The following is a 114,441-nucleotide window of genomic DNA, read 5'->3' as shown; positions in this document are numbered from 1 at the left end:
CCAGCATCTCACCCGGAAGGGGCTTCGGATTTTACCTTATAAGTACATGTTTCTAACCTCAGCCTATTGGAGTCAGATGTGCTGTGCCCGGGGCGGGGTTACCTCGGGTTATATATGTTGTCTAATTTGAATAAAGTTGGGATTTGCGTGAACACCATATTGGTGTGTGCGATCTCCTTTGGACCTGTCCATAACATTTGGTGACCCAGGACGTGATCTTCTGGGACAAAATCCAGCTGTGGGCAGATCCAAAAACCTTACTAGCAACCCCTGAGAGTTGCTGTTTTGCCGAATTTCGGGCACTTGTGTAGCAACCCCTGAGAGTTGCTGGGCCCTGAGAATTTCAGGTGCTTTTTTTTGTGTAGCAGCCCCTGAGAGCTGCTGGAAGACTGTGGCCACGGAAGACTTGAAGTGAGTTTTTGTGGTAATCTGACCAAGAGTTGGTGGCAGCCTAAAGGTTGAAGCGTTGTTAAAACGCCCATTGGATGACTACGAGAACTCTGACCGGTGAGTCGGGAAAAAAACATGGGAAATACCGAATTGGTAAAGAAGCCCACGTTGCTGAATGGCTTCGAGAAAATAGCCCATATTACCGGGCATAAGATAGATAAGCCGGCGCTAGAGAGACTTTTATTCTGGTGTCAGAATCACGGACACTTAACCAATGCCGGCCATGCATATTGTATGGAGGCATGGGAAAAAATAGGGGCAGATCCGTGGGAGACAATCCAAGCTGCTTCCAGAGATGCCTAAGAATTAGCTCCGACATATAAAGCCGTCAGAATGATGCTGTCTCAGCTTCACGGCAATACAGGAGCCGCCGGGGCTTACGAAAGCCTCCAGCCAAGACAAACATGGGGAGGGAGTTTTTCTCTGTGGAGCGGCTTGCCCTCGCAGCGTCCACTGCTGCCCTCTGCACCACTGCTGAATTCGCCACTCCCCGGAGCCACCCCACCACCCTATTACTACCGAGGGGCTGTCTTTGCACCGCCGCTGAGCCCAGAGACTTCGTACCTGCCTGTGCCGCCAGTCACAGCCGCGGCAAGAGGAAAGGCGGGACCACAACAGCCACCCTGGAACCAGAGCATCCCCACAAAACACGATGCCAAAAATATCCAGCCATACCAGAGTGTGAGTGATCTTTTATTATATCCTGAGTCCGAGAAAACGCGAGGAGAAACGCTTTCTATGGCCAAACCACGTGCCGTTACCGCGTGGGCGCGAGAACAAAGGGTTGAAAACTCCGCCGTGGAGGGCGGACTCGACCACGTGGTCGGGAAGCCCGCGAAAAACACTGCGCAATCGGCTCACCACACGGCCGAGACCCGGCTCCCAGATAAAGAGCCTGCGCACGCATCCAACTGCGTGGCCCCGGGACCTCCCAACCCCCCTCCCTACTGCGTGCCAATCAAGGCGCATGCATGGGACGCGGGGCCCCCGCAGTCTGCTGAGACGGGGACTGGCCCTGCGCCGCCCCGGCGGGAGGAGGAGATCCACGCCGGGGGTGGATCCAGCTGTCAATCAAACGCAGTTCCCACGCCACCCCCACCGGTTCCTATGCTGATGGCTACACCCACTGCCTGCGCCGAGTCCGGAAGACACCAACCGCTGACAGCAGACATGCTGGCTGTGAAGGACGGCGTGGGGGGAGGAGGAGTTCAAAGTATAGTACAAAGGGAACCAAGTGTTTTGGAGAGAGAGCTAACCCCCCGATCTGAAAATAATTCTTTATCCGAGCTGTCTTCCCTACAGGTGCCAGCAGACCCTGCCAATGGAGCCACAGCGCCACCTTGTGACCTTACTTTTAATAGCCAACAGAGATATAGAGGTTTAACTGAAAAGGCAATTGATTGGGGTATATTCACTATTCAGCTCCCGATATCCGCACCAGTTATCACCACTGCCCAGGGCCCGAAATGGGAGGCACTAGATTGGAAGCTCATGCAAAATATACGATCTATAGTAATGCAATATGGTTACGATAATGCCTTGGTTAAGAACCAAATTGCTGCTTTTATGAAGTATAACAATTTGGTACCTGCTGATATAAAGGTATTAATGGAGTTTATTTTGCCCCCTACTGCTTACATGTTATTCTTGCAAAAGTGGCAAGAGCAGTTAACTGAAGAATAAGCAAAAAACATACACCTGGCAGTGGGAGATCCACTAAGAGTAGCATCTCTAGACCAATTAATGGGTGGAGGTGACTACCAAGACCCACAAACGCAAGCTGCACTACACACTCGAGTTCTACAACAGTCCAAGAGTGCTGCCCTGGCTGCCTTTTCTAACCTTCCTAGAATAGGGAAGCCTTCCCTACCATATATGCAGATCATGCAAAAACCTGGGCAGACATTCATGGAGTTTGTAGATAAGGTAACAGAGGCCCTTGACGCTGCTCCAAATGTTACCCCTGACATGAAACCTATCTTATTGAAGGATCTGGTAACTAATAATGCCAATGCTCAGTGTAGGCAGCTGATTGCCTCCCTTCCCGCTACAGCAACATTGGTACAGCTGATTGAGGCTTGTGCCAGACTACCTTGGGTGGAAGAGGAGGAAAAAGCAAAACTACAAGCCTCTGCCACAACTACAAGCCACAGCCATCAATAAACAATCAACCCAACCAAAGGGGAGTAAAAGCCCTGGAGCTTGCTTTAATTGTGGAAAAAAGGGGCATATAACAAAATCCTGCCCAACACAATAAAGATATAACGGGACCCAAAATTTCACTGAAGAATGTACACGTTGTGATAGGCTTGGTCACAGGGCTAAGGAATGTCGTTCTAGATATAAAAAGGATGGCACTCCTCTAACAAACGTGGCGGGGGGGGGCTGGGCCTCCGGGAAACCAGAAGGGCTGCGGGCCATGGGGCATGGCCAATCAAGTACCCCTTGGAAACTGGAGCCAAGCTGCCTTCCCCATATGGCAACCACAACCACAAGCAGCGCTAGCCTTGACTTAGCAACCACCAGTGCAGTCACAATACATGGTGATGCAGTTCATGCCATCCCCAGTGACCGCAAAGGACCTTTAGGTCATGGATTAGCTGCATTATTGGTAGGACAATGTTCAGCTTCTCGTATGGGCATATTTGTGTTGCCTGGGTCTGTTGATGCTGATTATAATGGTGTAATTGACATCATGGTGAAGGTCTTTGCTCCACCTGTTACTATTCCTAAGGGAAGTAAGATTGCTCAATTGATACCCTTTGTTCCTTGCACCTCTAGTGCAGAACAGCTAGAGAGCAGAGAAGGAGGTTTTGGTTCTACAGATGTGTCCAATGTTATGTTTGTGCAACAAGTTTCAACAGAAAGGCCGTGTAGGGCTGTTACAATAACCGGCCTGAGGGGTTTTCGTGAAGCGTTCCATATTTTTGATTCTATGATTCTATTTCTTACCTTAGAAAAAAATCCTGGAACAGTTGAGGCTGAGAGGGACCTTATTGGAGATCATCGAGTCACCTTCAATTAATCAGGTTGCTCAGGGCCTTGGCCTGAAATAAAATTAAAGGAAATTTAAACTACAAAATTATAGGAATTGTTCTCTTCTCTTCCCCTCTCTCCCCTCCTCTTTTGGGGGGAGCGGCTGAAAACAAGAGATGGTAAATACTGTGAGGTCTACACCTATTTCTGTACCTATTATTTCTAGATTTTCCTTTCATTCTAAAAGCAGGGAAAAAGCCATCCTACCCAAGGCTGGTAAAGAGCTTCTTTGCAGAATTCAATTTCCTTTGTTTTTTTTTTTTTGTTTTGTTGGAACTGAATAAAAAAATTCAGTTTTATTAAGCTCAACTGCCAACACAGCTGAACTTTATCCTGTCTCTGGGTAAGACTGAAAAGTGTACAAAGGGCTCTTTCAAACCAATCTCTTTACAGCTACCATGTTGTAGGTTTTCCACTGCAGTTTTCAGACCAGCTAATAAAATAAAAATGCACTGTTGATGCTGAGGAATTCTTCTCCCCACCCTGCAACAAAGCAACATGTTTATTTGTTTGTCTCTTCTCCCAGGCACTCAGCAATAGGACAAGGGGGCACGATGGGCTCAAGCTCTGCCAGGGGAAATTGAAGTTGGAGAGCAGAAAAAACTTCTTTGCAGAGAGAGTGCTCAGGCATTGGAATGGGCTGCCCAGAGAGGGGGTGGATTCCCCACCCCTGGAGGTTTTTCAACTGAGATTGGCCATGGCACTGAGTGCCATGATCTGGTAAAGGGACTGGAGTTGGACCAAGGGTTGGACTTGATGATCTTGAGGTCTTTTCCAACCCAATCCATTCTGTGATTCTGTAATTCTGTGTATTGTGTTGTCTAATGTTAATATGATGATTGATACAGGTTCTGATGTTACTTTCTACCTTTAGCAAGGTGGCCAATACAGTGGCCATTGGAGTCGACTGACTCAGCTGTTGCAGGAATTGGTGGTCAGTCTGCTGCTAAAATTAGTTCTGGGTTTGTCACAATAGTTGATGATGAAGGCAATCGGGCTGTAGTCCGCCCATATGTGCTGCAGACTTCCCTGTGTCTATTGGGAAGAGACTCATTGTCACAATGGGGAATGCAATTGACTACAAATTTTGGGTAGCGGCCACTGAAAGCAGCTCTCGCCCTTTATTAAAATTGAAATGGAAACAAGAAAGACCTGTATGGGTACACCACTGGCCGCTCCCTGTAGAGAAGCTGCATCATTTAGAGGTATTGGTCCAAAAACAATTAAATGCTGGGCACATTCAGCCCTCCACTAGTCCCTGGAACACCCCTATCTTCACCATACAAAAGAAATCAGGTAAATGGAGGCTGCTCCAAGATTTGAGAGCCGTCAATGACTGCATGGAATCAATGGGCGCATTACAACCTGGAATGCCATCCCCTGTTATGCTGCCAAAAGATTGGTATTTGTTGGTTTTGGATTTAAAGGATTGTTTCTTCACAATTCCTTTACATCCTGATGATTATGAAAAATTTGCCTTCTCGGTGCAAAAAATTAACAGAGAGGCACCAGCAAAATGTTATCATTGGGTAGTGTTACCTCAGGGCATGAAAAATTCTCCCACAATTTGTCAGTGGTTTGTGGACATTGCACTGCAGTCATGGAGACAGAATAATTCAGATTGTATAGTGTACCATTTTATGGATGACCTCCTGGTCTCAAGCCCACAGCCATTATCAGAAGAGAAGGAGCAGACCTTAGTTAACAACCTAAAAGAGTATAGCCTCATAATAGCACCAGAAAAAATTCAAAGATGTGCTCCTTGGAACTATTTAGGTATGGTAATTACAGATAATCGGGTTAGGCCACAAAAATTAGAGCTGAACTCTAAAATTACTGATGTCCGATCTGTACAAAGGCTTGTTGGTGACCTTCAATGGCTCCGCACCTATTGTGGCATAACAAATGAGAACTTGGCACCCTTGTTTTCCTTATTACAGAATGCAACAGACCCTACCGAACCAAGAACAGAAACACCAGAAGTCAAACAAGCCATTTTTAAAATTGAACAGAAAATTGGCTCTACCATGGCATATCGCTATGACCCACTATTGCCCATTTGTCTATTTGTTTATAACAAACAAGTAGAAGTGGCTGTATTAATAGCTCAAGTATCAACAGAGCTACAGGTTTTAGAGTGGATCTTTTGCTCTGCTCGGTTAAGGAATACCATCAACCCTAGATTTGAAATTATTGGTTCCATGCTGTTAAAAACTCGTCAGAGGTTGAGAGCCATCTCGGGACGGGAGCCAGACAGAATTGTGCTGCCAGTAAAATCTCTTGATCTGGTTGAGGAATGGTCATTGCAGTCTGTAGCCTTTGCACTCACAGTGAATGGTGTCCCCATAGACAACCATTATCCCAGATGTCCTCTTTTTGACACCTCCCTCATAATTGAGGAGCGACTCCTGCGAGTATGGGATCCAATTCCAGGGGCTATTACATTATTCACAGATGCTAGCAGTAGAACAGGTAAATATGGATATGCCACACAAAGAAATGATCAGTGGGACTTAGTGATTGAGCAAGCACATGAATCTCTGCAACATTTAGAACTCAAAGCAGTAATTTTAGTATTTCAACATTTCCCTCAACAGCCTATCAATCTTGTAGTTGATTCCTTGTATGTAGTAGGCATTGTCACCAGAATTTCGCATTCCTTGTTGGGGTTTGTGTCTAATCCAAAACTGCAGTCGTTGTTTATTATGTTATGGAATTTGATTGAACATCATCAGCACTCTTTTTGGTGTACTCACATTCGTAGTCACTCCAATGGAGAAGGCCTATTTGTTCAGGGTAATGCCTATATTGATCAGGCTGTGTCTAGTGCTGCAGTTACAGCACCAACTCCTTTTGAGCAAGCTACCCAGTCACATGCATTTTTTCACCAATCTGCAAAAGCTTTACAGAATCAGTTTTCCCTGTCGAGAAAGCTAGAGCCATTCTTGCTATTTGCCCTGACTGTGCAAAAATAGCACCAATTCAATCTGTGGGAGTTAACCCACGAGGGCTCGAAGCTTGGCAGATTTGGCAAACAGATGTCACTGAAATTGCATCTTTTGGACGCTCACGTTATGTCCATGTATCAGTTGACACTTGCTCTAAGGCCATGTGGGCCACAGCAGATGTTTCCACTGCTGCCAAAGCATGCATCAAACATTGGCTCAGTGCCTTTGCTGCGTTGGGTAAGCCCGACACCATCAAAACTGACAATGCTCCAGCATACAAGAGCAAAGTATGTTCCACCTTTTTTTAACAATGGCACATTAATCATGTTACTGGCATACCCCATAACTCTGGTGGACAAGCAATTATTGAACGGCATCACCAAAATTTAAAGCGCATGGTATCTGTTTTGAAAACAGAGGGGGAGACAGGCATGTGTAGCCCACAGAATGTATTGATGAAAGCCTGTTATGTTTTAAATTAGCTAAACCCAAGGGAAACTAATGATCCTCCAATTTTTTCCCATTTTTCCGAAAATCTGCGCAATTTTTCGGCCTTTGATGTTCAAGTTGCAGTCTATCAACCCACCTTGAGCATATGGAAAGGTCCATTCCAGCTAATAACATGGGGCCGAGGATATGCCTGTGTATCCACAGATAAAGGCAGTGAGTGGATACCAGCTAGATGGGTGCAACCCTGGATCCAGAAGGACCCAGCCAAGGTTGAGGTGGACAACATGCCTGTTAGCTGTACAGATGGCACAGGACCTGCCAATGCTGATACATGAATCTGGGTAGTATCCTAACTGTAACGATTTCCCCATTGGATAAGTGGCTAGGGAGCTGAGACTTAGAATTACTGTGTTATTATGTGCATTATGTTATTTGTATTCTTGTTTTGTTTTTTGAAATGAGAGGGGGAGATGTTGCCGCCCACTGACTCCAGTGGGTCCAGAAGAACCATGTGACACCGGACTCAGAGGTCAAACAACTACAAGCCCAGCATCTCACCCGGAAGGGGCTTCGGATTTTACCTTATAAGTACATGTTTCTAACCTCAGCCTATTGGAGTCAGATGTACTGTGCCCGGGGCGGGTTTACCTCGGGTTATATATGTTGTCTAATTTGAATAAAGTTGGGATTTGCGTGAACACCATATTGGTGTGTGCGTCTCCATTGGACCCGTCCATAACACCTGTGCAACAGTGCCCATCGCTAAGCCCACCCCTCAATCACAAGCCCATCCATATGTTCCTTCTCTGCCTTGATGGTCCAAGGTGTCCTGGGCCCAGGGAGACAGAAATAATTCCCCCTTGTGCTGCCAATGCCAAGACACCTGAGCCACTTCAATGCCAGGAGCCTGACCCACCCGCTGGTTGTTCTGCTGTTCTTCAGGGGCCTGACTCTTGGGTACAGGAGTACCCCCATGACACACCTTCACAGCAGGTGCTCCACCCAGGCATTGATACCTTAACCACAAGGCAGCAGTGCAGGTGGGTTTGCCCCTGTGCTGCCAGTTCGGCTGCTGCAATTGCTGCACCCACCCCACAGGGCATTTGCCCCCATCATGAGTGGGAGCAGAGAAGGGATCTGCTGGAGTCCTGACCTCCAATTTCAGGATGAGAAGTCGCAGGGAGCAGCCCCAGAGCTTCAGTGCAGCTGCCCAAGTGATGGCGAGACAGAGTAAGCTGTGCAGGGAAAAGGGCTGTGCCCCGTGCTGGCTCAGGAGCAGGTGAATGTGCCTCCTGCTGTGCTGGGGGGTGCAGTTGTGTGCCCTGCTGGGCACAGTGAGGAGCAGCTGCAGCTGCCCCTTGTGCCAGGGCTGTGTCTGCCTTTGCTGCTGGACACAGAGAGGCCCAATTGGGCTTCTCTTGTGGCGCCAGGGGCGCCTGGGATGGGCAGTGCCCTCTGTGCTGCTGCCGAGCGCCGGGCAGGGCTGGCTGGTTCTGTGTGTGTGACAGTGTGCCCTGGGCCCTGCAGTGTCACAGTGTGCGCTGGGTTCCAGGAGGCCCTGCAGGGTCACAAGGGCCCCTGGGCACTCTCAGGCCCCACATCACACAGCCCTGCCAGTTCACTCACCTGAAATATTGGGGCATTTTTGGGCACCACAACAGAAGGAAGAGATTGAGCCATTGGAGAGTGCCCAAAGGAGGCAACCAAGACGGGCAAGGCCCTGCAGGGGAAGCGTGTGAGGAGCAGCTGAGGGCACTTGGTGTGTTCAGCTGCAAAAGACGACTGAGGGGAGACCTCATTCAAGGTACAACTTGCTGGGCAGGGGCAGAGGAGGGGCAGGCCCTGATCTCTGCTCTGTGGGGACAAGGGACAGCACCCAGGGAATGGCCTGGAGTTGTTTCAGGGCAGGGTTCGGTTGGATCTTATAAAGAGGTTCTTCCCCGAGAGGGTGATGGGAACTGAAAAGGCTCCCCAGGGCAGTGGGCACAGCCCCAAGGCTGACAGAGCTCCAGGATTGTTTGGATGATGCTCTGGGGCACAGGGTGTGTCTTGAAGATGTGCCTGTGCAGGGCTGTGGATTGGACTCCATGATCCTTGTGGGTCCCTTCCCACTCAGCACATTCTTGGATTCTGTGACACCAGCTGGGCTGATCCCAGTGCATGAGGAGCCTCATCACCCTAAAAAGAACTGTGGGTGCCCCCTGTGTGGGGAGGGATCCCAGTCCTACCCCAACAGGCCTAGAGGAAGGAGGGACACCCTCCTGGAGGTGGGGTGTCCATCAAATGTGGGTCCCCTACAAGCCATTTATAAAACCTCAGAACTAGGGATTATAACCCCCCTCAGCCATCAGTGGAGCCAGGAGGTCACTGCAACCCACAGAATGAAGGGGGAAACTCCTAAGAGCCATTTAGAACTCATAAAAATTGGTTGAAAACAGGGAAAACCCCCAAATGGGGTCATATCACCACCCCCCAAATTGTGAGGTGTTCACTTCAGCCACTTAACATTATGAGGGGCACCCTGAAAAGATATTTATAGTCACCAAATTTGTGGACAGCAGCAAGATCCTCTCAAAACAAGCTCCCTGTGTCCCTCCCTGTGAGGCCCCATTCCAAGTGCTGGAGCCCCATTTCCCCCACACTCCTTCACAGAATTCCGCTAAGGATAGGAGTGCACCCTAAAAACTCCCTCTGTCATTCCAGACCCTCCATCTCATGTCTGTAAAACCCCATGCCATCCTCCTCCAAGCCCCATCCAACCCACCCAAGCCACATCAAAGCTCTCTGAATTTCAGCCCAACCCTCCTGGGCTTATAATTCCCTGTCTCTGGTTGATGAGAACACATGGTGAGTTCAAGGGGGAATTGTGGGGGTTGTTTGGACTGGGACATTTTGGGGAGGAACTGAGTGATTTTGAGTTGGGATGGAGCTATTTTGGGGTGGGATCGAGGCATTATGAGGGGACAGATCGTACCCTCTCAGATTGTGGACTGGAAATTGATGGAAAAAACTCTCTTTACCTGGATGCCCCAATTTTGGGCAAAACTCCCCCAAATCCCCCTAGAACTCAGAATGCTTCCTGAATATCCTTTTGAACCTCAAATTCCACCCCAAAATCCCAGTGACATGGTAGGGCTTTAGATGTCTTTATTCAATTTCTTTACTTTTACTTCACTTTCAGGTGATTTTAAGGGATGAAGATCTAGCAAATGAAAATCAAAGACAAAAAAAGGCATCATGTAAGTGTACAGGGGGTTTGGTGGAATAGCTCATAGTAAGGCAGAGCCATAGAGAATTTAAAGTTTGGTGTCCTTAGAGCAGTGAATGAAGCTCCTCTCCAGTTGGGGCATTTGTAGGGCTTCTCTTACTGGTGGGTCTGCTGGTGTTTGGTCAAGGTAGAGCTGTCAGTGAAGCCCACACTTTTAGGGCCTCTCTCCACTGTGGATGTGCTGGTACCTGATGAGGCATTTGCTGAAGGTGAAGCTCTTCCTACACTCCCCACACTTTTAAGACCTCTCCCCAATGTGGATGCACCGGTGCCTCACGAGGTTGGAGTTGTGTTTGAATCTCTTCCCGCAGTTGGTGCAGTGAAATGGCCTCTCCCCCGTGTGTGTGGGCTGATGGACAAGGAGTTCTGAGCTGGTCTGAAACCGCTTCCCACAGTCAGAACACTCGTAGGGACGTTCCCCAGTGTGGATCTTCTGGTGGCGGATCAGGTGGGAGCTGTTGCTGAAGCCCTTCCCACATTCCAAGCACTTGTAGCGCTTCTCCCTGATCTGAAGCCGCTGCTGCACCCCCAGGTCAGAATGCTTAATGAACCTCTGTCTGCCTTGCCCAGCCTGGGTGGGTTTTAAGACCTCAGCACACGCTGTGGTTATTTTAGACCTTCTCCTCATTCTGAGGTATCTCCATGGCTTTTCCTTCCCGCTCACTTCCGGTGCCTTGGAGCCATTCAAAATGGCCTCTGCCACCAGGTTCTTCTGGGGGGATTTGTCGTCCGTGCTCTCCGTGCTCAGCTCGGGGTCTGGAGCAGGAAGGAAAACGAGAGGAAGGAACAAGCAATAGAAAGAAGAAGAGGAAGAAACAAAAACAAAAAGGAACCAGGAGAAGAAAGATGAAGAAGAAACAAAAAAAGAAAGAAAAGGAAGAAGGAGAAGAAGGAACACAAAAAGAAAGAAGCAGAAGAAGAAACAAGGAGGAGGAAGGGAGGAAGAAGAAAAGAGGAGAAGCAAATGGAGAAAAGAAGAAAATGAAGGAAAGGAAGCAACAAGAAGTAAAAAGAACACAGAGAGGAAGGGATAAAGGAAGAAGGAAAAAGAAGGAGGAGAAGTAGGAGAAAGATTGAGAAGGAAGTTGGAGAAGGAAGAAGGAGTAGGAAGGAATAAGGGAAACAAAGCAGGGAGAGGATGGAATGAGGACAAGAAGAACAAGATGAAGGAAATAGGAAAAGGAACAAGCAGAGGAAGAAGAAGGAACAAAGAGAATGAAGAAAGACAGGAATGAGAAAGGAGGAAAAAGAACAATAAAAAGGAAAGAGAGGAAGGAACAAAAAGAAACAAAGTAGAAAAGAGACAAAGGAAGAAAGAGTGAAAGAAAAAAAGCAGAAGGAGAAAGGAGAGGGAGGAAAACGGAGGAGGAAGAAGGAGAAAAAAAGAAGGAGAGGAGGGAAGGAGAGGAAGGAAGCACAGGCAGGGCATTTGCTTCTGGCCCACAGGGAAGGCCAAGGACATCCCCCCAGTCCCGGCCCCGGCCGGACAGCGTTGTCAGCGGGGTTGTCCTGCAGCTGGGGCCATGCTGGGCTGGAAGATGCAGCACATAACGGGGCAAAGGACACTGACTTCCTTCCCACCTGCCTAGGGGTCCCATGGCATCTTCCTCTTCCTCACAGCCTCCTCCTCCATCCCGACAAGCTTTGGGAAGGAGAAATCCTGTTTTCTGGGGAAAAGCAAGGTGTGAGTGCATTGGGTTGGGGGCTCCTCCTACCAAAGACCATCTCTAGAACTCGCTGAGCTTCTTGTGTCCGTAAAAATCTCCAAAATTCCAAGATTCAGTCAAGAAAATACTGTGAGGAACTCCTCCTCTCTGGCCTCTTCATTTTGGGGTTCTGGGAGTCCCCCTTGTCCTGGCTGCTGGGGGTCTCCGGTCTCTTGAGGGTCCTCCCTCTCCAAGGTGCCGGGGCTCCAGAAACCCCCTGCCCAGACATTTTCAGGTTTCCTGTCCCCACACAACTTAATTCTATGACTCCAGGACAACCCTGAGCCCCTTTCCCACCCATCCCACACTCCCTCTTCCTTTGACCTGCCATCCCCTGGACTCTCCTTTTCTGGGCACAGGGACCTCCTGGACCCACCAACTACCTCTCCCCACCCCAGTCCTGCCTTTCCTTCACCTTGGCACCCTCCTGATTGCCCACTCCAAGGCACTGGGATCCCCCTGCACCTCTTTATCCTGCACCAATACCTCCCTGCACCCCTTTTCCTGGACATTCCACCTGTTCCAGCCCCCACATCTCCTGTTGTTTTTTTTTCACTCTGGGACCCCTGGAACCTTCACTCCTGAATTTGCCAGACCACAGACCCCTCCCCTTTTTGGACCACTGGGGGACCCTTTCAATCCCTTTTTCTGGACACTCTGGGACTCCCTACCCCATGATTCCCCTTTCTCCAACACTGGGGACTCCTGGAACCCCCATTTCCTGGGCACAGAGTCCCCCTGGACCCCCCATTTCCCTTCTCCAAGCTGCTCCATCCCCCTTTCCTTGGACCTGTGGCCCCCTGAAAATCCCCTTCCCCAGCACTGTGGCCCCCCTGCACAAAAAATATTCAGCCCCAAAAAAGTCTCCCAGATGTTCCCGGTCTCTGGTCTCTCCACTTTGGGCTTTGGGGAGTCTCCCCTGACCGGATTGCTGGGGGTCCTACATGTATTGGGGGTCCACCCTCTCCAGGCTCCCTGTTTTAGTGTCCCAGGGGTGTCCCCGAGCACCTCAAGCAGAGACTCAGGGCAGAAGCCACCCCTGGGACCCTCGGCATTCCTTGGAGGGGTTTGGAGGGCGGTAGAGTTTTTTTGGGAGGTCTGGGAGGGAGTTTGGGGGAGATCCTGGGATAGCTGGGGTAGGTCCGGATGCGGTTTCGGGGACCTGGTGTGGTTTGGAGGGACTGGGAGAAAGATTAGGGGGGGTCTTGAAGTAGGTTGGGGGTCCTGGAGAGGTTTAGGGGGGTCTGGGAGGGGGTCTGGGAGGAGGTTGAGGGATTTTGGGCAAGTCTGGGTTCCCTAGAATAGGGGTTTGGCAAGTCCTGCAGTGGTTTGGGGGGTCTGGGAGCTGAATTTAGGTGAGTATAAGGGCATTTTATGGGTCCTGGGCGGTTTAGACGGTCTGGGAGAGGTTTAGAGGGTTTCTGGTTTGTTTGGGGCGGCCTGAGGTGTTCCAAAGCCTCCGGAGAGTTCAGGAGGGGATTGGGGGCATCATGGGGGTCCGGGGCAGTTTGGGGGATCCCTGATGGGGGTTAGGGAGGTCTCAGGGGGATTTTCGGGGGGGGATTTGGGGCGTTGTGAGGCGGATCCCGGAGTGGGGGGAGGGGCTTACCCGGTTTCTTCACCTTCACGTCCAACACGGCCCCGAGGGGGTCCCAGGGGTCTGTGGGGGCTGGACAGGTCGTAAGGGACTCCCAAAACCCGCCCTGAGTCACCGAATGCCCCCCAAATGCTCCCAAATTTTCAAAAAGATACCTGAAACTTGCTGCCATTTCCTTACTCTTCCAGGAAGCCCTTCATCTTTGCCGCATCTGATTGGGCACTGCGCCTGCCCGTCAGCACCTGCAGCTAATCAGCGTTCAGGAATGGAGTGGGCGGTGATGGCGCATGGAGTCCCGCGCCATTTTGAGACTGTCCTGTACTACAGCTCCCGTCATGTTCCCCGGCCTATTCTGGCCAATCATTGTCGGGACTACAACTCCCATCTCCCTTACGCCCAATCGGGTTGGTCCCAGCCCGTTTGCAGCCCCCCAAGTGCCCCCCTGTCCCCAAACTGCCCCAGAAGTGCCCACAGGACCCCCAAGTGCTCCTCCAATACCCACTCAGGACCCCCAAATCACTTCCCCGGACCCCTAAGTGACCCCCAAGTTTATCCAGGACTTACAAGTGACCCCTAAAATCCTCTTTGGACCCCCAGATTCTGTTGCCGGGCACTAGAGTGACCCACCAAGTGTCTCCTCGGACACCCAAGTGCCCCATAAATGCCCCCACAGACCCCCATGGGAATCCCATTGTATTCCAAGTGCCCCCCAGATGGCAATTCCACCCCAATCCCTCCAAAGCCCCCCAACCCCTCCTTTCCCATGGGGTTTTTTCCCAGGATTTGGCTTTCCAAAAAGGCACTTGACGGGCCAGGGACAATTTGGGGGCACTTTGGGGGCTGATGAGTTGGGGAAGGAATCTGGAGTGATTAACAGTTTTGTGGTGGGATTATAGGAATTTTGTTTGGAATTAAGTGTTTTTAGTGCAGAATTAAGGGGGTTTGAGGTTAAATTAGGAGAGGTTGGTGGAATTAAAGGAATTTGAGATGGAATTCAGTATTCCTTGCATGCAATTAAGGAGATTATAGTGGAATCTTAATGATTTTGGATGGAATACTAGGGATTCTAAGACGGATTAAGGTATTTTGGGGTGCAACTAAGAAAATTGGGGTAGAATTAGGGATACTTTAGGTAGAAATAAGAACATTTTAGATGGAATTAATGGAATTTGAAATAGAAATAAGAAGAATTGGGTAATTTAAAGTGGAATTAATGGAATTTTCAGTAAAATAAATGTGATTAAGAAGATTTGAAATGGAATTAAGTGAATTGTGAGAAATATTAATAGGGATTTGCAGTAAAACTAAGGGGATTTGGTTTAAAATTGGGCATTTGGGGAGAAATGAGAGGAATTTTATGTAGAATTAAGAACATTTTGAGTCAAATTCAGGGGATCTGAGGAAAAATCAGCAGGATTTTCATAGGTTTATAGGGATTTGATGGTGGAATTAAGGCAACTATGAGGAGAACCATTGCAGTATGAGGTGAAAATCAGGGAATGTTTTAGTGGAATTAAAGGAATTTGGGATGGAATTAAGGGGACTTTGAGTGGAATCTTTAGGGTTTTGGGGTAAAACTGGGAAGATTTGGGATGAAATTCTGAGCATTCTGGGAGAGGTTAAGGGACTCTTGAGTGGAATTCAGGGATTTTGGGAGGAATTAGGAGGCTTGATGGCACCATAAGAGATGATGGGACAGAGCACACAAGATTTTTTGGGTGTAAAGTCAACACATCCCATTTTCCCAATGAATTCCTGACGCTGGTCTGTGTCCCCATGGATGTTCCTCCCCCTGCATTCACCCAAGTGCCCACGGGGAACCAGGAGGGTGTGGAGACCACCAGCCAGGTGTTTTCCCAATGTGGGACACTGGAAATGTGGGTCACCAGGTTCTTCCCAATGTTCCAGGATCAAGAGGATACCCAGCACAAAATAAAGACACTAAAGCACATCTGAGGTAGCAAAGCAAATTTATTGGTTAGGAAAGCAAATGGATCCTGTTCCTTATGACAGCAAACAGCACATTCTGACCCCTGGAATCTCCCCAAGCCAATGGATCCTGTCACACAACCTCCTCAGAATACAAAGCTTCCTCTGCTTCTGGGGATTGGGAGGATAAGGCTTAGCCACAGTCTCTTCTATTTGCATTCATTACAGTTTGTCACATGATTATGGAGCACAAACTCAGGCTGGGTAGAGAATGGATTGAGACCAGCCCCGTGGAGAAGGACTTGAGGATGTTGATGGATGAGAAGCTCAGGCAGCCCTGCTTGGCTGGGCAGGGAAGCCACTGGCAAGAGCCCAGTGGTCCCTGAGCATCCCAGCACAGGCAGTGGCTCCTCTGGGCCAGCGAGAGGCTGGAAGAGGGTTCTGGGGCAGTGTCAGAGCCCAGAGAGAACCCCCAGTAGAGATCAGATGGTGTAAATCCAGTGTGCTGGTTGGACCTGCTGGCAGCTGCCTGTCTCACACTGAAAACTTGCTGGGCTCTCCGTCACTCATTCTCCTTTCAGAATGGGATTTAGTGAACAGATCTGAAGCCTCACTGCAGGGTCCCCTTTACTCCTGCAGCCCCTGATGCTGCAGGTGTGACAGTGATGGGCTGAGCAGAATTTTGGGGCTGTAATGAAACCAGTAGAACTTACATCTAAAATAGGCAGTGCACAAAGGCATTTCTGGAAAAGATCTGATTTTTGTTACTAAAAATGTATGCTGTATAAATTTCATTTTTCATTTTTCCACATGAATTTTATCAGTAAAATTGTAATTGCCTCCTTTGATCAGTGCCACCCACAGTGCATTTGTGAAAGTGAACTCAGTGTTTTTGTCTCAGGTGTAGCCATCAGCAGACATTGGAATGCCCACAAGCCCCTGAGCACTAAGTCAAGGAGAGTTAGGGCCATCCAGGCCTCATTTGCAGCCTCTGTAGTGTCAAATAAAATTAAAATATCCACCCTCCCCTCCTAGATGGACCTCTGACCAACAGTTTCTGCCCACTCCTGTGCTGCTTGCTCCTGAGTGACCTTGCTGTCAGGTCCTGAACAGATCTTTTCAAGGCTTCCTTGTTGAGAAACTAAACTCTGACTCCTTTGTTTTCACCAGAGATGTGTGAGAAAGGGCAGTGTTGGTTCCACTCAGGGCAGGGCTGAACACTGGGGTGACTTGGCAGCTCCCTCTGCACCGTGTGTGCCACCTGCATTTCTTTGGAGAAACATTTCTGCCCAAATGGAACACAACAGTGGCCTATTGGACACGCTGCCCCCAAAGGTGTAATTGTAATCCACACACAAGTCGGGCCCCAGATGTAATTGTAATCCTCTAGTTGCAAGAATAATGGGTACTCCACACATCAATATGATGATCTAGAAGTCCTGTTTATTATGTGTGCAAGTTTTGCTTTTATGCTATTTTTTCTGCTGAACACACGTTTCACAACTTAATGATTGGTTATACACATTGTTCATACGATTGTCTAAAGCATCAACCCATATTCAGGTTGGTTTTCACTATTTGCATTACATTTGCATATATATTTTTATATCTTCATTTATTGACTACATTGTTTCTCTATGTTTTAATCTAGTCACATACCTAAGCATTGATTATTGTTCACTTAACCACAGGCCATTGTTTCAGTCATGTACTAAGTTACATTTATAGTCTCATGTCAGCAACTGTGTCTTTGATGACTGCTCACTTATTTAATTAATAACTCATCTGTTGTTGTTTCTACCCAGAAGATTCCCACATTTCCTCCTTTTTCTTTATTTAAACCCATAAGTCTATGAACATTTTTTCAATAATTTTCTGTAAGCACTTGTAAATGCATGGCAAAAGAAGCATAATCATCCCTACAACAAGCAAAAGTGTGAATCCATGTTTAACAATTTCTGAAACCCATCCAGTGATTCCCCATGAAGCGAGCCAGCTATCCAGTGGTGAACTGTTAATCGTCTACTTCTTTGTATTTTCTGTCAACTGTTTGAGCTATTGATGTATTGAGACAGAATGATCAGACAAATTCATACAACACATTCCCTCTAACTCTTCACAACCATGTTCTTGTGCTAACAGCAAAAAATCTATTGCGGCTCTGTTTTGCAAAACTGCATGTTGAATGCTATCTACATCTGTAGTCAGTTCAGAAATAATTCTAGATGTGATGTTCAACTCTTTTGCTGTCCAGCAAGCTAATTGTTGAATCACTCACAATGCTTTTGCTGTACCTATTCCAGATATTATGGATGTAATGATGTTGGTAGTTGTATTCCAAAACTGCACTTTGTCATCACAATCTGGGCCTAACTGATACACTGATCTTTTAATGCGCTTAGTATTGGTGTAATTCCAAATTGTATGATTCATTAATTGTCTGTGTTTAAAGCCTCATTTCTGCTGTTTTCCCTCACTCTCCTGCTCTGGGAGTGGACTTTTTGACTGGGTACCAGGCAGTTGGCATTTTGCCAGCTCAAACTATAACAGGTTGGCTTAAACATTGTGAGTTTTCCTAAATAGCAATGTCCTCCAACTAGTTTACTGGGAATTCCAGGCATGCCCTATCTCCACAAATCAAAAACATACCCTTTGGTGATGCTCGACCCTCAGTATTTTTTCCCCATACATCTAAATACCTACATTCAGGTGGACAATAACCATTTTCCCTAAGATGTACATTTGCTGGGTGTCACTGTCTGCAAAGCTGTCAATTGTTGTTTCCTGCTGACTAATTGTTCCACAGCTTTTTCGTTGCTTTTAAACAATACAGCTCCATATTTTGGTGCTAAGGATGTTCCTTCTTCTATCTAATTCTTGTGGCTCTATTATGGTTTGATTGAGTGACATGATTATTGCTCCCTGCCACCAAGCTGTGTAATTGAGTACTGATATTGGCCTGGTCTGTCTTACTGTGTTTTCATTCATTGTGCAGTGTTTCATTGTCTACGGACCCATTAAACCATTCAGGGATGAAAAACTGGAACTCCTATCAAACAAGTTCTAAAGGGATCTCCAGGCATAGCCATGGAAAGACAAAATGACTATTGTCCTGTTTCATTAGCAATTGTTACCCAAATGTTGCTACAAGGTTCAATTTCGGTTAACACAGATTGTTCTGTTTTCAACCAGCATCCCAAGAACACTATTGTTGTTGGTAAAAGTGTCAACTGGCCCAAAATGCCTTTTCTCGACACCATTTTCTATCCGGTACTACCCTGTCAGGTGGAATGTATATGCGTAACCCACACTCTGACTTCTTAATTTTGGTGTATTTTACTATCTGTTCCTTTAAAATGAGCTCTTGAAATGCAAATACTGTCCTTGCAAACTTCCGAATTTCTATATTTGCTATTAATGAGAACAATTCTATCATACTCCCTGTCCATCCCAAACTATCTCTGGCCCGTCCTGTGGAGGCATGGCACTCCAGATCGCATTGAGTCAGATAATGGGACTCATTTCAAGAACAATCTAGTGGCCACTTGGGCACGGGAGCATGGTATTGAATGGGTATATCACATTCCATATCACGCACCTGCTGCTGGAAAGGTTGAAAGGTGCAATGGACTATTAAAAACAACTCTGAAGGCACTAGGTGGAGGAACCTTCAAGAACTGGGATAAGCATTTAGCCAAGGCCACCTGGTTGGTTAACACCAGAGGCTCTGTCAATCGAGCTGGTCCTGCCCAAGCAGAATCCCTCCACACGGTAGATGGAGACAAAGTTCCAGCGATTCACTTGAGAGGCATGTTAGGGAAATCTGTCTGGATTATCCCTCCCTCGGGCCAAGACAAACCCATTCGTGGGATTGTTTTTGCCCAAGGGTCCGGAAACACCTGGTGGGTAATGAGGAAAGATGGTGAGATCCAGTGTGTGCCCCAAGGCAATCTAGCCTTGGGGAAGAACTAATGATGGGCTTTGAGTTGTGTTTTGCAGGAAACCAGACACGAGATGAGAAAAACCCAAACAAAGCCGGTACTGGTATTCCATGATGTCCAACGATAAGGCAGCCCTAAACTGTGGACTAGGCCTCAACTTGGAACTGTGACTCTAACCAAAAGGCAATGGACTAAAGCTGAACTGATGCTGGTGTTGATCCTTGATGACAAGACATCTGCCTTGAAGGACTGCATATGGACTATATATATATATATGTGTGTGGGATATAAGCAAATACAATAATACAAAGATTGCGTGGAAAGACCAGTGTGGAATAAGGGGTGGAGAATGTAATGGTTTGACCCATGGCTTCCTCAGTAACCATTGTATCTAAGGAAGTTACAAGTATTCCACACGTGTCTTCCACGTAGCAGTGGGGGAGTGGTTGTTCTTACTTTCCCTTCCTTGGCTGAGGAGCTGGAGGGAGGTGGTTGAAGTCTGGTCCCTCTGGTCCCTGGTGTTTCTCCTGTCCTGGGTGAGATTGTTTCATTCTTGTTCCCCTTCCTTGAGGTTTTTAATTGTGTTTGTTTTGATTCATTCGGTTTCTTTAGGTTGGGTTGGTGTCTTCCCTATTTCCTAGCTAATCAATCCCCTTTTCTCCCTTCCCCTCTCCCCTGGGAGGTGGGATCCTATGTATTGTGTATACAGTGTGGTTTGTAAATGTTAGTAAATATAATTTATTCTTTTTATTCAGTTCAGTTTCTTTAGAGTGCGTTTCTCTTCAGTTTTTTTTTTCCCCCTTTCCTTTGCTGGGAAGGTTCTGGGAGGGGGAAGGGGGGGGCCAGTCCAGGGTTGGCAACAGCTAGGCCAAACCTGCGACACTTCTGTTACTTGTAAGCCTAAATATTTGAAAGGAGGCACATTTTCTACTTTTTCTGGAGCAATCACCAATCCAAGTTCATCTAAACATTGCTGAATCACTGTCATATCTTTATCTTTGTGAAGATTTTTTGCACAAATCAAGAGATCATGAATATATTGGTAGATTAAATGATTTAGTAATAATTTTCTTGCTTTTTGTAATGCAAGATCAACAAACCATTGACATATAGTGGGAGAATTCTTCATTGCCTGAGGTAAAACTACCCAATGGTATCTTTTTGCTGGGGCCTGTAAATTAACAGATGGTACTGTAAAAGCAGATTTTTCACAATCATCAGGATGCAGGTATATTGTGAAAAAACAATCATTCAAATCAATTACAATCATTGGCCAATCTTTGGGAGCATGTTAGGTGAAGGTATTCCTGGCTGCAAACTTCCCATGTCTTGCAACACAGCATTGACTTCCCTTAAGTCTTGTAACAATCTCCATTTTCCTGATTTTTTCAGTATAGTAAAAACTGGAGTATTCCAAGGACTAGTACTAGGGACTAAATTTCCTGCATTTAATTGTTCTTGTACTAGCTCCTCTAAATGGGCAACCTTTTCTGCTGATAGAGGTCATTGATCGACCCAAACTGGTGTAGTTGTCAACCACTTCAGTTTGAGTGTTGGTCGCCCGTCAATGGCCTCTACTGAAAAGTTGTTAACTTACTCCCCATTGCTCAAGCACATCTTGTCCTATCAGCCAAATATTAGTATGTAGAACATATGGCCTAACATGAGCAAAGTGACCTTCTTCTTTGTCTTGAATTGTGATCATTTGTGCACTAACCTTAGTAGGTTGCATACCTCCAATGCCATTCACCAAAGAAGTAATTGATTTGAGGGGCCATGCAGCAGGCCATGCTTTGTAAGGTACAAGAGTAACATCAGATCCTGTGTCTAACATCATTTCATGCTGCATTTCCTCCCCATTTGGACCTTTTAAAACATATATTCTTTTTGGTTGTTGATTAGTAATACATTGTGAAAATGCAAATACTGGAACTCTTGTAGATCCAAAAGCACCCTCCCCCCTTTCTTGATTCTCAGTATTAGGTACAGATGCTTTTGATGCCGAAGGGGTTTTTTGATTTTTCAATTTTCATATTTTGTAGATTTTAGGAACACAGTAAATGTAACGCTGTAGATTTTAGTGAATTAATATTTAGCAGCTTACAGTATAAAGTCCTTCTATCTCTACCCCTGCTCCAGAACAGGCAGCTGAGATCTGCCAGCTATTTAGTCTCTTCCTCAAGGTACCAGATTAAAGAATATCAGAGAGAACATAAACATGGAGCAGTGTGACCCGAAGCCCTGGAGAGTGTCCAAAGAACCTTTGTGTGCTGAAGAAGAGGAGGTGGATGAAGACAATCCCAGCCCCAATTCAAAAGGGGTGGGAACTGGGAGGGGATGGAGGTGGAACTGGACATGTGGACAGTAGTGATTGGATAGATTATATTATAAAAGCTATAGAACTTAGAGCTTGCACATGCACGCGTCTATGTATTCCTGGATGAGTGGGGTTGCTCATTAAAAGTTCCTGCCCTTTATCTTATCTCCTACAAAACTTTGCTCGGAGTCTTTTTTATGGACTTTTACGGCAACAGTTTGGTGCCCGAAAGGTGGAAACAGGACCTGATTCACCTCAATTACCTGGTCCGGACCATGGAGGTGAGATAATGGGCAGTTACTTTAGGTTTCTGTGGCATTTGGCTACGGAAAGAGGGGATTTTTGCCCCTGGTAGGAATACAGAGGGGCCGGGAGGGAGAACTGGCCTTGGGCCTGGCCAGTTTCCTGGTCTGGGAGGGTGAGGGATTTCGCCTGGGAGGGACGGAGTTGTCCCTTGAGCCTCAGGAAGGGCAAAGCACGCAGCATTTGCAGGAGGGTAGCGGGCTGGGAGGCCGGCTGCAAGGGGGACGCCTCTTGTAAACTCCGGAGTCAAAGCTGTTTGGTTTAGCCTGAGGTACTGGTGGTGCTGCTAGAAGGATCACTATGGGCTCTGTCCAGAGTTCAGTGGAAGAGATACCAAAAGATTCCCCTTTGGGCTTGGTTTTAGATCACTGGAGTCCTCTTACTGGTTCTGAAACATATTTGAAGAAACAGGAACTGTGTAGGTTCTGTCTTAATATGTGGCCACTGCATTGTAGGCGTGGGGGAAAGGTTTGGCCCAAAACTGGGTCTTTTGTGCTAGAGGATGTGTTACAGCTAATTTCAATCTTGCATACAGAGGAAAGATGGAATGAAGTGAAGTATGCTGAGTTGTTTTTGGCCTTTTTGTCCTATCCAGAAGGGATGAGAGGGTATGAGAAGGGTAATTCCAACGATGGCTCCCCAGCTGGGGACTCAGGAGAGCCTGTGCTTATTCTGGGAAAGGCAAATGGGAAACGGCATGGAAAATCTAAGAAACGGGATATTATCCAGGTTTATATCAGTAAGGAAGAGGATTGGGACCTCTTCATTGCTCCAAACTTGAAGGCTGGAGCATCCGGAGGGGCTGCTGGATCGGCTCCTGAGGCAGGAGCAGCGGTGGCTGCAGGATCTGGTCCTAGCGTGGGGGCAGGGGCTGCTGGAACAGCAGTTCCCAGCCCAGGGGTGCCGGCAGGACCTGGTGGAGCAGCAGCAGGGGTGGCTATTGGAGATGGGTGGCTGCTTGTCCCCTTACCGAAACCGGGAGGGCTGGCGGCACAGAGCGGGCAGGCTGGTGGAAGCGGAGCTGACGCTCTGCAAGCGATTGATGGGGCTGCGGCTTTGCGGCCAGGCACGGCAAGGAAAGCCGGGGCGATCGATCAGCCAGGCGTGGTTACCATAGCAACAGGAGCCATAGAAGCGGCCGGAGCTGGGGCAGGGGCTCAGGCTGGAACAGATCTCACAGCTAGAATGGATCAACCCGTGGGAAGGGGAGATCATGGACCTGGAGGGGCTGTGATTGACCCCCCAGGGACGGCAATGCCAGGCAGGGATGCAGGACCTGCTGACCTTATAGATTTCAGTGCGAGCAACGGTGTGGTGGGAGGAGCCGCAGGAAGGGTTGGAGTGGCACCCAAAATGGAGAGACCCTCCCCATACAACGTAGGAGCTTTCAATCCTGCCTTTGAAGGCAGGGACAGGCACGCCTCCTTCCCCTTAACACCTCCCATTCCTTACCCGTATAGATTATATCTGTACCCAGGTGGGTACAGTGGAGGCGGGGTTGTCCCCACTGCTCCGCCTTGGCATACAGAGCAGTGGAGCAGAGGCAAGGGGGCAGCGGGGGAATTTCCTGCTTCAAGCTCACAGCAACAGGGAGCAAGGGAACAGAGGAGGGGAAGCCTCCCCCCGTGTCTTTTTCCCCAGGAATAGCGAATCAGACATGGAGCTTTCAGGTGATGAATCGGATACCTCAGAGGAGGAGGAAGCTCCCATAGTAAGACCGAAAGTGAAAACTTCTGCGGCAACCACTAAGAAAGTAGGGAAGAGATTGCTGACTGCCTTATCAGATCCTGATCCCATAGCTAGGAGAACAAGAAAAGGGAAGGAAAAGCTTGTGCTAGAAGTTCCTTTAAAGCAGGCTATAGGAAACCAAGGTCCTATGTATATAAAGACTCCATTTTCACTGATAGAGCTGCAGCAGTGGAAGGCTTCAGTGGGGTCATATAGAGACAATCCCGATAAGGTTGCTAGCTATGTAGAAAGGGCAATAAAGTCTCAGGATCTGGACTGGTTCGACCTTGAAGTAATGATGGACCCCCTACTAGATAGCACAGAGAAAGAAATGGTCAAGAGGGCAGCAAGACCTGGAATTCAGCTGCTGAGGGCAGCTGGGCAGATTTCGGGGGAAGTTCTGCAGATATTTCCCCCAATGGATCCAAAATGGGATCCTAATGTGCCAGCACAGAGGGAAGCACTGACACGATACCAGGAGTATGTGGTTTATGGGTTCAGACATGCTATCCCAAAAGCAGTGAATTGGGCTAAGATGTATGAGGTAAAACAGGACAAAAATGAGTCTCCTACTGATTTCTTGAATAGGCTGAAAGATGTCATAAGAAAATACACAGACATAGATACAGAATCAGACACAGGGAAAAAGCATTTGGTTAATTTGTTCATAGGCCAGTCTGCAGATGACATAAAGAGGAAACTGCAGAAGGCAGGGAACAAGAAGGATATTAGTGAGTTGCTGGATATAGCTTGGGTAGTATACCGGAATACAGAACAAAAGGGTAAAACAAAGGTGTTGGAATTGGAGGAGGAAGATGACGGTCATGGACACTGTAACTGCCAGGAGCATCGTAAACACAATACACAGCATAAGGGCTGTAAACATCATTGCCAATATGATAGGTGTTCCTACTGTAAAAAGAAGGGGCACTGGAGAAGGGATTGCCCAGAGCTGAGAAAGGATGAAAACCCTCCCCTTCCCCCTCCAGCCCCCCAGCTGACTGTGACTCAGAATGCATGAAGCAGACCGGAGGTTACTACCCCAGCAGAACCTCTGGTTATAGCTAAGCTGGGGGAAGAAGAAGTTGAATTCTTGGTTGATACAGGTGCAGCTTATTCTGTGCTAAACACCTTGGAAGGGAAACTGAGTCATGATTCTATAACTGTGGTTGGTGCTACCGGGGTAAGTGAAACCAGGCCTTTCTTTAAGCCTCTGAAGTTTAAATTAGGCAAGCACTGGGTAACTCATCAATTTCTTTATATGCCAAACTCTCCCAAGCCTTTACTAGGCAGAGATTTGTTAGAGAAATTAGAGGCCGAGATTAAATTCTGCAAAGGGGGGGAAATAAAAGTCATAATTCCTGATACTAAATATATTGAGGCAGCTACCCCCTTAACCTACACCAACACACCCCTGCATGACCTTTCCTGGCCATCCCACCTTTTCCAGCACCCACACCCCCTTTTCCTTGACTCTGGGACCCCCAGGACCCCCAGTCCTGCATTTGCCAGACCACAGAAACCCTTTTTTGGAACACTGAGGGACTCATGCAACCTTTTTTTCTGGTAACTCTGGGTCTCCCTACCCCATGACAACCCCTTAATTGACTTCAGGGACCCCTGGACCCCTCTTTCCTGGGCACAGGTTCCAACTGGAACCCACATGCCACTTCTCCAAGCTCCTACACCCACCTTTCCTTGAACCTGTGACCTGCTGAAAACCCTCTTCCCTAGCTCTCTGCTCCCCTGAACTCCCAACATTCAGCCCAAAACACCAAGATTTAGCCCCCCAAAAAACCTGCCAGGAGTTCCCCCTCTCTGACCTCCCCACTTTGGGGTTCTGAGGTTTCCCCCTCTCTGGAGTCCCCCATTTTAAGGATGCTGGGGAGATTTGGGCCCCCCCCAGTCCCTCCTCCCCTGACTCTCTGCTTGGGGTGGTGGTTCCCAAGGGCCTCCCTCTCCAGGATGCTGGGGGTGCCGAGGGTGCCCCCTCTCTGGGCTCTCCATTTTGGGGTCCCAGTGGGGTCCCTGAGAACCCTGAGCAGAGAGTCAGGGCAGAAGTGACCCCTGAGACCCTCAGCATTCCTAAGAGGGAACCTAAAGAGGGGGGAATCCAGGAACCCCAAAGGGGTCAGATCACAGACCGGGGAACCCCTGGCATTCCCGGGATCTCCAGCAGCCTGAAGAAGGCAGAACCCCAGAGAGGGCCCCCCAAAAAACAAGGCACACCCAACAGCCCGGACAGGGGGACCCCAAGAACCCCAATGGGGAGAGACCAGAGAGAGAAAATTTCTGGGAGGGTTCCTTTGGATCTGAATCTTGGTGCTTTGAATTTTTTTGGCCTTAATCTGCATATTTTAGAGAGGTAGTCTGCGCAGTCTTGATAGTTTGGGGTTTTAGGGGACCTGTGCCAGGCACCTCCATTTGGGGGTATGGGAGGATCCCGGGATTTTCCAGCATCCAGAGACACTCCCCAAGCAAAGCCCCCTTTGGGGGTGACTCCCTTTGTTCCCTACACTGCGGTTGCTCCTCACTGGCTCACACCATTCCCTTTTCCAAGAGCATCATCCCAAATTGCCCCCTTTCAGCTTCTAGAAAATGAACCCCAACAAATAAATCCCACTTTTCTGCTTTTTAGGGCTGCCCACATGTGTCACTCAGCTGCAGTTCTCTCTGTTTTAGTTGTCACTGTGAGATCCCACAGTTTGGAGGTCATGGGGTGGTTTGTGGGTTCTGAGAGGAATTTCAGGGAGATCTTGGGGTGGTTTAGGGAGGTCTGTAAGCAGTTTGGGGTTCCTGGCATGGTTTGGAGGGACTGGGAGGGAGATTAGGGGGATCTTGAGTGGGTTTGGGAGTCCTCAAGCAGTTTGGCATGGTCTGGGAGGGGTCGGGGAGAAGGTTGAGGGAATTTGGGCAGGTCTGGATGCTCTGGAAGGGGTTTTGGCAGATCGTGCGGTGGTTTGGGGGGTCTGGGAAGGGGTTTGGGGGTCTCTGGGGTGTTTCGGGCAGCCTGCGGTGTTTCAAAGGCTCCGGTGAGTTCAGGAGGGGATTTAGGGCATCCTGGGGGTCTGGGGCAGTTTGGGGGGTCCAAGGTTGGGGGTTTAGGGGTCTCAGGGGTATTTTCGGGGGGGATTTGGGGCGCTCTGAGGTGGATCCCGGGGTGGGGGGAGGGGCTTATCCGGCTTCTTCACCTTCATGGCCAACGTGGCCTCGGGGGGGTCCCGGGGGTCTGTGGAGGGTGGGTGGGTTGTGAGGGACCCCCAAAACACACCTTGAGATCCCAAATGCTGCCTAAAGGTTTCCAAAATTATCCAAAACTCGCCGCTATTATCTCATCCCTCCATGCAGCGCCAGCGACTCCCGCCCTTTGTCTCCACTGCCTCTGATTGAGCACAGAGCCTGCCCGTCACCCTCAGTGGCCAATCAGCGTCCAGGAATGCAGTGGTGAAAGTGGGACCCGAATTTCCGTGCCATTTTGAAATTTTTGTGTACTACAACTCCCGTCATGCATCGCTGCCCAATTGGATTCCATTATGGTCGGGACTACAACTCCCCTCACCCCCCCGCTGCGTCCCTTTAAGCTCTGTAAAAGTCAGGTTTGCAGCCCCCCAAGTGCCCCCAAATCCTCTCCACGGGCCCCCAAGTGCCCCCTCGGACCTCAAACTGCCCCAGAAGTGGTACCAGGACACCAAATGCAACGAAACATTTCCGAGAGTTCTCAATTCCATGCACAACCACCCCCCCAGCTCCTCTTTCCCATGGGGCCCTTTCCTGAGATTTGGAGCTCGCAAGGGGGCACTTGGGGGGCCCGGGGGGAAACTGGGGGCACTTGAGGGATGGTGAGTTGGGATGGAATTGGGGATTTTTTTGGAGAATAATGTTATATGGGGTGAAATTAAAGAGGATTTGGGATAGGATCTAGGGGGATTTGGGGAGGAATCAGCCATTTCCAGTGAAATTAGTGGGATTTTAGGGTAAATTAAAAAAGATTTGGGGTGAAATCAGGGAGATTTTAGGTGGACTCTTGGGTATTTTTTGGTGGATTTAAAGGAATTTTGGGTGGAAGTAAGGGAAATTTCAGTGGCTTTAAGGGAATTTTCAGTAGATTGAAGAGATTTTGGGGGGCAATTAAGGAAATGTTGGCTGGAATTAAGGGATTTCTGTGTAAAATTAAAGAAAATTTGGTTGAATTCCTGAAATTTTGGGTGAAATTGGAAGGGTTTGAGATGAAATTCTGGGGGTTCCAGGAAAGATTAGGGGACTTTGGAATGGAATTAAGGAATTTGGAATGGAAATAGGGGGCTGGATGGTACCAGAAGAAACGCTAGGATGGAGCAGGTGAGATTTTTGGGGCTTAAAGTCAACAAATCCGCTCTTCCCAATGAATTTCCAATGCTGCTCTGTGTCCTGATGGATGTTCCTCCCGCTGCATTCCTCATGGTCATGGTCACGGCACTCTCAGGGGTTTGAGCACCTCAGAGTCATGGTCAGGTCATGTCATCTCGTGGCCAAATGGTCAGTGTCCTCTCATGGGTTTGATCACATCATGCTCACTATCATCTCACAGTCATCTCATGGCCATGACCATCTCCTGTTCATGACACTCCAGTGGTTGGGGCTGGAAAAACCCCCTGAGGTCATTAGAGTCCAACTATTAACCCACCCCTGCCACGGCCACCAACAAACCACGTCCCAAAGTGCCACCTCCACACGTCTTCTTGGGCACCTCCAGGGATGGGGACTCCACCACTGCCCTGGGCCAGGGATGGAAAACCCTTTCCATGGAAACATTTTCCTGATATCCATCTGAACCTGCCCTGGAACCACTTGAGGCCATTTCCACTCAGATATTCCCTGGATTTTGGACTCCCCTCCTTATGTCACATCAAAGTCACCTGATCTTTTATAGGTCCCTAAGGAATGACCAGGAACAGGTACAATGATTGTATTGGGTACAATTCTATAGAAACATATTAATAGATGAAGAGAGTAATAATTTTATTAACTCTATTAATTCTAATTAATAATTCTATTAACTAGAAACAATCACTACACCATAGACAGAGTCCTAAAAGTTGTCATTTCATACCATTTTTTTTCTCTCTCCATCATATTAAGCCTTTTGTTTCCACACAGGAAGAATAAATAGATTAAATAACAATTTCCTGATTCTTCTCCAGTTCATTCCCCTGCCCTCTCCTCAGGGCAGGTGAGATCCCAGGGAACAGTCCAAGACTCCTCCAGGGCAGGTCCCTGAGATGAGTATGCTTTTTTTCCTGGCACTTCCATCTTCCAGGATCCACCTGAGACTCCTCCCAGGCATCTCTCGAAGCCTCAATCCCTGACTTTGGAATCTGAAATCCCAGATAACAGCCCCAGCCTCGTCCAGGGAAGCTTCCAAGCTAGTTTTGCCCTTTTGGAAGCCACTCTCCATTTTGGGATCCACTGGAGACTCCTTTGGGCATCTCCCAGTCTTTTCCTCTTTGAGGTTGTACTTGATGTCTCAGGTGACAGCCCCACACTGCTCCAATCACACTCCAGAGGATTTTTCTCTTTCTATGGCTCCTGTATCTTTTAGGATCGACCTGAAACTGCACCCAGGCATCTCCTGGTGTCTTTGCAGATCTCCTCCAGGGAGCTGAGATCCCAGGGAGCAGCCCCAGACTCCTCCAGGGAAGCTGCCCAAGAGGAATTTTTCCCTTTTGCAGGAAAGTGTGTCCTCCTGCATTCATCCCAGACTCCTCCCAGGATTCTCCTGGAGCCTTTTGGGCTCTGGTTTTGAGACCTGAGTTGGTCTTCACAGGCCCAGAATCTTCAAAGGAAAGTTTCCAATCTGTTTTTGTTGGGTTTTTTTAAGATAAATTTTTTGGTATGGAATCAACCCAAGACTCAACCCAGGTGTGTCCCAGAGTCTTCACACCTCCTCAAGGAAGCTGAGTTCCAAGGAAGCAGCCCCAGATTTTTCCAGGGAATGTTCCTGAGATGCTTTTCCTTTTTGGAAGTAGTTCTCTATTCTGGAATCCACTGGAAACTCCTCCTGGCATACCCCAGAAATTTTTAATTTTTATTTCAGGCACTTGAAGTCCCAAGTGAATGCTCCAAGGCAGGCACCTGAGATGATTTTTCTTTTTGGAAGGATCCAGCTGGAACTTCCTCAGACATTGCCTGGAGTCTTCATCTCTGATGTGGGGACTTGAAACCCTGAATAGAAGCCCCAAACTGGTCCAGGCATGGTTGCAAAGATGATTTTCCATTTTAGTGGTTCCTGGATTTTCCTGAATCTACCTAAGACTCCTCCCAGGTAGATTCTGAAGTCTGGAGCTCTGGTTTCAGGATCTGAAATCCTGTGTATCAGCCCCAGACTCCTCCAAGGAAGGTACCCAGAATAATTTCCCTTCTGTTGCAGATTCTGCAACTCCCAAGATCTACCTGAGACTCCTCCCAGGCCTCTCATAGAGTCTTTTCACACCTCTCTATAGGAAGCTGAGATGCCAGGGAGCAGCCCCAGAGGTGTAGGGCAGCTGCCTGAGGTGATGGCGGGACAGAGGGAGCTGTGCAGGCCTGGAGGGGCACAAGGGCTGTGCCCTGTGCTGGCTCAGGAGCAGCTGGATGTGCCTTCTGCTGTGCCGGGGGGGGGTATGTGTCTGTGCTGCTGCTGAGTGCCGGGCAGGGCTGGCTGGTTCTCTGTGTGTGACAGTGTGCCCTGGGCCCTGCAGTGTCACAGTGTCCCCTGGGCCTTGCAGTGTCACAATGTCCCCGGGTTCCAGGAGGACCTGCAGTGTCACAGTGGCCCGTGGGCACCCTCAGGCCCGACATCAAAAAGCCCTAGCAGTTCCCTCACCTGAAATACTGGGGCACTTTGGGGCAACAAAAAATAAAGAAGAGATTGAGCCATTGGAGAGTGTCCAAAGGAGGCAACCAAGATGGGCAAGGCCCTGCAGGGGAAGTGTGTGAGGAGCAGCTGAGGGCACTTGGTGTGTTCAGCTGCACAAGAGGAGACTAAGGGGAGACCTCATTTGCAGGTACAACTTCCTGGGCAGGGGCAGAGGAGGGGCAGGCCCTGATCTCTGCTCTGTGGCGACCAGGGACAGCACCCAGGGAATGTCCTGGACTTGTGCCAGAGCAGGGTTAGGTTGGATCTTGGAAAGAGGTTCTTCCCCCAGAGGGTGGTGGGCACTGAACAGGCTCCCCAGGGCAGTGGGCACAGCCCCAAGGCTGACAGAGCTCCAGGAGCATTTGGATGATGCTCTGGGGCACAGGGTGTGACTCTTGGGGATGAGCCTGTGCAGGGCTGAGGGTTGGACTCCATGATCCTTGTGGGTCCCTTCCCACTCAGCACATTCTGTGATTCTGTGACACCAGCTGGGCTGGTCCCAGTGCATGAGAAGCCCCATCCCCCAAAAAGAGCTGTGCGTACCCCCTGTGTGGGGAGGGGTTCCAGCTCCACCCCAGCAGACCTGAAGGAAGGGGGGACACCCTCCTGCAGGTGGGATGTCCATCAAATTTTGGTCCCCCACAAGCCACTTCTAACACTTCAGAGCTGTGGATTATAACCGCCCTCAGCCCCCAGTGGAGCCAGGAGGTCACTGCAATCCCCAGAATGAGGGGGAGAGTCCCAATAGCCTTTTATAACCCTTGAAGACTGGAAAAAACCAGCAGGATCCTCCCCCACTTCGGGTCATCTCACCACCCCATAACTGTGAGGGTTTCACTTCAGCCCCTAAATGATGTGTATAGCCAAAAGATATTTATAGCCCCCTTAATTGCTGGGAAGCAGCAGGATCCTCCACAAAACAACCTCCCTTTGTCCCTCCCTGTCGGGCCCTACTCCAAGTGTAGGAGATGCACATCCCCAACACTCCCTCACAGTACCCCCTCCAGATAGGAGGGCACCCCAGAGGATCCCTTAGTCCTTCCAGACCCCCCATCTCATGTCTTGCAAACAAAAACCCATCGCCATCCAAATCCCATCCCATCTTTCCCAATCCACATTTAAGCCCTTGCAAATTCAACCCATCCTTTGTGGGCATGCCATCCCCTCTCCCTTGTTGCTGACTCCTCACAAGTGAATTTTGGGGTACTTTGGCTGGGTTGTTGGACTGAGCCATTTTGGAGAAGGATTGAGGTGTTAAGTGGTGACAGATCGATCACTGTTGGAATTTAGAATGCAAGGTGATGAAGAAAAGTCAGTCAGCCTGGGTGCCTCAGAGTTTGGGGTAAACTCCTCCAAATGCCCCCAGAACCCTGCAATCCTCATGAATATCCGTTTGAACCCCAAATTCCTTCCCCAAAACCCAACAAAATGGTGGGTATTTAGATGTCTTTGTTCAATTTCTTTATTTTAACCCCATTTTCGGGTGATTTGAAGGGATGAAGATGGATCAAATAAAATCAAAAACCAAAAAAATGCATCATGTGAGCGTGCATGGGGTGGGGTTGGGTTGGGTGGCCCATAGAGAGGCAGGGCCATAGAGAATTAAAATCACAGAATTATTTAGTTTAGAAAAGATCTCAAACGCCATTCAGGATTGCTTTGGCCACCAGAACAAACAACTGGATGGAGTAGGTGAGATTTTAGCATCAAAAGTCAGCAAATCCCCTCTTCCCAATGAATTTTCCACATCAGTCTGTGTCCCCATGGGTGATGTTATTGACTTGGCCAAATGCCAAGTAATCACTTTGGAGGCAGTCACCCGTTGCCCCCCCCCCCCCAAAAAAAAAAAAACCCACACAGGCTGCAGTTCAGTAGGAAATGGTATATTAAACAGAAGAGAAAATAAAATAGAAACCAAATAAAATAAAACTACACACTAAGAATAAAAGGTAAGAAGAACAAACAGAAAATAAATTTGTCCTTCCCCAGTAAAGACGAAGAACTGCCAGACAGCCTGGGTCTTTCCCCAGGAGCTCTGAGCTGCCACCCAACTCCTTGCTCATCCTAACAACACTCTGCTACAAGTAAATATTAAGTAATATATATTTCACAAAATTGCTTGATCCAAGCAGTCTTAATTATCATATTTTTAACTTTATAAAAAGAGTTTTTAAGGTGTGTCCTTCCACAGAGCTTCTGCAGGCTTCTTTTCTCACTTCTGCACCAGCTCAAGGTCTCCAGACAAATTCCATTCTTATCTTAGAAGGTGGCACCTGCGAATTTGTCCTTGCTTTCCTAGCCTGAAAATGTGTGTATTCCAACATCCTCCCTCTCTTTTTCTATCTGAGATGACATGAGAATATGGTCTGGAGAATCATTGGCCAGTGGGAGTCAGCTGGCCTGACCCAGCTTGAGTCAGCTGATAGTCCAAGGCCTGCTCTAAAAACCAAAGCCCAGGTCTGGGCCTAACTAAACCCATGACAGACATAAATTGGGCTCCTTTCCAGAGCCAAAAGGATTGGCATTCCAAGGATGTTTTTTGGGGTCCTGAGCCGTAAGGGCTTTGGGACTGTCCAGCAGCTGCGGCAGCGAGGGGGTGTGCCCATTTTGATGCTCCCCTTTCCCGAGCAGTGGCGCAGTTTGTAATAGCGATGAAGGCAGAACAAGGCCTGAAAGAGTTAAAGTGACCTGTTCTGCTGAGAGAGGAAAACTGCCCGAATGACTCAGGGCATGTTCTGTCTGTTTTACCAAAGTAGTTCCGTGCTACTCACTGAACCAAAGTCTGACACAAGAGACTCCCTGGCCATAAATCAAGTAAACTTAGACATTTGAAAACAGTATGAGAGCCCAGAGCTGAGATTTTGTAGAGTTAAACCAAGATTTCACAAGTTTGACAGGTCATGTCACTGAACAAGAAAAAGGTAGAAATCCAACAGTGATGAAGACGCTTCAAGACCACCGAAGGGATGAAATCAGGAGACAACCACAGAAGTTTCAAGCCAAAGGGAAAGACCTGCCCAAGATTCTGCCCAGTCATTAATATGGAAATTAGAAGGTGTGACCATGAAGCCAAAACTGTATAAATGGCTTATTCTACACAAACAGTCTAGGCAAGTTTTTGCCCAGTATGAACTTGCTTTGCCTTCAATGTTGTTAATAAATTCCTTTTTGTGGTAAAAGAATAGAAAAATCTCTTAGGAATTCCTTTTATTTCAAGTTTTTTTTGGCTTCAAATAGGTTTGAGTGGTCCTAGAGTGGCTTGGGGATGGGGGGACCTGGGAAGGGATTTAGGGGAGTCTGGAGGCAATTTGGGAGTCCTGGAATGGTTTAGCTGGTCTAGAAGATGGTTTGGAGGGTCCTGGGGTGGTTTAAGTGGCTCTGAAAGAGTTCAGGATAGGATTTGGGGCATCCTGAGGGTCTGGGGGAGTTTTGCAGGCATCAAGTGGAGGGTTTTGGGCTCTCAGGGGTGTTTTAGGGGAGTTCTTGGCATTCTAGGTGTCATTTGTGGAGTCCTGAGGGGGCTCCCAGGGTGGGGGGAGTGGCTCATCTGCCCTGAGTCACCAAAACCCCCCAAAATCTTCTGCCCCCCTCACTGCTCAGCTCAGTGCTGCCAATTCACGACTTCTGCCTGCCATTGGTCACAGCACCCAGCCATCAACACACATGGCATCACACAATCAGCATCCAGGAATGTAGTGGTGGGTTCAGGGCCAGGAGACCCATGACATTTGGGGCCATTCCTGGACTAGAACTCCCATCGTGCCCCACGACCCCATTGAGTTCATCACAGCTGGGTTTGCAGGCCCCCAAGTGTCCCCTGAGATCCCCAAGTGCCCCACAAACCCTCCCAAGACCCACCAATTCTTCTCTACACCTGCTAGGACTCAGCCCTACCCCTTTCCATGCGGTCCCTCCTGCCAAAATTTGAAAATCTAAGAGGACACTTGGGGGTGGAGAGGGATTTGGAAAGCACTTCTGTCCTAGTTCAGCAGGAGGGACCAGCTAACCCTGTGTGGGGGTGATCAAAGCTGTGTATTCTACCCCCTCTATTCATTCCCAAGGACAATAGCCATTAGCAGCAGCTGCCCAGGGAGCCATTATCACCTTCACACCCAGCCTGGGGGGGGGCGGAGCTGCTAATGGGCCATCAACAGTTCAATACCCCCTGGCTCCCAGAGTTAATCACCCATTGTGTGAGTCCCCGCCCAGGGGGAGGGACTGGGTGCTCCCTGAGGGTACATAGGTGGTGGGTAGGAGGACCTCGGGAACTTCTCGTCGGATCCAGAGCAGCAGCAGGACCTTGACAGGAGGAGATCACCGTTCTCGCCCAGACCACAGCCCTTGCCTGCACCAACAAGTTTTTCTTTCCCTTTTGCTCTGGACTTGGGGGAACCACAGGGGTCTCAGCACAAGGGCAAACAAACCCCCTTGGGTTTGTGCCCCAGGACACTGGGTTATACTGCTGGGGTTTTGTGAGTTGAAAGCAATTTCCCTTGTGTGTCAGTGTTGTTATTGTAATATTATTATTAAATTTTAGCTCTGACTTATAATCTCTCTCGTGGTGAGTTCATTTCCCCTGCTGGTTCACCTTTAAACCAGCACATCTTTTGGCGCCCAACGTGGGGCCACGAGAGAGAAGTCAGAATTACAATTTCATTTTGTGTATTTGGATACAGAAACTCCCTGACTACCATGTTGCTTGATGTATTCATGTAGATGGTGCATCTGGGCCTGTTCATATTTCGACACATGGGGAACCATGTGCCTATTTTGATGCTCTCTTTAATACCAGGGAGAAGGATCAAAATTGCTTTATTAATATACTATGTTTATGTTGTCATAACATCAGAAGCAATGAATTTCATTGTGAATGTATATTCAATCTGGTCTGCCTGTTCTGGTTTGGGTTGTTACCTCTGGGGTCTCATTAAAAATAGCACCCAGACTGTGGGGAAAACAGGCGGAGATGGTTACTTCCACCTTTTCACCTCTGCTACAACAATCATTGAAAATATTGAGCTTCCTTTTGATGTTAGGGACAGCATAATCTTACTGTTAGTGCTGTTAGTGTTGCTTTGTCACCTCTGTACTGTATACACCATGTTCAGGGTCAGAACTGGGCTTTCTAAGGAGGCTTGCTGGAGGCCTGCCCTGGGAGCGGATGATGTTGAGTGGCACGGGAAGTGGGAAGATATGGGTCAGTATTTGGAGACCTTCTCTCCTCAAATGATCTGGAAATTCACCCCAGAACAACTGCAGGACCCTGCCAAAATGCTAAGCTATGTGAAAGGAAGATGCTCTGGTAGTCCCAGAGATGTGCAGCTCACAGCAACCTGCTGGGCCCTGGCCACTGCCTACCGCACACTGCTTGGTGTAGTACAGCATCATCAGGAGGAGGAGAAAAGGAGCAAATCCACAGGCACCATGTCCACCCAAACCACGGCTGAGCCAGAGAGCAAGAGAGATACATCAACCAGCACCATGTCCACCCAGACCACGGCTGAGCCAGAGAGCAAGAGAGATACATCAACCAGCACCATGTCCACCCAGACCACGGCTGAGCCAGAGAGCAAGAGAGATACATCAACCAGCACCATGTCCACCCAGACCATGACTGAGCCAGAGAGCAAGAGAGTTACATCAACCAGCACCATGCCCACACAAAGCATGGAGGAGCCAGAAGGACAACAGAAACCGATAGCAGTTGCCCCTGTCCAGAAAAGAAAATCAAAGACCAAATCAGTTCGTATAGTGCATGACGAGGAAGAGTCAGGACCTTCACCTGAAGCAGAAGAAGTGGAGCCAGAAATAATCACCCGGTCCCTATCCCTGGGAGAGCTGCGTGAGCTCCGGAGAGAGTTCACACGACAGGCAAATGAGTCCATCTTGACCTGGCTACTTCGAATCTGGGATGCTGCAGCCAATGATACAATTCTAGATGGGAGTGAGGCAAGGCAGCTGGGATCCCTTTCTCAAGATGTTGTCATTGATCAGGGCATTGGAAAGAGACAGGAAACTCTCAGCCTCTGGCGGCGACTGTTGTCAAGCGTGAGGGAGAGATATCTTTGTAAGGAGGACCTCCACGTACAGCAAGGACAGTGGAACACGATGGAACAAGGTATCCGGTGCTTAAGGGAATTAGCCGTACTGGAGATAATCTTTTCAGAGGATGAGAGATTCCCTAAAAGTCCAGATGGTGTCCAGTGCACATCCCAGATGTGGTTAAAATTTGCACGACTTGGGCCAGAAATGTATTCTCGCTACCTTGCAACACTGCAGTGGAGAGAGGGAGAAGACAAGGTGGGCACACTGGTCAGCAAACTCAGGATTTATGAAGACACTGTCACTGCTCCATTACGAGCCCACGTCTCAGCTGTGGAAACAAAACTGGCTGAACTGGAAGAGAAGATTAAGGAAGGACTCTTCCATATCTCTCCAGAGCAAACGAGAGTCCCTGCCATCAGAAGCAGGCGTCTTCCAGCTAAGGAGAAAGGGTACACTCCACACGGCAATCTGTGGTTTTACCTCCATGAGCATGGAGAAGATATGAGGAAGTGGGATGGGAAACCCACCTCTTTCTTAGCAGCTCGGGTACGTGAATTGCAAAGAGGCACAACTAACACAGGGAATTCTTCAAGATTGAAGGCTGCTCCGGTCTCTCGTGGGCAAGGCTCCAGACAGTATAGGAATCATGATGTTATGCCCGATCCTCTTGAAGGAACCTCCCGGTCATATTCACAGGGAGAGCGCAGTGAATACCATGTCCAGAACTACGGGGGCCCTGCCTCTAGCCAGGTAGAGGAGAGGGACAATCGGGTTTATTGGACTGTGTGGATTCGGTGGCCTGGCTCATCAGACCCACAGAAATACAAAGCTTTAGTGGACACTGGCGCACAATGCACGTTGATGCCATCAGGATACGTTGGGGCAGAATCCATCTCTATTTCTGGGGTGACAGGGGGATCCCAACAGCTGACTGTACTGGAAGCTGAAGTCAGCTTGACTGGCAAGGAATGGCATAGACACCCCATTGTGACTGGTCCAGAAGCCCCATGTATCCTTGGCATAGACTACCTGAGGAATGGATATTTCAAAGACCCAAAGGGACTGTATTGGGCCTTTGGGATAGCTGCTGTGGAGACAGAGGAAATCAGACAGCTGAGCACCTTGCCTGGCCTCTCAGAGGACCCTTTTGCTGTGGGACTGCTGAAAGTTGAAGAACAATTGGTACCGCTGGCCACAGCCACAGTGCACCGTCGGCAATACCGCACTGACCGAGACTCTGTGACCCCCATACACAAGATGATTCGTGAGCTGGAGAGCCAAGGGGTGGTCATCAAGACTCACTCGCCCTTTAATAGCCCCATATGGCCAGTACGAAAGTCCAGTGGAGAGTGGAGGCTGACGGTGGATTACCGTGGTCTCAATGAGGTCACACCCCCCCTGAGTGCCGCTGTGCCGGACATTCTGGAGCTTCAGTATGAGCTGGAGTCCAAGGCAGCCAAGTGGTATGCCACCATCGACATTGCCAATGCCTTTTCCTCCATTCCGTTGGCAGCAGAGTGCAGGCCGCAGTTCGCTTTCACCTGGAAGGGGGTGCAGTACACCTGGAATCGACTGCCCCAGGGGTGGAAACACAGTCCCACCATTTGCCATGGACTGATCCAGACTGCATTGGAAAAGGGTGAGGCTCCAGAACACCTACAGTACATCGATGACATCATTGTATGGGGGAACACAGCAGGGGAGGTTTTTGAGAAAGGAAAGAAGATAATCCAGATTCTCCTAAGAGCTGGTTTTGCCATTAAACGAAGTAAGGTCAAGGGACCTGCTCAGGAAATTCAGTTCCTAGGAGTGAAGTGGCAAGACGGGCGTCGCCAGATTCCAACAGAGGTGATCAACAAAATAGCAGCTATGTCCCCACCGACCAGCAAGAAGGAAACACAGGCTTTCCTAGGCGCCCTGGGCTTTTGGAGGATGCATATCCCTGAGTACAGTCAGATTGTAAGCCCTCTCTACCTTGTGACACGGAAGAAAAATGATTTCCAGTGGGGCCCTGAACAACAACAAGCCTTTGAGCAGATTAAACAGGAGATTACCCATGCAGTAGCCCTTGGGCCAGTCAGGACAGGACAGGATGTGAAGAATGTGCTCTACACTGCAGCTGGGGAGAATGGCCCATCCTGGAGCCTCTGGCAGAAAGTACCTGAGGAGACTCGAGGACAACCGCTGGGATTCTGGAGTCGGGGCTACAAAGGATCTGAAGCCAGCTATACCCCAACTGAGAAAGAGATCCTGGTAGCTTATGAAGGAGTTCAAGCCGCCTCAGAAGTGATTGGCACTGAGGCACAGCTCATCCTGGCACCCCGACTACCAGTGTTGGGCTGGATGTTCAAAAGAAAAGCTCATTCTACCCATCACGCCACTGATGCCACATGGAGTAAGTGGATTGCTCTGATCACGCAGCGAACCCGGATAGGGAATCCTAATCGCCCTGGGATTTTGGAAATCATCACCAACTGGCCGGAAGGTGAGAGTTTCAGATTGTCCTCTGAAGAAGAAGAGGAGCAGGTGACACGAGCTGAGCAGGCCCCACCATATAACCAGCTACCAGAAGAGGAGAAGCGATATGCTCTCTTCACAGATGGCTCTTGCCGCATTGTAGGGACAAGCCGGAAATGGAAAGCAGCTGTATGGAGTCCTACACGTGGAGTTGCAGAAGCGACTGAAGGACAAGGTGGATCAAGTCAGGTTGCAGAGCTGAAAGCTGTTCAGCTGGCTTTGGATATCGCTGAACGAGAGAAGTGGCCAAGACTCTACCTTTACACTGACTCGTGGATGGTGGCCAATGCTCTGTGGGGATGGCTGGAGCGTTGGAGAAAGGCCGGCTGGCAGCGCAAAGGGAAACCCATCTGGGCGGCTGAGATGTGGCAGGACATCGCTGCCCGGGTAGAGAAGCTGAGTGTGAAGGTCCGTCACGTAGATGCTCATGAACCCAAGAGCCGGGCTAATGAGGAGCATCGTAACAACGAGCAGGTGGATCGAGCTGCCAGGATTAAAGTCTCTCAAGTAGATCTGGATTGGCAGCATAAAGGTGAATTGTTTCTAGCCCGATGGGCCCATGATGCCTCTGGTCATCAGGGCAGAGATGCGACATACAGATGGGCTCGTGACCGAGGGGTGGATCTAACCATGGACAGTGTCTCGCAGGTTATCCATGACTGTGACACATGTGCTGCCATCAAGCAGGCCAAGCGGGTGAAGCCTCTATGGTATGGTGGACGGTCGTCAAAATACAGGTATGGGGAAGCCTGGCAAGTTGACTACATCACACTTCCCCAAACACGCCAAGGCAAGCGCTACGTGCTGACCATGGTAGAGGCAACCATTGGATGGCTGGAGACATACCCCGTATCTCACGCCACTGCCCGGAATACCATCCTGGGCCTTGAGAAACAAGTCCTGTGGAGACACGGCACCCCAGAGAGAACAGAGTCTGACAACGGCACCCACTTCAAGAACAGCCTCATAGACACCTGGGCCAGAGAGCACGGCATTGAGTGGGTGTATCATATCCCCTACCATGCTCCAGCTGCCGGGAAAGTTGAGCGATGTAATGGACTGCTGAAAACCACCTTGAAGGCGTTGGGTGGGGGAAATTTCAAACACTGGGAGCTGCATTTGGCAAAGGCCACCTGGTTGGTCAACACCCGGGGCTACATCAATCGAGCTGGCCCTGCCCAATCAGAACTCTTGAATACTGTAGATGGAGATAAAGTCCCTGTGGTCCATATGAGAGGTATGTTAGGAAAGACTGTTTGGGTTAGTCCCACCTCAAACAAAGGCAAACCCATCCGAGGGATTGTCTTTGCTCAAGGACCTGGTTGCACTTGGTGGGTAATGCAAAAAGATGGAGAAACACGTTGTGTACCACAAGGGGACCTAATTTTGAGCGAGAAGAGTTTGTAATGTTTCATTGTATATATGTATAGGTAAAAAGGGGATTAATTTGGGAATGACTAGATGGAGTAGAATAAGGGGTGGATAATGTCCTAGTTCAGAAGGAGGGACCAGCTAACCCTGTGTGGGGGTGATCAAAGCTGTGTATTCTACCCCCTCTATTCATTCCCCAAGGTCAATGGGCCATTAGCAGCAGCTGCCCAGGGAGCCATTATCACCTTCACACCCAGCCTGGGGGGGGGCGGAGCTGCTAATGGGCCATCAACAGTTCAATACCCCCTGGCTCCCAGAGTTAATCACCCATTGTGTGAGTCCCCGCCCAGGGGGAGGGACTGGGTGCTCCCTGAGGGTACATAGGTGGTGGGTAGGAGGACCTCGGGAACTTCTCGTCGGATCCAGAGCAGCAGCAGGACCTTGACAGGAGGAGATCACCGTTCTCGCCCAGACCACAGCCCTTGCCTGCACCAACAGGTTTTTCTTTCCCTTTTGCTCTGGACTTAGGGGAACCACAGGGGTCTCAGCACAAGGGCAAACAAACCCCCTTGGGTTTGTGCCCCAGGACACTGGGTTATACTGCTGGGGTTTTGTGAGTTGAAAGCAATTTCCCTTTTGTGTCAGTGTTGTTATTGTAATATTATTATTAAATTTTAGCTCTGACTTATAATCTCTCTCGTGGTGAGTTCATTTCCCCTGCTGGTTCACCTTTAAACCAGCACAACTTCGAAGGCTGGGTGACTTGGGGAAGGGATTTTGGTGGAATTGGGGATTTTAGGGGCTATTACAGGGAGTTGAGGTGGGATTAAGTGAATTTTGGGTAGAATAAAATGATTTGGGGTGGAATTGGGGAATTTAGGTGAAATTAGTGAGATTTTCGGCTAAAGTAAAGAGATTTGGGGTGAATCAGGGATGTTGTAGGTGGAATTCAGTGATATGTCATTGGATTTCAGGCAATTTTGTGTGAAACTAAGCAAATTTTGGTGGAACCTTGGCGATTTGGAGGAGAAAACTGGGGGATTTGGGATGAAATTTTGGGAATGCTTGAAGGGATTAAGAAACTTCTCAGTGGAATTCAGGTATTTGGTCTAGAATTAGGGGGCTTGATGCCACAAGAAGAAACAATGGAATGGAGCAGGTGAAATATTCTGGGGTGTAAAATCAAAAAATCTCTTCTCCATGAATTTCCAACACTGGTATGTCTCCTGTTAGGTGTTCCTCCCACTGCGTTCACACAAGTGCCCACAAGGAACCTGGAGGACGTGGAGAAAACCAGCCAGGTGTCTTCTCAACATGGATCAACGGGAATGTGGGTCACCAGGTCTGTTCCCAGCATGGATTCTCCAAAGGGTGATGAAGTTGGAGCAGCAGACAAAGCTCTTCCCACAGCCACGGCACTCATAGGGCTTCCCTTACTGGTGGGTCCGTTGGTGTTTGGTCGAGGTAGAGCTATCGGTGAAGCTCTTCCCACACTCGTCACACTCATATGGCCTCTCGCTAGTGTGGATGCACTGGTGCCTGATGAGGTTGGAGTTCTCCTTGAATATCTTCCCGCAGTCGGTGCAGCGGAAAGGCCTCTCCCCTGTGTGTGTGCACTGATGCTTGAGGAGATCTGAGCTTGTCTGAAACCTCTTTCCACATTCAGAACACTCATAGGGCCGTTCCACAGTGTGGATCATCTGGTGGCGGATGAGGTCAGAGCTGTGGCCGAAGCCCTTCCCACATTCTCTGCATGTGTAGGCCCATTCCCCAGTGTGGATCATCTGATGGCAGATTAAGTAGGAGCTGTTGCTGAAATTCTTCCCACATTCCAAACACTTTTAGTGCTTCTCCCTCGTCTGAAGCTGCTGCTGCATCACCAGGTCAGAGCGCCGAATGAACCTCCGTCTGCCTTTCCCTCTATGGGTGGGTATTAAGACCTCGGAGCACCCTGTGCTGGTTTTAGAGCTTCTCCTCCTGGGGTATGTCCATGGCTTTTCCTCCCCGCTCACGTCCACTGCCATGGAACTGTTCAGAACGGCCTCTGCCACCAGGTTCTGCTGGGGGGATTTGTCCTCCGTGCTCTCTGTGCTCAGCTCGTGGCCTAAGGCAGGAAGGAAAATGAGAGGAAGGAACAAGCAAAAGGAAGAACGAGAGGAAGAAACAAAACCAAAAAGGAACAAGGAGAAGGAAGATGAAAAAGAAACAAAATGAAAAGAAGAAAGAAAAATAAGAAAGACAACAAGGAACATAAAAAGAAAGAAGTAGAAGAAAAATAAACAAATAGAGGGAGGGAGGGAGGGAGGGAGGGAGGGAGGGAGGGAGGGAGGGAGGGAGGAAGGAAGGAAGGAAGGAAGGAAGGAAGGAAGGAAGGAAGGAAGGAAGGAAGGAAGGAAGGAGAAAAGAGGAGAAGCAAATGGAGGAAGGAAGAAAATGAAGAAAGGAATCAAGAAGTAGTAAAAAGAACAAGGAAAGGAAAGGACAAAGGAAGAAGGAAAAGGAAGGAGGAGAAGTAGGAGAAAGATGGAGAAGGAAGCTGGAGAAGGAAGGAGTAGGAAGGAATAAGAGAAACAAGGCAGGGGAGAGGACGGAATGAGGAGAAGAACAAGAGGATGGAAATAGGAAAAGGAAAAAGCAGAGGAAGAAGAACAAGGAACAAAAAGAAAGAAGAAAGACAAGAATGAGAAACGAGAAAAAGGAACAATGAAAGGAAAGAGAGGAAGGAACAAAAAAAATACTAAACAAGGAGACAAAGGAAGAAAGAGAAGGAGAAAAAAAGCAGAAGGAGAAAGAAGAGGCAGGAAAAAAGAAAGAGAGAAGGGAAGGAGAGGAAGGAAGCACAGGCAGGGGATTTGCCTCCAGCCCACAGGGAAGGCCAAACACATCCCCCCACACCCAGCCCCGGCAGGACGGCGTCGGCAGCAGGGTTGTCCTGTAGCCAGGGCCATGCTGGGCTGGAAGATGCACACATGAAACTGCCAAATAGGTCCCTGAAAGTCTCAAAGGAAAAATCCCAGATAATCAAGGCTACTGCAAGAGAGGTTATTGTGTTTAAATACAGAGAAAGCACAATTACTCAAATACAGCTTATAGAGAAAAATAATGAACTAGACTGTGATTTAGATGAGAGGATGAATAAAACAATTTCATTGAGCACAACATTACAACAAAAAGACCCCAGTGACCACCAAGAAAAACCTGGGAAGGCAAGCTGAGCCTGTCACGAGTTTTATTATGAACACTGTACAGAAGAAAACTGGCAGGTTCCTGCTACTGAAAAGCACCCAGTCATCATTTTCCTGACAGCACCCTTGAGCTCCTGGTTCCTCAGGCTGTAGATGAGGGGGTTCAGTACTGGAGGCACCACTGAGTATAGAACTGACACTACCAGATCCAAGGACGGGGAAGAGATGGAGGGAGGCTTCAGGTAGGCAAAAAATGATGTGCTGAGAAACAGGGAGTCCACGGCCAGGTGAGGGAGGCACATGGAAAAGGCTTTGTGCCATCCCTGCTCAGAGGGGATCCTCAGCACAGCCCTGAAGATCTGACTACAGAAGAAAACTATGAAAACAAAGCAACCAAATCCTAAACAAGTACTAACCACAAGGAGCCCAAGTTCCCTGAGGTAGGAGTGTGAGCAGAAGAGCTTGAAGATTTGGGGGATTTCACAGAAGAACTGGCCCAGGACATTGTCCTGGCACAGGGGCAGGGAAAATGTATTGGCTGTGTGCAGCAGAGCATTCAGAAAGCCAGTGGCCCAGGCAACTGCTGCCATGTGGGCACAAGCTCTGCTGCCCAGGAGGGTCCCGTAGTGCAGGGGTTTGCAGATGGCAACGTAGCGATTGTAGCACATGATGGTGAGGAGAGAAAACTCTGTTGTGGTGAAGAGGAAAAAGAAGAATACCTGTGCAACACATCCAGTGTAAGAGATGGTTCTGGTGTCCCAGAGGGAGTTCTGCATGGCTTTGGGGACAGTGGTGCAGATGGAGCCCAGGTCTGTGAGGTACAGGTTGAGCAGGAAGAAGTTCATGGGGGTGTGCAGGTGGGGGTCGCAGGCTACGGCGCTGATGATGAGGCCGTTGCCCAGGAGGGCAGCCAGGGAGATGCCCAGGAAGAGCCACAAGTGCAGGAGCTGCAGCTGCTGTCTGTCTGCCAATGCCAGGAGGAGGAACTGGCTGATGGAGCTGCTGTTGGGCATTTGGTTCTTTTGGATAAAGGGGGCTATTTGAAAGGAAAAAAAACCCACATATAATATTTCAGACAAGAAACACCATTTTTCATAGATCACCCCCGGCCAAAATGCATATCCTTTCCCTAGTTTTTACTGGCTGAGAGTGTTGTGAGGAGCAGGAGCTCTGCCCATGTGCTGCCAAGGATTCAGTTTCTTCCTGCTGCAGTGGGGACATGGAGCTCTGAAAATCAAAATGTATGTCAGACAAGCAATCTGTAAAGGAAACGTTCTGCAGCCAGTCCAAGGAAGGGCCCCCAGAGCTGCCTGAATGCCCCTTCCCCCAGGGGTGCCTTGGGGGCTTTTTCCCCCCACTCCCTGCCCAGGGCTCTGATGCCTGGAGCTGTCCCTGCCAGCAGCTGCTTCCCTGTGCCCAGGGCTGGGCCCTGACAGTGCCCCAGAGCCCATCCTGGCCCTGGGTGCTCAGCTCTGCCCTGCAGAGCCCTCCCAGCACAGGGCACTGCTCAGGGGCAGCACTGGCTGTGCAGGCTCTGCTGGCAATGCAGAACAACCCTGACGAGGCTGGAAAAGGGACACTAATACTGTAAGGTGTGATGTGGTAATTGTAGAGATTTCCTAAGAATAAAGTAGTTGGGGTTTCACAACTTTCTCCTGAACTGAGAGAATAATTTAAGTGTCCCATTGCCCACCTGGAAACCTTAAAGAAAAAGAGAGAAAGAACATGACAGAAAGAACATGGAGCTCAACTTCAAATGCTTCATTGAAACTACCCTGTAAGAACCCCTTTAGGGAGCTGGAGTTGTGAACAGTTTTGAAATCTGCACTCACATACTAAGGGTTCCTCCTTCCACATACATCTTCTCCTTCAGCCCCAGCCCTGTGAGCAGCTCCCCAGGCCGGCTGAGAGCTGCCCCTGGCAGGCTGCAGAGTCCCTGCCCCAGCACAGCGCCCTGGGCTGTAGGACCCTGCTCTGCACCACAGCCCTGGGCACCACTGGCTGCACCCCCCGGCTCCACAGCTATTCCAAAGTGCCCCCCAACAGCCCCCTCCTCACACATCCAATCAGCTGGGGCTGGGCCAGCTTTAGCAGATGCCTCCAAGAGCTGCCCCTGCATTGCCCTGCACCCACAGACTCACCGTGTCCAGCACTGCAAAGATTTCTCCTCCATGAGCTCCGAGTCATCCTCCCAATGCTGAGCCCCTTTAAGCTCTGTCTGTGCCCTGCTCGTGTCCCTGAGATGCCCTGGCAGTGCCCTGAGCCCTTCTGGGCTGTGCACAGGAGCTGCTCTTGGGCAGAGCTGTCTCTGCAGCACTGCCCACTTGCCAGGAGCTCCCTGTGTGCCAGGAGCCCAGCCCAGCTCAGCAGCACAGCAACAGCCCAGGGCATTTAATGACGTTCTGGGGGTTTTGATGTTGTTTACATTAAACTCTGTCCATGAGAGTAAGTTCAAACAACTTCTCAAAAAGTCAAAGTCAGATTGAGATGCTGAAGTTTCTTGTAGTGCTAATGGGTCCCACTGAGGGACAGGACTGAGAAAGTGTCCGCAGATTCCAGTTAGAACAGAAAACTGCAGGCAGCGAAGACAAATTTGAACCAGCAAGGAAAAGATGCCTCTCATGCTGAGTTAAAATGGCTGTGTTTGAGAATTTAAAGGTGTAAGCCATGACCCCCGGTGCCTGGGAAGGCAGATTCTGTCCCTCCTTCATCCGTCAGGGCTCTTTCTGGGTCACTGGGATGAGGGATGTGAAATGCCAAGGGCAGGATGATGGGGTAGCACCTCCCAGGCTGCTGAGCAGGGACAAGGAGACAATGAGGCCCCAGGGCTGCAAGGGTCACTTGTCTCCTCATGCCATCAGGGGCACACACAGCAGCCATGGCCAAAGGCCTGCACAAGTTGGCTCTGGCAGGGCCTTTCTGCTTCTGCACATCCTTGTCTCCTCTCCAGCCCAGGGTGTCCTACGGTGTCCATGCCCTGCCCCTTTCCCTGCAGGCTGTCGTCATCCCCCGGCTGCCCCACCTCGCTGGCCCCTTCCTGCACTGACATCTCTCCCTCCTCCCTGGCTCTGCCTTGAAACACAAAGCCTTGGGCTGACCCAGATCTCTTCTTGGTGATGTTTTGTATCAGAGCACTGTTTTTGGAGCGAAATTCCTTTCTTTGCATGTCCAGTCTGAACCTCCCTTACTGCCTTTGGTGAAAATATTTCTTTCTCATTCTATTTCTGACCACAAAAGCAAAAGCTCCACCATCTCTGAAACCACCACTCTGACACTGCAGGACCTCATGAAATCAAGGGGTCACTTTGGAATCTCATGGATTTAAGGGACCTTTGTCACAGTTCAGGATCTTAGGGAGCACATGGGACCAGTGTGACACTGTGGAAACTCATGGAATGTTGACACTGCAGAGTCTTATTGATCCAAAGGGATCATTGCCACTCGGTGTAACCTCATGGAATCAAGGGGTCACTGTGATTCCTCAGAGCCTGATGGTACAAAAGGGACATTGTGACACTGCATAGCCTCATGGAAACAGAGTCACTGTGGAGTGTCATGAATTTAGGGGACCATTATTAACAGTGCAGTGCCTTGTGGAGCATAAGGGACCAGTGTGACACTGTGGAACCTCATGGAATGAATGTCCCTGTGGGACACTGAAGAGTCTTTTTGATCCAAAGGGATCCTTGTCACTCTGTAGAACCTCATGGAATCAAGGGGTCATTGTGACACTGCAGGGCCTCAGAGAACCAAAGGAATGCTGGGCACTGGGGAAGCTCACAGGATGAAAGGAACCTTGGGACTGTGTAGAAGCTCATGAGGTCATGGTGGACATAGAAGTCTTAGACAGAGTTTATTAGAGAAGCTTTCTCTTTGAGCTGCAAGAGGCAGAAAGGACCCCTTGCTTTCTAAACTCGTTAGAGAAGAGTCTGGGTGTGACTGGATCCAATCTTAGCCTCAGATTTACTCTGCAGTGTAAATTATAGAGGTGTGATTGAATCCCTTTTTCCCACAGGTTTTACTGATGACAAATCAGATATAATTATATAAAATGAATTACTTATTATGGCAAATGAGTAGACAAAAGAACAGACAAGTGAACAGATGAAAATCTTAATAATTTACTTAAATATTTACTATCCTGTGGAAAAGCTAAAAACCTCCTAGTGGAGTATATTATAGCATAAAATAATGTAGTGCACTATATCAAAGCAACTATTTTAAAACAGTTGTATCGAAGCCAGCAAAAAGAAACAATCATTAAGCAGAGATTGATGTAACTCACCACACAGCTAAAGAGGGCAGATCTCTCTCCTTCCCTTAACCCCTGGGCAGTGACCACAAAGAGCTGTCCCTGCTTCATGGGAGAAGCTCCAAACACTTCAAGGCAGTCTGTGGAAGGATCTGCCATACGAAAGTTGGGCTGGGATTTAGAGTTACACAGTCAGGGATTGCTAGTCACAAATTTCCAGGCCAGTGAGCAGGTTATCTGTCAAATCTTATTTCAAAAAGCAGGATGTGTATTTGCAGTTTGGTGAACCAGGCTGGTTAAGCAGAATTCAACACCAAAACAGCCCATTGGTGGCAGCAGTAACTCAGCACAGAGGGCCTGCATTGTTTGCTTTCTCCGAGCCATTCTGGACCTGATCAGGGTAGAACATCCTGTCATGGTCCATAAGGCTCTGCAGTGCCACAATGGCACCTTGATGCCATGAGGTTCCAAAATGTCCTGCGGTTCATTTGGTTCCAGGAGTCCCCACAAGTCACAAAGGCCCCTTGGTTCCATGAGATTCCACAGTGCCCCAGGGTGCCTTTGGCTCCATGATGCTCTTCACAAGTCACAATAGCTCATTGATTCCATGAGGTTCCTGTCTCCCAGGGTTCCTTTGGTTCCATCAATCCCTGCAATGTCACAATGGCCTTTGATTCCATGAGGTTCCACAGTGCCCCAGCATCCCTTTGGCTCCATGATGCTCTGCAGTGCCACAAAGCCCCTTCATTCCATGAGGCTCCTCAGTGTAACAACACCCTCGTTTCCATAAGGTTCTGAAATGTCTCAGTGTTCCCTGGGTTCCCTGAGGCCCTGAAGTGTCACAATGGCCCCTTATTTACAAGAGCTTCCACAGTGTCCCTCCCTGTGTTCATTTGGTTTGATGAGGCCTCAGGTGTCACAGTGGCCTTTTCATTCCATGAGGTTCCAAAATGTTCCAGGGTTCCTTTGCTTCCATGAGGCCCTGAAGAGTCACAATGGCCCCTTGATTCCAGGAGTTTCCAAAATATCTCAGGATTCCTTTGGTTCCCACATGTCACAATTGCCCCATGGCTCCGTGCGGATCCACAGTATTCCAGGATTTCTTGGGTTCCAAAAACCCTGGAGTGTCACAATGACCTCTTGATTCCATGAGGTTCCAGAGGCTCCCTGGATTCCTTTATTCCCATGAGGCCCTAAAGTGCCTCAAATGGCCCCTTTGGATCCAGGAGGTTCCACACTGTCCTTGCTAGAACACACCTGGTTGGATGTTGCCCCACCTGCAGAGCTGCCTCCAGCTCTGGGGTCCCAGCACAGCAAGGACATGGAGCTGGTGAAGCAAGTCCAGAGGAGACCACCAAGATGATCAGAGGGATGGAGCAGCTCTGCCATGAGGGAAGGATGAGAGAATTGGGATTGTTCAGCCTGGAGAAGAGAAGGTCTTGAGGTGACCTAAAATGGCCTTTCAGGACCTGAAGGGAGCCAACAAGAAAGATGCAGAGAGACTATTTAGAAGAGCCTGAAGTGACAGGACAAGGGGGAATGGTTTCACACTGATAAAGGGAAGGTTTAGATGAGATATTAGGAAGAAATTTTTTACTGTGAGGGTGGCGAGGTCCTGGCACAGGTTGCTCAGAATAGTTCTGGCTGCTCCATCACTGGAAGTTGTTCAAGGCCAAGCAGAATGTGGCTTTGAGCAACCTGGTCTAGTGAAAGTTGTTTCAGCCCCTGGGGTTGGAAGGAGATCCTCTTTAAGGTCCCTTATGACCCAAATCATTCTGTGATTCTGTGGCTGGTGGGTGATGTGGTGGTCAGGGCTGGCTTGGGCACAGAGACTGTGAAATAATGGAGATTTCCATTGTGGGTGAAGGAAGGAGGGGCACCAGCAGAACTGACACCTTGGACTGACAGCTGACAGACTTTGGCCAGTTTAGAAAATTGATAAATGGAGTTCCTTGGGAGTCAGCCCTGAATGATAAAGGAGTCCATGAAGGCTGGAGGTGTTTTAAGAAGGAAATCTCAAACTTCAGGAGCTGTGCCTGTGTGGCCTAAGACAAGCCAGGGGGCAAAAAGTATGACCTGGTAAAACAGTGAGCATGGGCAGGAACTCAGAATAAAAAAGAGTGTTTATCACCTTTGGGAAGAGGGGCAGAAACCTTGGGGGGACTACAAGGATATGGTGAAGTTTTGGAGGGGGAAAATGTGAAGGGCCAAAGATAAACTGGAGCTGAATTTAAAGACAGCAAAAAGTGCATCTCTTAATTCATGGGCAACAAAAGGAGGGCTCAGGAGAGTCTCCATCCTTTGCTGGATGCAGAGGCAGCACAGTGTCAGGGCAGGAGGAAAAGGCTGAGGGAATCAATGCCTTCTTTTCTTCAGTGTTTACTACCAAAACCAGTTGTTCTTTGGACACCCAACTCCCAGGTCTGGAAGTTGGTGGTGGGAAGTCAAGCAAAGCCCCTGAAATCTAGAAGGAAATGGTCAGTGACCTGCTGTGGCAATAAGACCCCCACAAGTCCCAGGGCCCAGATGGGATGCACCTGAGAGTACTGAGGGAGCTGAAGAAAGAGCTGGCCAAGCCACTTTCACTCATTGCCCAGCACTCCTGGTGAACTGCAGAAGTTCGAGCTGACTGGAAATAAGCAACTGTGATGTCCATCTATGAGAAGGGTTGGAAGGAGGATCTGGGCAACTCCAGGGCAGTCAGCCTGACCTTGATGCCAGGAAAGACCATGGAGAAGATCATCTTGAGCATCATCACATGGCATTTGCAGGACAACCAGGGGATAAGGCCCAGCCAGTGTGGGTTTGGGAAAGGCAGATCCTGCCTGAGCAACATGGTCTCCTTCCATGATAAAATGACCTGATTAGGAGATGAGGGAAAGGCTGTGGATGTGTCTCTCTAGAATTCAGTAAAACCTTTGGCACCACCTCCCACAGCATCTCCTGCAGAAAGTGGCTGCTCATGGCTGGGATGAGGGAACTGTTTGCTGGGTGAAAAACTGGCTGATGGTTAGAGAGTGGTGGGGAATGGAACTAAATCCAGGTGGGGCTGGTCACTAGTGGGGTTCCTCAGGGCTCAGTGTTGGGGCTGGTCCTGTTTAACATCATTATTGATAATCTGAACAAGAAGATCGGGGGCACCCTCAGTAAATTTGTGGACAACACCAAGTTGGGTGTGATTGTGGATCTTCTGCACGGCAGCAAGGCTCTGCAGAGGGATCTGGACAGGCTGGATAAATAAGACCAAGTGTCAGGTCCTGCCCTTGGGTCACAAAAACCCCATGAAATGCTCCAGGCTGGGGGCAAAGTGCCCTGAGAGCTGTTCAGCAGGAAGGGACTTGGGGAGTGGAGAGTGGCTGAAGTGTGCCTAGGTGGGCAAGAAGTCCAATGGCATCCTGGCCGGTGCCAGGGATAATGTGGCCAGCAGGACCAGGGAACCAACTGTCCCTCTGCACTGGGCACTGATGAGGTCCCACCTTCAGTGCTATGTCCAGTTCTTGGTCCCTCACTGCTAAAAGGTCATTGAAGGGCTGCAGCATGTCCAGAGAAGGGAACAGGGCTGGGGAAGGGCCTGGAAAAAGCGTGTCATGAAGAATGGCTGAGGGAACTGTTTTTCTTGAGTCGGGAGAAGAGGAGGCTCAGGGAGGACCTCATTGCTCTCTACAAAGACCCAAAAGGAGGTTTTAGTGAGTTGGTGGCCAGCCTGTTCTACCAAGGCTATAGTTACAGGAAGAGATAAAATGGCCTTAAATGGTGTCAGGAGAGGTTCAGATTAGATATTAAAAAATGTTTTTTCACTGAGAGAGTGTTTATGCACTGAGATAAGAAGCCCAGGGAGGTGCTGGTGTCTTTTGAAGTGTTCACATGGTGTCTGGATGTAGCACTCTGCGTTATGGTTTAGGGGTGATTATGGTGGTGCTGCATTCAGAGTTGGACAAAAAGATCTAAAAGGTATCTTCCAACCCTGATGATTCTCTGATTCCTTGACCTGTTGTCTTGGTTTGAGTTGGCAAACTGCCAACTGTCCAAGCCAGATGTTAGCTTCCCTGTCTAAGCCGAGAAAGGAGGGAAGGGAAAAACCCCTCAAATTACGTTTATGCTAAAACTACATGTATTTTTACAGAAAGAAAGAGAAAAATTAGAAGAAAGTACAATACATGCGCATACAAGTTTTAAAAAAGCAAGAAATAATCGTTCACTTCCCAGTGAAACATACCAATCCCACTATTCTAATCACAAACTACTTCAAGGAACTCAATCCCCAGAAAGACAGACCCAAGCAAAAAGAAAAGAACCAAGAACAACACATTTTACTTTACTGAGATTGTATAGTGGTGAGCCGACACTGTGGGCCTGGGCCTCTCCATCTCTCTTGGGATAGAACGGCATGCCTTCTCAGGATCACAGCTGTGAAGCAACTGAACTAAACCACTCACACTCTGGCTTCTACTTCCCTGGAAAATTATGTCATAATATGGTATGGAATAAAACACTATTGGCTAGAAGAAGTCAGCTGTTAGCTCAGCCCAGCTCAAATCAGCTGACAACTTCAGGCCTAGTCTGAACTTAAAACCTAAATTTAGGCTCACCTAGGTGAACCCATAACACCTGTCATCACTGTTTCCAGGTTTCTGCTCTACCAAGTTCCTGTAGATGTTTTGTCAGTTGGATGCCCCAGTGGGACTCATTAGAACTTCAAAAAATTTTAAAGTTTGAATATGACTTTGGTTTTTCAAGAGGTTCCTGCAACTTTCCTCAGTAACTGACTCAGCACCAAATCCCCCAGAGGGTCATTAAATTCCCTGGGCTGTTGCTGTGCTGCTGAGCTGGGCCGGGCTCCTGGCACACAGGGAGCTCTTGGCAAGCAGGCAGTGCTGCAGAGAGACAGCTCTGCCCAGGAGCAGCTCCTGTGCACAGCCCAGCAGGGCTCAGGGCACTGCCAGGGCATCTCAGGGACACGAGCAGGGCACAGACAGAGCTTAAAGGGGCTCAGCATTGGGAGGATGACTCGGAGCTCATGGAGGAGAAATCTTTGCAGTGCTGGACACGGTGAGTCTGTGGGTGCAGGGCAATGCAGGGGCAGCTCTTGGAGGCATCTTCTAAAGCTGGCCCAGCCCCAGCTGATTGGATGTGTGAGGAGGGGGCTGTTGGGGGGCACTTTGGAATAGCTGTGGAGCCAGGGGGTGCAGCCAGGGGTGCCCAGGGCTGTGGTGCAGAGCAGGGTCCTGCAGCCCAGGGCACTGTGCTGAGGCAGGGACTCTGCTTCCTCCCAGGGTCGGCTCTCAGCCGGCCTGGGGAGCTGCTCACAGGGCTGGGGAGAAAGGGCTGTGGGGAAGGAGCAACCCCTGGTATTGAAGGAGAAGGTCTTTCTCCTGTCAAAAGTGTGGTGCAGGGGCAAGGGATGCTCACAGTTCCAGATCAAAGCAGAAAAGTTCCCAGGAGCATTTTCAGGAAGCACACCATGAAAGAGGATACCATATAGGGAACAGTCCTTTTCTTTCAGTGTTATCCTCTGGATTGTCTGGGTGTGAACTGAGACTGAGAAATTTATCTCTGAGCCTAGGAGGAGACTCTGAAACCTGTAACCTCTTTATTTTAAAAGTGAATAAACAAGGGACTATGAGAAATCACCACAAAGTGGCTCTCAGGCAGCATCGATGTTACTTTTCCAATCTCCTCAGGGTGGGTCTGAAACTGCCATCAGAGCCTGCACATCCAGAGCCACCCCTCGGCTATGCTGTGCTGGGAGGCACCCCTGTGCTGGGAGGGCTCTGAAGGGCAGAGCTGAGAACCCAGGGCTGGGATGGGCTCTGGGAGCACTGCCAGGGCCCAGCCCTAGGCACAGGGAAGCAGCTGCTGGCAGGGACAGCTCCAGGCAGCAGAGCCCTGGGTAGAGAGTGGGGGGAAAATGCCCCCAAGGCACCCCCGGGGGAGGGGGCATTCAGGCAGCTCTGGGGACCCTTTCCTGCAGCTCTGCTGGGCACTGTGTGCTGGGCAAGGAAAATGAGGATTCCTCCAGTGGAAAAGAACGTTAACCAGACGTGTCTTCTGAGTCATGACTGCAGAGATGGAACTTTTGAATACAAGGTGGGTTATACCTCATGTCACTTGTGAATGTCTGAGCTGTAAAAAAAAAAAAATGTCCTATTGCAGCAGAGGAACACTGACTCCTTGGCAGCACATTTGGCATCATTTGACACATTGATTTGGGGTAAAAACAGACTGGTTTTGCCAGAGACCTCTGTCCTTAATTATTCTCCGTGTTTTCCTTTTCTGAACAGAACCTCTATTAAGAAACACCAGATGTCCAACAGCAGCTCCATCAGCCAGTTCCTCCTCCTGGCACTGGCAGACACGCAGCAGCTGCAGCTCCTGTGCTTGTGGCTCTTCCTGGGCATCTCCCTGGCTGCCCTCCTGGGTAATGGCCTCATCATCAGCGCCATAGCCTGCGACCACCACCTGCACACCCCCATGCACTTCTTTCTGCTCAACCTGTCCCTCACAGACCTGGGCTCCCTCTGCACCACTGTCCCCAAAGCCATGCACAACTCCCTCTGGGACATCAGAACCATTTCCTACGCAGGATGTGTAACAGAGATCTTTTTCTTTGTCTTCTTCGTCTTAGAAGAGTTTTATCTCCTCACCACCATGTGCTATGACCTCTGCGTTGCCATCTGCAAACCCCTGCACTACGGGACCCTTCTGGGCAGCAGAGCTTGTGCCCACATGGCAGCAGTTGCCTGGGCCAGTGCGTTTCTCTATGCTCTGCTGCACACAGCCAATACATTTTCCCTGCCTCTGTGCCAGGGCAATGCCCTGGGACAGTTCTTCTGTGAGATCCTCAAGCTCTCCTGCTCACACTCCCACCTCAGAGAACTTGGACTTCTTGTGGTTAGTGCCTGTGTAGGATTTGGTTGTTTCATTTTCATTGTTTTCTCCTATGTGCAGATCTTCAGGACTGTGCTGAGGATCCCCTCTGAGCAGGGACGGCACAAAGCCTTTTCCACATGCCTCCCTCACCTGGCCGTGGTCTCCCTGTTTCTCAGCACTGGTGCGTTTTCTAATCTGAAGGTCCTTACCATCTCCTCCCCATCTCTGGATCTGGCATTGTCAGTTCTGTACTCAGTGGTGCCTCCAACACTGAAGCCCCTCATCTACAGCCTGAGGAACCAGGAAATCAAGGATGCTGTGAGGAAAATGATGACTGGATTCTTATCAGTTGCAAAAAAAATCATGTTTTCTTCTGTGCAGTGTTTATAATAAAACTCATGAAAGTTTAGCTTGCCTTCTCAGGTTTTTCTTGGTGGTCCATGGGTTCTTTTTATCATAATATTGTGCTAAATGAAATTACTTTATTCATCCTCTCATCTAAATTCTAGTTCATTAATTTGGCTCTTTAAATCTTTAATCGAGTAATTGTGCTGTCTCTATATTTAAACAAAATAAACTCTTTTGTATTAGCCTTATGTGTCTGGGATTTTTCCTTTGAGACTTTCAGGGACCTACTGGGCAGTTTCATGTGTGCAGAGAAAGGCAAAAGAGTCCTGGCACAGCAGCACTGCCAGGGAGCACCAGCACTGGGCCTTTTCTGACCTGGTCTCTTTCCACTTGTACGCTCTCCTGCAGAGCCCCTGTGCTGGACTAAGGCCTTGGTCCTCTGCCAGCTGGGACACAGACCTGCTGCATGTTCATCCTGGGGTCACAGGCAGGGACAGGCCATGGGCACTGCTGGGACACAGCTGGGCTCCACAACAGCAGCTCCATCAGGAAAGGGATTCTCCTTAGCTCAAGACATGCAGTCTTAGGGCTTTTTGCAAAGTCACTCTCAAGAACATGGCAAGGAAGAGACTTTATAGGGGGTCCTTGTTTGCTTGTTCTCCAGGGGCTCTAAATCTACATGTGAACCAGCAAACAGAGCCCTGTAACTGCAGGGGCTACAGCAGGAAATAGGGAAAATGATCTGGTGAGTGTTCTGTGTTACCCTCAGAGAACACACTACTGCTACCCATGACAACAATGTCAGTAATAAAAGCTGGAACCAGAACAAAGAAACTCCACAAGAAGCACACATGGTGCACAACACCATTGCTCCATTGCTCACCACTCAGTGCCCAATGCCCAGCTGAGCCCAGGCAGAGATCAGCCCTTCCTGACCAACCCCCCATTAACACCCTGAGCACGGCCCTGCATCAAAGGGATCATTCTTTGGGCCAGTTGGACTCAGCTATCCTGGCCCTCCTCCCTTTCATCTTCCTGTGACCCTGAGGAGATCATCAGAGGCCATGATTGAACAAACCTCTCACAGGCTCAGTGAGGAAAGGAAAATCCAAAGCACCGGGGAAAAAAACCTGCAGTCCCTTGGAACATTAAAAAGCCCCACCAAAGGGCCATTCATTACAAAGCCTCCCCAGGGACTCGTCCCAGCAGATCCTTGGAGGCCACAACTGCAGGGAGGCAAAGGCTCTGGGCAGCAGCTCAGGTGCTGAGCAAAGCCTGGCTTGGCTGGAGGCAGCAGAAAGGCCCAGCCCTGACCCCAAGTCCGGGGAAGGCAGATCCTGTCCCTCACACCTTGCTCAGACCTTCTTTGCCCCTCCCCCCTCCCCCTCTGCTGAATTTTCCAGTAACTTGCAAGAGAGGGAGGTAACCACAGTGGCACAGGCAGCCTGGTTTCTGGGCCTTCTGTCACTAGGACTAAAATGGCTTCTTTATTTGGACTAGAATATGTTCTAGTTCCTCTCTGACTCTTAAGACAGAAATGCAGGATTGTAGCTCAGGGCTTAGAAGCTGCCAGCTCCTACTTTCAATGTAAGGAACTCCATAGCTACATAAAATCTACAGATCAATAAATTCCTAAGGCAACACCCCACTGCTGCTCCTGACAGCAGGACCAGGCCCCTCTCCACCCCCTGTGCTGCCCCTGCTCAGACATCCCCAGTGCTGGTTCCCTTGGGGGCCCCTCAGCATCACCCCCACACTGAGCTGCCCTGCTGGACCCTGCAGAGCTGCCCATGGCAGCAGCTCGTTTGGAATGGCACAGCCCATCCTACACTGGCCCCTGGACACCAAAGAAACAAAGCCCTGACCCTCAGAGTGCAGCCCTGCCCGTGGCAATGGGCCCCCAGGGCTGCCCTGAACAAAGCAGACCCTCCAGACCCTGCCCAGAGACACAACTGGGGACACCACACATGATGCTCTTAGGAAACAGCTACAAGCTTTGCTTGGCTGTTGGGAGGGGTCATTGTTTTATTCTAAATGTTCAGAGTTACCCCCTTGAGGGGCAGCATGTCCAAAAGGCCACTGTTGTGTTCCATTTGGAGGCAGGAACATTTCCCAAAGGAATCCAGGTGGCACACACGGTGCAGAGGGAGCTGCCAAGTCACCCCAGTGTTCAGCCCTGCCCTGAGTGGAACCAACACTGCCCTTTCTCACACATCTCTGGTGAAGACAAAGATCTCAGGGTTTAGTTTGTAAACAAGGAATCCTTGAAAAGATATGTTTAGGACCTGACAGCAAGGTCACTCAGGAGCAACCAGCACAGGAATGGGCAGGAACTGTTGGTCAGAGGTCCATCTAGGAGGGGAGGGTGGATATTTTAATTTTATTTGACACTACAGAAGCAATTTCTGGGGTGGCCTCTGGAATTTTATTCTATTTCAAGAGCAGCAGCAACAGGACTGTGTTTGAGTGCTGCAAATGAGGCCTGTATGGCCCTCACTCACCTTGACTTAGTGCTCAGGGGCTTGTGAGCATTCCAATGTCTACTGATGGCTACACTTGAGACAAAAACACTGAGTTCACTGTCACAAATGCACTAGGGATGGCACTGATCAAAAGAGGCAATTGCAATTTTACTGATAAAATTCAGGTGGCAACCAGTAGCCATGGGGAAAAAAATGAAAAACTAAATTTATGCAGCACGAATTTTTAATAACAAAAATCAGATCTGTTCCAGAAATGCCTTTGTGCACTGCCTATTTTAGATATATGTTCCTGTGGTTCCATGGGAGCCCGAAAATTCTTCTCAGCCCATCATTGTCACACCTGCAGCATCGGGGGCTGCAGGAGTAAAGGGGACCCTGCAGTGAGGCTTCAGATCTGTTCACTAAATACCATTCTGAAAGGAGATTGAATGAGGGAGAGCCCAGTTCTCAGTGTGAGACAGGCAGCTGCCAACAGGTCCAACCAGCACACTGGATTTACACCATCTGATCTCTGCTGGGGGGCCCTGTCCTAGCCCCTCGCTGGCCCAGAGGAGCCACTGCCTGTGCTGGGATGCTCAGGGACCACTGGGCTCTTGCCAGTGGCTTCCCTGCCCAGCCAAGCAGTGCTGCCTGAGCTTCTCATCAATCACCAGCCCCAAGTCCTTCTCCTCTTTGGGGCTGCTCTCAATCCATTCTCCACCCAGCCTGAGTTTGTGCTCCATAATCATGTGACAAACTGTAATGCATGCAAATAGAACAGACTGTGGCTAGGCCTCATCCACAAAATTACAAGAAGCAGAGGAAGCTTTGTATTCTGAAGAGGTTGCCATCTCGGACTTTGGTTCAGTTTTGTCTCAGAGAAAACATCAGAGCTTAAAAACCCTAAAACTTTGGAGGTCTTTGAAAATGATCTGATTGGCTACTGTCAGTTTTTTAAAGCTTGTTTCTGTTTTCAGAGGGCTGTTAAGTTGTTGGATGAAGAGGTAACTTATCTTTTTTAAAAAGAAAGCCAAGATATTCACTTTGTATGTGTTGATAGCATGGATGCGTCTTACTGACCTCAACACCCTGCCTCGAATTCAATACCCCTGGTTTCACCAAAACAGGGAAAGATATAGAGAGAGAGCAAGAGAGCAAATATGCACAGATGAAAAGGGAAAAAATAACTCTTTATCAAAAAGAAATGCTAATAACAATACTTTAAAACTGGGCAATGTCACAGTGTCCCCTGAGTTCCAGGAGGCCCTGCAGTGTCACAGTGTCCCCTGAGCACCCTCAGGCCCCATATCACACAGCCCTGGCAGTTGCCTCAGCTGAAATTCTGGGGCCCTTTGGGGCACCACAACAGAAGGAAGAGATTGAGCCATTTGAGAATGTCCAAAGGAGGCAACCAAGATGGGCAAGGGCCTGCAGGGGAAGTGTGTGAGGAGCGGCTGAGGGCACTTGGTGTGTTCAGCTGCACAAGAGGAGACTGAGGGGAGAGCTCAGTGCAGGTACAACTTCCTTGAGAGGGGCAGAGGAGGGGAAGGCCCTGGTCTCTGTTCTGTGGGGACCAGGGACAGCACCCAGGGAATGGTTGGAGTTGTGTCAGGGCAGGGTCAGGTTAGATCTTAGAAAGAGGCTCTTCCCCCAGAGGGTAGTGGGCACAGCCCCAAGGCTGACAGAGTTCCAGGAGAGTTTGGATAATGCTCTGTGGCACAGGGTGTGACTCTTGGGGATGGTCCTGTGCAAGGCTGAGGGTTGGACTCCATGACGCTTGTTGTTCCCTTACCACTCAGCACATTCTGGGGTTCTGAGACACCAGCTGGGCTTGTCCCAGTGCACAAAGAGCTCCATCACCCCAAAAAATTCTATGGGTGCCCCCTGTGTGTGGAGGGCTCCCAGAACCACCGCAGGAGGCCTGGAGGAAGGGGGGACACCCTCCTGCAGATGAGATGTCCATCAAACCTGGGTTCCTTCCAAGCCACTTGTAACTCCTCAGAATTGGGGATTATAACCCCCCTCAGGCATCAGTGGAGCCAGGGGGGTCACTGCAATCCCCAGAATGAGGAGGAGACTCCCAAGACCCATTTAGAACCCCTAAATATTGGTTGAAAGCAGGATTCTTCTACCAATAGTGTCATCTCATCTCCCCAAATTGGAAGAGGTTCAACTCAGCCAATGAAAAATAGGAGGGAGACCCTCAAAAGATGTTTATAGCCCCACAGAATTGGTGGAAAGCAGAAGGATCCCCCCAAAACAACCTCCCTGTGTCCCTCCCTGTGGGGTCCCACTTCAAGCACTGGAGCCACATGTCCCCAACACTCCCTCACAGAACCCCCTCAGGATAGGAGGGCACCCCAGAAGATCCCTCAGTCTTTCCAGACCCCCCATCTCATGTTTCCTAAACCCCAGCCCTTCCCCCTCAAGCCCTATTCCAACCCTCCCAATTTGCATCCGATCCCTCCCAATTTTATCCCACCATTCCTGGGTTTGTAGCACCCCTTCTCCTGCTGCTGACTCCCATAAGTGGGTTCAAGTTGGATTAAACCATTTTGGGGTGGGATTGAGTCTTTTGAAGTTGGCATGCAGCAATTTTGGGGTGGGATTGAGGCATTATGAGGTGACAGATCGATCCCTCTCAGATTTTGGACTGCAAAATGATGGAGAAAAGTCATTTGGCCTGGAGACCCCCAATTTTGGGCAAAACTCTCCCAGATCCCCACAGAACCCTGAAATCTTCCTGAATATCCCACTGAACACCAAATTCCTTCCCCAAATCTTAACAAAATGGTGGGTGTTTAGATGTCTCTGTTCAATTTCTTTATTTTACCCCCAATTTCAGGTGATTTTAAAGGATGAAGATGGATAAAATAAAATAAAAAACAAAAAAAGCATCATGTGAGTGTGCATGGGATTGGGCTGGGTTGAATGGCCCATAGAGAGGCAGAGCCACAGAGAATGGGAATTATGAAATTATTTAGTTTAGAAAAGATCTCAAACACCATTCAGGATTGCTTTAGGACACCAGAAGAACCAACTGTATGGAGCAGATGAGATTTTTAGGATCAAAAGTCAGCAAATTCCCTCTTCCCAATGAATTTCCCACTTCAGTCTGTGTCCCCATACCAAAATACCAAAAATGCTAAGTAATCACTTTGGAAGCAAAGTCCCCTCTTCTTCCCTCCCCTTTCCTCCCCCTCCCCCTCTCCCCCCCCCCCAAAAAAAAAAAAAAGGGCACAGACCATGGTTTGGTAGGATATGGTATATTAAACAAAAAATAAAATAGAAACCAAATAAAAAACAAACTACCACCTAGAATAAAAGATAGCAAGAACAAACAAAATAAATTTCTACTTCCCCAGTAAAGACAAAGAACTGCCAGAGGGCAGTTCCCCCCAGGAGCTCTGAGCTGCCACCCAACTCCTTGTTCAGACAGCAGGAAGAAGAAGGAAAATCCGTCCTCCCTCTCTTTTTCTATCTGAGATGATGATAGAATATGGTATGGAATATCACTGCCCAGTAGAAGTCAGCTGGTCTGACCCAGTTTGAGTCAGCTGATTGTCCAAGCCTTGATCAAAAACCAAAGCCCAAATCTGGGCCTAACTAAAACCATGACACCATGGATGTTCCTTCCCCTGTGTTAACCCAAGTGCCCACGGAGAACCAGGAGGATGCAGAGACCACCAGCCAGGTGGGTCACTGGGAATGTGGGTCAGGATCTCTGCTCCCAATGTAGATCCTCCAATGGGTGATAGAGATGGAGTAGCAGATGAAGCTCTTCCCAAAGTCAGGGCACTCATAGGGCTTCCCTTACTGGTGGGTCCGTTGATGTTGGGTTAAGGTAATTTTGTGTAGAACCATTGTAGTATGAGGTGAAAATCAGGGGATGTTTTGGTGGAATTAAAGGAATTTTGGGTGGAATTAAAGGGACTTTGGGTGGAATCTTGGGGATTTGTGGTAAAATTAGGGGGATCTGGGATGAAATTCTGGGGATTCTTTTGTTGCCTAAATCCTTGAGAAAATAGACACTCAAAAACAGTTTAATGCAGAAAGATATACAGGTTACCTTTATTTGAAGTTTCTCGGGTGCACAGCAGAAGGTCTGTGCACACATGACCAGGGATGTCACAATTTTATAACCTCTCCAGCAATTTACATATGAGATATCAATAACCAACCATGATCCTCATTTCCCTCTGTGCCCCACTCAGAGGGGTCTTCAGAACTGCTCCTTGCAGATGTTCCAGGAAGTCCAGGCCTTCTTCCTGTGTTTTGTCTTCACACTCTCTACAGGTGGTTTCTCACAAACACCACGGCCTTGGCAGGGCATGAGAAAGCTCACGAATCTCTGAGAAAGAGCTTTAGTAACTCACCTAAGATGGGAACAACACAGGAGAATCCATGGAACTTATATGATTCTAAAAATCTACAAAAACACACTAAAATCCTTCGGCATCAAGAAGTAAAACAAATCCTAAAAAAACGCTGAGCTTCACTTTATCTCCAGTTCCCTCCCTTCTCCTCCCCAGCAGCACAGAGAGATGGGAATGGGAGTTACGGTGAGTTCATCAGGATTATGCTGCTGCTTCACCCTCAGGGAGAGGAGCCTTTCCCCTGCTGGAGTGTGGGGTCCCTTTGCACAGAGTCAGTCTTTGCTCTGCTCCATCCAGCCTAGGTCCCTCCCAAGGGAGACAGTCCTCCAAGAACTTCTTCCACTTGAGTCCTTCCCTGGGCTCAGTCCCTCAGGAACAGGCTGCTCCACTGTGGGTCCCTTCCCTGGGCTCAGTCCGTCAGGAACAGGCTGCTCCAGTCTGGGTCCCTTCCATTGGCTCAGTCCCTCAGGAAAAGGTTGCTCCACTGTGGGTCCCCCATGGGGTCCCAAGTCCTGCCACCAAATCTCCTCCAGTGTGGGCTCCTCCCCACAGCTCTGCAGGGGCTCCCACGGGGTCTCAGCCTCCTTTGGGCATCCCCTGCTTTAGTGAGGGCTCCTCCCCAGGCTGCAGGGGAGTCTCTGCACCATCCTGGACTCACCCACAGCTCACAGGCACTTCAACTCAAGTTAACAGGGACTTCCAGCCTGCCCAGGGCAGCAGCAATTCCCAGGCCTCCTGCCAGCCCAGGCACATCACCAAGGCTGCTGTCCAACATTCCCAGGCACAGCACAGTGAGGTGGTCAGAGCTGAGAAGCTCAGCAGCAGAGACAACAACAGGCAGCCACCAAGGAGCACCAGACTCTGATACACAGCCGGGAGCCTCAGACAGCACCAGCAGCTGCAAAGTCCATCAGCACATCCCAATCCCATCTGTCTGTCTCTCCAACACTCCCAGCCCCACCCTGGACACCAACAAAGGCTGGTGTGGTTTCACCCTATCCAGCCCCCAAGCCTCTCACAGCCACTCCTCACTCCCTCACCAGCAGGATCAGGGAGAGAACTGGGAGGGAAAAGCTGGAAAACTCATGGGTTGAGATAAAGACCATTTAATAAGGACAAGCAAAACCTGCACACACAAGTAAAACAAAAGAACAAATTCCTTCCCTGCTTCCCATGACTGGGCAGGTGTTCAGCACCTCCAGGGCAGCAGGGCCCAATCCCATGGAATGGTGACTTGGGAAGACAAACTCCACTGTGGGGGGTTAACTCAGCCGGTCTGCGGACCCCCTAATGTTTGAGGAATTGATATGGAGCAGGTTAGAATGTATTCTTGGATGAAAGCAGTTTGCAGTGTTCCCCTAAAGAGGAAGAAACCTCCTGCAGAATGCAGGGGACCTTTTGACCAGTAGGATTCTTCCATGTATGTTTGCCTTAGCTGACTGACCAATTGTGGGATGACACGGTGTGGGAGAAAGCAGATAAAAGTAAAGTTGTAACTAAGAATAAAGTCCTTTTATCCTCAGTGTAAGCTTTCTGGTCTAACTGCTGCCTGAGCTGTCTCTGCCTCCTCGACCGCCACTATTTTACCATACCTTAAGAAAGGGCGATCCCCACACTCCACCACTCCAAACGTGTCCCACCAATCTCCTTTTCACCCCACTTTATACTCTGAGCATTATTGCCTGAAAAGTCTGTGGAGAAAAAGACTCTAAGACAATTTAAGTGGGAGATAAGAGAGCAGCAGCTTCAATGAGCACCCAGGCTCACCCAGGAATGCCCATCCACGCTCATGCCCCAGCACTGGTTTCATGGGTTTATAACAATATCTGTCCAATCCCCCTTCACTCTCCCCTCAGTCCTGCCCTGTTACGCCTCCAGCACACCCATCTGGAATTGAGTCTGGGGAGGGTTTGGGACCCCCTCTTCATCATCTTCATCTCCCTCACAGCACACAGGGCAGTTGAAGGTTTTCAAGTGTTCTGGGCTCAGAGGTGACTCGGCCTATGTTTGTGTCTCGTGGTGCAGGCCTTGAGGTGCTTTTCAGCCTTTGCCTTGAAAACAAGACTAAACAGCTCATGAAATGTTGAGGGGTTGATATGGGGTAAGGGTTGGTGTGCATAAACACTGAACTTAAAGCTACTAGAAATACTGGTACACTAAAATCTATAGTCATTATAGCTCACTATAGCTACTTCTAAAACTTATAAAATTAAAAATCAAAAATCAAAAAACCCTCTGAGGCATCAGCATGATGTTGATACCACTGGTTAAAGGTGTGGGGTTGGGTCCCCACCATCTGGTTTGCCCATATATTGGTCAGACACAGGGGCAACTCACTAAGTTCTTAATCCAACAGAAGGAGAATTAAGGAATGACACTGGAAAGGTTATTGGTGTGATAGAGGTTAAATTGGGGAAAAAATGGGTAATACATCAATTTCTCTATTTGCCAAACACCCTGAAACATTTTCTATAGAAAGATGAATTGGAAAACCTAAGGCAGAAATTAAATTTTAAAAATGGGGATATTGAAATCATAATTCCTGAGACTACGCATGTCAGTGCAGCAGCTCTTCTTGGGAATGAAAATAACTCCAGTCAGCAGCCACATCCCAGCTGAAGTTGAACATGCAGTTGTTCCTATTGTGTGGGCCAGTGGAATTCCAGGAAAGTCATAAAGGACAGAACCTGTAAGAATTACCCCTAAGGCAGGAGCTGGGAAGGCAAAATCAGTATCCTTTCAAGTTAGAAAGCCAAGTTGGATTGGTTCCAATAACAGACAAATTTGCTAAGCATGGTTTGTTTGTAGAATTTAAATCCAAGCACCCATAAAGAAAGAAATGGGAAAGGTTATTGATTAGTGCAGGACCTGAGAGAAAGTCCTTAAATGATAACCTAAAGAACCTGAAAGGATTAGATTTAAAAGATGCCTTTTTCTGTGACCCCTTGAGAAAGGAAAATTTTTGCTTTGAATGAGAAAGTCTGGAAACTGGGAAGGAAGAGAAGGAGCCCCCTGTCTCCTCCTGAGCCATGAACAGTCCATGAACTGCCATCCTGGGCATGGCAGGGTGGTGCCAACTATGGTGTCGCAGGTTTGGCCTAGCTGTTGCCAACCCTGGACTGGCCCCCCTTCCCCCCCCAGAACCTTCCCAGCAAAGGAAAGAAAAAAAAACTGAAAAGAAACGCACTCTAAAGAAACTGAACTGAATAAAAAGAATAAATTATATTTACTAACATTTACAAACCACACTGTATACACAACACATAGGATCCCACCTCCCAGGGGAGAGGGGAAGGGAGAAAAGGGGATTAATTAGCTGGGAAATAGGGAAGACACCAACCCAACCCAAAGAAACCGAATGAATCAAAAGAAACACAATTAAAAACCTCAAGGAAGGGGAACAAGAATGAAACAATCTCACCCAGGACAGGAGAACCACCAGGCACCGGAGGGACCAGGCTTCAACCACCTCCCTCCAGCTCCTCAGCCAAGGAAGGGAAAAAAAGAACCAAACCACTCCCCCACTGCTACGTGGAAGACACGTGTGGAATACTTGTAACTTCCTTAGATACAATGGTTACTGAGGAAGCCATGGGTCAAACCATTACATTCTCCACCCCTTATTCCACACTGGTCTTTCCACGCAATCTTTGTATTATTGCATTTGCTTATATCCCACACACATATATATATATATATATAGTCCATATGCAGTCCTTCAAGGCAGATGTCTTGTCATCAAGGATCAACACCAGCATCAGTTCAGCTTTAGTCCATTGCCTTTTGGTTAGAGTCACAGTTCCAAGTTGAGGCCTAGTCCACAGGGCTGCCTTATCGTTGGACATCATGGGATACCAGTACCGGCTTTGTTTGGGTTTTTTTCATCTCGTGTCTGGTTTCCTGCAAAACACAACTCAAAGCACATCATTAGTTCTTCCCCAAGGCTAGATTGCCTTGGGGCACACACTGGATCTCACCATCCTTCCTCATTACCCACCAAGTGTTTCCGGACCCTTGGGCAAAAACAATCCCACGAATGGGTTTGTCTTGGCCCGAGGGAGGGGTAATCCAGACAGATTTCCCTAACATGCCTCTCAAGTGAATCGCTGGAACTTTGTCTCCATCTACCGTGTGGAGGGATTCTGCTTGGGCAGGACCAGCTCGATTGACAGAGCCTCTGGTGTTAACCAACCAGGTGGCCTTGGCTAAATGCTTATCCCAGTTCTTGAAGGTTCCTCCACCTAGTGCCTTCAGAGTTGTTTTTAATAGTCCATTGCACCTTTCAACCTTTCCAGCAGCAGGTGCGTGATATGGAATGTGATATACCCATTCAATACCATGCTCCCGTGCCCAAGTGGCTACTAGATTGTTCTTGAAATGAGTCCCATTATCTGACTCAATGCGATCTGGAGTGCCATGCCTCCACAAGACCTGTTTCTCAAGGCCCAAGATAGTATTCCGGGCTGTTGCATGTGGTACTGAATATGTCTCTAACCATCCGGTGGTCACTTCCACCATGGTAAGCACATAGCGCTTACCTTGGCTAGTCTGTGGCAATGTGATGTAGTCAACCTGCCAGGCCTCTCCGTATTTATACTTGTCCCAGCGTCCACCATACCAAAGGGGCTTCAACCTTTTTGCCTGCTTAATGGCAGCACAGGATTCACAATCGCGGATAACCTGGGAGATAGTGTCCATAGTTAAATCCACCCCTCGGTCTCGCGCCCATTTATAGGTTGCATCCCGGCCTTGATGGCCTGAAGCATCATGGGCCCATTGAGCTAGGAACAATTCTCCCTTTTGCTGCCAATCGAGGTCTACTTGTGACACCTCAATCTGTGCAGCTCGGTCTGCCTGTCTGTTATTATCTTGTTCCTCATTAGCTCAACCTTTGGGCACATGGGCATCTACATGGCGGACTCTCACGTTCAATTTCTTTACTCTGGCAGCAATGTCTTGCCACAGATCTGCAGCCCAGATGGGCTTCCCTCTACGCCTCCAATTCATCTTCTCCCACCGGTCTAGCCATCCCCAGAGAGCATTTGTTATCATCCATGAGTCGGTGTACAAGTAAAGCCTTGGCCATCCTTCTCTTTCTGCAATGTCTAGGGCCAATTGGACAGCTTTGAGTTCTGCGAACTGACTCGATTCGCCTTTCCCCTCAGTGGCTTCTGCCACCCGTTGGGTGGGATTCCACACAGCTGCTCTCCACTTCCGGCTCCTCCCTACGATACGGCAAGAACCATCAGTGAAAAGTGCGTAGCGCGTCTCTTCATCTGGCAGCTGATTATATGGTGGAGCTTCTTCAGCTCGACTCACTGACTCTTCCTCTTCTTCATCTGCCAGGCTGAAGTTCCCACCTTCAGGCCAATTGGTTATAATTTCTAGAATTCCAGGGCGATTCGAGCTCCCAATTCGAACACGTTGTGTAATCAAAGCAATCCACTTGCTCCACGTGGCATCGGTGGCATGGTGTGTAGGGGGCACTTTTCCTTTGAACATCCAGCTTAACACTGGTAGTCGAGGTGCCAGGAAAAGCTGGGCTTCGGTACCGATGACTTCTGAGGCTGCTCGTATGCCTTCATATGCTGCTAGGATTTCCTTCTCCATAGGGGTGTAATTGGCCTCAGAGCCTCTGTAGCTTCGGCTCCAGAAACCAAGTGGTCGCCCTCGTGTCTCACCAGGCACCTTTTGCCAGAGGCTCCAGGAGGGACCTTTATCTCCAGCTGTGGAATAAAGTACATTCTTCACATCTGGTCCCGTCCTGACTGGTCCAAGAGCCACGGCATGTGCGATTTCTTGCTTGATCTGCTTGAAAGCCTGTTGTTGTTCAGGACCCCATTGGAAAATGTTCTTTTTACGGGTCACAAAATAGAGAGGGCTCACGATCTGGCTGTACTCTGGAATATGCATTCGCCAGAAGCCTATGGCTCCCAGAAACGCTTGGGTCTCTTTCTTGTTAGTCGGTGGAGCCATTGCTACAATCTTATTGATGACATCGGTTGGAATCTGGCGACGTCCATCTTGCCACTTCACCCCAAGGAACTGAATCTCTCTGGCAGGTCCCTTGACCTTGCTCTTTTTGATGGCAAAACCAGCTTTGAGGAGAATCTGAATAATCTTTCGTCCTTTTTCAAAGACTTCTTCTGCTGTGTCTCCCCATACAATGACATCATCAATATACTGGATGTGTTCTGGGGCCTCACCCTTCTCCAATGTGGCCTGGATCAGCCCATGACAAATGGTTGGACTGTGTTTCCACCCCTGGGGCAATCGGTTCCAAGTGTACTGCACGCCCCTCCAGGTGAAAGCAAACTGTGGCCTGCACTCTGGTGCCAGAGGAATGGAGAAGAATGCATTAGCAATGTCAATAGTGGCGTACCACTTTGCTGCTTTGGACTCCAACTCATACTGGAGCTCCAACATATCTGGCACGGCAGCACTCAGCGGTGGCGTAACTTCATTCAGGCCACGATAGTCCACAGTCAGTCTCCATTCTCCATCTGATTTACGTACAGGCCAGATAGGGCTGTTGAAGGGTGAGTGTGTTCTGCTGACCACCCCTTGGCTCTCCAGCTTCCTGATCATTTTATGGATGGGAATCACAGCATCTCGGTTTGTACGATACTGTCGCCTATGTACAGTTGCAGTGGCCATCGGTACTTCTTGATCTTTGACTTGGAGTAATCCCACAACAGAAGGGTCTTCTGAGAGACCAGGAAGAGCAGACAACTGTTTGGACTCTCCTTCAATCACAGTGGCTACACCAAAAGCCCACCGGTACCCCTTCGGGTCCTTGAAGTGTCCTCTTTTTAAATAGTCCATACCAAGAATGCTAGGGGCTTCTGGTCCTGTCACAATGGAATGCTTTTCCCATTGGTCTCCTGTTAGGCTCATGTCAGCCTCTACCACCGACAGGTCCTGAGACCCTCCGGTAACTCCAGAAATAGACACAGTCTCTGTACTCTCATGTTCTGATGGCATTAATGTACATTGGGCACCAGTATCTACCAAAGCTCGATATTTCTGAGGATCCGATGTGCCAGGCCATCGAACCCACACAGCCCAGTAAACCCGATTATCATCCTCGTCCCTCTCCTCCTCCTGGCAGGAGGCAGGGCCCCTCTATTGTTGTTCCTGGTCGGAGCATTCTCCATCTGACGTGTGCGATGCTCTGTCAGAGGCTCCTTCATCAGCATGGGGGGAGTTGTTTCTTTTGCGTCTCGGAGATCGATGTTTCTTTTCCGGGGTCTTTGCTTCAACTATGTGGACAGCTTTCTTGCCAGCTACTTTCCGTTTTAATTCTTGCACTCGGGCTTTAAGTTTAGAGGTGGGTTCACCGTGCCATTTTTTCATGTTTTCCCCTAGTTCGCGCAGAAAGGCCCACAAGAAACCACGCTCACTTTGTGTCTTACTCCTGGGGCTTCCAGTTTTCTCTCGTGCTGCATGAGATGACCGAGAACGGGAGCGGGAATGAGAACGAGAACTGGAATGAGAATAAGAACGAGACCTTTCTTTGCGACCTCTAGAACATCTGTGTCTAGGTTCTTCTTCATACACAGAGCGTCTAGTATTCCTCTGGTGGCCTCTAGTTCTCCCTCGTGCTGCATGAGGTGACCAAGAACGGGAACGGGACCGAGAACAGGAACAGGAACTTGAACGAGAATGAGAACGAGACCTTTCTTTGTGACCTCTGGGACCTTTGCCTTTAGGTTCTTCTTCATACACAGAGCGTCTAGGATTCCTCCCTACCCTTTCCCCACTGCAGAGGGACGAATGCTGGTAGTTAGAGGGGACCCTCATGGTTTCTGATATTCTCCGTATCCAGTGACACATTCTGTCAACGTGTATCTCATTCTCGTCCATACTTAGAGGGTATGCAGATATCAGACATGGCATATAAGACTTAGGGGCCCCATTCATCACCTTATCCCACATCGGCTGTGTGCATGGCATCTTCTCTGGGACCAAGATGTCATAGTAATTTGGATCGGAGTATATAATCTCCAGCATGGCCAGTTCCCGCAGATACTGGATGCCTTCTTCTGCAGTATTCCACTCTCTTGGAGCACTCACCAAATACTCTTTAAATGGGTATCTTGCCCTCACGGCACAGAGGATTCGGGTCCAGAGGCTGGATGCCATCTCCCCCTGTCCCATTTCCTGTTCTATTTCACGGTCTCGGGCAAGAGATCCCAATTGTTGTGCTTCATGACCTTCCAGCACATGACTACTGGCCCCCTGGTCCCAACATCGCACCAGCCAGGTGAGGATGCGTTCATCGGGCCACCGACTGTAATCCCTTCGTATATCTCGAATCTCCTTTGGGGTCAATGATCGTATAATTTCACTTTCCCTCATTATTTCCTGTCCATCTCTTCCACGTACTATTCTCTCTACCTGTGTTTTTACTCTTCCACTCCTTCGTGGAACCTCTCTCACTTCCTTTCTGACCCTCTCACGCGAAGATGGGGATTGTTCAGGCTGTGAAGATGAGCTTCTATGGTGTTCACTCCGGGAGGATGGGCTCCTACGTCGCCCACGCTGTGGAGAGAGACTTCTACTTCGTTCGAGCCGTGGGGAAAGACTCCTAGCTCGTGCACCCCGTGAAAGGGAGCTCCTGCGTTGTTCATCAGGTCTGATGAATGGAGGTAGCACATAGTCCTTGGAAGGCCGGGGTAAGGGCCTTCCCCGGTCATCTATTCCCTCAAATGTAGGTCTAGTATGGGGAGGTGGAATCATACTTCCAAGAGAGGGTTGCCTTAGGAGAGGCTGAAACGGTCCTTCCTCAGGCTGACGGAAGCGCGTTGACCTCCTCTCTTCCTCCACTGGGTACTTGCGTATGTAGTCAGAGCACCAATCGTCGAATGTTCTTCTATCCCAGGATGCTCGCACCATTCCTTTCCTTTCTCCAGGCATGCCTCTGGTCTCTTTTGGGCGTGCCCCCAGTCCCATTAGGTGTGCCCCATCCCTTGTGACCACTCCTCCCTCTCTGGCGGCTGCTCCCTCTTCTACTGTGACTATTCTTTCCTCTTGTGCCGTCGCTCCTTCCATCGTCACAGTAGTTTCTTCCTCTCTCGCAGCTGCTTCTTCGTCTACTTCTTCTTCTTCTTCTTTTTCTTCTTCTTCTTGTTCCTCTTCTTCTTCTTCTTGTTCCAATTGCGGAGGTGGCTCTATGGGTTTTGTAGTCTCCTTTGTCCTCGTTGTTTTCTTCTTTATGGGGGCAATGATAATCTTCCGGTCCATAACTTCAGTTTGAGTTCCCACAGAGCGAATAGGAACTGTATCCGCGTCGGCTTGAGTTTGAGCTTCAACTGTGGTCTTGGTGGGTTTAGTAGGAATGGCCGCTTCCAGATCTGCAGCTTGAGTCTGAGTTTCCACAGAGCGAATAGAAACTGTATCGACGTCGGCCTGAGTCTGAGCTTCAACTGTGGTCTTAGCAGGCTTAATAGAGATGGCAACCTCCAGATCTACGGCTTGAGTCTGAATTTCTACGGAACAACTGGAAGCTGTATTAGCTTCAGCTTGCGTCTGGGTTTCAGCCGTTGTAGCGGGGACAGCAGAAATAGCCTTGTCCAGATTTGCAGCCTGAGTTTGGGTTTCTGTCGAGCAAACAGAGACTGTATTTGCTTCAGCCTGCGTCTGAGTTTCAGCTGTGGTTGTAGCGGGGACAGCAGAAATGGCCTTGTCCAGATTTGAAACCTGAGTTTGGGTTTCTACTGAGCAAACAGAGGCTGAAACTTGAGTTTGGGTCCCTACAGAGTGAATGGGGGCTTTGTTGGCCTCTGTTTGAGTCTGAGTTTCAACTGTAGTTTTAGCAGGGACAGCGGAGGTAGCCATGTCCGGGTCTGCAGCTTGAGTTTGGGTTTCTACAGATCGGACGGAGGCTGTATTAGTTTCAGCTGCTTGAGTTTGGGTCTCTACAGAAACAACATCAACCTCATGCTGTGTTTGGACTTCACTTTCGGTAGCCTGAACGGGGACTGCACAGGTCTCGGATGGCATATCTCCATATTCTATCCTGTCCTCAAGCCAGTGACAGTAGTCTATGGCACATCGATAAGCACTAGCCAGGCCCCAACACAAAGCAGAGACGCGCGTATACAAGTCCTCATAGGAAAAACACTCTTCTGATAAACAGCGGGCCACCTCAGCAGAGTCACACACTTGTTCTGACGTGAACTTCCAAAAAACGGAGGGTGAGATACGCCCTAGCACTTTACCGAGATCCGTCCAAGGCCCATCCCACCCTGGGACTGGCCTGTCCGAAGCCCCTTCCAAAGTTCCAGCGAGTCCCCCAGAGGCATAGCCTTTCTTAGGTCTAAAACAAGGGAAGCAACAAAGTGCCAGCATTCTTCCAATCTTATACAACAGTTCCATTACCCTCATAAACACTAGTGCTGTCACAATACAATTTAGGTAATAACTGGGACCAATTGTAACAGTAGGGATCTCCCTCAATAGTCCATTAATGTCATAATTTAACAGGCCTTTAATGTCAAGATTCAGGAGGGCCTTACATGGATGACAATTATCAGGCAGACCTAGGTATGTCCCTAGGAGACCTCTCAGAGTGGGAGTAAGCATTAGCACCATCAGTATGTAAAGGAATAGAAAGACACTTAACAGGAGGCCTTTCACTACAAGAGACTGCCAGGCCATGCCAGCATGGTTGGACTGACCTCCTCTGGTACCTCTCAGGTATTTGCTAAAAAGGGTGAAAACCATTCTTTCTATTGTTTACCTTATGCCTGAGTCCTCTGTTCCCAAACAAAAACCTTGTTTATAACAAAAAGATACTCTTTTGATAATACCACTTCAGTTGGCAGTTCTCCCGGCCACTGTTCTCTAAACAGAGAATTATTTACAAAACAGCTCAAGGTCAGTATCTCGGTGGAACCTCCAGTAATGTCGCAGGTTTGGCCTAGCTGTTGCCAACCCTGGACTGGCCCCCCTTCCCCCCCCAGAACCTTCCCAGCAAAGGAAAGAAAAAAAAACTGAAAAGAAACGCACTCTAAAGAAACTGAACTGAATAAAAAGAATAAATTATATTTACTAACATTTACAAACCACACTGTATACACAACACATAGGATCCCACCTCCCAGGGGAGAGGGGAAGGGAGAAAAGGGGATTAATTAGCTGGGGAAATAGGGAAGACACCAACCCAACCCAAAGAAACCGAATGAATCAAAAGAAACACAATTAAAAACCTCAAGGAAGGGGAACAAGAATGAAACAATCTCACCCAGGACAGGAGAACCACCAGGCACCGGAGGGACCAGGCTTCAACCACCTCCCTCCAGCTCCTCAGCCAAGGAAGGGAAAACAAGAACCAAACCACTCCCCCACTGCTACGTGGAAGACACGTGTGGAATACTTGTAACTTCCTTAGATACAATGGTTACTGAGGAAGCCATGGGTCAAACCATTACATATGGGTTGCTCACTATGGACTTCTCCTAAGACCATGATATGAAGTTTGGAAAAAAGCCTGTAAGAATTTCCTCACCTGCACAGATGATGCAAGAGCAGCCTTTAAGCAGCCAAAGCATCCCCTGGTGAGAGCCCCAGCTCTCGAGCTACGAGAGCTCTCAGAATCCTTTGAACTGTTTCCCCGTGAGAGGCAGAATGTCCCTGTGGGAGTGCCTGAACAACTTCTCAAGGATCAGTGAAGAGCCAAAGCCTATTCCAGCCAAAAACCCTGACTAGGAATTGTACACTGATGGAAGGAGCTTTGCTGATGAGGGAAAAGCAGTGACAGGGTGCGCAGTGACCACCAGTGATAAGGGAATTGAATCGTGGCCTCACCAATGACTGTCTGTGCTCAGAGAGCAGAACTAACTGCTCTGAGCCCTGGACATAGGGAAAAAGAGTAAACATCTGGCATTGAGAACTTGCCCCGAGATTGGAAACCATTTCACTTACAAACATGCAAAAGAGGCAGCAGAAAAAGGTACTCTGGCTTTAGTCCCAGAAAAGGAGGTCCTGTTACCTAAAATTGCCCCAAAATATGAGAAAAAAGGACTCTCAGTTAATTGAATCCCTCAAAGCTCACTTTCAAGCTACAGGATGGGCAGTTACCCCTACAGGGCAGGTGATAGTCCAACCTACACTTGTGGAAAAGAGTTAAAAGAGACCATGAAAGAACCCAAACACTGTGGGAGTCACCAAAGCCAGAAAGCTTCCTGGAGACGATTGGCAAAGAGACTTTACTGAGTTACTCCAGAAAAAGGCCTTTCTTTATCGCACCAATAAAGCAAGAAAAGTAGTGAGGGTTCTCTTAAATTCCATTATTCCCTGGTTTTCTAGGAATGTCAGCAGACAAAGCATCACATTTTATTGCAGCAGTGGCACACAAGGCAAGTAACATTTGTCAGGAAACCTGAAGGACATCAGTGCAGGCCCTGCCTATGGCATTGCTGAGAACTGGAGTTCAGCCTGGAAGAAGAAACAATTTAAGCTCCATGAACTACTGGACACTTCAGGATCTCCCCTGCAGAAACTCCAGAGATTCCTGGGGACATCTTAGCCGGTGGATTGGACGCCCCAGCCCTTTCGTTCCTGCGTGGCCACTAGGGCCACACCAAGTGGGGGGACCCTGAGCCTCCACCAGCCAAGGGGAAAGGACCTTTCCAGGTTTTGGTGACCACATTTACAGCAGTCAGAGCTGCAGAAAAGGACCTTGGATACATTATCCTTAAGAAAGTTCATTTGGCTGGAATGCTGAACAGACTGGACCCTAAAATCACCACCTGTGTTTGCAGATTACCTTGAGTTATGATTCAGTACTGTACCTCTTGCACTAAGTGATGGCTCAAAGTGTGCTTTAAATAATGGGACCTTGGCCTGATGGCCACATCTCAAGAGAAAGGGACAATGATATCTGAGTTTTGAGATGTAACAAGAACTGATAGTTTTTGCAGTAGAATGTACCACAGAAACTCTACAGAGCTGAGCCAAGTGATTTAAGGAGACTAACCAAGTAAAGCCAAGAAACAATGGAGAAGGGATTGGAGGCAGCCAGCCAAGCAACACCCAGTTACTCTTTAACCAGGTGTGTTGTCTTACACAACTTCATATAGCAATCAGAGCTTTGGGGGCTCCAGACACAGATGAGCAACAGAGACCCACGAGGAAGCCCCTCAGAGACTTTACAAGGACATGCAGATATGCTGATAAGTTTTGAGAAATGTCATGAATATGTAAAGGAACGCAGGGAATGAACAAGAAATACTCATGTAATGCTGACACATCAGCTGCAGTGAAGATCCCTCTGTGTGCACTTTGGGAACGGATTCCCATGGCACTCAGCGCGCTGTGACCGTGCAGGGTGTCGTGATAAAGACTGAAAGAGAAAAGAGACAAAAAAACCCTAGTTTTGTGAAATTCCTGATAACTCTTTTGCAAAGTGTTGTTTGCACGGCAGGGCCACTAAACAGCATAAAATGCTAGAGCCACTTTCTTCTAGGACAAATTGTCTAGTAATTATAGAAACTAGTGTACCATGAGTTAGAAGTCATACATTAAACTAAGCTAGACATTTCAATAAGATGAAATGGTAAAGATCCAAGATTTTAGAGAGTTAGAGCCAAGGTTTTACAAGTCTGACAGGTCATGTTACTGAACAAAGAAAAAGCAGAAGTCCAACAGTGATGAAGACGCTTCAAGACCACCCCAAAGAGATGAAGTCAGGAGACCACTACCCAAATTCGAAGCCAAAAGGAAAGCTCCACCCAAGATTTTGCCGAGTCATTAATATGGAAATTAGAGGGTGTTAAGGATGAACTTAAGGCTATAAATGGCTTATTTTACACAAACAAGTTAGGCAAGTTTTTGCCCAGTGTGAACTGGCTTGCCTCTAATGTTGTCAATAAATACCTTGCTACTATTAGAATTCATAGTTTCTCTTAGCAGTTATTTTTGCGGCGCTTTTTGCTTTTTAAAGACTGTCTGGCTGCTCAAGCTCAGCAGTTGGGTCTCAGAGGTTTCTTTTCAGAGGTGGTTTTCGGCAACAGGTGGCCCCTCAGAAACTCCCCCAGTGGGGTGACACAGGGGGAACAAACAGGGGTCCCATTCCCAATCCATCCTGGACGCTGGTTGTGCCAATCCCACCCCCAGACTCAGCCTCAATCCCAGCCCTGCATGGAATTGAGTAATTTAGGCATGGGATAAAACAAATTGGGGTGGAATGGAGCCATTTTAGGTAAGATTGGGTTGCTCTGAGGAGACAGATGTATCCCTCTCAGCTTTTGTGGTGCAAACCAGCCAGAGACTGGAATGTTCATGGTTCATGGCTCCAATACCCTCCAGTTGCAAAAGCAGTGGGTTCTTTGGTGCCCATGGGCAAAGGAACCACCCAGGGGCAGAGGGGGAAATGCCCACCCCCGGAGAGGACAGGGTGGACTTTGAGCCAGGGCAGGGAAGGGTTATTTTTATGCTTTTATATCACTACAGACAAGAACCAAAATTGCTCCAAACCTACTTTACATGCAAACAAAACTGTTCTAAACCCTACATATACATATATATCGATAAAGTAAATCTAATCTGCGCCAACGGTTGGGTTAACAAAGCACCTGGGTCACCCTAACCTTCAGGGGGGTTGGGACAGGTGCTGGACAAGGGGAGAGCTTCTAACAGCTGCTCACAGAACCCACCTCTAGAGCCCCTGCTACCAAAATGTGGCCACAGAAACCCAATGCACTGCCCAGCATGGATCACCTGGAAGGTGTGTCATCATGACTCTGCTAAACAGGCTTCATCAGGAATGTTGGTCATCAAGTCTTTACACAACATGGGTCACTGTGGATCATCCAACGTGGGTTCTCCAGTGGGTGATGGAGTTGGAGCAGCAGACGAAGCTCTTCCAGCAGTTGGGGCACTCGTAGGGCTTCCCTTACTGGTGGGTCCGTTGGTGTTGGGTCAAGTTAGCGTACCGGTTGAAGCTCTTCCCACACTCCCCACACTTGTAAGGCCTCTCCCCACTGTGGATGACTGGTGGAGGCAGAGGTGGGACTTCTGGTTGAATCTCTTCCCGCAGTCGGTGCAATGGAAGGGCCTCTCCCCTGTGTGCGTGCACTGATGCACAAGGGCTTGTCAGCTGGTCTGATGTTGAGGAATATTTCAATAACACAGGCCACAGTGTGTTATTGGAAGCTTATGTGCACAGCCCAGGCCATGGAGAGGGAAACGGGGCCCCTGCATCTTTAAGCCTGCTTCAAGAAGAGCAGTAAACAATACAAAGAATGCAGCAGCCATTAGAAGAAGCAGGTAAACACATTGATACAGAAGGACATAGCTTTGAGAAAAGTACCAATCCAGCTGCGTGGTAAAGCAAGCACACCCTAGTCATTAGTCAATGATATTCCTGTACTATTTGTGGACTCAGAAAGTATGCGATATGTGTGTGTGTGTGTAGTATAAACAATAAATCAGAGCACTGACCATACTTTTATGAAGGACATGTCTTTGACTCTGCACCGAAACCTGGAGAGCTCAAAAAATGGACATTTTTTACTTTAATTGGTGGAGAATGCGGGCAAAGAAATGGCGAAAAATCGTCCCCGTGTGTCGGTCGGAGTCTGGACCTGGTAGCTGAGATCAGTGCCGGTGGAACTGCGCTGGTCGTTCATGCTGAGGAGGCAGGGGTAAGAAAAGCCTCCAACGGAACGAGGTGAACGGGCCGCAGTAAGCAAAAGTGAGAGTTGCTCTCTCCCTCCTACCAAAAGTCTTGGCTTATTGCAAAAATGGAAGCCGAGACGGCTGCTGCGAAATGGCTTTTGCTGAGCATACTGGCTAAGCGTGGTGAGGCAGTCAGCGAAGAATTGTTTGAAAAGCTCGTTGTATGGGCTAAAGAGCAAGGCTTTTTCCAAAGCCCGCCCACGTTGTTTATGTGGGAAGCCATGAGAAAAAAACTCTGGTATGAAATCAGAAATAAGAGGAAACTTGCAAGGGACGCGTGGCAGAACGTAAAAACCGAAAACACTGCCGTGGTTTTCCGTGCTAGCCATGATCGGCTCCTGCTCCCACCGCCGCAGCCCCCCGCTGCAAGCCATCTTGGGGGGACATCTTTAGAAGTCACACACAAGCGCTGGCTTTCGCCTTGTTCTTGCCACTAGTTCTTGCTGGCCCGGAGCTGGCGTTACAAGTCTGGCTCTGGTCTCTATGAGAAGCTGCTGCTGCCTCTTTACCCCCTCAGCCCTGGCCACCACTGCTGCGGTGCCAGCTCACGCCGCTTTTGGTGATTGCTGCCCGACCGCCCCACTCCGCTCCCGCCTGCTGCTGTTTTTTTTTTGCTGCCTTGGGATCGCCGCTTTTCCCCTCCCGCCGCCCCTCGCTGCTTTTCACACAATCCCAGAGTCGGCGCAAGAAAGAAAGACAGCACAGAATGGGACATAGGACACGAATCTGTACTTGCAAAGGACAGTATATCCCCTATCGCACCACGTGGACTTTGTTCTGTATCGTCTCCGAGCTCCACACATTCCCTTCAGCCTGCAAAACGCCGTAAGTTTCCAAAAACTGCTCTCTTAACTCTTTTTTGCTTTGTTTTCATCTGTGGAAGCTGCAAAAACTTGTTTCCAGTTGTATTCCAGCTTTCCGATGCGAGAGAATTTTTCCTGCGTAGTTTGAAAATGGCGCTTCCTACTCCGAGATGGGAGGGACCAGCCTCCCCTCCGATGGGGAGGGAGGTGAGCTCCCTCCTATGCGCCACTGAGCTTCTACTGTCATGCGCAAGTCTCGCAGGGCATTGTGGTTTTTGTAGTTGGACAGGCAAAGCTTTGCATTACGTCATCAGCTCCTTGCAACGGCTTATGGGAAATGTAGTAGTCACGCAAAGAACCTTGGGAATTGTGGTTCCAGCATACCCCGATGAACTAAAAGCCTGTCAGTTAACCAGAAAACAAGCAGCCTAGACAGACCTTAACACGCATCAGCAGAGTTTGCCTTTGGGACGATGGGACACAAGCACCTAAGGCCCTGCGATCACAGTTCTGCAATACAACATGCAAAACAAAATGCAGCCTCTTTCTCCAGCAATTCAGACAGCAACAGAAAGCCTAAGAAATATCTGTTAAACTGATTCCCTTGTTAATTCAGTGTTTATTAAATGGTTATAAAGTGTTGTAAGCATTTAATAATCTAGGAAAAAGTTTCTATTTTTGTCTCTACAGGTTAAAGTCAGCGATGGATAAAAGCAACAAGGTTCCTCTGACTAAATCAAGATCAGATGACAGAACTTTAGAGTGACTAATAAAAGTTTTAAATTTGATCCCTCAAATTCAAAATTTTTAACACCTAATGGTGCTTGATGTGTTTCCATCTGTTAGTTTTAAGCATTTTCAAAACAAGCTCTTTTTAGAGTGCAAAAGTGAATTAAAACAAATAATGGTTTTAATTATAAAGCATTAAATTGGTTAAGATATGTTCTTTTAAATACAAGAATGCATATTTACCATAAATAACACTAGAATTGCAAGACTTAAAAGTGTTGAAATCTGTTTTTATGAATGTAAAACTCAATGCAACATAACCAGTTTATAGTAATAATGTTGTGTAATATTGTTAAATTTATGTTAAAGTTTTTAAGTTTTTCTTGATGCATTAATGACAATGCCGGAAAAATATTTTTTCATTTGTTATAGATAATAATGTTAAGCAAATAAAATTATGTTTTTTCTTTTGTTACAAAAAATTTGTTAAGCTCATAGAATAATATTTTTAGTTTGTTAAAAAGTTAAAATATTAAGCAAAATAAGTTAAAAGTTAAAATGTTAATTAAGTTAGCAGAGCAATGGTAGGTTAGTAAAAGTTTAAGTCATTAAAGTTACATTTATAGCTTTAACTGTATTATTAACTAGTACTTTTCCTATTTAAGGTTAAGCTTGCTACATCGCAAATAGAGCAGCATTTAAATTACTGGTTCTAAAAATAAAAAGGGGGAAAGAAGTGTCAGTAAAAGTGAATGACAGAATGAATAATAGAGTGAATGATAAATAAAAGTAGCTAAACAAATTACTTCAAAATGGACTATAGATGGATTATAACTAAAAAGTTTTTATCTATGGTGAAAACTAAATTGGAGATTTTTTGTAATTGTGACAATTATGCTGTAGTTAACATTAAGTGCAACTGGTCTTCTGCAAGGGCCCTGCAGAAAGCTATTGTTGCTATATTTTATGGCACAATTACAAAAAGAGAAAATTGTCAAAATGACAGTGTGTGTGTATGTCTGTCCTCTAATGTTTGTATTGACTGATGAATGTGTCTTTAAGGACCAAAAAACTACCTACAAAATGTAAATGCCTTGTCTTACTATTGATGTAGAAACTATTAAGTATGCATTATTGCAAATTAGAGTTGCTTTTGATTTTCTTTGCTTTCAGCACAGCTTTTAACTCAAGTCCTTAGTTTTGAAGAATTGATAGATGTGCTACATGAGTTTGTCAAATCATTCAGTGTCTTTTCGTGCAGATTTAGGATGGCTAAAAGACTATATGAAAAAGCTAATAATAACATCATCTGCTTTTGATTTTTAGTTTAAAAAGCTAAGATTTAATAATTAGTTATTCAGTTTTCAAAACACTATAGTTATATTAGTTTTATTGCTTTAATTGCTAACAAAACTAAAGAAAATTCTTTTTGTCTCTCTGTAGCAACACCCAAAGACCCATTTAGACATGTTTAATAAAAGCCACTGTAAAACCTTTAAAGTTAATTCAACAATTAGCTTGTTAAACAGCAAAAGAACTAAACATAATGCCAAAAATCCTTTCAAAATCGACCACTCGTGAATAACATCAAACATGCAATTTTGAAAAATAGGGCAGCCATAAACTTCCTGCTGTTAGCTCAAGGCCACAGGTACAAAGACTTTGAAGGAATGTGTTGCATGAATCTATCTGATCATTCCCAATCTATACATAAAAGCCTTAAGCAGTTGCAAAAAGGTTTCAAACAATTGACAGTTTCAACTTCTCCTTTCAGTGATTAGCTTAAATCGTTGGGCATTACCGGGTGGTTACAGGATTTACTTAAGCAAGGTGTTGTGTGTTTAGCTACTATTTTAATCTTCTTGCTTGTGCTTAGCTGTGCCTTAGGTTGTATAAAACGGCTAGTGGTAAAGTCAGTCAACCAGGCCTGGGCTGTGCAAAAAGAAAAAAGGCGATTTGTTGAGGACGATTTCAATAACACAGGCCACAGTTTGTTATTGGAAGCTTATGTGCACAGCCCAGGGCATGGAGAGGGAAACGGGGCCCCTGCATCTTTGAGCCTGCTTCAAGAAGAGCAGTAAACAATACAAAGAATGCAGCAGCCCTTAGAAGAAGCAGGTAAACACAATGATACAGAAGGGCATAGTGTTGGAATTTCATATGGTATTTCACCTAAAAAGCAAGCTATATGCTGAACTGCCTATGTAAATTAGTGTAATGTAGCTTTAAGAACTAATTAAAGACATCAGAAATGGCTGCTGCTGACTTTCTCAGCAGATGCACATAATTAGCCAATTACAAGAAGTTTTGTAATGTAAACAGCATTATTAGCCAATAATCAGTGCCAAAGTGTCAAGCAGCCGCGGAAGAACACAGTTTTAAAAGTCTATATAAATGTATGCGCGTATGAATAAAGTGGCCTGTTGCTGCTAACTTCCTGTGGAGTCGTCTCTCAGGTCCAAAAACCCGTCTCCCTCGGTTACAGCATAGTTTTGAGAAAAGTACCAATCCAGCTGCGTGGTAAAGCAAGCACACCCTAGTCATTAGCCAATGATATTTCTGTACTATTTCTGGATCAAACTGGGAGGACCAGGGATCAACTGGAACCATGCGGAGGCGGGGGGGGGGGGGCGGGGGGCAACTGGCATCATAACGGGATCACACTGGGAACAACCAGGCCCACGCTGGGGGTGACTGAACTTCATACTGGGCTTATACTGGGAGTGACAAGGAGCATGCTGAGGGATATCTGGACCCTCTTGGGTGCAACTGGGAGAAACTGGGAGCAAATGGCATCATGGTGGAGGCGACTGGGATCATACTGCGGGTGACTGGGAGCATGCTGGTGGCAACTGGGATATACTGGGAGTGAGAGAAACCACAGTGGAGGTATGTATATGTATGTATGTATGGCCAAACTTCGCAAACGAAGATTTGGGAAGGGCTCTCCCCAGGTGGGGGTGTGCCCTTCCAGCCTGTGCAGTCGATTTTTTAGGTGAGGCACAGCATGCGCAGAACTGGCCCCACCGTTTAACTCCTCAGGTCCATCTGCCACGGCCGAGCGAGCTTGGACAGTGACAGTGAAGTCCTCAGGACTGCCTACAGCACCCGGTACTAACTGGGGCTGACCCTGCTGAGCATCCGAGATCTGACGGGATCGGATGGCAGAGAGGCATTAAACTGCCCCGGTACGGTCTCCACTGAGACTTGAACTCATGACCTTGTGATCCAGAGTCCGGAGTGCTCACCATTACACCACGGAAAAGGGAGTAAATGGAAGCATGTAGGGGCAACTTGGTTAATATTGGGAGCAAGTGGATGCACACTGGAGTCATACTGGGATCATACTGAGAGTATCTGAGAGTGTCGGATTATACTTGCAATGTCTGGAAAAAAACTGGGAGTACACTTGGAGCTAATGGCATGATACTGGGCTGATACAGGAAGCAAGTGGAACCATGTTGAAGGCAACTGGGATAACACTAGGAGGAGCTGGGCCCAAGCTGGAGGACACGAGGGGCAGCAGGAGGCCTTGTGGGACCACCTTCTACTGCCTGGGGTGGCTCTGGGGGGCCCTTGGCTCCTCGGGGCTCTTCCTGCAGCCACAGAACTTGCAGGGACCCTCCTCTGGGTGGGTCCTCCACATGTTCCAGGAGCTTTGGGCTCCTCCTGGGACAGACTGGGGGCAACTGGCATCATCCAGACATCATACAGGAGCATTCCTGGGCAAATAGGACCCTCCTGGGGTTAACCAGAAGAATCTGGGAGCAAATGACATGCTAGAAGTGACTGGGAACATGATGGTGGTAACTGGGATATACTGGGGGTAAATGGAATCATAGAGGAGGTAAAAGGGAGCAACTGAAAGCATGTAGGGGGCAACTGAGTTAATACTGGGAGCAATTGCATCCACACTGGGGTCATACTGGGAGCACACTGGGAGTGACTGGCACTATCCTGGGGCCAATTCGGACCATGTTGTGGGCAAGTGACATACAGTGGGAGCCACTGGGCTCATACTGGGAGTGACTGGGCTTTGAGAAGCACATGATGGGCAGCAGGGTGAGGGAAACCCCCCTCCCACTGCTCTGCATTCCCCAAATCCTTGTTGCCAGTTCCTGCTCTGGCCCTGAACACCAGATCTGCTCTGGGATCCCTTTCCCTGGGCACACTTCCCTGCCCTCTCCCCACCTTCCTGCCTCTGGAAATCAGCACTTTGAAGCCCCATCTCACTGTTTTCTCCTTCTCTTCCCTATTAATATCATGATCCCCCTGCACCTCCTTTTCCGGGGCTGTGGGACACCCTTGTGTGGCCATTCCCTGTTTTCCAGCCCCCAGATCCCCCTTTCTTTGACTCCAGGATCCTCCTGCCCCCACTTTCCTGCTCATCCTGCCTCTCCCAGCTCCTCGATTCCCCTTTTCTTTGACCCCAGGGACCCTCAGGCTGCCATTCCCAGCCATCCCAGCTCACCTCACCCCCACATTCCCCTTCTTTGGCTCCAGAACCCCTCTGATCCCGCTTTCCCACTCATCTGTTATACACCAATAACCAAGAAATTTTATGAATAATATTCCCCCATTGTTCCTCTGTCATAGGCATCCTATCAAAGAATTTTCTATGAGGAGTTTGACAGAAAGCCAGAATCCTCTTACAAACACCCTGCCAAAGCCTTTCCCCAAGCTTCCTGCAAGTCCATGGCAGCAAATTCAGCCAAACCTCTTGCCTGCTGAGAACTCACAGAAGCATCCTCTTGTTGTAATAACTGAGCTAAAACTATATCCTGCTTTTATCAAATTTGCAAGCTATGTGTGACAAACAACGTCTAAGCTTTCTTGGACTCTATAAATTATAAACTCCAAAAGAACACCTTGGAATTTCGGTGCGTAGGGAGCGTGGAGAATGGAGAGAAGCACAGCCAAGAACCTCTCTCCCACCTCCCCCCTGCCTCACCCATCTCACCTTCTAACCCTCCTTCTTCACCACCCAAGCTGCTTGCCTGCCTGCCATTGCAGACTAAGGAGAAAGCTGAGTTCTGCCTTGCTCCATGCACGAGTTCTGCTCCTGCTAACCCAGCCCTGGCCCTGTTCAGCTTGGGGTGGCTGTGCTGCTGCTGCCTGTGAGCGACAGCTCTGCGGAGCCTGGGAGCACTGCAGAGAGCGAGGAGCAGCCCTGCTGCACAAGGGAGAGCAACACAAACTGAGCATCACATCTGCATTGCAAGAGCTGCATTCCACACCTCTGCCTAAAGAAACAGACACAACATTGCTTATCCCCACACACACACTAACTTGGCAGGAAAATAGTTTGTTTTGGTGGTAAACTCTTTTATTTTTGGTTCTAAAAAGTATTCTTAGTGTTTTTCTAACTGTTCTTATTTCCCTCTCTTTCTGATTTTTTTAGCAATTTCTTAATAATAAAAAACAGTTTTTTGAATTAACGGAGGACTTAGTTTGAGTTTTAATTTTGTTGGGCAAAATATTTTGAACCCAAGTTCAATCTGCAATATTTAAGCAGATTGTAACACCATCCCACTCCCTTTTCCTTTTCCCTGGCACCCCCTGGGCTCCCCTTTTCTGTGCACAGGGAATACCTGCACCGCCCAACCACCTCTCCCCACCTCTAGTCCAGTTTTTCCTTGACCTTCACACCCTCCTGATCCAAATTTCCAGGCACTGCAACGCTCCTGCACCCCCTTTCCTGGCCATCCCACCTCTTCCAGCTCCACACACCTCTTTTCCTTGAATCCGGGACCACCAGGGCCGCCACTCCTGCATTTCCGAGACCACAGACACCCCTTTTTTGGAACACTGGAAAACATCTTGAACCCCTTTTTTTGGCCATTCTGGGTCTCCGTACCCCATGACGCCCATTTCCCCCATATCAGAGATCCAAGATTCAGCCCCAGATAACCCTGGCAAGAGTTCCCCCTCTTTGGTCTCTTCGCTCTGGGGGTCCCCCCTTTCTTGGGTGCCTGATTCGGGGTCCCAGAGGGGTCCCCCCTCTCCGGGCTGCCAATGAACGGCCTGACCCAGGCACACCAACTCCCCCAAGAGGGGGTCCCCACATCCCCCCGCCCAGAAAGGGGCTCTGACGGCAACCGACACCAGGACCCCCAAAAAAACTGCCCGGGGACCCCCAATAGCCCCCAAGGGGCATTGGCGGCTCAGCTTTGGGGTCCCTCAAGCCCCAACCATCCCCCTGAACACAACCCACCCCTCCAGAGCCCCCCCAGGCTATTCGGGGCTCGGCTCGGGAGTCCCACAGCACTTTGTCGGGGCCCTTTGCCGTCCCTATGTGCAGCTCCGGCCCCGCCCCGCGGCAGCCCCAGCGCGGGCTCCGAGGAGCGGCACATCCTGGTGCCCTTGGGGGCGCTGGCCGGGCCCATCCCGGCTCTCGTGTTTCATGGCACAGCCGGCACAGCCCGCACGGGAGCACTGTGGAGTTTGGGGGGCCCAGCCCCTCTTTTCCCCTCTCACTCCTTTCCCACCCTGTTTTCCCGCTCACCCGAGAGTTCCTGGCGCGCAGTCGGAGTGGTAGAAAGGAAGAGGAAAAGGAGGAGCGTGGCTATCCCCTCCCCTTCTCCCGGGGGTGTTCCTGGGTTGGCAGCGCCCGCCCCATTGGCAGGGCAGGCCCAGCGAGGCTGCCCCAGCATGTTTGGGCATGGGTGTGGGCACCGGGCTGAGAGAGAACAGGTCTACCCGCCCGCCGACGACCCCAGGTCTACCCGTGGACGCCCAGGCGAGGGAGGGAGACCCGCGCCTGAAACAGGTCCGGCGGAGACGGCAGGTCTACCCGCCAAGCTTAGAGACCAGGTCTACCCACCATAGTGAGAGAACAAGTCTACCCGTCGCAGTGAAACAAGTCTACCCTCTGGACTGGAAAAGAGAACAGCTCAACCCGCAAGACTAAAAAGGCTTCCCGCCGGACTGGAAAAGTGAAAAAGTCAACCCGCAGGACTAGGAGAGAGACCAGATTTACCTGCCGGACTGAGCGAACAGGTCTAGTAGCCGTACTTAAAAAGAACAGGTCTACCCGCCGGGCTGAGGAGTACCCGCTGGACTGGGAGAACAGGTATTCCTAGAGACTTGAAAAACAGGTCTACCTGCCTGAACTGAGCGAATAGGTCTACCCACCAAACTAAAAGAGCAGGTCTACCCGCTGGAATGAGAACGTGTTCCTGCCGGCCTGAAAGAACAGGTCTATCCACGGAACTTGGAGACAGAACAGGTCTACCTACTAAACTGAATACCTTCCGGGCTGAGAGAGCGAACAGGTCTACCCACCAGACTGAACAGGTCTAGCCGCCAGGTTGAGAGAGAGAACTAGTCTACCCACCAAACTTAAAGAGAACAGGTGCACCCGCCGGATTGAGAGGTCTACCCGCAAGCTGAGAGAACACGTCTACCAGCTGGCCTTAAGCCGTACACCTCGAGTTTAGAGAGAACAGGTCTACCTGCCCGGCTGAGAGAACAGGTCTACCTGTCCGGCTGAGAGAACAGACATCTCCCGCTGGACTGTTCAAGCAAACAGTTCCCTGTTTGCATGTGTGTGGGTCTGCCTTCAACACCTAATTAACATCTTGATGGTGAGGCAACCACTGCACTCAAATGACTGTCTGTCAATCTCTTTATACTATAAAGGTCCAGTCTGCTTTCACAGAGGCAGGTTCTTCCAAGGTAACTCCTCCTGGGGGGTGTGAGGGAGATGCTAAGGTCACTCCTCAAGGCTGAGAGCAGAGATCTCCCCAGCAGCCTTGGGCTGTCTGAGCTACATCGATTGTTAAATAATAATTATTTCCTTTTTGTAGCTTTAGTAGAATTGCTTCATGAATTGCTTTAGTGTAGTGCACTGTCCTGTCTTATACCGTAGTTACTGTAGTTTCAGCATTTACATTGTGTAGTAAATAATTTTGATTGACATCTTTTATCTCATCATTTGTAATAATAAGTAATTCCTTTGTTATAAACTTTGTCTAAGTTTTCCACTCTCCCCTGCCCCAGGGTGCCCCCTCCCCCTCCAGCAGCCCCAGCAACTCACAGCAAGTTGGGAGCTCAAGGAGCCACCCCTGGGTCCCCTTTTCCAAACCTCCCCTTGCCTAAAGACCCCCATGGGACTGTCCATCCTGCCAGCCCACCCCCGCTTTTCCACCCTTCTGCCTATTCCCCCCCTTTCCCATCATCACCTCAATCCCAAAGTCCATCCCCCCCCCCCCCCCCCCCCCGCCCAGATCAGTTTGGGGGTCACAGCTACACTTTCCCTCTTCTCCCATCTCTTACACATCATCCCCCCAATGCCAATCCACCTCCTGATCAGTTTTGGGGGTCCCACCCTCTCCTTTTCCCTGGTCTTCTCACCTCTCCAAGTTCTTTCCCATCATGGATGGCAATGCTGTGAGGAGTCAGCTGTGCCTCAGCATCTCCAGGGGAACTGTGGCTGGGAAGAGGCTGCCAGGTCACATCTGTCACCTCCCTGACAGGCAGCAGCAGCCTTGGGCACCCAGAGGCAGCTGAGCCACCTGTGCACACACACTGAGAGCTGCCCCAGCTGAGAGTCCCTCTCAGGGGCTTTGAGGAGCTCTGGGCTCTGGCAACACAAACCTGCTGGAGTTTCAGAAGGCAAAGAGGCCAGTCCTGCCCTGGGGGCACAATGACCCAGAGATGAGGGCAGGGACCTGAACAGCTCTGGAGTGACCCCGAGGAGAAGGGCCTGGGCTCTGTGAGGGATGTCCTGGGGCACAGGGGCTCAGGATCAAAGTTAGTAAGGACAACAGGACATGGGGCTGCCTTGGAGGGACTGTGGCCACCCAGACAAGGGAATTGTCACCTCCCTGGAATCAGCTCTGGTGTCACCACAGCTGGACTGCTCTGTCTGTCTGTGAGGTTTCCATTGTCGAGGAATGAGGAAGAACTGGAGAGGGTCCAGAGGAGATCTGCCAAGATGGAGCTTTTCTTGGTAGTGGAATGGGAAGGAAACCCACAAAGTGAAACTTGAAAGGTACCGAGTGGACGCAAGAAAAAAGAAATGTAATTCAAAGTGTAGTCTTGAGGTGCAAGAGGTCACCCAGAGGGTGTCATTAACATCTCATGGCTTTGTGTGTCAGCAAACAGCCAGAGGTAGTGCAGAGAAATCAGTGAGGGCACAGAAATGCTGCTGGGAGTGCTGGTGGGAAAGTAGGATGGGTGTGTGCAGCCTGCAAAGCCAGAGGAGCAGCAGGGACAAGGCAGGACAGTCTGCAGGACAGATGGCCAAGAGCTCTGGCAGGGCTGGAAGGTACAAAGGCACCCAGGGCTTTGTCCTCTGGGCTCTCGCAGGTGCCTCTGCCACTGAGAACACCAGAAGGAACTTTCCTTTGAGGTTCTGGACTTTGTTTCTCCCTTACCTCTCCCTGAGAATGCTGGGAGGGGTTGCACAGGTTTTGACATTTGTTCCTCCGCCTCCCATCCCACTGCCCCACAAACAGCCCTGAGCCACCTGTGAGGGACAGGACCTGCTGTCCCAGGGCCTGGGGCTCAGGCCTTGGCCTTTGTGCTTCCTCAAACCAACCCAGGGTTTTCTTAGCATTGCAGGTGTCTGCACAGAGCCTTTGTTTCCCTGCAATCAGGGCCTCCAAGGATCTGCTCTAAGGAGTCCCTGGGGAGGCTTTGTCAGTGCCTGCCCTTAGTGAGGCCCACTGATGCTTCAAGGGACTTGGAGTTTGGCTTCTGACTTCTTGAGCAGTATTTCAAATTTTGTCTCACTACTTGAGGATCATGGACTCATCTCCAAATACACAGTGGGGCTCATTAAAACACAGAAAAACAATTAATTTCTCTTTCTTTAATTGTTTTCCAGTCTTGAAGACTTTTACTAATTGGAGTTGTTTTGTAGTTTTGCTAAGGAGGAAGACTGCAAAGTGGACTTCACAAAAAGCATATTTTTTTAGGGAAAAGGAATGATTTACACAGAGACATGGGATGGAAGAGGGACAGAGTACAAAGAATTTGGATACAAAAGGGAGCAAAAGAAATTAGTAGCACTTAATCTTTGACCAACTGAACAGTTATCAAGTGAATCAATAGCATTGATTAGTAATATTAACAGGGAATTAATTATAGATTCACAATAACAACATTCACACCACAGTTAATTCACACCCACACACAGGCAGAGATGTGTGGACACATCAATATCTGTGTGTGTAAAGGTGCCCATCTACAATTCTCCTTGTTGTCAGTGAAACACTCCCTTTCAATCCCTTTGTGTTTCCCAAGAGACAAGGGTGGCACCTGGAGGAGTGTGTTTGTTGAGGGGGGATCAGAATTGCCCTGGGCATCAGCGACGCTCTTCAGAGTGTTGCAAACTTGAGGGTTCCCGAGCTCCGAGAGGCTCCCAGAGGTGTCCCACTGAGAGGGAGGTGCTGGGGAGCTCCAGGGGCCTCCCTCAGGACCTCTGTTTGTAGGGTCACAAGGTGACTGGCTTTAGGGATCTGCTAAATTTCCATCCTTATGTCAGTAATTGCTGGAGTTTCCAAAATATTTGGGAATTGTTCCATTTGTGCTACATACGATTCATGTAGGGAATGTTCCAAGGCTTTCAGAGAGTGGGTGATTATCCTGTGATCCCCACCTGTTATGGTCAGGATTGTCCCCACCTTTATCATCCAGGAGCACCTTGCATAGTCAAGGGACACTTCAGCACACACCTGGAAAAGTCAAAGGGGCTTTTCATGGCTCAGCTGGTTTGCTCAAGGCTTGTCAGGCTCACCTGAAAGACTTTTTAGTAGGGCCTAGGCAGATGAGCTTGATGGGACATGAGATAATGGTTTTAAACTTAGAGAGGGCAGATTCGAACTAGATATAAACAAGAATCTTTTACATTGAGGGTGGTTGCCCAGAGAAGTGGTCGGTGCCCAACCCTTGGAAACATTCAAGGGCAGGTTGGATGGGTATCTGAGCAACCTGACCTAGTTGAAAATGCCCCTTTTAAATGCAGGGGGTTGGATTAGATGACCTCTAAAGGGCCCTTCTGACTCAAACTGTTTATGATTCCGTAGTTCCTTATTGTCCTACATAAGCCAAGGCTGACAGAGGCCACACAGGTTTCAGCATCCCCTTTTCTGGCCCAGGTGGCAGCTCTGCTAAAATGCTGCTGCAAAGATCCTCCAGACCTCTGGGAGCTTTTGTGCTGAGCAGTGACTGTCAGGGGCTGGGAGGTTGATGTGACTGCCAGGTGCCCACTGAGGATCTTTGTCACTCCTCATTGAAACACAGAAAGCTGGTACCAAGTGCCCAAGGTCCCAGGGAAGCAACAGGTTTGCTCCAGAGCCTGCTGGGGTGGGTGGCAATGAAAGATAAACTGAGGTGTCCCCAAGGAGTAATCCCTGCTGTCCCCAAGGCCAGAGATACAGGGCTGGGCTGTGCAGCTTGGCAGGACAGGGCTTGGCTGCCTGTGGTGTCTGTGCAACTGAGGGTTGTCAAACATTGGAAGAGAATGTCCAGGGAAGTGATTGAGTCACCATGGAATCACAGAGTGGTTAAGGATGGAAATGACCTCTAAGATCATGGAACCCAAGTTATCATAACTGTCAGCTTTGATGCCTTGGATCGCGTATCCCTGTGAAAAGAGACACACTGAAGACAAGTTAATGGAGAAAGATATAGGGTTTTATTAGAAGAAGCTTCCACGTTCAAACTCAGGGGGTTTTTCCCCTCAGGTCAGGAAGTTACAGGGTTTATATACCTGCTTTTAACATCCAATCAGAATTCTCATTTCTCTGTAATGCCCACCCAAAAGTTCTGCTAATCTACCCCCTTTGTCATGGGGGGGCATTTGGGCCTTCTCCTGTTGTTTGTCTTCTGTTATCTTGCAGGTGTCTGCTGAAAAACAGCTCGGCCTTGACAAGGCCTGCAAGCAGTTCCCAACTCGTGAAAAAGGCACTTTAATATTCACATCTAAAATCAGAGTAACTCAGCAGGGACTATATGATTCTAAGACCTTCTAAAATTACATTAAATTCTTAGGCATCATTTCCCCCCTTTAGAGACCTGACAAATCTATTATTTTGTCCAGTCTCTACTATTTAACCTACTTCACTCTACATCACTAACAAATATGTACTAATCTGATTACACACACACACACACACTACTACATATTATTTTTGATTACAGAATTTCTGGAAATTAGAACTTAGCTCTTGTCTAGTTTGCGCAATTCGTCTTAGGCCCAACACCATAGAGGTGCATAGCGACAGCAACCTTGAGTGGTACAGTGGGATATTAAACTCATACTGATCACGACTAGAATCAAAACAAACAGCCATTTTAGCCAGGTCCATTATTTGCAACCATGAAGTAAGTGCATTCAAGATGTTCTCAAGATCCCAGGATTTAGCATCAAGAGTCACCTGGTGTATGATTTCAGTTTGTTTTGAAATTTATTTTAGATCTGTATTGACCCTCCCACTCTGGTCTATGTAAGAGCAGCAGCTGGTATTAATGACCTTGCACACACCTCCTTGTGAGGCCAGTAAGAAATCAGGGGCCATTCGGTTTTGTAAAACCACATGAGACAAACTACTGACCCCTTCTTGTATGGCCTTAATTGCATCCATGGTTCTATTTTCGATAGACTCCACAACGGCCGAGATGTTAATGATTGCCTTCTCTAGCTCAAATACCCCAAAAGCAGGAATAAGAACTCTGAGTATGCTGTGGAAAGTCGTGGAGCCCACAAGAGGGTTGACAGATCTTCTCACCCTTTTTACCTGGGCTCCCATTCCTCCAATGTGATTGGATATTGTTATGTGTGGGATTACAGCTCCAAGAGCACAAGCACGATCTTTTCAAAAGGTAGAATTTTCCATGCTTGGTCACCACACAACCAATACCACCCCTCACCCTTTGGTGGGATCATTTTCCAGGGTGTTTTTACCATTTTTGTAATGAACATTGATGGTACCCTTATTTTTGTTTGGGCATCATGGCATTATGGAGGGAGGGTGGCTTTCCCGGTGGCATTATGACCACACAAGGTACAGCGTAATGCTCAGGAGTCAAACCAGTCAGGGGTATTGGTAAGTTTGTCTCAGGGACGTGTGCCCATCTTCCAGCTGACAAAAAAATCGAGTGGTACATGGGTCTGCGGCCTCTACTAAGGCTTGTCTCGTTCATCAAGACGCCAATTAAAGGCCAACTGTTCTCCCTGTCAACCGTTGGTATTTGAGTACAAATCCAACAGTGACTTTTGTTGAGGATTGTGGATATGTTTTGGACTAAAGCCACATGCAAATTCTGGTCCCAAATTTGGATCCCGGCTATTAGCTGTGTAGGCAGCAAGCACAGGAAAAACAGTTTACACCACTTTTTCATCTGCATCAGTTTCACTCTCTTTGACTATCTCAGGAGGAAAGGCTTTCTTGACTCTGGAATAATGGATCCAAGGTCCTTTTTCAGCTACTTTGACTGCAGTGAGGGTGGTCAACAGGACTTGGTATGGGCCTCTCCACTTAGATGTAAGGGTGTCTCCGTCCCACCATCAGATATAGACCCAATCTCCGGGTTGGAACAGATGTGCAGGGGTATCCAATCCCAAGGGTCTGGACAGCACAACAAATCTCTGGAGTTTCTGCAAAGTAGAACTCAAAGACATTAAATATTTCTGCAAATCTACTTTTCCCCTCATATGTATTTCTCCTGGAATGTGTGGAATTTGGTATGGCCTGCCATGCAATATTTCGTAGGGACTCAAATTGTCCCTCCGTCTAGGTTGTATACGGATTCTCAACAGAGCTAATGGCAAGGCCTGAACCCATGTCATAGATGTCTCTTGACAGATTTTAGTCATTTGGGTCTTAAGAGTACAATTCATATGTTCCACTTTACTGCTTGCCTGATGTCTATATGCTGTATGCAAGTCCCATTCAATCCCCAGGATTCAACTGACTTCCCCCACTACTGTGGCCACAAAATGCTGCCCCCTATCTGAGGACATTCCTAATGGAACTCCAACCTTGGAATTATATGACTGAGCAAAACTTTTACCACCTCCTTTGCTGTATTGGTGCGACAGGGGTAAGCTTCAGGCTATCTACTGAAAGTATCAACCAAGACCAGTATGTATCGGTACCCTTCTTTACGTGGCAACTCAGGAAAATCTATCTGCCAATAATCTCCTGGAAGGTCTCCAACCTTCGTCACTCCTAGCACTACCCTTTTCGTGGTATCAGGATTGTTTCGGCGACAGATTTCACATTTTTGTACTATCGATTGTACAATTTCAGTCATTTTTACCCCTATCACTATTTCCTTTAAGAGTTTTACAAGATTCTTAATCCCTAAATGGGTAGTCTCATGTTCTCTCAGAGTTAGCTCACGCAGAACTTGAGGTGGAACTACAATCTGTCCTGTAGGGGTAACAGCCCATCCACTTTCTTTGATTTCAGCTTTTAAGGATTCAATTAACTGATGATATTTTCTACTATAATTTGGGGTGAACCCTGATAAGTCAACCTGCTTTTGTGATATTACCGCTAAGATACCTTTCTCTGCAACCCCTTTTGCCGTACAATCGGCAAAATGATTTCCCAATTCTGGAGTTGTTTTCCCTTTCTGATGGGCTTTGCAATGCATAATAGCCACCTCTGTGGGTTTCCAAATGCTTTGCAGGAGTGCAAGAATTTCTTCAGCATGTTTGATTCCACTCCCTTGGGCTGTTAATAGCCCTCTCTCCTTCCAGATAACTGCATGGGCGTGCACGACGCTGAACACATATTTTGAATCCGTCCAAATATTCACTCTCCGACCTTCACTTAATTCTAGAGCTCTTGTTAACCCAATCAATTCAGCTTTCTGCGATGACACATCTGAAGGGAGGGCCTTTGCTTCAATTACTTTATCCGCAGTAGTTACTGCATACCCTGTCATTCTTTTACCCTCTCGAATGAAACTGCTTCCGTCAGTATACAGTTCCCAATCTGGATCTTCTAAGGGTTTGTCCCTTAGGTCTGGTCTGCTGGAGAATGTCTCCTCGATGGTCTGCATGCAGTCGTTCTCGAGAGCATTATCAGTTGCAGATGTTGAGGACAAAAACATAGCAGGGTTGACTATAGATGTTGTTTTCAGAACAAAATCCTCCTCTAGCAATATAGCTTGATACTTAAGCATTCTGCTAGGAGACAACCAATGACCCCCCTTTTGTTCAAGGACTGTTAGAACTGCATGGGGTACATACACAACCATTTGCTGCCCTAGGGTGAGTTTTCGGGCCTCTTGGATCAACGTAACCGTTGCTAACACAGCCCTCAAACACCCTGGCCACCCTTGGCTAACAGTGTCCAGCTGTTTTGAAAAGTACGCGACAGGTCTTCGGTGATTGCCAAGTAATTGTGACAGTACCCCTAGAGCGAAAGTCAGCCGCTCATAGGTAAACAACTCAAATGGTTTAGTCAGGTCTGATAATCCCAACGCTGGAGCCATCATAAGAGTGCGTTTCAACTATTTGAATGCAGCTCTGGTATTATCTGACCATACCAGAAGTCCTCTCTCCGCGGTTTTAAGCGCTCCATACAAGGGTCTCGCTAACAACCCGTAGTCAGGTATCCAAAGATGACACCAGTTTACCATTCCTAGGAAAGCTTGCATTTCTCTCACCGTGCGTGGCTCTGGAAGATCACAGATGACTTTCTTCCGTTCTGTGCTGAGACGTCTACATCCACAGAAGATTTCAAGTACCAAATAGACTACTGTCTCTTTAGCAATTTGCGCTTTCCCTTTTGTGACTCGGTATCCACTCTGTCCTAAGAAATTCAACAGACTTATAGTTAGCTGGATGCATTTATCTCGACTCTCTGCCCCGACCAAGAGGTCGTTGACGTATTGTAGAAGCACTCCCCTGGTTTCCTGTCTTCTCCAATCCTCCAGCTCTTTCGCTGTTTTCCAAATATGGTTAAACTATTTTTGAAGCCCTGGGGTAACACACTCCAGGGTCAGTTGGACTTTGCATCCAGTTTCAGGATTGTCCCATTCAAAAGCAAAAAGCTCTTGACTATCTTTGTGCACAGGGATGCAGAAAAAGGCATCTTTGAGATCTAGTACAGTAAACCACCCTAGGTTATCTGTCAATCTAGTCAGGAGGGTGTAGGGATTGGCTCCAACTGGGTAAATATCCTCTGTTATTTTATTGATGGCCCTTAAATCCTGTACTAATCGGTAACTTTTACCATCAGCCTTTTTCACTGGCAGTATTGATTCACATTCAACCAGTAATCGAAATTTGAGGAATTTTTCAATTATAGGTACAAGCCCTATACGACTCTCCATTTTCAGGGAATATTGTTTCAGCCTCCTGGGTTTTGCACCCGGTTTTAGCGCTATACTTTTTGGCTCTACTTGCTTTGATCTCCTGGGACAATCACTGGCCCACACAGCAGAATCAACAGCTTTTTCTACCTCAGTGGAGATTTCACTATGGCTTTCCTGTACAAAGAGAGTAGCTGCTTCCATATATTTAGTTTCTGGAATTATGACTTTTATTTCTCCCCCCTTAGTGAATTTAATTTCGGCTTCCAATTTCTCTAAAAGATCTTTACCTAACAAAGATTTAGGAGAGTTTGGCATATAGAGAAATTGATGAATTACCCACTGTTTGCCTAATTTAAATTTTAGAGGTTGAAAGAAAGGCCTTGTTTCTGTCACTCCTGTAGCACCACCTACCCATACAGTATCGTGATTCAGTTTCCCCTCCAAAGTATTCAATACAAAATATGTTGCCCCTGTGTCCACCAGAAATTCAACATTGTCCTTTCCCAGCTTAGCTATAACCAGAGGTTCTGCTGGGGAGATATCCTCCGGTCCCTGTCACTCGTCATTGACATGCATCTGGGGAACTGATTCTGGAAACTTGCTTGTGGGTTTCTTTTTCTTAAGGAGTGGACAGTCCTTTTTCCAGTGTCCTTCCTTTTTACAAAAGGTGCACTGACTCTGTCCCAAAGACAAACTCTTTGGAGGTGCCTTCTTCTTATCAGATTTCTTTGGATGGTGTGGTTCGCTTCTGTGGCGACATTCAGGTGTTTTCTTCTCTTTTGTAGCTGAATCTCTATTTCTATATACTGTCCAGGCAACATCCAAACATTTACCAATATCTGTATTTTCCCCTAACTTTTGCAACTTCTTCCTTATGTCTGCAGCAGCCTGGCCTATATACAGGAAGACAAGGTATGATCTCCCTGGCTCTGCCTCAGGATCCATATTGGTGTATTTGGTCATAGCCTCCCGCAGTCTCTTAAGATAGTCTGTTGAAGATTTCTCCATACCTTGCTTTACTGTATATATTTTTGACCAGTTCATTGCTTTATGGATAGCACGCCACAAGCCATACACAACCTAGTTCCGGTAATTCCTCAACTTCTCCATGTTAGCTGGCGTATTTGGGTTCCACTCAGGGTTCCATAAAGGGAAAATTTCACCAACAGTGCCTTGCAGCTGGTTGGCTACTATATGCGAATCAATTGCATCTCTAGCAGCCCTCCGCACCATTTCCCTATCTGTTTGATCTAATAACATCTCTAACATGGTCTCTAAGTCCCCCCAGTCTGGGTTCTGGGATTCTATGGCTCTTTCTACGAAGTTGGCCACCTGATTTGGGTTATCTCTATATTCCCCAACTCCAGCCTTCCATTGCTGCAGTTCAACCAGGAAAAAAGGTACCTTTATTAAAATTGGACCTTGAACACCTACAGCTTGCCTTAGAGGAGCCTTCATAGCTGGTTCTGGTCCCTTCTTTTTCGATCGGAGCCTTGAAGCCACAGGATCTCAGGCTGCAAGAACCTCTCAAGTTCTTTTTCCCCTTCTGGTAGCTGCTATCATTTTCTCCTCCTCAGAGCTAAAATCTGAATCATCTGAATCTGATTCTGTACTTTTATCTGTATCTGAATCTGTTCTTCTTTTATAAGGAGGTTGTCCTCTCCATTTTCTTGCAGCTATGGTCTTCTTTCTCACAGGACCAGTGGCTTCGGATTGAGATGCACCTGTCTCTTTAAGAGAAGTTGCTTCCATTCTTAGGATATTATATTGCACTGCAGCCTGAGGGCCAGCAGTACTAATTATCCTCACCCCAGTCCCCAATTGTCCAGGATCCTGAAGAACAGGGGCTACAGGTACTCCTGTTCCTGTGCTATCACCTATACCAAGTGATCTGCTTTGCATAATGGCAGCACTTTGGAAGCGATAGGCTGCTTGATAGCTCTGGCCTATCGTTCTTGTCTCCTTTCCCATACTCACTACAATTCCTCCCCCAGCAGATCCCTGTAGGGAACCAGTAACTGCCTGCATCACAGCAGAGGGGCGCTTGGGTAGCTTGGGTACTAGGGGGCGCTTGGGTAGCACTGGCAGGAGCAGCGCAGGTTGCAGGGCACCCTATTTCCCCTCGCCATGGAGCCAGCAGCCACGGGCACCACAGCAGGGGGCGCTCTGGGAGCCCCAGCGGCAGCTGTATCAGCAGCCCCACTATTCGTTTCTCTACTCACGACAATGGCGGCGGCGACGGCCGCCGCTGCAAGATCAACCCCGCCTAGACCCGGCCTTCTGCCCATGGTAGCAGCCACAGCGGCAGCCGCCGCAGCGGCCGCCTGCCAAGCACCCGCTAAGCCCGCTCCCTGCGCCACGGCCGCAGCAGCGGCGGCAGGGATAGCTGGACCCTCGTCGGCTCCGGGCGGTTCTTCTTTCACACGGACTACAGCGGGTGCGCCAGCGGGGGTAGCGACGCCGCCAGGGGCTGCCGCGGCCGCATGAACAGCGGCGGCCCCACCCTCAGCAGCGGCGGCCCCGGCGCCAGCGGCGCCGCCGGGGGCAAAGGCAGCTGCAGAACCGGCCGCGGTGGCCCCGCCCCAGCCCCGGCCCTGGCGGCCCGGGCCGCGGCGGCCCCGACGCCGGAGACGCCGGCGGCCGCGCGCGCCGCAACACTAGCGCTGGCGTCGATATGGGCAGGGGCAGGAACGGCAGCGGCCCCAAGAGGGGTACCCACAGACCCGGCGGGGACAGCCCCGCCCGCTAAGACGGCAGTGGCACTGGCCGCGGCCCCGCCCGCCTCCCCTTTCACAACGGCAGGGGCGGGAACGATGGCCTCAGAGGTCCGCCCCTGGGCGTGAGCCCCCGGGGCGGCAGGGGTGGGCACTGTGGAGGCAGAAACCACCCCTTGGGAGGGGCCCACGTCTGCAGCAGTGGCGGGTGCCCCACCCACAGCAGGGGTGGGGATCGGGGCGGCAGAAACCATTCCCTGGGAGGGGCTGGCAGCCGCGGCAGAGGTGGGCAATGCCGGCCCCGGGGCGGAGACTGGGGCAGCAGAGGCCAGCCCCTGGGAGCGGCTAACAGCTGTAGCAGGGGCAGATGCCCCACCCATTGCAGGGGTGGGGAGCGGGGCGGCAGAAGCCACCCCCTGGGACGGGCTGTGGGCTGGACCCCCCGCGACTCCCCCCGAAGCTGTGCCACCAGCCGCAGCCGGGAGGTGGGCGGGGCCAGCCGCCACAGCGGGCACAGCTAGAGCCCCCCTCCCCCCCGCTCCCCCCAGCTCCCCCGCGGGCGCAGCCGCACCCACAGCTGGGAAATGTCTCCAGCGCAAATTGGGGGAAATTAACGAATCTATATCCTCCAAAGTCTCCGCTGGAGGGATCTTTGGGATACATATCTTTTTCTTTCCTTGCTTCTCACTTCTGCCTAGATCCATTATTGGCATGTCCCCTGGTGTGGTAAGTGGCTCAGCTATTAAATCAGTTTCAGAACCACCATTGTTCCTTTGATTTTGACGCTCTATCAGCATCAGAAATAAATATGCATACCTGGCCTCACTCTATTTCTGATCTCTGTGTAAGCATGACAATAACTGGAGCACTAAACTGCTCCTCAGAGTTCCATATTTTGGCCAATTTGTATCATTTTTCTTAGCATAACATGGCCAAACCTCTGTGCTTAATTCTGTAAGTTCTTGTTGTGTTAGCTTCTTCTGAGAACCAACTAGATCATACAAATTTCTTAGAATATGTCCTAGAGGTGCATCATCAGGGATTTCGCTGCATAGAGAATACAAAAGACCTATTTTCTGAGCAAACTACTGCTATTAAGGGAGAACAAGTGTCCTTCTCCCCCACTTTCCAACTCCGTAAAACTTTTAACAGCTCTCAGAGTGGGCAACGCCCCTCTGCAAACGGAGTGGATCTAGGTGGGTAATTGCAGTTCTGGACCCTTGCCAGAACTCCCGGGCAAGAAAATTTTGGACAGCTGCCACTTTGTACCAATTACGAGCGAGTTCAGAGATATCAGAAGAATGCAGATACAGGAAAAGCAATTAGGGGAAGAGAAATTCAGTGACCCAGGTCTTTTCGCTCGTTCAACAATCGGGAGGCTTGCCCAACTCAAACCCCCGTCCTTTGCCCCTTACGAGGCTTATGTATTTGCCCAGGTTTTCCAATACTTAGCTATGCAAGTAACCCTCAATCTTACCTCCTAAAACCGGTCCGTTGGAGCTGCTGGGGCGGTGCCTCCCGGTCGAGATGGAAAGGAAACCTCCTTGATGTTCGTGCCGGCAAATGGGGTCCTCCTTTCGATGCTAACTTCTCGATCAGGGTCAGTCGCCCCCAGGCGTCTCCTCCGTCCCACTAGAGTCAACAAAACTGATGCCTTGGATCGTCTATCCCTGTGAAAAGAGACACACTGAAGACAAGTTAATGGAGAAAGATAATAGGGTTTTATTAGAAGAAGCTTCCCCGTTCAAACCCGGGGGGGGGGGGGTTCTCTCAGGTCAGGAAGTTACAGGGTTTATATACCTGCTTTTAACATCCAATCAGAATTCTAATTTCTCTGTAATGCCCACCCAAAAGTTCTGCCAAACTACCCGCTTTGTCATGGGGGGGAATTTGGGCCTTCTCCTGTTGTTTGTCTTCTGTTATCTTGCAGGTGTCTGCTGAAAAACAGCTCAGCCTTGACAAGGACTGCAAGCAGTTCCCAACTCGTGAGAAAAGCACTTTAATATTCACATCTAAAATCAGAGTAACTCAGCAGGGACTATATGATTCTAAAACCTTCTAAAATTACATTAAATTCTTAGGCATCACCTTCACCACTAAACCATATCCCCAGGTGCCACATCCAGACATCTTTGGGACTTTTTCAGGGATGGTGACTCAGACATTTCCCTGGGCAGACTTTTTCAATGCTTGGCAGCTCTTTCAGGGAAGATTGTTATAGGCAGCTAGGCGTTGGCTAGAATATTAGTATTTATTTTATTTATTAAGAAAAAAATAAGTAACATTATTTATTAAGAAAAAACCCAGAAATTGATTTTAATAAGTGATATCAGTGTCCAGCTCAGTTAGCCCCAGCCTCAGTGATTTCAGCTCTTTGTGAAGGCAAGAGAGGAGCAATACAGTGCTTGCAACGTGGCAGAACACTGGACGACCTAGGAGACCAGCTCCCAAAAGGTTCGTACTGGACTTGGGCCAAAACCTCATTTATATTCACTTTTTTGTCATAGGCCACGCCCCCTTGCGCAGACGCAGTTCATGTCTTTCGCAAGAGTTGTGCAAACTTTGTCCCTTCTGCGCATGCCCAGTTCCTGTATTTCGTAAGAGTTACGCAAACTGTGTCCCTTCTGCGCATGCTCAGTTCTGTGGCGCAACATTCTGCATTGTGTAAGCTTGAAGTATTGCGTAGTAGTTGCCGTTCAGTGGCCGCTGGGCTGGTCCCATGACTTTCCATGCGGCTGGCTGAAGATGGCGGTAATAGAGTTTCTAAGATGACTGGGCTACTCCACGTAGGGGTCTGGTCACAGCACTGCGGTGGTGGTTCACCCTGATGCGGCCGTGGGGCTGAGGTGGTTCCGGGAGTGAAGTGGGTAGTGGCAGCCACAGATACGGTGGCCACTCCAGGCGGTGGCTGACCTGTCTCATATGCTGAACCAGTGGTGGGCTTGGCAGGAGATCGAAATTTTATTTATTAAAAAAACCAGTGAACTGGAGTGTGGATAACTCGGGACGGGGAGAGTGGATGCAGTGTCTGTTCCAAGGGAGAAGGGCAGGGGGGTCCCGGGATGGACCGAGGTGGGAAGGGGGACGGGGACCGGGAGGGAGCTTTGGCGCTGCACGGTTTGGCAGCCATGGGCAGAGCCGGGCAGGCAAAAGCCGGTGGCTGGCACGAGCAGCCTTGGGGCTGGGGTCAGCACCGGCGGCAGTGCCAGCTGGGTGAAGAAACCGGGACGGGGCTGGGGGAGAAAAAAAGGAGGGGGGAACGGGGGACCAGCGGGCTAGCAAAACCGGGCTGGGGTTACGGGATTTGGTTCCCAGCGGGGCGGCTGGCGACAAAACTTCGGAGCGGGGTTATGGGGTGTGGAGGGTGTTTTAGCTGGCGTGGGGCTGCACAGATCTGGTGCGGGGATCGTTTGGGGAGACGGGGAGGGCAGCCTAGGTTTGGAGAAGGGCTTTGCCAAATTTTGGGGGGGACCCGCGGGATTGAGAAAGAGCACAGGGTCGGGGGGGTTGTCCGGGTGCTGGCTTGGGATGGGGGGGAAAGATCACTATAGCGATACTCGTGTCCGAGGGTGGGAGAGGCTTGATAAGGGAAAAAAAAAACTGGGGGGGAGAAGGGGTAGATGCCGGGCTGAGAAGTACTGAAACCAGGATGGACTGAAGGGGGGGGAAGGGAGGAGGGGGTTTACAGGAATGCAGCCGAGCCAGAGGTAGGCTTCTCCCAACCCCCTGCGGTGGGGGTCTGGAAGGTTGTAGTTTCGATTCTTTTGTCTCTTTAATCCTGGTTTCTTATCTTTGTGGCTCCTGCAAAAAAAAACCAAAACTGTCCCGTGCTGGGTTTCAACAGATTTTTAAACATATATATACACTTCTACATTAAAATAAAAATCATCAAATAAAATTTCACTTTGAGTTTAGCAAATTAATAAATTTCATCTATCACAAGATCATCCCTTGTGGCCTTTAAATATCCTTTGAAGTAAATGTCCCTTCTCTCTGACACTTCCATGTCTTCAATCCCTTCCACAAGCCTTGGCTCTGCACCACAAAACCCCTGATTTCCAGTGACAACAATTCCCAGTGGTGCTGCTCCACTTGGGCTAGGATTCAGGTGAATGGTTCACCAGGATTACAAAGGATAATGACTCCTCCTTTGTTTCCCACCCTGGCTGAGCACTTGATGTTTCTGCCTGTTCCCATCTCTACCATGCAAGAGCTCCTGGTGCCATCAGGGAGTTTGTCCTGGCTTGACTGGAACAGTCCAGGGACACTTCCCTGCTCAGCTGGGTCAGTCAAGGCATAGGAGGAGCTTCTGAGGTCAGGCCCAAGGATGGGGCTGGGCCTTAGAACAGGTTGCCCAGGGATCTGGCAGAGTCACCATTCCTGGAGGGGCTTACAAGGGGTGTGGATGTGACACCTGGGGACATGGTTTATAGGTGGACTTGGCAGTGCTGGATTGTGGTTGGACTCAGTGACCTTGGAGGGCTTTTTCAACCTCAGTGATACTATGATGCAATGATTCATCAACTCTATGATTCTGATAATTCTTCTCCTGCAATCAACACACATCCTGAAAATTCACATTCTGACATGACAGAAATGGTATTGACATTTCCTTGAATGTATCGAATCATTTCAATTGATAAAAATATGTTATTTAAAACTCAAAATATCAAAGAAAATTCTTTGGTTTTCAGGCTGAGCTGTACTGACTCACCAACACCACCCAGTGCTACTGAAGGCTCAAGTGTATTTGAGGTCCTTGCCTGGCACTGGCAGCTGTCACAGAGGACCTGCAGGACATCAGGAGCCCTTTGGAGCTGCAGATGGAACTTGGGCAGAGGGTCCCAGGGAAACTACATAAGAGCATCAGGTATTTGTGTCCCTGTAACACAAGGATGAGAAGCAAAAAGAATACTAAAAGCTTAACATTTTTTTCCCTCTGGATGGTTTTTGTATTCCTTTCTGCCTAGAAAAGTTCCCAGTGTCCCAGTTAAACCCTTCCTGCCCAGCACTGCCCTTTCCCCACCTCACACAAGGAGTTTCCTGAGGTTTCTGAGGTGGAGCTCTCTCACCTGACACAGGGGACCAGTGACCAGTGTCAGTGACACCCCTGGGTTTGGATGACCAACTTTGCATTCATCTCACACATCCGTTAAAGTGGCTTCCTGTAAGAGTTCCTAAATCATCAAATCACTTTTCCTTTCCATCCCCTCCAGGGTACAGGATGTGTGACTCTGGTTTAGGAGAAGAAATAGGTGGGAATGGTCTCACTTGGACCTCACAGGAGGCATCGAGCTCACAGGCCCTTGTTCTGCTGAGGGAACCTGCTCGACATCTCCTGGGAAAGCAGCATGGAGGGCTCTGGGCACTCCAGGAGATGCCTGTCATGCATGGGGGAAAACTTCCCGACCCAGGTAATAGGAGGTCTTTCCAGGGGGGATGTGTTACTGGATCTTTCGTCACCAAGACAAGTGATGACCAGTGGTGTCCTGGGCTGCCTCCAAAGCAGCCTGGGCAGCAGGGGAGGGGGATTCTGCCCCTCTGCCTTGTAAAGTGAGACCCCCTCCTGCAGAGCTGCCTCCAGCTCTGGGGTCCCAGCACAGCAAGGACATGGACCTTGTTGGAGTGAGTCCAGAAGAGGCACCAAGATGATCAGAGTGATGGAGCAGCTCTGACATGAGGAAAGGCTGAGAGAATTGGGATTGTTTAGCTAGGAGAAGAGAACCTTTGAGGTGACCTAATTGTGGCCTTCCAGGACCTGAAAGGAGCCAACAAAGAAATGGAGAGAGACTGTTACAAGGGCCAGGAGTGACAAGACAAGGGGGAATGGCTTCACACTGCCAAAGAGTAGGTTTAGATGAGACTTTAGGAAGTAATTTTTTTTTTCTAAGGGTGCGGAGGAACTTGCACAGGTTTCCCAAAGAAGCTGTGACTGCCCCATCCTTGGAGTGTTCAAGGCCAGATTGGACAGAGCTCTGGGTAACCTGGTCTAGTGGAAGGTGCCCCTGTCCATGTCACAGGGGTTGGAACTCGATGATCTTTTAAGGGCCCTGAAATTCAGAACATTTTTTGATTCTGAGTTACTTCAAGTAACTGTGAAAGACCCCAACGTTTTGAGCTCATTGGGTAAAATGTCACCTTCCAAAAAGGGGAATTAAAAGCAGGAATGCAAAAAGACCCATAAGGTCCAGCCCCATAGAAAGGGAAAATGATATTTCTTATGCTGTGGGTGCAGAAGGCAGTAAGTGTTGGTTTGTGCCTCAGAACACTCAAGCAGATATGAGCAAGTGAAAAACCAAGGCAAACACTGAGCAGAGTGAGGGACAGTGAGTGGGGGCCTGACATGCAGAAGGATGCACATTGCTGGGGGAGGAACTGGTTTTCCTGTGCCATGACCAGGGCACATCCCACTGGAGGAAAAGCCCCAGGCCAGCCCCTGCACATTGAAGGCCACAGGCACAACTGCAGAGTGACTTGGTGGCACCTCTGCCAGGGAGAGCCTGAAACCCCAAATGCATCTTGGCAGCAGCAGGTCCTGCCAGTCCATGGCCAGGAGCCCTCCTTTGGCAGCCCAGCCTGGTGGCCCCCACTGCAGAGTGGTGTTATTTCTTTCCAAGCTCTGCTCCCCAACACAGTGTGACCTCAGCACTGGCTTTATCCCAGCCCTTGTGCCTGAACCCTGCAAAGCCTGAAGGTCACAAGTCCCCCCTGTCTCTGTCAGCCCCTGGGTCAGGGGAAGGGAAAGGCCAGTGAAGGGGCTGGGCTTGGCTGTTCAATATGGGGCCCAGCAGAGAAGAGGAGTCGAAGGAGTGGATGGGGAGAGATGGGCAAATGCAACACAAATTATGGTGTTGAGAATGAGGCCACTTCTGTAACATGAGTCTCATTCTTCAGCAACTGGCTCCAGTAACCTGGGGACAAAATGTTCATCACAAAAACACTCATCCCAGTAGAGACAAGACAGGGGCAGAGGAAGAGGAGAGAACCATGCCAAGGGGATGTGGCTGAAATGGTGATGCTTGTGAGGTCACTTCCACTGCCTGAATGGCCTCAGGAGACATTCTGAGCAGAAAGGGTTGTGAGGTCAGCACATCAGAGAACCCACACAATAGAATTACCATCCTTGGGACGGGGAGGAGGAAAAAAACTCCTGACCTTGGGCACTTCTTGGGATGGGATATCCACTTCTCTGGAAAAGCAGTTGCAGTTTCATGCAACCCTCATAGTAAATTATTTCTTCTTGTATCCAATCTAAATCCACCCTCATTCAGTTTAAAAGCCATGTCTCCTTGTTGTAGGAGAACAAGGGAAGCCCTGGGAAAAAATTACATTCCATCTTTCTTGGACTTTGACAACTATGTTTCCATTTGCAAATACCTTGGAGAGGACTTTGGGAGAAATGTCCCAAAATGGGGTTTGGAGGCCTCATTGTATGCCCAGCATGTGCAGACTGAGGGCCCTGAGCTCCATGGTGTGGAGACTGAGGACAGTAGAGTAATAGCCTGAGGGAACATGAGGTGTGGTTTCAGAGATGGTGAAGCTTTCCTTCCCTGCAGAAAACAGCCTGAGAAAGGAACAGAATCACCAATGGCAGCTGGTGAGACCCAGAATGGACATGAGGAAAAAGAAATATCACTACCAGGGCAGTGCTGTGGTGCAACACGTCACCGAGAATGAGTCTGAATCAGTCCAAGGCTTTGTGTGTCAAGGCAGAGCCAGGGAGGAGGGAGAGATGTCAGTGCAGGAAGGGGCCAGCGAGGTGGGGCACCTGGGGGATGACAACAGCCTGCAGGGAAAGGGGCAGGGCATGGACACCGTAGGACACCCTGGGCTGGAGAGGAGACAGGGATGTGCAGAAGCAGAAAGGCCCTGCCAGAGCCAACTTGTGCAGGCCTTTGGCCATGGCTGCTGTGTGTGCCCCTGATGGCATGAGGAGACAAGTGACCCTTGCAGCCCTGGGGCCTCATTGTCTCCTTGTCCCTGCTCAGCAGCCTGGGAGGTGCTACCCCATTATCCTGCCCTTGGCATTGCACATCCCACATCCCAGTTCCCCAGGAAGATCCCTGAGCAAGGAGGGAGGCACAGGATCTCCCTTCCCAGGGGCTGGGGGTCAGGGCTTAGACCTTTGGATTCTCAAACACAGCCATTTTAACTCAGCATGAGAGACATCTTTCTGTTGCAGCCCCTGATTCAGGTGGGTCTGGAGGACCACATTACAAGTTTCGTTTTCACCTTAAAAGGACATGTTTCCAGCCTCAACCAATTGGAGTCAGACCACCGCACCTGGGGCGGGGTCACTTGAGGTCATATATACCTGTGTTTTTGAATAAACTTGGGATTTGCTTGAACATCATATTGGTGTGTGCAGTCTCCCTAGAGCATGGTCGGCAACAAATGGTGGACCCCAACGTGTCTCACAACATGGAAGCCACCTGCAGACCTTCCTAGAACCTTAAGAAGTGGCCCCCGAGAGCTGCTATGCCCCAGTTTTTTTTGGGTGCTTTGTGGAGAAGCCTCCAAGAGCTTCTGTCTCCCTTAAACTTGGGAGTTTTGTGTAGTGGCCTTGAGAGCTGCTGGAAGAACGTGGACTGAAAGAACCACGACCTTCAAACCGGTGAGTTAAAGAAACATGGGAAATTCCAACTCCACTAAAACGAACTTATTGCTTGATAAATTTGAGAAACTAGCTCGTGTTACAAAAACAAACATTGAAAGACAAGCATTACAGGAATTTTTGGATTGGTGTTTCACTCGAGGGCACCTAACAGATGCCAATTCCATGCTTTCCATAGAAGTGTGTGATAAAATTGGGGCAGATTTGTGGAATTTAGTGCAAACTGCACCCGACGAATTTTTACAGCTCATTCCGTCATATGCAGCTATAAGGAAAATGCTGTTAGAGGTAGAACGAGCCCGTAAAAACCTCGATCTACCAGAAAAAAGGGAAAAAAGTCAGCTTCTACAGAGCAGTTTTTCCCCTGAACATCTTTCTGCACCGCCGTGGGCACCGCCACTTGCAGAAACGCCGCCGCGGTACCCCTCTCCACCCGTGCCGCCTGTGGGACCCCCCCCGCGGTACCCACACGCGGCACCGCCCGCTCCCGCTCTGGAAAACCCGACAAGACCACAGCAACCATGGAATCAAAGCTTTTCCACGCCGTTCATTGCCGCAAAAAGCCAAGAAGTCATCTTTGCACCGCCTTGCTACTACCAAGAAACAGCCTATGCACAGCAAATGAGACCACCGGCTGCCGCTGTAGAAGCGGCCGGACCTCAGCAGCAACCTTGGAACCCCACGAGACACGCCGCAGAAAACCAAACCGTGAGTGAGTTTTATTTAAATCCCAACTCCAAGAAGGCACAATGGGGAATGCCCTCAGCCGAGAGAGACATGTGGAGGGGGGGACAAACCCCGTGGAGTTTCTCTCCCCCTGCCCATCCACCTTCGGCGCCGACTCCGCCACCGCCGCCGCTGCCGCCAATGCCGTGCGGGTACCTCGGGGCTGGGGTTGCCCCGCCGCCGCGCTCTCCACCGCCCCGCGGGTACGCCGGAGTCGCTCCGTTGCGGCAAGAGGCGGCCGCGGGAGACATTTCGGCAGGACTCGAAACCGCATGGCCAGGAAAACAAAGAGACCACGTGATCGCAAAGCCTGCGAAATCAAACAAAGGAACGGCGCGCCCTTACCACGAGGCGCCAGGACCGCCCAACCTCCCTCCCTACTGCATGCAAATCACAGCGCGTGCACCAGGCGCGGGTCCGCCGCAGCCTGCAGGGGCCGGGGGCGAATCAGTTCCCGCGCCACCCCCACCACCTCCTGCGTGGATCGACTGCGTCATGGAGAGGGGAGAGACTCCTCCCCAGTGGAGCGGAGCCACCGGAACTCCCCCTGGGCGTTCCCTTCACTGCGTGCCATTCACAGCGCAAGCGTCAGCGCCGGTCGCGCAGAACACAAGCTCTGCAGCACCAGCGGGGACCCTCTCCCCGATAGCTGTGCATTGCCCGCAGCTGCCAGCACCGACACTGGAACCCCCCGCGCCGGTAGAGACTGCGCCTGCGCCGGCAACCTGGTACCTGCAGCCTCCATCACCGACAGCCACACCCACCAGCTGTATCCCAGAATGGAGAGCAACAGACAAAGAAGCCTCTGTTTGGGACATGCTGGGGGGAGCTGGGAATCGCAATGCTGCTTACTTAATTTCAAAGCTTTCTGATACCCAGGTACCAGATTCTGCAGATGGAATCACAAAGCCACCTCGCGACCTCACATTTAATACCCAGCAAAGGTACAAAGAGTTAGTATCCATAGCTGCAGAAGTAGGTACACCTTCACCTTCCCTGCAACCCCTGTTTTCTGTGCCTGTGATTAACACTACACAAGGCTTAAAATGGGAGCCACTTGATTGGAAAATTGCACAAAAAATACACAGTGTAGTCTTTCAATACGGCTATGTGTGCTGGTTTAAAAGTGAACCAGCAGGGGAAAATGAACTCACCACGAGAGAGATTATAAGTCAGACCTAAAATTTAATAATAATATTACAATAACAACACTGACACACAAGGGAAATTGCTTTCAACTCACAAAACCCCAGCAGTATAACCCAGTGTCCTGGGGCACAAACCCAAGGGGGTTTGTTTGCCCTTGTGCTGAGACCCCTGTGGTTCCCCCAAGTCCAGAGCAAAAGGAAAAGAAAAACCTGTTGGTGCAGGTGAGGGCTGTGGTCTGGGCGAGAGCGGGGATCTCCTCCTGTCAAGGTCCTGCTGCTGCTCTGGATCTGACGAGAGGTTCCCAAGGTCTTCTTACCCACCACTTATGTACCCTCAGGGAGCACTCAGTCCCTCCCCCTGGGCGGGGACTCACACAATGGGTGATTAACTCTGGGAGCCAGGGGGTGTTGAGCTGTTGATGGCCCATTAGCAGCTCCGCCCGCCTCAGGCTGGGTGTGAAGGTGATAGTGGCTCCCTGGGCAGCTGCTGCTAATGGTCCATTGTCCTTGGGGAATGAATAGAGGGGGTAGAATACAGAGCTTTGATCACCCCCACACAGGGTTAGCTGGTCCCTTCTGCTGAACTAGGACACTATGACAATGCCTTGGTAAAAAACCAAATCACAGCCTTCATAAAATACAATAACCTAATCCCAGCAGACACTAAGGCTTTAATGGCGTTTATTCTACCTCCTACTGCTTATATGATATTTCTACAGAAATGGAAAGAGCAGTTAATGGAGGAACAGGCAAAAAATATACACTTAGAATCTGGACATCCCTTAAGATTAGCATCTTTAGACCAGCTAATGGGATCAGGAGCTTATGAAGACCCACAAACACAAGCTGCATTACATTTTCATATTTTGCAACAGTCAAAGAATGCTGCTTTGACTGCATTCTCTAATCTGCCTAAGAAGGGAAAACCTTCTCTACCTTATATGCAAGTAATGCAGAAACCTGGACAGACATTCATGGAATTTGTAGATAAAGTAACAGAAGCTTTGGATGCTGCTCCAAATATTACCCCTGACATTAAACCAGCCTTATTGAAAGATCTGGTAATTAATAATGCCAATCCTCAATGCAAACAGCTCATAGCCTCTCTACCAGCTACAGCTACTTTGGTACAGTTAATTGAAGCCTGTGCCAGATTGCCCTTGGTAGAAGAGGAGGAAAAAGCAAAGCTACATGCCTCTGCTCTAGCCACAGCTCTTAGCAAACAATCCACCCAAAAAAGGGGGAAAAGACCCTGGAATTTAACAACAAAATCTTGTCAAGCAGTAACCAAAATATAGCAGAACTCAAAACTTCACTGGAGAATGTAACCGTTGTCACAGACTTGGTCACAAAGCCCAAGATTGTCATTCTAAATATAAAAAGGATGGTACTCCTCTAACAAACATGGGGTGGGGAGCTGGGCCTCCAAAAAACCAGAGGGGCTGCAAGCCATGGGGCGCAGCCAGTCAAATATCTCATGGAAACTGGAGCCAGGCTGCCTTCCCCATATGGCAACCACAACCACAAGCAGCAGTAGCCTAGGACTAGTCGTTAACTGTCCAATCAAACAAGAACAGTCCAGTTCAAGAGCATGTTGTTTAGCCTGTATTTTGAAATTCTGTTAACTTTCAGTTAAAGTGCAGTTTTGAGCTTATTGCACTGCCAAGTTGCCCAGCAGGCTGTAGGGACAAGGACACCTGTCCCCTCAGCTGCTGAACATTTTCTGCGGAATGTAAGTAGTTATGTTTAGCCTTTGTGAATTTTCTCTGTAAATTCACACTTGTTTGCTGCTTTACCAGGAGTGTATAAGGTGACTAAAAATCAAGGCTTCATTCTCAAACCTCTGTGATGGCCACACAGAAGTTCTGAGAATGGACCTTGAACATAAGGAGATTTAGTTCAGCTGGACTGAACTTGCTTCTTTGCTAAGTTAAGTCACTCTGCACTCTTGGACACTTTGCACAAAATTTAATAAAATTCGTAGTTTGTTTACAGTGGTCTGTGCGGTGACGACTGCACAGAAAGGACCACTTTTTCACACGTGAAAGAAAAGTTTCTTGTTTTGCACTAGTTGTAAGTTTGCAAATTCCAAACATATATGTCTTAGTCATGTATTAGTTTGTGTTAGTTTACAAAGGTTACTGTACCTCCTTCCAAAAGTCTATTTTGAAAAGAGAGGGGGAGGTAGGGATGTGTAACCTGCAAATACCCTGTTAAGTCTTGAATTAGCAAAATTTAAGACTTTCAAAATGTTATTTCTCAATTTTCAAAATTTTCAGCCTTTCTGTTCAAGTTGCAATATGCATGATGTGTATTCTGTTGTTTGCATTTTTGCTTTGTTCTTTGAAACAAAAGGGGGAGATGTTGCAGCCCCTGATTCAGGTGGGTCTGGAGGACCACATTACAAGTTTCGTTTTCACCTTAAAAGGACATGTTTCCAGCCTCAACCAATTGGAGTCAGACCACTGCACCTGGGGCGGGGTCACTTGAGGTCATATATACCTGTGTTTTTGAATAAACTTGGGATTTGCTTGAACATCATATTGGTGTGTGCAGTCTCCCTAGCGCCTGGTCGGCAACATCTTTCCCTTGCTCATATTTGTTATCGCTGCCTGCAGTTTTCTGCTCTAACTGGAATCTGGGGACACTTTCTCAGTTGTGTCCCTCACTGGGACCCATTAGCACTACAAGAAACTTCAGCATTTCAATCCGACTTTGACTTCTGTAGAAGTTGTTTGAACTTACTCTGATGGACTGAGTCTGATGTAAACAACATTAAACCCCCCAGAGGGTCATTAAATGCCCTGGGCTGTTGCTGTGCTGCTGAGCTGGGCCGGGCTCCTGGCACACAGGGAGCTCCTGGCAAACAGACAGCGCTGCAAAGAGACAGCTCTGCCCAGGAGCAGCTCCTGTGCACAGCCCAGCAGGGCTCAGGGCACTGCCAGGGCATCTCAGGGACACGAGCAGGGCACAGACAGAGCTTAAAGGGGCTCAGCATTGGAAGGATGTCTGAGAGCTCATAGAGGAGAAATCTTGGCAGTGCTGGACACGGTGAGTCTGTGGGTGCAGGGCAATGCAGGGGCAGCTCCTGGAGGCATCTACTAAAGCTGGCCCAGCCCCAGCTGATGGGATGTGTGAGGAGGGGGCTGTTGGGGGCACTTTGGAATAGCTGTGGAGCCAGGGGGTGCAGCCAGGGGTGCCCAGGGCTGTCGTGCTGAGCAGGGTCCTGCAGCCCAGGGCGCTGTGCTGGGGCAGGGACTCTGCTGCCTGCCAGGGTCAGCTCTCAGCCGGCCTGGGGACCTGCTCACAGGGATGCAGGGAAGGGCTGTGGGGAAGGAGCAGCCCCTGGCAGAGATGGGGAAGGTCCTTCTCCTGTCAAAAGTGAGCTACAGAGATGAGAGCTCCTTACAGCTCCAGATCAATACAGAAAAATTCTCCGGGACATTTTCATGAAATATAGCATGAGGGGGGATGCCTTAAGGATAGTGAATACTCCTTTTCTTTCAGTACCACCTTCTCGATTGCCATGGTATTAACTGAGACAGAAATTCATCTTTCAGCCCACCAGGAGACTCTGAAACCTGTAAGCTATTGCTTTTAGAGGTGAAGAAACCAGGGTCTATCAAACAGGACCACAGAGTGGCTCACAGGCAGCATCAGTGTTGCTTTTCCAGCCTCGTCAGAGTGGGTCTGACACTGGCATCAGAGTCTGCACAGGCAGAGCTGCCACTGGGAAGTGCCCTGTGCTGGGAGGGCTCTGCAGGGCAGAGCTGAGCACCCAGGGCTTGGATGGGCTCTGGGAGCACTGCCAGGATCCAGCTCTGGGCACAGGGAAGCAGCTGCTGGCAGGGACAGCTCCAGGCAGCAGAGCCCTGGACAGGGAGTGGGGGGAAAGTGCCCCCAAGGCACCCCTGGGAGAGGGAGCATTGTGGCAGCTCTGGGGGCACTTCTCTGCAGCTCTGCTGGGCACTGTGTGCTGGGCCATGAAAATGAGGATTCCTCCAGGGGGACAGAACCTTCACCAGATGTGTCTTCTGAGTCATGAGTGCAGAGGTGAATCTTTTGCTTTCAAGGTCGGTTATATCTGATGTCCCTTTTGTAATAAAAAATTTCCATGTTCCACTGCAGCAGAGGAACACTGACTCCTTGGCAGCACATTTGGTAACATGTGACACATGATTTAGTTAAAAACATGCTGGCTTTGTCAGAGAGTTCTGTCCTTAATTAATACCTGTGTTTCCCTTTTCTGAGCAGAACCTCTGCTAAGTAACAACAGATGCCCAACAGCAGTTCCATCAGCCAGTTCCTCCTCCTGGCATTGGCAGAAACGCGGCAGCTGCAGCTCCTGCACTTGTGGCTCTTCCTGGGCATCTCCCTGGCTGCCCTCCTGGGCAACGGCCTCATCATCAGCACCGTAGCCTGCAACCCCCACCTGCACACCCCCATGCACTTCTTCCTGCTCAACCTGTCCCTCACAGACCTGGGCTCCGTCTGCACCAGTGTCCCCAAAGCCATGCACAACTCACTCTGGGATACCAGGACTATCTCCTTCATTGGATGTGCTGCACAGGTCTTCTTGTTTATCTTCTTCCTTGGAACAGAGCTTTCCCTCCTCACCATCATGTGCTATGACTGCTGCGTTGCCATCTGCAAACCCCTGCATTACAGGACCCTCCTGGGCAGCAGCTGCCTGGACCAGTGGCTTTCTCAATGCTCTGCTTCAGACAGCCAGTACATTTTCCCTGCCCCTGTGCCAGGGCAATGCCCTGGGCCAGTTCTTCTGTGTAATCCCACACATCCTCAAGCTCTCCTGCTCACACTCCTACCTCAGGGAACCTGGGCTTCTTGTGGTTGGCGCTTTTTTAGCATTTGGTTGTTTCGTTTTCATTGTTTTTTCCTATGTGCAGATCTTCAGGGCTGTGCTGAGGATCCCCTCTGAGCAGGCACGGCACAAAGCCTTTTCCATGTGCCTCCCTCACCCAGCCGTGGTCTACCTCTTTATCAGCACTGCATTGTTTACCTATCTGAAGCCTCCCTCCATCTCCTCCCAATCCTCGGACCTGGCCCTGTCAGTTCTGTAATCGGTGGTGCCTCCAGCACTGAACCCCCTCATCTACAGCCTGAGGAAAATGTTCACTGGATGATTTCAACAGCAATAATGTGTCTGCTTTCTTCTCCTTAGCATTCATAGTGGAACTCATTAGAAACCCAGCCTGCCTTCTAAGGTGTTTGGTGGTGGTCAATGGGCTCTTCTTGTTAGGATTTTGTGTACAATCCAACTTTATTATTCCTCCCTCATGTAATTCTTTGTCTGCCTATTGGACCCAGAAACTCTGTAAAGGAGGAATTGTGCTTTCTTTATATTGAAACAAAATAAATTCTCCTGCGCTGCCTTGTTCATTTCTGATCCTAACTGTGGGACCTTCATAAAGCTGCAGGGCAGTTTCATTTGTGCAGAGGAGAAGTGGAAAAGAATCCAGTACAGCAGCACTGCTGGGGACCAGCAGGACTTTTCAGAGCGGCTCCCTTTCCACTTCCACAGTCCCCTTCTAAGCCCCCATGACAGTGTAAGACCTGAGTGCTCTGCCAGTTTGGTCAGTGTTTCTGTGCTTTAGTGCTGTGACTGCCAGCAGACATTGGGCATTTCTGTGGCAGAGTTGGCCTCAAATCAGCAGTTCCATCATGAAAAGGGATCTCCTTAGCACAGTGCCTGCAGGCTTAGGTCTTCTTCTAAAGTCACCCTGAAGAACATGCACAGAGAATGGACTC

At 49.0% G+C, this 114,441-nt stretch overlaps 1 pseudogene; it reads right to left on the bottom strand.

The window, feature by feature from the left end:
* Positions 1-10,306: 10,306 nt before the first annotated feature.
* LOC139682996 (zinc finger protein 154-like) lies at positions 10,307-85,575 on the bottom strand (annotated as a pseudogene).
* Positions 85,576-114,441: the final 28,866 nt, after the last annotated feature.

The sequence above is a fragment of the Pithys albifrons genome, chromosome 26 (assembly GCF_047495875.1).
Source record: "Pithys albifrons albifrons isolate INPA30051 chromosome 26, PitAlb_v1, whole genome shotgun sequence".
Classification (NCBI taxonomy): domain Eukaryota; kingdom Metazoa; phylum Chordata; class Aves; order Passeriformes; family Thamnophilidae; genus Pithys; species Pithys albifrons.
This window is presented reverse-complemented; position numbering and strand designations above follow the sequence as displayed.